This window comes from Macaca thibetana, chromosome 4 (genome assembly GCF_024542745.1).
Source record: "Macaca thibetana thibetana isolate TM-01 chromosome 4, ASM2454274v1, whole genome shotgun sequence".
Classification (NCBI taxonomy): domain Eukaryota; kingdom Metazoa; phylum Chordata; class Mammalia; order Primates; family Cercopithecidae; genus Macaca; species Macaca thibetana.
In genome coordinates this window covers 95,919,752-96,063,930 of record NC_065581.1, presented here as the reverse complement: position 1 = coordinate 96,063,930, position 144,179 = coordinate 95,919,752, and the positions used below count along the sequence as shown (strand labels likewise).

General features: G+C 37.5%; 2 protein-coding genes across 5 annotated transcripts; one reads left to right on the top strand and one right to left on the bottom strand.

The window, feature by feature from the left end:
- The first annotated feature begins 40,713 nt into the window (after window positions 1-40,713).
- On the top strand, window positions 40,714-123,640 carry FBXL4 (F-box and leucine rich repeat protein 4). 4 transcript variants are annotated; one of them, XM_050786587.1, is made up of 10 exons: window positions 40,714-40,912; window positions 59,806-59,923; window positions 67,372-67,489; window positions 68,122-68,705; window positions 77,416-77,761; window positions 83,594-83,838; window positions 90,094-90,307; window positions 111,668-111,739; window positions 116,064-116,376; window positions 117,355-123,640. In XM_050786587.1, the coding sequence occupies exons 4-10, from the start codon at window positions 68,194-68,196 to the stop codon at window positions 117,516-117,518; spliced, it is 1,866 nt and encodes a 621-aa protein (XP_050642544.1). In that variant the 5' UTR covers window positions 40,714-40,912; window positions 59,806-59,923; window positions 67,372-67,489; window positions 68,122-68,193; the 3' UTR covers window positions 117,519-123,640. The 4 variants fall into 4 exon arrangements, with proteins under 4 accessions (XP_050642544.1, XP_050642546.1, XP_050642545.1 ...); XM_050786588.1 differs by lacking the exon at window positions 40,714-40,912 and adding an exon at window positions 61,987-62,066 and having other exon boundaries at window positions 48,067-59,923; XM_050786589.1 differs by lacking the exon at window positions 59,806-59,923 and having other exon boundaries at window positions 40,737-40,912.
- On the bottom strand, window positions 108,871-110,654 carry LOC126952184 (UPF0688 protein C1orf174). Its single transcript, XM_050786598.1, has 2 exons — window positions 109,984-110,654; window positions 108,871-109,812 (listed from the first exon to the last, which is right to left on the bottom strand). The coding sequence occupies exons 1-2, from the start codon at window positions 110,597-110,599 to the stop codon at window positions 109,700-109,702; spliced, it is 729 nt and encodes a 242-aa protein (XP_050642555.1). The 5' UTR covers window positions 110,600-110,654; the 3' UTR covers window positions 108,871-109,699.
- Window positions 123,641-144,179: the final 20,539 nt, after the last annotated feature.

The following is a 144,179-nucleotide window of genomic DNA, read 5'->3' as shown; positions in this document are numbered from 1 at the left end:
ATGGGCGCCACAGACATTCATGGACACGAGAAGCTCATAAATCTAACAAAAACCAGGATTTTGTAGGAGGCATTTGCAAATAAATTTGCATATAAAGAGTCACGTTTCTAGTCAAAGGGCCAGCAGATTATGGTTTGTAAGCCAAATCCAATTGTCTATCTACTCTTTTACAGCCCACAAGCTACGAATGGTCTGTACATTCTTTAATGGTTGAAAATTATTCTAAAAGGGAATAATATTTCACAGCATATGCTACGAATGGTCTGTACATTCTTTAATGGTTGAAAATTATTCTAAAAGGGAATAATATTTCACAGCATATGAAAATCACGTGAACTTCACGTTTTAGTGGCCGTAAGTAATATTTGAGTAGAACACATCTACATCCGTTTATTCATATTGCCTCTGGCCACTTTCATGGCACACAGGCAGAGCTGGGTAGTTGTGACAGAGACTGCTTGGCCTGAAAGACCTAAAGTATTTCCTACCTCCTATATATGGCCCTTTTAAGTCTGCCAAGCCCTAATCCAGCCTATTGTCATTGCTGGGAACTATGTAGTTGCAAAAAGGAATTTTAAAAATCAGTACAAATGCCCCAATGTCTATAAGGCAAAAAGTCTTTGCATTTTAAAACCTAGACTTTGAACCATTGTAGACCTTGAAAGAGCAATCTCGGTGCAATTAGTGTATAATTTTCTATACAAAGAAATTGCCAGCCCAGCAAGTTCTAGTGTGGAACTGTGATGCAAGGCAGAGGTAGTGGCTGTCTTATTTGCCTTTGCCTATCCAGTGCCTAGACCAATGCCTTGTTCATAGTAATATATGTTCAATAAATATTTGTTCGATGAACTATTGACGTGTCAAATAGACGAGGCAGAATCATTATAATGAAAGATAAGGCTTTTTGACAGCATTAGAATAGCAACACCACCCTAGCCTCCTAGCTGAGAGTCTCACTGATTTTTCAGTGAGAGGAGACCATGGTTATACCTACAATCAATTGCAGAGCAATCTGGTATCGATAGAGTAGAAACATAATCACTTTCCCCTTTCAAATCACAGCTTTCAACTCCAATCTGAAAAATTTCCCTTTCTCATCATTCCATAAGAACATTATCAACAGTCTCTTTCAATTAAAAAGTCCATTCTAATTGAAACTTCAGTCTCACATCTGATTTAGTGTTCACTTCTTCTTCCCTTCTCAGCATCAGCCTAGCTTTGACAGAGGAAGTTGGCTTCTTCTCTGACTGGGTCTTCTTTTCCTCTCACAGGTTTGCACAGGGAGGAGGACAATGGAAAGGGAACAGAATCTCTTATTTACCTGGGTATAGCCATGGGCCTCTCAGCTGTCTCTTCTTTCCTGGCCAGGAATGACCCTCTGGGTGGCAGGTATCCACATCATGTCTCTCTCATGAGATGAAGGTGTTCCAGGTGTTTGACAATGAGGGTTTTTGCTCTTTAGGAAACCGCAGTGATGTTGCATCTCCCACTGCACAGTGCCCTGACTTTTGACCCTCACTTGGCTCATCTCTTCCAATGCCCCTACTTTCGTCTCTAGGAATACATTCCACTGTGTCTTGATTCCAATGGACATTGGACTCAAGGACATGGTCCTCTCACTCTTGACTTAAGTTCAGCTAATTATGTCCTTTGTGTCCATTTGATCCATGGACAGCTCAGTCATCTTTGCCAGACCAAATGGTGGGAGTAAGACCACTTGTATAGTCTTCTCCTCACCTTGCCATCTCTCTCTGTTCTTTCTACTCAAAAAGGCACTGCAAGTAACGTAAGTACATGTTCAACCAGAGAGTGAGAGGCCAGTCTCTTCTTTTGACAGAGAATCTCTACTAGCAATCCTCTTGAAGCCTTCTTCCTAATTTGGAAACTATTAGGAAAGAGGAAATAGAAAGAAAACCCACAGTGTTCCCCATTGAGTTGATGACTTATGACTCCAGTAATTCCTTTGAATTCTCCCTCCCTGTTGTTTGGCCAACTCTTAATAAGCTCTGAGGAGGCATTTGTTTTTAATTGTTTTCTGATCTCTTTATAATATGAGGTAATTGATTCATCTTTAGTTTCAGTCTTGGATTCTAGATGCCAATTCCAGGGGAATAAAAAATATTTCTAATTAATATTTTATTACATCTTTCACATTTTTCAGTTTACTGTTCACAATTTATGCTACCACCTGATACTTTTGTGGCTTACTAGTGCCAGGTTCTTTTGGGGGGATGGGGACAATAAAGAAAACAGAAAAACTGGCTACCCCCATGGAGCTTACACTCTAGTTTAGAGCAAACATTCTCCAAACATTCTAGTTTAGAGCAAACATTCTCCAGGAGTTTAGACGTAACTCTTTCAGGTTCTAAGGTATAATAATCTACCTACATGAATGTCTTGGACTGGCCCAGATTCTTGTTCTTCTTCTGTCTGTCTGTCTCTCTCCTTGACTAATTCTTAATCTGTCTTAGCTGTACTCCTTTGGCTACCTACAAGACCTCTTTCTTTCTAAAACTGTCCTCTGCCTCTTGATCCACTCCACTGAGTTTAATTTTGATCTCTTGTACCCTGAAACGAGAACCACTGAACCCCTGGGTAATCCATGCCTCTTCCTCATCTTTTAGAATAGACATCTCCTGCCCCTTTGCTCCCACAGCCTTTGGGCATGCCTCCATTAGAGCACTGACCATACTTGAGGTCAGGGACTAGGTCATTCCTTTTTGTAACTCTCTCCCCCTCACAGACGCACACATACCACCACCTCAACTTCCATCACCATCACGCCCACCCATGCTACAGCTGTCAACACTACCATCTTTGTGCCTTGGACAAAGTAAGAATTCAACAGAAATTGTTTGAGTTGAACTGTTTATCTATTAGCAATTAACCTTTCACAATGCCGGTGTAGTCTTTTAATAATTCTGCCAGGTCAGGCAATATAAAGCCTCTTCCACTTCCAAGCTGGCAATGAGGACAATTTACTGCAGATGATTCTACGGGAAGTGACTGACTCTCACTGCTCAGCTCCCCAATAGCTGTGACTATGTAAGAATAACCAGAGGCCTCCAAATTCCACATCCTCTCATGATCCATGAACTCCCAGAAAGATAGATACATAAAGGAGAGGTCTGTTTCAAAAAAGCTTTGCAGTGTTAAGCCAGCCTTTGAAATCTTATTTATTGTGTTTCATAATACGTCAATTTAGGACTCATGTTTGGTCAACTCTGCTAAAAAATGTTAGAACTGCAATCTGAGCTTCCTTTGTTAGTTTGAATTTTCCATAAAAGAATTTCTTCTATAATGAAAATAACCAAAAGGGCTTTCATTCATGAAAATATTTGAGGCATCTGAAAGCCTAGTACATGTAGGAGTACTTTTGTACTGGTCTTTTTGAAGGAAATTTCTTTTAACTCTTTTTTAACTGTATCAAAAATGTTATGACAGATCTCTCGGTACTTGCTTCTTTACAAATGACCAAAAAATAGATGCTAATTTTATAAAAATATATTTTCACTGGGAATGGACAAAAGTGAAGGGTAGATCAAGGTTAGTCACAGTCAAAGAAAATAAAGATCAAAAAGCCTCCTGGGGTAATATGCTGAAAAATAATGAATTTTCCAAAGCCAATTTATGGCAAATTTTCTATCTCAATTGCTGATTAAACAAAAGAATAAATAGAGAGCTTTACATGGCACTTGTTCTCCACCTGACTTGGAGAAATTGTGAACCATACACACTTTCCCTAATTTTCCCCCTTGTTACTTGAAACTGAGCCAAAGGCTTGGTCATTGAGTTAGAGAATTGGAGGAGCAATCCCTGGAACTTTTAGCCACTCATTGTTTGTTAGTAATGTGATCTTTCAGGAGATCTTGGAGGAAAAAAGTCAAGTTTAACATTACAGAGGAAAATGTAAAGGAGGATTACTTGAGGGATAGATATGGAGGGGATGATAGTCATTAATTTAAAGTGGTTTAGAATAGAGCTGGCTGTTATTTGTTTCTACTTGAAATGAGAAAACAGTAGATGATTCCCCTATTAATCCATTCAGTCATGTTACAAATATTTATTTTTCATCTATTGTGTGCCATGATGAAGAGTAACAGATAATTAAGGCTAGAGAAAAAAGCACTCAGGTAATAAAATTAAACTTACTTATTTTTAAATTTTTAAATTCTGGCTTCCATAAAATCTTAAAAATTTTTATATTTCTTGGGTTTTCTCAGAATTATGAAAGGCAAAGGAGAGAGGTTATGTCAGTGTGTTGTTGAAAATCACAGGATTGGTGATTACATTTCGTGTGTCTCATAAAACAAAGTAAGTATCTAATATATTAGAAATTAAAATTTTAATAATAAAATTGTTTGTAATTGTAATAATATGTTAAGAGGGAGATTCTTTCCTCTCCATCCATACAGAATAAATCCTAAACAAACATATATGAATAATTCAATAGCTTAGTAATTGAAAATACAAATTAATATAGGAATGAGATACCTTTTTGCCTTCAAACTGATAGATATCATTTACACTGATAGTGCCTGTTGTTGGTGAGAGTTCTTGAAAACAGGCAATCTCAAATAGCTATTGGTAGGAGTGTGAAGTCATACAGTCTTTCTGGAGGACATTTTAATAAATATAAAAAGCTCTAAAAGTATTCATTCTTTTAATCCCACACTTCTACTTTGAGGAATGAAAGCTATACAAAGAGATAAATATCCAAGGATGCTTATCACAGCATTATTAAAATAGCCCAAAATTATAATCATCTAAATGTCCAACAGTAGAGAATTGTTAAAAAAAATTAGATTGTATCCATATTTTGCTATATTTTAAAGTCATTCAAATCACACTGTAGAATTGTCAATGCATGGAGAAATGTTCACAATGTATTAATTTAAAATACCTAAATGATGTGGAAGTGTATTAATATGTGTGTATTAGTCTGCTTGGGCTGGGCTGGCATAACAAATACCATCGATTAGGTGGCTTACACAACAGAAATTTATTTCTGGTAGTTCTGGAGGCTGGAAGTCCAAGATCAAAGTGTCAGCTGATCTGGTTCCTGGTGAGGGCTGTCTGCCTGGCTCGCAGATGGCTGCCTTCTTGCTGTGACCTCACATGGCTTGGGAGGGGATGTGGTGGGGAGTTCTCTGGTATCTCTTCTTATGAAAACATTAGTCCTATCAGGTTAGGGCCCTGCCCTTTTGACCTCATTGAATATTAACTACCTTCCACAGGCCCTATCTCCAAATACACTGGGTCTTAGGGCTTCAACATTTGAATCTGGGGAGAGTACATAAACATTCAGTTCATAATAACACATATATTGTCAAATAAACAGTGTATGCTCTATATGCGTGGAAAGAAGCCAGAAGGATATACATGAGGTATATCAAAATGTTAACAATGTTTGTGTTTGGGTAGTAGGATTAAGGATAGTTTACATTTTTTTCTTTCTTTGTGCATCTGTCAATTCAAAATTATCTATTGAAAATGTATCAGAAAAACACTATAAACAGCATATGTGTTTTTAATTTCAACACCATAGCACCAGCCCTCACTGAGCAGACCATGTGCAGAGCAGGCTGCCCATTTCAGGGCCGGCCTTGGAATCGCTCTGGGCAACGTATGCACAGCACAGTAGGGAACAGAGAAACTTGCTGAACTTCCGAAGGAACCCATAAGAGATAATACAAAGACAAAGCTTTCATGGGATTTCAAGAAACAGCTACTTTTCTAGGAAAGCCTTATTATAAATGGGGCTTCGGAAGAATATGAAAGCCAAATAGGAATAACTAACGCTTGAGTGGCACTTTTAACTTTTCCAAAGCACTCTCCCATTTATTAATTCATTTGATCTTCATAACAACTATGCAGGCAGGGCGTCTATTAGTATTCCTATTTTAACAATGAAGACATAAAGGTAGAGAGCGATTAAGAGGCAAACTCCAATCACAATTAGCAAAGTGGGATCCAGATGTCCCAGCTCTTAGTCCAGCGCTCCTGCCCCTGCCTGGGCACCCTCACACATAACACAGCCTCTGGGAAAATCTAGGATCTTTTCAGCTTTTATTAAAAGAAAAAAGTTCCTTAGCTTTCTTGTGAAAAGAATGAAGCCAATAGGGCTGTAAGAAATAATATGATTCAAAAGGCAAAATAGAGCCTGCTATCACCCAGACGGAAGGTTTTGCAGCTAGCGTGTTTTGTAGTTATTTCTGGTCTTAAGAAGGTGTCAGTTTTTTCATTGACTGTATACTGTTGCTCATTTGCCCTGAGACCCAGACAGGTAACAACTCTTTAAAAGCTAAGTGTAGTGAATCCCACCATGGTAAAATGCTTTAGGGACAGTGAGTTGAGTGACTAGTTGTGTAATATAAAATTATATGGTCCTAACGTCCATCTTAATTAACAATGATTTCCTATCTAAGGACATTGTTTTATATACTAGATGACTTCACAGTTCTACTTAAATGCAGTGTAAGAATATAATCTAAGTCATTTTTTTTTGTTGTTTTAAACCCTCAAATATGGCAGCTTGGGAGATAGTTTACAACTCTATTTTTAATGAACTGATTTAACTATAGATATTATAACTGCAAATAAAACACATTTACAAAAAGCTGTTGTCTTTAGAATTGTAAATCTGGCAAGGTTTTTAGCAGTAGAGTCTTAGATAAATAAAAAGTTGCATCTTTTTAAACTGTGGGTGTTAATTGGGCTTTTCTTATCATCATGAAGAGTAAAAGCAGATGTTGATCTGAAACAATGCCTTATCATGCATAGTGGTCCTAAGGGAATGCATTTTCTTTGATGCCCTTGTTTTTTCTGATTTATTATCAGCCAGATTTACCTGCTGGTCACATACTTATTCTGACTTGGAAATACCAACCAATGGTAATTCAGGAGATAGCTATTACTAGAGAGAAAGTATCCAACAAGAATGTCACAAACGTGTTTTGTCAGTGGACTATAGCTGTGTCAAGGTGAGATAAACTAATCGTTTCACCTTGACGTGCTAAATTAAGTAGTGTGAAGAAATCAGAAGACAATGGTGAATAAAATGAGCTGAGTGAATAACTTGCTATTTCCTTGCATAAATAAATTTTTTGTGATGATTAGAGCTTAGTGAATAAGTTCGGGGGTGGGGGTGGGAGAGGCAATTATTTCACATAACAGAAGAAAGCATCTATAATTATTTCATGATGACTATTTAGAGTCAAACAGAAGTTATCAGAACGGATGTAGTTGTAAATTTATTTAGTAAGCTAGGAAAGGCAGACTTTGCCATTCAAACTCTGAAAAGTTGTATTCAAACCCATATCTTTCCAAATGAAAAAGAAATACTATAAACATGGTCATTTAGGAGAAGATCAAGTACTAAGGGAATGAATGTAAATACTAGAACCTGTTGGGTTTAAAGCAAGTAGTAGAAGAATGAACAAAAACAAGAAAGCTTGCTCTTGTCTTCCTCTCTTTCTTGATTGTACTCTTTTTCTCCTTCATTTAGTTCATTTCACTTTAAAGACAGTATTTATTGAACATTTTCTAAGTTCAGGGTTCCATGCCAATAGGCACTATGAATGCAACAGAATCAGTTACTATACACCAGGAACTCTAGGTAGATAGGTAGTTCTAGTAGATGAATTTCTTGCTTTATTTAAGTGCTGCCCAACTGGGAGATTTTCCACAACAGATTGGATATGAAAAAGTAGCCTCAAAGCAGCTAATCAAGGCTGAACAAAACAAATACATATTACTAGATAAAATGTTGATGAGCAACAGCTTCTTCTTGCGAGTGTGCAGTTAGCGTCTCCCTCAGCTGTGTGTGCACATGTCTGTACATGTACATGTACATGTGTACATGGATATGTGAGTGAGCACATGTCTCTGCTTATGTATGTATTTCTGTGTGTGTATATATATATGTGTGTGTGTATATATATATATGTGCCTCTAGTAGATCAACAGTCAGTATGGCATGGAATCTTGCAAGGTTAAGTGTGTAAGTCCAGGACTTTAATAATTCTGCTTTTATATTACTATTTATTCTATTTCTAAAGTTGGTGATTTTCCATTGTGTATGTATTCTAACAGAAAGCTTCCCCAAATTTCCCTCATTTACATTGTTCCCACTTGCAGGTTTACATTATGCCAACATTTTGGTTGAAACTTCTCTTGCCTACCCTAACTCTCTTTGGTTTATATTCTTTTTTTTTTTTTTTAACCAATCCTAACTAAAAAAAAAAACTTTACTAAAGCTAGTGCAGCACACATGTACTTGGAATTTTTTTTGCTTTCCTTACAGAGGAGCAAGCTGACAATGTCACTGAGAGTTGTAACATTGCATTTTTTCCATTGAAATGGGGCAAAGCAAGGTCAAATGCCAAACCTATTATGCTTGGCTGCTGCTTACAAGAGTGTAAATTCAGGTTTCCTGCCTAGCACCATATGAGGGTTATGACAAGCTATTGTCATAGGAAGGGTACTGGGCTTAGGCTATGTAGTGGAGGGAGTCTTCCTGGAGGAGGCACTGTCTAAACTGAGATGTGAACGATGAGTAGGAGCTAGCCAGGCAAAAGGGAGAGGAAGAGGGAGAGAAAGCACATTTCAGGTAGAGAACCCAACAAGGGTTATTTCAGAGGTTAGAGAAAGTTATACATTTAAGAAGCTTGTATTAGTTTGCTAGGGCTGCCATAACAAAAGGCTGGATGGCTTAAACAACTGAAATTGATTTTCTCAGCATCCTGGAGGCTAGAAGTCTAAGATTAGGTTGTCAGCATGGTTGGTTTCCCCGAGACCTCTCTCCCAGGCTTACAGATAACTACCTCCCCTCTTGCTGCCTCTTCACATGGTTTTTTTTATCTGCACACTCATATCCCTGATATCTCTCCTTTTGTGTTTAAATTTCTTATTCTTATAAGGACACCAGACAGATTGGATTAAGGCCCATTTTAACAGCCTTGCTTTAACATAATCATCTCTTTAAAGGTTCTGTCTCCAAATACAGTCACATTCTGCATTTGTACTCTGGTGCATAAATACTGGGGATTCAACATATGAATTTTGGGGGACACAATTCGGCCCCATAACACAGCTTAATGCAAAATTCAATATTATCAAAGCACTTATTAAAGACAAAATATATGCCTAAATCTTACAATCAAACCACAACATCAAACACATCAATATTCTGAGACAACTCAAGAGACTGCATTAACTGTTTCACAAGGAACTACTGGTCTATCTCCTCTCCCCTCCAAATGGAACTGAAGACAATACATTTTCTACATGAGTTGAAGATCTGGGGTTAAAAACATCTTAGCAACTTGATAGTAGCAGTTTCTGGAATATTTGTTAGACAAACAAAACCTCTGCTTTAAACCTGAAGGACTTTGGGGAAGAACTAACAACACTACCATGTGTGATTCTTGTCCAAGCACCTAGAGAGACATTGCCATGAAAAGGCCTGTTGGCCAAGAGTTACTTTTGTCAGCTGATGACACAGTGTGCCATCATTTTTATTAAGACTAAAGAAAGTCGGTACATGTATAGAGCATATGCCTGTCTGGGTAAACTTGTAACGAAAAAGGTAATCACAAATAAGGTTTGGGCTTTTGGGGCATATCACGATGGTCTAACTAAGAGAGTGACCTCTGCCTGAGCTGTCAAGAGACCCAATCTGAGTACAAGTTCTGCTGCTTAGTATGATCCTGATGTCACTTTTGGCACTGATATTCTGTGATTCTATATTCCTAGTATATCAAGTCATATCTGAAAAGGATCACAGCTAAAGAGTTAAGGCTGTACTTATTCTTCGTCAACATCTCCAATCCCGAACGATGAGGTGATGTCAGAAAGCTGGACTCACATGCCCCCAGCCCTGAGACCGTGGGGATGGCACTATTAATGGTAGGATGCCTCGCTTTTCTTTTCTGGGCCTCTGGGCACTAGGCAGTGAAACCGTGCAAAACTTAGAAAGCTCTTGCCTGCATGATTTATGGCTATAGCCAGTTCTTTATTCCCTCACTTTCATAAGCACCATATTCTCTTAGAAAACTTAGGGGAAAATCTGCCAATCCTGGGCTATTTTGGGGTTTCTTCATCATCTCTTGACCTTTGATTTGACAAGCCAAATAGCGAAATGAAAAATGGGCTCTGTAGTCTTGCCCGTGATTACCAGCCAGGACAGGCAGCATCTAGAAGGAAAAACAAAAAAGCCACCAAGCATTTGGAGTAAAAGGCTCTGAGCTAGTAGCAAAGGAGGAACTTGAGAATTTGGACACAATGTCCCAATAAAGGAAAGTAAATTATTTTAAGTTTGACAAATTTTGTTTCTAATTTGCATCTATCTTTGTGAGATAGAAATGGAAGCTTCAGGAATTGCTTGCTGTTTTAAGTGGCCGTCTGCATCAGGCACATCTTAAAGGGTAATTTTGACATTCTTGACTTCTATGGGAATGAGCCTATTGGGTCTATATAGTCTACTTGGTATTATTAATATCTTTAAGATAGTCTGCAAAGTTAACATTTTAAAATTGTGCTTACCAACAATCATCATTTTCCTGTATCATGTTGTAATTTCATATGAACATCAAGGTATTTCAGTATTGTTGACAGTTTTCCATTCTTGCTATATATAACATGTCTAAATTTGAAAGTGAAAGCAAAGTAATGAGGAAATTTGCAAAGCACAGAAATATATTCCACTCGTTCCCTTCCTTAATTTTTCCTTGCAGGTAAGGAAGAAGGTGCAATGTGCCAGTTAATCTATTTAAATGAAACCATAGCTTTTTAAGATTTGAGGGAAAATATTTTTCAGACATTTACATGCATAAACAATTGCTCTATGAAAGCTAAACTTAGTCATACAATCTACCTAGATCTTTAGAACATGCGCATACATTAAACCACTTCAAAATTAATAAAACTCTCTAAATTATGCATAGCGCAGAGGGTGAAAAAAGTTGATAACAGGAACTGCTGCCTGGCTGGTGCTATGAATTTGGTAATGCACTGAGAGCAACCCTATGGCTATGCACTAGAGAAGATCATAATAAGGTATAATTGTTGCTTGCTCATTTGTTCGAACTCTAAAACTATATCAAATAACACTTAATTATACACATAGAATACCATTACAGCAAAGAACTCACACTTGAATAGCTCAGTATAAGTGAGGACATTTAATATTATTTGGCTCCAATAGGTGCAAAAAAGATACAAAGTAGCAGCTGCTAATTAATCTGGAGTTCTAGGTTTGCAACCTCAAAAGAAAATCTAAAGAATATTTCCTGGAGTTTGAATATGTAAAGTTTTAACTGCTCCATCTGGTACATGCCCTCTGATTATCTCACAATGTTGGCTGGCAGTTTGAGGGACGCATTTGATAGCCAGCCAAGTTTAAAGGTCTATTGGAGGTAAAACAATGCCCACCCTTTAACAAGAGTGCCATTGTTCCTTAACAATGAAGCTCTCTGGCTTATTTGAATGTCAACAATTCAGAAAAGTTGATGTTTGGAGCCATCAAATAAAATGTTTTTGTGAAACAGTTTATTATTTCAGTGGTAATTATTTGAATCATTCATGGTAAAGGATGTTTGCTAATGAGAGCTTGGCTGCTGTAAATTCCAGAGAGACTGAATGCTCTTTGTGCTGACAAAAAGACCCAAATCACTGGAGAGCGACTGACTGGACAAATCATTCATCTATGCAAATGCCAGCCGAAATGGTCAGATGCATTTATTACCCTCCTCATTATAGTAAACAAGGCAGGAATCGTGACTGGCAGTTATCAACTTGCCCTGAAGTATGATTTGTTCTCCTACCACTATTTAAATGAGAGGAAAAAAGGCATGCCACCAGGGACTTTGTTGGTTTATAAAAGAGTAAATGTCACATAGCCCAGTGCTTAAAGACTTTTGATTGACAAATGTTTTATTTGACATATCAAACAATGATGGTTTTCATATCAAATAGTCCATATTTGTTAGCAAAAATCTTAACCCCTTGAAGTTTGGCCAATGCTTTTAGCTCGCTTCTGCCAATGCTTAGAAACTAGAACACAGATGGCAAGTTACATTAAAGGCAATACCAAATATCTCTACACATAATGTGCAAAGACCTAAAAATACTCTGCATTGGGTGACAGAAATGACACAGTGTTTTATCACAACACATATAGTGTAAAATGTTCTTCTGAACTGATAATGCAAATTAAAGTGATGTTGACCTACTTGCACTTACTAAGTATTCTTCTGCTGTTTAGTGCAAGATAAGCTAAACATTAAAGAATTTATACAGCATATGTCACAGTGAAATCTAAATTGTCTGGTGTAACTCTTCTTAAATGTCACAACAGTGTCACAACACGCTCAGGGTTTCAGAGCTTACAGTTAAAGCCACAGCACCCTTACATAACCCCTTGTTCTCGTGTGCTCAAAACTTTTCCCTTCTTATTTCCTGTGACTTAAGTTTTATAGGCTTCATTTCAGCCTGGTTGATATTTACAAGTATACCTCATAATACAGAAGCATGCCAGGCAGATATGTGAGCTTATAGAATTTGTAATTGAGGTTGTCACTTGATAAACATCATATGACAACTTGCCTGGGAGACACTTAGGGCGATGTGTTCCCACACATGCTCTCCTCTCCTTTGTTGCTATATTTTAGGCTGTCACCACTGCTGGAGTTTGGTGCCTCTTCATTCTCTGAACTGCAATGGAATTGTTCATTTTCAAAAGCCAGAAGTAACTACAATCACTGGAAAAGGTTCTAAACAAACCTAAAACTGTGGTTTGTTTTCCTAGCATAGAATACGATATGAAATTTTCATGGAAACGAAAGGTTTTTCAGGCCATTGTGTTTCATTCAGTTAAGCTGACGTATTTTTTTGCCTTGAGTATTATATTTCAAAACATAAAAATACGTTTAGTAGTCTTCACTGATATAATTTGAGTATTTAAATATGCATTTTATCAGAAGGAATAATAGCATCCCTCCTTTAAAATATGATTATAAAAGTTTGGTGGTTCTTAAGTAAAATCATATCATCTTGGATTTGAACTTTGTCCATAGAAACATTTCCATTTTATGATAAGTTGTAATCACAAAAGAGAATATAATTGTTAGGGGATAACAGTTATTCCTAATGCTCCTGCTTCCTTCCATGTGCGTGGGGGGGCCGTCCATTAGGAAACCCTCAGCCTATGTTGTCCCCATCACTCAGTGGTTTCTGGGCCTGGTGCACTTGGGAAAAGACTAACCTTTTCTCTGACTGTCACTTTGGGGTACATCTGCCTGGAGAAAGCACGAGCTCTGATCTGCCCCTGGAGTGGGAAGGTTGGATCTTCAGCTCCTCCTGACACTGAGTGTGTAAATCTGCCTAATTCTGGGTGCAGCATTAGGAAGCCCACAGGAATGCCATGGTCTACAGTAGTTCCATTGGAAATTTGAACATTATCCCCTTGACTCTTTTATCTCTCAGTCAGTTCAGAACTTGGATGAGCAGGAGAAGTATATTAATATTAATGTACAATGAAATTTGTTTCATTAACAAGGTTTTGAGAACATATTTCTTCTGTACAAGATGGCACAAATGAATTAAGAAAGTCTGGACTCAGCTGGCTCTGGTAAGTTCAGAGATTTGGGAGTTGAACAAGAAAGAGATGGGATCATGAGAAGTAGTAACACAGAATAAAGTTACTGGGTAGTGCCCTGATAGGGCTGCATGAGAGGGGAAGTCCCTGCTAGCGAGAGACCTTCCAGTAAGAGCAGCAAGAGGCCACCACCTAAAAGGGGTATAGGGCAGGGAAACTCACAAGGGAGAGCGGAAAATCAGAGAGGGGGCTTCCATGTCTAGGTGATGTTGCTCAGCAACAAGGTGGGGTGTTTCGAGGTCAGAGAACTCTGAAAGGCAACAGAGTTTTGGCATCTTTTATAGCTACAGGCTTTGTCTTATCTATGGCGAGCAGATGTTGGGTGCAGTTTCATGGAGTATATAAGTAGGTAGACTCTGAATGGCTAAAAATATGTTTATTTGGACTATATTTAATGGATATGAGGGAATTTGGGTTTGCTGTTGGTGGGTTTTGGGCTAATGGTTCCAGCCTACTGTGAGGAAGTAACATTGGAGTCATTCTAGGCTAATAAAGAGGACCTGTCTCTGGCTCATTTATATAACACTTGCTCAGTCAAATTTCATTTCTTTTAGAGGATATATATATATATAAAGCACTAGGCTTTGTTCTCTAACTCACTAAAATTTCTCTGGGTTGGGAGATTTTGGCTTAAGCAGAAGGGAATATAAAAGGTCCAAAGTGAAAGAACTTTTCTGATCAAATGAAAACTTGTAGTCCTGAAATCACACTATATACATGGCTACCTATTTCACTTTCCGTATGGGCTGAGAAGTACATTTCTTGATGGAAAGCTTCCTGAGGGCACACTGTTTCAGATCAATGGCATTTGCTTTGGCTTCAGCTATCGACTTTGCAGTTTTTCATTGACAGTGAGATTCCATGTATGAATTTGTCTAGTCGAACCTGGACTAGACCAGCTATTTTTCTTACACTGTCCATAGTCAAACCAAACCCTGTCTTTTGGTTTGTGGTTAAAGCTGCTCCTTAAAGAAATAACCATCTTTGTCACATGGCTTTTGCTGAAGAAATGGTTTCATCTCGCATGGTAATTTCTGTCTATTGCTATTGATGATAAGTATGACATAGTGTTACTCTTCTGGTTTATGCCCCAAACACAGCCTTCATTTTCCAACTATGAGTGTCTTCATCCAATTGACTCTGCCTATTGAAATTCTACTCTCTGAAATGTTACCTTGGTCACCTTTGGATGACAGGATTATGAGCACTGAGATTATTTTTGCTACTTTAGCCCACTTTATATTGTCTTTATGCTTTGCGAAGTTTCATTTTATAATTAAGAAAAGACTATGAAGCTATAAATAGAAAATACTCAGATTCAAATTATGTCATCAGTTGCTCTCTGGTTCCTCTTTCTTTACTGCTGGACTATGCTTTATTTATGTTGATCTTATTCTCAGACTTACATTCTTTTCATTTATGCAAGATGGCTGCCGACTGTCCCTGGGATTACAGTCTTCCTGGCTCATGACCAACAGGAAAATGTGAGAGTGTTAGTTCCAGCATTCTCATTAAAAATCCTGAAATTTACTTTTTTGGACCAGGTTAAGTCATGAGTTTATTTGAACCAACCACTGTGGTCATGAAATATGATATACTGCTTGACTTAGGCCTGGGACTACCCCCTAGAGCCAGGAGGAAGCCTCACCTCACCCCGACAATGAGAACTGGGCATAGGGGAGAGAAGCATCACTAGTCAGGAATTATCCAGTGAAGAACAAATTTCCACTCTGTGTTTTGGCCACCTTCATGTGAAGTGGCCAAAAGAATAGTTACTAACACTACAATGTTGGTAGGATTCTTATGACTCTCTCTACACATACCTGAGTTACCTTTCCTGTGTTGGTGGCTATGATTTTTGTCACAAAGAATTTTAAAAGTTATTTCATTTTTCAGAAGTTCCATATAGTTTCATGTATAGCACCTTGAGTTCCAGTTATTCCAGAACAAAATTTAAAAATAACAATACATTAGCACACATGAAGTTTTGTAAATCATACAGACCTGCTAAGTCAACTGTTGATAGATCTACAATGGGAGATTGAATATACAAACAGGCAATAGCCAGGTTGTATATAAAAATAGAACTCTGGCCCACAGTGTGCAGCAATCACTCCAGGAAACTAACTCATTATCTGCAATAACCAGCATGGAAGCCAGTCTGCTGTAAGTCAGATTTGTAGGAAGTAAGACCACCATCTCTAGCAATTGATTCTAGAAGCCAAATAATAACCTTTGTAACAACTGGCCCCAAATGGCCAGGATTTGATTAGTAACAGACAGCTTTATAGTTTTTCTTCTTGCTCCCAACTTAGGACCAACCAGAGAAAGCCAAATTTGAACCCTTAACCAATCATGTGGGATATCTCACTTTTAGTTGGTCTACCTACAGCTTCCCCATGCCAACAACCTCCAATCAGAGCATACCTAAAGTTTTGTTGTTGTAGTTATTGTTTTTCTCAACTATAAAGCTTTCCCATTCTTCTGCCTGCCTGTGAATCTTTGCCAAAATGCAAGTGATGGTGGCTGACTCCTTCGATATGTTATAGCAAGTCCTGAATATAGAGCCTTTGTTTGTTCTCTTACCAATAGTCTTTATTTATTTCCATAAGTTACTTGAGAAACCACCTAATCAATTAAAGCATGTATCCTCTAGTCTTTTGTATGCCTGCAAAGAAATCTGTAATTCTGTTCACTAGAATGGTATTTTTCAGTTACATAGTAGCAGATGTTTAAAAATATTAATTCTGGCAGAGTCCTCATATTGGCATCTCTATTTTACAAATGAAGTGACCTAAAACCACTAAACTGAGTTACTTATAATGAATAAAAGGCAGAGTTAGAATTTGAACTTGACAGTTTTGTTTCACAACTGATCTTTAAACAAACAGATAATAGAAACTATAAGAGAAAAATAGGGCTAAAATTAGATTTCTTTTTTTATATCAGTGTCTGAAGAGAGAAAAGATTGAAGTTTATAAAATAAAGAAATAAATCTATACCATGGATATCCTCTGATATTTGAAAGGCGACATTAAGGCAAATGAAATAAATTGCTATTTTATTTGGATGACATAAAACATATTTCTTAGTTGCTGTGTTCTTTGAACTGGTAAAGGATAATAGGAAAGTGGAAGAATTGTGTAGTTAAGCAAAAATCAAAGGCCTACCTACTTACTTCCCAGGACTGATTATATCCATCTTAGCAATCATGGACAAGCCACTTTATCTCTCTGGACCTCAATTTTCTCATATTCTAAAATGAGGTTTGTAACCTCTATCTGCAGGGATTAAATGAGGTAACATGTGAGAATATCCTCAGTAACTGGCATTTAATACATACTGGTTCCTTTTTCCTCTCTGTTCAGGGTGTTATCACTATCAGAATCATGGCTGTACATAGATGGCATAGTATCATTATTACTGATTTGCCAGTCATTCTCTCTCCAGATTGGATTTCTCCAGGATAGGAATGGAAACTTAGTTACCTTTGTAAAATTAGTGCCTGCTTGGACATAAACACTCTGCAAATGATCACTAATGTAGATAATCTTGGACTTCAGGAAGCACGTACTCCACAAGAAAAAAATAATGTGTGTGATATGATAAAGGAATGACATAAGACAGCAAAAACTAAAGTGATAAAATGGAAGGCACTGAGTAAATGCACAAAAAAGGGTAGGTGATGTTGGGAAAAACATCACTGGAGATGGATGAGCCTTGAGGTAGACCTTAGCAAGGGAGAGGATTTTGCTACCAAAAAATAGGTACAAAATGTAGTGCAAGAGGAATGTGCAAAGGCATAGAGGTAGAAATAGACATGCATGTCTCGGAGGAATGCTGAAAATATAAGCTTAACTAGTAGAAAATTCATCTGACAATGAAAAAGAAAAGAAGATTGAATAGCTATGGTCACTAATGTAGATAATCTTGGACTTCAGGAAGTACATACTCCACAAGAAAAGAATAACACATGTGATGTAATATAGGAATGACATGAGACAGCAAAAACTAAAGTGATAAAATGTGAGGCACTGTGTTTATGTCCTATCAGGCACTAGTGATACAGAGATAACCGAGTTTCCATTCCTATCCTGGAAAAATTCAATCTGGAGAGAGAATGACCGGCAAATCAATAATGATGATACTATGCCACAATGTACAGCTATGATTCTATTTAATCTGTTAAATCAGGTCTTGAGTTTGTCAACAAGCATATCTGAGTACCTAATAATTGCCTGTGCTTGCAACAGCCTATATCCTCTGATAAACAAACAAAAGAAAGTCATTACATAAAAACAGACTATTCAAAGAGTAGAGCCAGAGTCCCTACAAAGACTCCCAAAGCCCTGCTGATCTGACCCTCCATGGTGCTGCCCTGACTGCCTCTCCTTCCACTATCCTCCTGGCCTGCTCCGGGCAACTCACACCGGCTTCCTGTTTCTGGAATATTCGAGGCAACGACCCACAGTAGAGTCTTTGCACTTGCTGTTCCCTCTGCCTGGAATGCTCTTTCTTTCTGGCATTTCCTTCACATCCTTCAGGTTTGTTCTCCTTTCTCATCTCCAGGAGGTTGGCTTGATCTCCACCTTTAAAACAGCAGCACCTCCACCCTACCCTACTCTCTTTATTCCTTCCTACCCTGCTCTACATTTTCTTCTTCTCAGAGCACCAATCACCTCCTCACCTACCATAGATGTACTTATTTGTCATGCTTATTTTATATCACCACCCTAGTGTAAGCTTCATGAGTGGAAAGTCTGAGTTTTGTTCACTGAGGTATACTGACTACCTGGCACAGAGTAAGCCTCAACAATCAATCATTCAGCGAATACATGAAGAAATAGAAAATATTCAGTTTTACCAAATGAAAACAAGAATGAGGTTCCAGATTCAAGTAAACCCTCTGTCTAGTAGTCAGTTTTAGGATTATTGTTATTTTAGCATTTTAATTTAAGATCCTGACCATTTTACATATTCAGACCTATACAGAATCTGGACTTGTATTTTTTTCACTCATTTACTCCACTGGAAGTCACTTGAACTTTATAGAAGTTGGAGAAAAAAAGAGAAAATAATAGAGGGCCACAGATTTCACACTGACATTAGCTGCAGCCAAGGAGACAAATGCAGAACGGAAAGCCCTCAATCAATGAACTTGGTTTCAAATGTGTATTAAGAAAGCCTGAAGTCTTAATTCCTTTTCTCAGAAATGAAGAAAGGTCAGGAACCTTGGTGACAGAATTTTGTTTGATCTTTCAGCTGAGGTTTCCAAGTGTTTTCCAGATATTTAAATGTGGATGAAAGGTCAAACATCTTGAACTAAAAATTACAACTAGGCTTTAAAACTTGGTGCGTTAAACACTTACACAAACTAAATCGTCGTTCATCAGGGAGCAAGAGTAACTTAGAAACAAAAGCTATGACACTTACACATTGTCAGCACAAATGGTAATTTGGCAATCAGCTTAATTCTGGGTAAGAAAACTTCTTTTCCCAGTGGGGATAACGGTTCTAAGTGTAATGAGAATCTTGTGCCAAATGGAAGAAAATAATTTAATCGTACACTAAAAATTCAAAGAGAAGTTTCTTATTAGGATGAATAATATTATTTACCCATGGTACTCCAATCATGTGCCTTTGATACTTTAGACAGGAATTAAAAATTGAAACACAGGAGTCATCTTTAACTTTTGTTTTTTACTTCTTAATACGCTGTATTATATTAATCAATCATCAGAGTTTATAAACTTTTCTTTTGAAATAGAGTGGGCTAGGTCAAGCAGCTCCCTCTCCACCTCCACGTCATCACTATCTCTGTTCCTGTCCTCGGTCACCACAGCCACAGAGCATTTGCTGTGTCCCCACGAGTGGCTCAGGAGCTCAGACTCTCCCAAATTACTCTTTTGAAAATTTACTAGTGCTTATACCTGTCTTTTGCTCTGGGCAGGTGGTGGGGTCTGAATACCTGAGATCAGTCATATGTCACTGCACGCCTACAAGACTTCAATAGACTAAATGATCTATATGTGGAAACTTAATTCCTAACGTGATATATTTGGAGGTGGGGCCTTTTGAGGTGATTTGGTCATGCTAGTGGAACCCTCATGGATAGGATTAGTGCTCTTATATAAAAGGAACCCCAGAGCACTCCCTTGCCCCTCTCTGCCGTTGAGGTTAGAGTGAGAAGGTACTGTCTATGAAGATATTATGAACCAGAAAATGGCCCTTCTCCAGATACTGAATCTACTACTGCCCTGATCTTGACCTTCCCAGCCTCCTGAACTGTGAGAAATAAATTTCTGTTGTTTAAAAGTGCTGTGGTTTGTCCCCACCAAAAGTCATGCTGAAGTTTAATTGCCAGTGTGGCAGTGTTGGGAGGTAGAGCCTAGTGGAAGGTGTTTGGGTCATGGGAATAGATTAATGCCTGTTAATCTTTGAAGTAAGTGAGTGAGTTCTCACTCTCTCAGGACTGGATTCGTTCTCTCAAGAATGAGTTGTTATAAAGTGACTTGTTTTGTCTCTCTCTGCACATTCCACTTGCCTTTCTGCTTACCCACCACGTCTTGATACAGCACATGGCCATCACCAAAAGCTGAGCAGAGGCTGGCACCTGAACTTTCCAGCCACCACAATCATGAGCTAGAAAAACCTATTTTTTTTTTTTCAAATAAATTACCCAGCCCCAGGTATTCTGTTATAACAACACAAAATGGACTAAGACAAGAAGTTACTCAGTTTATGGCATTTTGTGATAGCAGCCTGAACAGACTAAGACAATGACCGACCCCAGTAAAAACGTTGAACCCAAGACTCAGTTGAGTTGCTTGTTTGACAACTTCATATATGTTGTCACCCATTGTTGCTGGGAGAATTAGTGTGTCTTTGTGCAACTCCATTGGGAGGGGATACCTAGAAGCTTGTGCCGGGTGTTTCCTGAACTTTGCCCTATGTCTTTTTTCCCTTTGTTGATCTTTATCTGTATCTTCTTAATGTAATAAACCATAATTATGAGTATATTAGTTTTTTTGACTCTTGGTACACATGCATATACACGCAAACCCACAAATTATTTTTTCAAAAGTAATCACATAATTAGATTTCAAATATCTTTTCAGACAAATTTATGTTTGTTACATTATAAACTATTTTCATCATCTATTAGTTTAATGCCATCATTTTCATCTAATTTAGGGGAGAGTCAGGAGATCAAAGAGTGAAAACATTAGAAAGTGACATCTGCTTTGGGCATTATCCTCAAAAGTACAACCAGCTGGGACATATCCAAGTCCTCAATAGACCATGCTCTGTTCCATACAGGCAGGCTCTTTAGGATAATGGGGCAGTGCTAGTGGCTCATATCAACTCTATTAATATGAAGTGAGTTTCTTGGTTGGAGGAAATGTTTTGTAGAAGGAAATGAGGGTTATAATGTATTCGAAGAGTCAATGAAAAGAGTTTATGGCAAAGGCATCAGGTGTCGAAGGTGGGTAGGGAAACCAAATCCAAATTCAGAATAATTATCTATTCCCAAAAGGACAAACTGCTCTACCCTCTATGATGAAAAGAGGCTAAAATGATCAACTTGTCAGCTGAAATCTGTCATTTCCCACCCAGTCTTATGCTCTGACTACTTTGGGCTCTTCGTGGTTCCCCACATGTATCACAGTATTTCACATCTCTTAGTGTTTGTGCATACTCTCTTCTCTGCTTGGAATACCTTTCCATTGCTTCTCCACATGGGTAACTGCTTATGTAGGTTTTTTTTTTTTTTGACTTTCATGCTTAGCAGAGCAGAAACACAGTGAATGTTCATTGAATTAAATGGAAGATGATCTTACCAAAAGAGAATAGAGTGAGAATAAAACCTGATGAAAAACCTTAGAGAATACTTAAATTTAGGCCATATGATATATAATTCTCTATCCAAGGTCTAAATATATATATGATGATATATTATATATTATTACATATAATCAATATATAATTATATATAATATATATCATTAAATTATATATAACATATATAATAAAATAGATTATATCAATTATATATATTATGTTATATATAATATATAATACATGTAGTATACTATTATATATCATTATAAACTATATATCTCCAATACTGTAACTATATTTGGCTATGTATATGATGTGAAGTCAAAGAGGAGAGGGTCTCAGGAAGGAGAGTTGATTGACTATCAGATATTGCAGATAAGTTGGGGGACCTAATTAGATCTCATTCTCCAGGCTCCTCATTGGACTTTATTCTCAGACTGATTCTCTCCATATGGTGGTCACTTCCAATTCAATGTTTATATCCTCCTGTTTAAGAATTCCAGTGGAGGCCAGGCGCGGTGGCTCAAGCCTGTAATCCCAGCACTTTGGGAGGCCGAGACGGGCGGATCACGAGGTCAGGAGATCGAGACCATCCTGGCTAACACGGTGAAACCCCTTCTCTACTAAAAAAAATACAAAAAACTAGCCGGGCGAGGTGATGGGTGCCTGTAGTCCCAGCTACTCGGGAGGCTGAGGCAGGAGAATGGCGGGAACCCGGGAGGCGGAGCTTGCAGTGAGCTGAGATCCGGCCACTGCAGTCCAGCCTGGGCGACAGAGCCAGACTCCGTCTCAAAAAAAAAAAAAAAAAGAATTCCAGTGGAAAAAAACAGCATCTGTTTCCCAATAACTTCTTCAAGAGACCTACATCTAACGCTCACTGACTCTGATGAACCAGTCACTGGGCAGGGGGACATGATGCTCTGCTGGGCCAATCCTAATTCAAGTGGCCAACCCAGAGCTATTGGGATGGGGTCAGCCCATCTGAATTTCTTCAGTGGATTTTCCCTAAAGAAAGTGCAGGTGGGCCAGGTGTGGTGGCTCATGCCTGCAATCCTAGTACTTTGGGAGGCTGAGTGGGGAAGATCATTTGAGCCTAGGAATTCAAGACCAACCTGGACAACATAGGAAAACCCCAACTCTACAAAAAAAAAATAATAATAATAATAAAGAAATTAGTCAGGCATGGTGGTACAAATCTGTGGTTCTAGCTCTTTGGGAGGCTGAAGTGGGAGGATCACTTGGGCCTGGGAGTTTGAGGCTTCAGTGAGCCATGAAGGTGCCACTGCACTCCAGCCTGGGTGACAGAACAAGAACCTGTCTCAAAAAAATTTTTTTAAATAAATTTAAAGAAAAGAAAGTTCAGGTGGTGTCACTAGAAAAAGGTGAATGAGTGTTAGGCAAAAACAATAGAAATCCACCCTAGCAGTATTTGAAGTAGCATAATTCTCAGCATAGTTAATAAAATACTCTACCAACATGTAGTTCATAAGAGGAACTACAGAAAGGAAAATTATTTTTAAAAATTCTGTACACATTTGAATCTGTCTCCCTCCTTCTGTGTGGAATGGCAAAATTTGTGGATGGTGGAGAGCAGTCAGTGCCTTTGGAGTGACTGGAGGAGATCTGTGTGAATGCTTACCTAGAGTTCTGTTTTTGAGGCAACAAATTCCGGACATATGTGTGTATATGTATGCGTGTGTATATGTTTTACATACTACCCCTTAAAATTGGCTACAATATACATTTCAAAGTAATATAAATTAAATTCACTATTTTTTCATTCATTAGTTACATTTTTATTTAAGCTTGAAATACTGGTTAGAAGAGGGTACAACAAAACCATATTTGTATCTATCTTATTATCGCCCATATCTGGCTATATCCATGATGCATTACTTCAAATAATAAAATCTGGCCAGAGCACTTCCTATTAGTAAATCCATTTCCTCATATCAGCATTACAAAGGTATTCTACTATGAATGTAATATGGATTTTAGAGTAGTAAGGGACTACAATTCTGCACTGATCATCCAGCGAGACTGGTCATTTTACAAATGAATAAACTGAAGGCCAGAGAACTGAGTAACTTGCCCAAGATATGTCGATGTCAGAGCCAGGTCTAGAGCAGGAAGACTGGGACTAGAATTGTGCTTTTGTTATTATATCCCAATGCTCAATGCTCTCAGACCCTAATGGAAACATCCATAAACATTTAAATACATGTTGCATTTGGATATATGTGGCCCAGTCAAGACTTCTGGTCTTTATTTGAGTCTGTCTCAAAATTTGAAGGATGAGATACTTAGTACACAGGAACTCATCTTAAATCATCCTCCTCCTATTCTACTGTTTAGCCTGAAATTCCTAGGAGCTTCTCAGTCTTTTATTCAAGATCTATCTCTCTGTCTCTCTCTCTCGTTCTTTCTCTCTCTGATCCTGAACATTCACCATCCATTATCCTACTCTCCCACTTATCTGTTTATTCCATGCTACCTTTACATGACACATTCTCATGCCACTCACAACTGTCTATGGATTATTGTTCTTTCTTCTGCTTTGACTTTTTTATTTTTTAAAGATAATCCATGTAGATGTTGTGCCTGTTTTCCTCTAAGAGCAAGGATGGGTACAGAAAATACCAGGAGATGCTAGAAGGGCAGTGTGAGGGAAAGCATACACCTATGGAGGTGTACAGTAATTTATACCAAAAAGGCTATCCTTATATTTCAAATCTGGGCTTGCTCTGTCAATAAGCAGAACTGCAGCTCACCCTTGCTCAGGACATCTTTGTTCTCATAAGAAATGATTGTGTGGATTTGCCACCAGTCAAGAAGGAATGCTCCATTTAAACAGGTGTTGGATCCACCATTAGGTTGCCTTTGGTTCCTATATCAAGCTCTTTCGAATCTGCAGTTGCTAAAGTGGCAGAGTTGTTTTGCTTGAAGCTGGAGGCATATCTCATGCCAGCTTTTGAGGGGGGATAAAACACAGTTTAGTAGACTCTCCGTAAAAAGTGGCTGAATATCCTGCAGGCCCTTAGGTCTTCATGGACTTTTGTAACATGACAAGCACACTGCTCCTTCCTTACCCTACAGGTTGTACAATGAACTTAACTATCAATAAATATTCAAAACTCCAGGGCATACCCAGTGTGGTTCCAGGTGTGGCTAAGGTAATGGTTTCTGTCCTGTTCTGGTTGACTTCTCTTCTTGTATTGAACTGGCTTATTGATTTTTTTCTGTATCCCACACTGTTCACGTTCTCTATAGTCTGTGTGTTACAGATCACCTCTTCATACCAGAGCTGTTATTGTCAGTTCCCGAGCATGGGCAGCCTTTCCATCAGCATCTGCTTCTTTATCAGCTGTATTTCTCCCCGACAACATGTTCAGCAAAATGCCTGCTGTAGCTGCTTGTTTTCCTAGGAGTGGGGTTTTTATACCTGTGCAGTGTTCGCTGCTCGCTATCTTGTCTCCCTGTAATCTGTACCCTCTCTGCTCCAGGGCAGTGCTGTGGGAAGCACTTTGCAACCCATTCTCCATTTCTGAAAGAAAGGAATAGGTAGAATTAGACCAAAACAAATTCCTCCACTGTACGGAATGTTTGGAGTTTATGATGCTTTGTGGAGTCTCAGGGTTTTATTGTTTAACCATTTCATACCATTTAAAAAGTAGATGATAGTTATGGCAAACGTGGAATATGCATGCATTTTCCTAGTTCAAGTTTATCAAAATAAATGTCCTTTTTGTATTACAGGATGATGACATGATTTTTCTCTTTTGATCTATTAATAAATTTTCTACCATCTAATTAACCTTGCATTTCTGCAATTAATTTACTAGGCCATTCTCTAACATTTAAGAATATTTAAAGTAATTAAGCATATCTTTTGTTTAGGAGTTTTGAGTCAGTTCTTTTAAGGGCGATTGTTCTGAAGTTTGTGCTTTCTTTGTTAGATGGATGCTGACTTCATATAAAGAATAGAGACAGTTTCTTTCTTTATCTATGTTCTGGACCAGTTTATATAGCATAGAAACAATTTGTTCCTGGAAAGTTTGAAATAATTCATCTGTAAAACCATCTGGGTCCTGCACATTTTTGAGGAGTAGTTCTGTGACAACTTTATTTTTTCCATGAAAATTGATTTATTTAGGTTTTCTACCTCTTCAAGGGCCAATTTTGGTAATTTATATTTTCTTAGACTACTGTTCATTTCTTTAAGATTTTATTAATATGGAGTTGTGCAAAGTATTTTCTTGGAGTTCTTTTAATAGTCTCTTGGTTCCCTTTTCATCTCTAAGCTTGTGTATAGGCCACTTCTGACAGCATAATTGGTTCTTGTACAATAGTTAGAAGTCAAGTCATGCTTAGGCAAATTCTTTTTATCCTATTTATGCAATCTTACAAATTAGAGTTCTGGTTCTGTTCATACTATAAAAATACCAATGTTAATCACAGAAGCAAATGCAAGGAAAATACAAAATATACTTGTTAACTAGAAGCAAATATTTATAAATACATAAAACAAATATTTAGAATAAAATATAGATTTCAAATATTTAAAATACTCCATTTGAAAGATTTTTTTTCTGTGGAATTACACTAGGTAAGCTTTTTCAAAGTGAATTTAGAATGTTTGGATAGAGGGTTTTTTTTTTTTTTTTTTTAACTTTTTTTCTTTTGCTTGAAAATACCTTGAGGCACACAGAGGTCCTCTTCATTAATCCAATGAAGATCTGCCTTGAAAATTTCCATTGCATAAAGTTATTGAATGGTAAATTCTGGAGGATGGGTTTATTTTCATGATAGTTCTATATGGCTCATCATAGGATGACTAGGTAGAGGTGAATCTAGAGACAGAGGCAGGGAGCGGAGAACAATGTGTCATGCATATTATGTACCATATATAGAATTTGGGGCCAGATCTTGTAGATAGTGGGAGGCTATTGAAGAGTTTGAACCATTTGTGTATTAGGTTGGTGCAAAAGGAATCGTGGGTTTGCAATTACTTTTCATTGCAAGAAGCACAATTACTTTTGCACCAACCCATTTTGCACTTTATAAATACAACTCTGACAGCAATGTGAGGCATAGATTAGAAGGAAGAAAACATGAAGGCAGGGATACTAGCTATAACAGAAGGGAAATAAGTTAGAGGTCAGAAGGGTCAGATCCAAGTAATATTTAAAAGGCATAAGGGCAAGACTTAGAGACCAGTTGAACGTGAGGAGTAAGGTGAGAAGAAACATTCAGATTGGTTTACAGATCACCCATCGCCTGAATAATTGAATGAATTATGGTAACAATTCAATTACTCAAGGTAATTCAGACAGGCCCCTCCATTTTAGGATTCTTTTCTCAAATTTTTTTAAATCTAAAACTGCTACTCCCCCTCCCTAGTGGGTTTCAACTGGAGTACACAGTAATGCCTAGTGCCTGCACTTGCATTCTCAGCTGAGAGACTCTTACCCCAGTGACCTCTTATGCCTTCCCAGCCATCTTCTCTGTGTACTGAGCTTGTAGATGGTTACCAACAAAGCATTACCAGATGACTCGCTTTTCCATTTCTTTGAGTACTCTGTAGACTCCCAGTGAAAATTTATAATGTTGGTGAATGCAATCCTCAGTTGTCCTGGGCAATTTAAAGAATTAAAATTATTGTGTATGTACTCCTTAGAAAATCACTTTCTGATTTAGAATTTCTTCACATACCAATCTGTACTCAAAAACTATTTTCACAGTCTTGATGAAAGCAGGTGAAATTCTGGATAAAACACTTTGAGGAAGGAGATGCTTTACTGATTTTTCCATAATCCCTCTCTCATCACCAATCCCAATATACTTCCAGCCTTTTTTCCCCTTTGTCTTAGTCTGTTTTTTGCTGCTACAATAGAATACCTAAGACTGGGTAATTTATAATGAAGATAAATTTATTGACTGACAGCTCTGGAGGCTGAGAAGTACAATATCAAGGTGCTAGCATCTGGTGAGGGCCTTCTTGCTGTGTCATCTCATGGTGGAAGGAGGAAGGGCCAAGAGAGGACCCAAGTTATCCTGTGATAATGGCACCAATCCCATCCATAAGGGTAGAGTCCTCATGGCCTAATCACCTCTTAAGGGTCCACCTCTTAATACTGTTACAATGGCAATTAAATTTCAACATGAGTTTTAGAGGGGACAAAATTCAAACAACAGAACCCCTGCATGCTTTTGTTCATGCTACTGTCTTTGTTGGGAAATCCTAGAAATTGTACCTTTTTTTTTAAGCTCAGTTCAATATGCCAACTCCTTTAAAAAGCTGGTCCTAGTGGCAATCTTGTCTTATTTTATGCTCCCATAGATTTTTACTCGTGATACTTTTAAACCTTCTTCTTGTGGATTATTTGTACACACGGATTATGTCCTTGGCTTGATAGTGAGGTCCTTGTTAGTCTTTATTTCTCCTACAACATTTAGCATAGTGCCTTTCACATAATAAATCATCAAAACAAATTTGTTGAGTTAAATTTCTAACTGAAAAGGAATGATAAAATATTATAACAAGGTTTATATGTTATATATTATGATAAGCTTTAGGTATTTTAAACTGATGAGAGGCCTTGACTTGAGACTCGGGGTGTGTGTTAGTGTATATGTATGTGTGTGTGTGCACATGTATATTTCATGCAATATATATTGATATATCATTTCCTTCAGCATTTCTATAAATTATTGTTCTCACTATTTGGACTTAACTTTGTATATAAATTTGCAAAGATCTGAAGGGCCTATCTGGGAAAACCAAGGAATTTGAGTGATGGCAAGTTATGACACACATCTAGTGTTTAATTTGAATAGTAACTGGAAGTTTATACTAATTATTCAGGTCTGATTACAAATTAACAAACCCTAATAGCAGCTAAATGTGAAAATTTGAACATCAAAAGTGATAGCAAATATTATAAGAAAGAGCAAGAAAGAAATTTCAATACTTTACTATAGTTCCTACTTTAATTTGAAAAATGTATTAGCATTTTGCTATCTCAAAATATTTGCTAGATATATGGAATAGTGTCTATTTTGGAAGTGAGATAAACCTCATAAAGTAGTTATTTAGAACATGTACACATTTATGAATTATATCTCACTAACAATATAATATACATCTTCCATTCAAATATATTAATATCAATTATTTGATATTTGAGAATTTTTTTTTCAGTTGCAGCATTCCAACTAACATAACCATCTCTTTCCATAAACAGGGATCTGTGCTAGTTTTACACTAATTCCTAAGATGATTAATTGATATATTGGATGTAATGCTTTAAAAAATCTGAACCTTGTTTGGTGCTTGAAGTAACAAGCCCTAAGCCATGGGTTAATCAAGAAAACTATACATTGGTCTTCATTAACATATCAAGAATCAGCCCACCAATAACAGAATCACTAAACATGTACATTTACTGTGGAAAACTCAATTACACTTAACTCAGCTTGAAAATATCAGTGTCTTAATAATCTCTTGTTTGATATAGACTAGAACTTTTCCTGTGGAGAGAGCATAGTTCTTTTGCAGATTTTCTTTGATTAACCACATTTAAGAGCAGATACCATTATCCACACTTGACAAAATATCTAGAAAGTGAAGTAATTCAGCCAACGTCACACTGCTAGAGAGAGACCTAAATCAGCTCTAGACATCTTGGCTGCAATTAACATTCTCCTGAATCCAGAAATAAGTAGGAAAACATGTATTTCTATGCTTGGACAGTTCCAAGTTGTTGTAAGGTCCCAGATGATGCTGTCACCAACCTCTGCTTCCCTCCAAATGCTAATGAAGGGTGAAAAGTGATGGAGGAGACACCTGACAGGAGTTTTCCTGGAAAAGGATATAGATGAGAACCTGAGACACGACTATGTGTCCAACTCTTGTGAGCTGTGGATTGGCAACAAACATTCTATATCATGATTTAAATTTGCGATAACGTGGTCATTCGTGAGTGTAGAATGAGTCACAAAGCACCCAAGGGCAATACGTGTCCCTTTGAATATACTGGAGAACAACAGTTGCCATGGATGTGTTCTGGGGATCCCCTGGTGCTGGTTAATGATAAAACAAGAGGTAGGAGAAGTTTGAAGGTAAGGTGAAGTTGGTAGAGTTGTCCTAGGCTCTTGGTATCTTGGTATAATCCTTCCTCAGATTTAATTTTGGTGCCTGGTTGATACTTTTATCTTACATAGAGGATGCCAGAAAATGGGGAAAAGAAAAGGAAAGAAAAGAAAAAAGAAAAGAAGAACATGGAATAGAAGTTTTGGTTGGTATTAGATCTGGATTAGAAAATAAAAGGCACATCTCCTGACATTTCTCTATCATATGGCACTGGAAGTGAAACCTATTTGTCACCGAGGACTAGATGCTCTTTAGAAATCATTCTTAGTTGTATCGTTATTTTATTGCACTTAAGTAAAGAGCTTTTGAAAATTATAGAAGAACAAAATTTATTCCCCACATGCCTTATTCTCATTAATTGCCCTCTGTGAATGCATAGAAGTGTGGCTGTTTTTTTCAAACAGATAACTTAAGGCAAATAAAGTATTACAAGGTCTTATTGACAGCAACAGGTAAAAGAGCAAAATGTCCTCTATTTAGATATAAAAACAGCATAGCTCAAAGAGAACGTGAACTTACTGATTCAACGTGTTTTCAGAAGATGAAGGTCTGTTAGAGTCCTGAAGAAAACAAGACTGAGAAAAGTTTGCCCATAAATCAGCAATTACTGGTGGTTAGTCAATATTACAGGTTTGATAAAGTGCCAGAGCCCACTAATGATATGAGAACATTAAGTCTTTGGTCACAAAGTCACAGCAAGTCCTTGCTCAGATTTACTTTGGAGCTGTCTGGACTTGGAGCTGTTGCTATGAATAATAAATCTGATGTTTTTCTTATGCCCTCATTTCTGTGGCATTGTGCTGCACTCACACTTGGTGAAAACTAAGTTGGGCCGAAATGCAACAGCAGCTGCAGACGTGACACTACTGGTTTAGAATTTTTACATATAGAAAGTGAAACTGATCAAGCTCATGTATTCTTGGTACATGCCAAAATTCTGTCTCCCAAATTCTGCTGATATTGGTTACTGGGTTGCTCAATTACTTTCAAGAAGGGCCAGGTATTTAGTCTTCTGAAATGAAAGGGATGCCCACTTGTGCCATCACCTCCTAGGTTTTTAATCTTGTACTTGCCTTTACAGTAAAATGAAAATAGAATATGGAATACCTCTCCCCATTCCCAAGGAAATTCAAAAACTGTCTAAAGGAGTCAACACAGATTTTTAACAAGATTCTATCCATTTGCTTGGCTTGTGTCTCCAGCTAAAGTTAAGGCATTGCTTTATAATTTTAGTACCTGTTCATGGTCAGTCTTCATAGTTCAGATAAAATATTCTGCAAGTGAAATAGTCTACAACTTTCTACTCAGGTGTAGTTCTGGATTCGGTGACATCTGTATCACCTGGGAGCTTGTTATTAATTTAGAACTCAGGCCCCACCCAGAATCAGAACCTGCATGTTAACATGATCTCCAGAAGATTCATAAGCACATTAAAGTTTGAGAAGTATTGGCCTGTACAACTTTCCTACTTTTACTGCAAATGGTATTTGTCAGGCATTTTATGTAAAAGAATGCCTGCTTAGATAAGTGTCTGAGGCAGTTGGAGGCACAAATTGGAATAGAATATCCTACCAAACACAATTTATATGTAAGACCTAACTTGTAGTTTAAGTAAACATAAATTCTTATTAGTGATTGAATAAAATACTAATACTGTTATTACCAAAAAATGGCCTCTCCTGCCATCAAAATGCTATCTTCAAAGAAAGCAGCTCAAAACTCTACACTTCTGAGTTTCAAATACTTGTGTTAGTCCCCTAAAGAGTTTTTTTTAAAGTAATTGCATTAGGATTCCCTTCTAGCTGCACTAATGGCTATGGAAGAGTATTCATTTTTAGGGAAATAGAACATAAAAATATGAAATTAGTTCAAGACCTCTCATCCTATAAAATGGTCCAACACTATATGAATAGCAATCTACTTAGTAAATAGTAAATAAAGTGCTTGGTTCCATAATGGATTGACCACACCGACCATCATTAAATCTTGTCTGATCCAGCTCCAATTTGTTTATACTGCCCTGGCAGCCACAGGAAATCTCAAAGGGCAAGAGGCCAGGAGCCAGGAGGAAGGAAAAATGCTGCCTGCAGCCCTTCCTGGATTATCATCCTCTTGTACTCCTAGTGGCTTGCTTTGTGAGTCATCTGTTTTGAAGGAAAGACCCCTACTCTAAAGCAATCAAATCTCTCACCATTAAAGGCTGAAATTATAAGCAAGAAAAAAATAGTAAGAGAATGATGTAAAAATAGTAAGGAGCTTTATCCTTGGTCACTTTATTATTATCATTATTACACTTGAAGTTCTGGGGTACATGTGCATAAAGTGCAGGTTTGTTGCATAGGTATACACATGCCATGGTGGTTTGCTGCACCCATGAACCCGTCACCTATATTAGCTATTTCTCCTAATGCTATCCCCTGCCAACCCCACCACCCCCTGACAGGCCCCAGTGTGTGATCTTCCCCTCCCTGTGTGCAGGTGTTCTCATTGTTCGACTCCCACTTATGGGTGAGAACATGTGGTGTTTGGTTTCCTGTTTCTGTGTTAGCTTGCTGAGAATCATGGTTTCCAGTTTCATCCATGTCCCTGCAAAGGACATGAACTCATCTTTTTATGGCTACATAGTATTCCATGGTGTATATGTGCCACATTTTCTTTATCCAGTCTATCATTGATGGACATTTGGGTTGGTTCCAAGTCTTTGCTATTGTGAATAGTGCTGCAATAAATATACATGTGCATGTGTCTTTATAGTAGAATGATTTATAATCCTTTGGTTATGTACTTAGTAATGGGATTGCTGGGTCAAATGGTATTTCTGGTTCTACATCCTTGAGGAATCGCCACACTGTCTTCCACAATGTTTGAGCTAATTTACACTCCTACCAACAGTGTAAAAGTGTTCCTACTTCTCCACATCCTCTCCAGCATCTGTTGTTTCCTGACTTTTTAATGATTGCCATTCTAACTGGCATGAGATGGCATCTCGTTGTGGTTTTGATTTGCATTTCTCTAATGCTTGGTCACGTTTTTGATCAGCACATTAAAGAGGCAAAGGCATTTTCACCTCAAAATTCTAGAGACCTTCTACCAACGTATAACCAAAAGAAAAAAAGGGAAAGCATATTTTAAAAATCATTTTCTTTATTTCTTTTTAAATGACTCTGAAACGGAGGAATTTTTCCCAACAAGGCACTGAAGAATCTGGCCAAGAAACCCCTTAACAGTTATAGTATCACAAAGGATGATATTTAAAGATGCACTTTAAATTTCTATAGATTAGCATGTCACTGTATGAACAGACCACAGGCACCTGCCTAATACAGATACACAGAAGCTCTTTCGAAAGCATCTCCACTTAAAAAAGGGGAAAGTAGGGAGGAAAGGAATTGTAGCCTCAGTTGAGCTTACCCAAGGCCCTGGCCGTAAGCTTCATTTTCCTAGCTGTTGGTAGGTGTAAAGTTACCTCAGGAAGAGGGCTCTTTGGTCCTTTGTCTCTAGGTAGTATTTCTCCTGCATTACTCCTGACAACTGACAATCTTGATTAATGCTAAGTTTTTGAGTATATAACCCAGGCTACAGAAAAAGGGACAAATCAAATCAAAACAGCACAAACAGAACAAATTGCTGAGGCTTTTGTTTTTCAAATATATTTCAAAATATTGCTTGTAGGCCTGTGTGAATTCAGTTTTAAGTTTTATGATATCATTTTAAAGAACCTTGTAATTGATATTCACTTATTAAGGATATTAGAAATTGTTCAGTGGAAGCTGCAAGTTAAGAGACCTACATTCAAGTCTTCACTTTGCAAGCAACTTGTCACAAATCTTTGGGTAAGTCATCCAGTCTTTCTAGGCTTTTCTTTCTTCTGGTGACAATTAAAAGGGTTAGACTAGAATGAACTTGAAGGTTCTATTCTGACATTTTGTGTTGGAAAGGCTCAATTACTGATCTTCCACGTGTTTTAATAAATATTAATAAAATTCACACATTTGCATACTACCTTGTAGCTCACAAAGTACTTTCATATATATGATCTCTTTTAAATCTCTCTAGTACCTGTGAGTTAGGAACGTTTCATAAAAGCGAGAAAATTCAGAGAAGTTGCAACTTATCTAGGATCACAAAACTACTAAAATGGCAGAGCTGGATAGCAGGTCTTCCTACTTCCAAGTTCAATTTTTCCTTCTATTATATTCAGCTACTTCAAGGTTATGCTAATATGGGAGCATATTTAGTTAAGTTTATTGAAGTGTAAAGAAATATGATATCATAAGAAAAACCCAAATTTTTGAATTTAAAGTCACAGAACTAGATTTCATTGACAGCTCTGTCACTCTGATTTGGAGAATTCATTTTGTCTCTCTAAGCCTCAGTTTCCTCATCTATTAAAAAAAAAAGCATTTGGACTCCATGGATTTGGGCTTCTTATTTAAAATTCTAGTTTTTGGGCTGGGTGTGGTGGCTCACCCCTGTAATCCCAGCACTTTGGGAGGCCCAGGCAGGCAGATTACTTGAGGCCAGGAGTTTGAGACCTGCCTGGCCAACACGGTAAAATCCCGTCACTACTGAAAATACAAAAATCAGTGAAGTGTGGTAGTGCACGGCTGTAATCCCAGCTACTTGGGAGCCTGAGGCATGAGAACCGCTTGAACCCAGTAGGCAGAGGCTGCAGTGAGCCGAGATCGTGCCACTGCACTCCAGCCTGGGAGACAGAGCGAGACTCTGTCTCAAAAATAAATAAATAGGTTTTGTGCAGTGGCTCATGCCTGTAATCCCAGTACTTTGAGAGGCAGAGGTGGGTAGATCACTTGAGGTCAGGAGTTTGAGACCAGCCTGGCCAACATGGTGAAACCCTGTCTCTACTAAAAATACAAATAATTAGCTGGGTGTGGTGGTGCACGCCTGTAATCCCAGCTACTCGGGAGGCTGAGACAGGAGAACCTGGGAGGCGGAGGTTGCAGCAAGCTGAGATCATGCCATTGCACTCCAGCCTGGGTGACAGAGTGAGCTTTCATCTCAAAAAGTAAACAAATAAATAAATAAGTAAATAAAATAAAATTATGGTTTTCTTTTTAATAACTGTGACTGCTTCTAGATTAATATTGTGGCAGATTAATATTAATTGAAACCTTTTTATGGACTATAAGAGGTTAAAGAAAAAACTAGACTCCAAAATTAGTCCTACTGGCTACTGTTCATGCTCTTTGGCCACTGGGATATTAAAAATCTGAACTCTGCTTTCCGACAAACTAGTTAACCTAAGATTTCACAGAAGGACAAATTATTTTAGCTGAGTTATGTAGAAAATGTATGGAGCTGCATTTTCTGAGAGATCTTGAGAGAAGAACTTTCTTAGAAACCAATGATAGAAAACCAAAGGGAACTTATTGTGAAGACATTTTTGACCCTCTGCAATGTTCTGATTCTCTACCCTCTGACATTGTCATGCATACTTACAGTCCTGAAAGTTAATACTTGGTAGACATTTTATTTTAAGATGAAGAAAAATTACTTGAAAATAGTCAAGGGTATGATGGTGAGTGTTTCAAGAGTTAGGGACAAAGAAGAGTTTTGAACCTGCTGCTTTTTTGCCCGCCTCCCCATCTGAGTAGAACATTGCAACTTTTGAAGCTCACATAGAATAGATCATAACCAGCTTGCTGAGTTGGTGACTTTATGCACAATTAAGCCTTGTTTGGACTTTCTTTATTTGTAATAGTGCTGTTACAGCGTGGGAAGCTATTCATTTCCAAACAACATTCCATTTAATAACTAGGCATTAGTTCACCCATTAAATCAGGGCCATCACTAACTGATAAGCATCGCCTTTTTTTTTTTTTGGCCTCACTTGGTTCTCCTGCCCAGCAAACAAAGCATGACAACAACATGGCCCTTGAGATGTGAAGGTTGGAGGAAGAGTAGATTAAGCAATGATGAACAAAATTCCATCTAGTCACAGAAATCTAACATTCTCCTAGGCTTTTCCTTTCTTTAAATAAGAACTTTTTATTTCTAAGCAGCACTTAAAGTGCCATTACAAACAAAGGTGAACAAAAAAACTAAATAAATAATAGCACCAAATTCCACATCTCTTAAACATTGAAGAGATGAAAATGTATGGAGGGAAATGCAACAGGTATGCACCCAAAAGATAAGAACAAGAATGTTAAGAGCAGCATTGCTTACAATAATCAAAACTAAAAACAGCTCAATGTTTATCAAGAGTAGAACAGATAAATAAATTATGGTATATTTATATAAAAGAAACTCAAGAAACTATCATTACACTTGACAACATGAATAACCCTTACAAACTTAATGTTGTGAGAAAGAAGCCAGACTCAGAAGAGTGTGTAACGTATGATCCCATCTACCTAAAGGTCAAAACTTAGGAAAATTAATCTCTGGTGTTAGAATTCAGGACAATGGTTACCTTTGGGCAGGAGTAAGAGGAAGAGATTTAAGAGAGAATCTGGGAGGTTTCTGAGTACTGGTAATTTTTTTTTTTTTATCTGAATGGTGAATACAAGGGTGTGTACACTCATCTTTTGTGTTATCTTCTGAATATACTTTATACTTAAATAAAAACTTTAGACGTTATCTAGGATTAAGAAACCACTGTTAGACTGAATTTGAGCACTGAGTTGATGCTTATCAACTCAATGAAGTCTCACCAGCAACGATAAACAGATCAGTCTTATTTACTTATTATATTTATTTTTAATCCAGTTTTAATTTTATAATTGGTTTAGATTTACAGAAAAGTTCCAGTGAATAGACTGACATTTACAAAAGAGTTGTAATGATAATACAGAGCTCCCATTTATCACTCATCTAGTTTCCCTTTATTGTTAAAAGCTCATGTTACAATAGTATGTTTATTATAACTAAGAAACCAGTATTGGTGTATTATTATTAAATAAATTCTACTCTTCATTCTAATTTCACTAGTTTTTCTACTAACCTTCATTTTCTGTTCCAGGATCTCATTCAAAATTCGATTTTTTGAAAAGATAAGCAAAATCAACAAACTTTTAGCCAGACTAAGAAAAAATGAGAAATGACCCAAATAAATAAAATCAGAGATAAAATAGGAGACATTACAACTGATACCAGAGGAATATAAAAATGAGAAGAAACTATTAGGAACAATGCTATGCCAACAAATTTGGTAACCCAGACAAAAGGGAAACATTTCTGGACACATACAACCTACCAATACTGAATCATGAAGCTATAGAAAATGTGAACAGATCAGTAACAAGTGGCGGATTGAACTAGTATAAAAGGTCTCCTATTAAAGAAAAGCCCAGGACATGTTGACTTTACTTCTATCAAACATTTAAATAACAAATTCTAATTCTTCTCAAACTCTTCCAAAAAATTGAAGAGGAGGAAATACTGCCAAGGTCCTTCTATGGGGCAGGCATTGCCCTGATAGCAAAATCAGGCAAGGACACAACAAAAATGAAAGCTTATAGGCCAGTACCCCTGATGAATATAAATGCAAAAATCTTCAACAAAAGAGATCACTAACCATGGTCAAGTAGGATTCATAGCAGACATGCAAGAATGATTCAACATAAAGCAAATTAATAAATGTGATACAACACTTTAACAGAATGAAGGACAAAAACCACATTGATCATTTCAATACAGGAAAAGCATTTGACACAATCCATTATTTTTCTCTGAAAAAAAGCTCAGTGAATTAGGTATAAAAGGAATGTACTTCAACACAATAAGGGCCATATATGACAAGCCCACAACAGCTAATATACTGAATAGACAAAAGTTGAATGCTTTTCTTCTAAGAACTGGAACAAGACAAGGATGCCCACTTTCTCACTTCTATTTGACATAGTACTGGCAGTCCTAGCCAGAGCAGTTAGGTAAGAAAAAAAAATAAGGCATCGAAATTGTATAGAAGTTAAATGGTCCTTGTTTGCAGATGACAAGACCTTATATCTAGAAAACCCTAAATACTCCACTAAAAAAAGCTGTTATAACTAATAAATTTAGTAAGTTTGCAGGATATAAAATCAACATACAAAAATCAGTAGCATTTCTATACACAAAAAGCACACTATTTGAAACAGACATCAAGAAAACAATCCCACTTACAATGGCTACAAAAACAACCCATAAAATAAAATACTTAGGAATAAATTTAACCAAGGAGGTGAAAGATCTGTACACTCAAACTATAAAACCCTGATGAAAGAAATTAGAGAAGATGCAATAAATGGAAAGATATTCTGTGTTTATGGATTGGAGGAATAGTTAAAATGCCCATACCTACCCAAAGCAATCTACATATTCAGTGCAATCTCTAACAATATATCAATGACGTTCTTCTCAGAAATAGAACAAAAAATCCTAAAATTTGTATGGAACCACAGAAAATCCTGGATGGAGAAAACAATGTTGAGCAAAAAGAACAAAACTGAAGTCATCACAATACCTCACTTCAAAATATTTTACAAAGCTATCACAATCGAAACAGCATGGTAGTGGCATAAAAATGGAAAAATTAACCAATGGAACAGAATATAGAGGCCAGATATAAAGCCACACATCTATGGTCAATTGCTTTTTAACAAAAGGTGCCAAGAACACACAATGGAGAAAGGACAGTCTGTTCAGTAGTGTTGGGAAAAACTAATGTCCACATGCAGGAAAATAAAATTAGAAACTTATCTCTCACCATATAGAAAAGCCAACTCAAAATGGATTAAATGCTTAAATTTAAGACTCAAAACTATGAAACTTCTAGAAGAAAACATAGGGAAAAGGCTCCATGACATAAGTCTGGGCAAGATCTTATCTTTTTGGTTAAGATCTCAAACTCATAGGCAACAAAAGTGGACAGACAAATGGGATAACATCAAGCTAAAAAGCTTCTGCATAGCAAAAGAAAAAATCAAGTGAAGAGACAACCCACATAATGGGAGAAAATATTTGCAAACTATTTAATTAGCAAGGGATTAATAACCAGAATATTTTATATAAGGAGCTCAAACAACTCAATAGGAAAGCAAAAACAAAAACAAAAACAAATAATCCAATTTAAAAAATGGGCAAAAGATCTGAACAGGCATTTCTCAAAAGAAGACATACAAATGGCCAACAGGTATATGAAAAAATGCTCCGTATCACTAATCATCAGATAAATGCAAATCAAAACAATGAGCTATATCACCCCAGCAAGAATGGCTTTTATCAAAAAAACAAAACAAAACAAAACAAAACAGGGAACAACAGATGCTGGTGAGAATGTGGAGAAAGGGGAACCAGTGTGCACTGCTGGTGGAAATGCATATTACTAGAGCCACTGTGAAAAACTGTATGAAGATTCTTCAGAGAACTAAAAATAGAACTACTATATGATCCAGCAATTCCACTACTGGGTATAGATCCAACAGAAAGGACATACATATATCGAAGAGATATCTGCACTTCTATGTTTATTGCAGCACTATTTACAATAGCCAAGATTTAGGACCTAAGTGTCCATGCAGCAGATGAATGGATAAAGAAAATGGGGTACATATACACAATGGAATATTATTCAGCCATAAAACCCTCCACAAAACTCTTTTATTTGCAGCAACATGGATAGAACTGGAGGTCATTATGATGAGTGAAATAAGCCAAGCACGGAAAGACAAAGAATGCATGTTTTCACTCATATGTGGGAGTTTGGAAAGTGGATCTCAGAGACTGAGAAGTATTGTGGGGGGGCGGGCCGTGGGGGAACGAGGGGAGATAAACATACACTTAGAAGAAACATACACTTAGAAGAAATAAGACCTGGTGTTCCATAGATCAGTAGGATGACTATAGTTAACATTAATCGATAGTACATGTCAAAATAGCTAGAAGATAATAATTTGAATGTTCCTAGCACAAAGAAAAGATAAATATTTAAGGGGATGAGTAACCCAGTTATGCTGATTACAGAAATGAATCAAATTATCAGGTGTACCATGAAAATATGTACAGCTATTGTGCATCAAAAAGTTGAAGAAAATAAAAATTTTAATTTTTTCATATGCAATATATACTGCATATCGTGTATTGATTCTGTTCATATATAAGTAAATATCCTTACTGTTTTGCCTCATTAGGAGCATTCAGACAGCAAATAATGTGTAGTTCAACATTTTACTAAATATTTTCCATCTTAGTGGATATTTTGTAACAAGATAAATATGATGCAAACTAAAAAAAAGGTGCCAAAGCCAGGCGTGGTGACTCACGCCTGTAATCCTAGCACTTTAGGAGGCTGAGGCGGGAGGATCACAAGGTCAGGAGATCAAGACCATCCTAGCCAATATGGTGAAACCTCGTCTCTACTAAAAATACAAAATATTAGCTGGGCGTGGTGGCACGCCCTTGTAGTCCCAGCTACTCGGGAGGCTGAGGCAGGAGAATCTTGAACCTGGGAGGTGGAGGTTGCAGTGAGCCAAGATCGCGCCACTGCACTCCAGCCTGGCAACAGAGCGAGACTCCGTTAAAAAAAAAAAAAAAAAAGGCCATACTGAATCTACCAAAAATAAATCAAAATGGAGTAAGAGAGACTGCCAGACCATCTTCTTCATGAGAGGTAATGGTCAGAGGCTTCTGAACGTTGGTATGGAAATGAGCCTGCAGGCAGGATTTGTATACAGGGCAGAGGAGGTTTGTAAACTAGGTGAATTATACCTTCAGAGCGCATATAATGTATATTATACTTTTCCTCTGCGTATGCGTTCCAGCCGTATTACCTATGTATCACCTGATCCACCAAGTCTAGACTGAAGAAGTCCTAGCAGGACTACACTACACATGGCGAGTCAGTACTTGGAGGACATTATTCCGAAGAGGATTTGTAGCCACTGCCCACTGTATATTACCTAGGCCCTTTACACTGGCCCCAGTGGAGCGGGAAAGCCAGCAGGAAGCTCCTCCCGCTGGCCTGGGAGCGGGCTGTCCTTAGGACCCAAAACACCTCCCACGGGAGAAACGCCCGGCCTTGCTTCTGGCCCCGCCCCGCCTCCCTCCAGGCCCCTCCCCGCCCCCTCGGCCCCGCCCCACCTCCCCGGCCCCGCCCCTCCTCGCGGCCTCAGCGTCTTCCTTCCGGGTCGCGCTGGGCCGGGTTTGCGGTGGTTGTGCAGCGGCCAGAGAGCCGGGGAGCCGCCCCCGCACCCAGGCCTTCTCGCACTGCCTGGTCGCTGGTGAAGCCCGCTGCGCGCGCCTCTCCCGGACCCTGCAGGGTACGGCCCTTCCTTTATTTCTCCCTCCCGTGGGTCTCTGTCTTCTTCCTTCGGCACTGGGGCGGGGCGGGGCCGAGCCAACGCGCAGCTCCGCGCTTTGGGGAGTCTGGACGCCTGGCAGGGGCCCCCGCTGCCGGCCCCTCCCCGCCCGCTGCCCCGCGCCCCCGCTTCACGCTTGCGGGGCTTGCTGGGGCCCCTGAGAACTGCTGACGTGCTTCGGGCTATTTCTACGCTACAGTCTGCCTGCAGGCTGTGAGGCGTCCTCCGGAAGTGTGCGCGGCTCAGGGTTGTTTACACCAGGGGGGACTGCGGGTCGCCCACACCCGCGCTCTGTGCTGCCCCGGCAGCCACGCGTCGGCCACACGCCCGCCTGTGCTTGTGATTCCTGTGCCTCCTCCCTTGATTTCCCTCTGACATCCGATGGTTTTTGCCTAACCAGGCCTATGTTTTCTTTCTTCAGGACTGCTAGAAGGTGCCCAGCTACAACCTTGTTTCGATGTTTAGGTTTAGGGGTGCCTCTAGAGTGTGATGATGACCATCTGCTTGGCCTCCTTGTCAACATATTTATAACGGGTGGTTTTGGATTTCCTTGATTTCCCAGTGATCATTGCCACAAAGCTTCGAGATGCATTCACAGATTGAAATACAGTATACAAATAACTATTATAGAAGGTGAAGATGGTATAAGCTTGTAGTCAGGTAATTGCGTCGGCCTGATGCCCGGCTGGCTTTATGCTCCGGAGGGCACACTACCACCAGGTGCAGGGATCTCTGTGGACAGGCTCTGTTCGCAGACACAAGCTGCCTTTTCTGCTGCTTGCGTGCACTCCTCGGTTTCTTAAGTTCAGGTATAGGTATATATTTTTTTCTTTCAGGCTCACTTCCTGCCTCCATTATCCTATATCGCATATTATATCTGTTGGTTGAGTAGAGAGAGATTCATCCAGAGTCATGAACGCTCCAATAGTCCTTTATCAGATTAAGGACTTGGGGGAAATGTGCATTATGCTCTAGTAGGCACTCTAAAAGTTCCTTGAATTGGATTCTTCTTTCCATACTTGTGTTCTGAGTACTAACTTTGTTTTTAACTTCTGTCCCAAAAGTTGGCTTTTCTGAACTCTGCATTTTCAAACTCTTCCCTTCTGTTACTGACTTGAAAATCAGATAAATCAGCTCATTGTAAGATGGATAATTTCTTTACTCACGCAATGATGAAATAATGCAATTATAGTACTCTGCACAATGGTACATATGGTGCTTGCACATATGGTCAGTTAACAAAAACTACCCCTTCTTTCTTTACTGTGTTAGTCTCATTCTCTTAATTTTGCTGTGGTTGACATTCTCGATCTTAACTTCGCGGATCTAACTTCAGCGTCCTTTTAAAAAGGCCTTTATCTACATGAATTATATATAAATATCCACCTCCGTTTTCTTCTAGTATTGTTAATGATCTTATTCATATTTAGTGTGAGATAAGAAGGCTCTAACTTTATGATTTTGTTACTGACTGCATCATCATTTGTTGAATTCTATTTTTCCCTGCTGATCAGTCCTATAAATACCATAGGCCCTAAATTCTCGTGTATTCTTGGGACTTTCTGAACGGTCGTGCAGTGTTCTTTGGCTCCCTGTGGTGATCCTGGCTTCTGTGATGCTCTTACTGCTCTAGGTTTATAATGTGTTTTAATGTCTAGGGATTGGAACGATGCCTGGCATATTGTAGACATCACTAAATATTTTTGAAATGAACACATTTAGTGGGGGCAAGTTGATTCCCTTTCTTTACCTCTTGCCCCTTTAAAATTTTCCTGCCAGTTATTGAGATTCGTTTATTTTAGCTTGCTTTTTCCATGGTCAGTTGAATCATTAACTGTTAGTAAATAAATCCCTTCTGTTGCTCACTCAGAACTTGCGATTAGAGTTGCTCCTTGCAGTTACATGGAGAAGTAGCCTGATGAAAAATCTGCATGCCTTATGACTTTGCACTGTATCATAGTAACTGTAGTGTGCCTCTCCCCATCACCTATGATTTAGGATGTTCTGTACCTGGTTTCTAAGAGAAAAAATGGTTATCTGAGAGATAAATGGCTAAAGTGTTCCCTGGGACATCCTCATATCCGTTTGTATTTTACCATCCCAACTGGATATCTCAAATATAATAAATTTTAAGATGTTGTTACTGTGGACACTTAAAACCTTATTAGCTCATGAAATAAATGTATTCATTCTTTAAAAAAGATCAAGCAATATAGAAATCCTCAAAGGTGGAAGTGAAAGTGCTGTGTGCCCACCTACCCAGTAACCTTGTTCCATAAAGATTATCACTGCTTGCAGATTTTAAAAATAATAGATTTAAGTCTACTTTTGTTTCATAAATGGCAGTGTACCATGTATAATTTTCTATAGCTTCCACTTAATAATAATGGATGAACATCCTTCTGTGTCAGTGCATATAATAGTATCTTGTCTTTTTTGTAAGTCTTTTTGGTATTTCATTGTAGGAATAACCCAAAAGTTATTTAGCCAATCCCCTGTTGGCATTATTCCACATTTATTACAAACAGAACTGCAAGGATCATTTTTGTGTTTATTCTGTATATTGTCATATTTGCATGTGAGTTTATTTCCTAAGATATGGAATTGCTAGGTCAGAGGCTACACATAAGTGTTAAATTGTGAGAGATTCTGCCAAAGTACTCCTCAAAAGTTGTTGGTAAGAGTAAATTTAGACAATTTATTAAAATGCTGCTTTTGCCACATCACATTGCGAATAATTGTCAAGGATCTGAGATCATACCCTACTTGCAAGCTAACAGTTTCATGGAAACTGGCAGAAAATATGAGACTCCTGACCGAGAGACAAAACACAACAGTAACGGTAGCCAGAGGATCATCTTATGCTGATTTGCTGGAGCCCTGATTTCCACGGGGTGATGTGACAAGAGCCCAGTGACACTAGCAGGTGAAGTAGGTTGTGTTACAAGAGAGGAATCCTTAGTTTAGGGAACCTGAATCTTTCATAGTGGGCTGCAAATAAACACGTCTGATCTTTGCCAGAGAGGGAGACATTATCTTTATTTTCCTGCATGGTAAACAAACCTGCCCTCTGTACCAGAGGGAGACATCTCTTTATCTGCCAAGGCTGTTTGCTGTGTGAACACCACTGAAAAGATGAAAAATAAAGGCCATCAGTGCCTCTGCTTATATGACATGCAGAAACTTGAGAGACTTGCTAAGATGAAATGATTATTTTTTTATATTTAGTAATTTTTTGGATGAAAAATACTGTTTTATTGTGTTAGTGTTGCATTTCTTTGCTTATTGATGGGGTTGACTATCTGTATGTTTGTTGGTCATTTGTATTCATTTTTACTTGCATGATCATATCCTTTGCTTAGGTTTCTGTTGAAATGTTCCTCTTTTCTAATTGATTTGTAATAGCTCTTTACATATTGTGGCTATTAACGATTTGGTTCACCATATGCTAGTATTTTGTCATAGTCTATTTTTTAGTGTTTCTTGGGGCTTTTGCTGTATAAAGGTCTTTATTATTTATGTTGCCAGTTCTGCTGTTGTTTTCCTTTATGGCCTCTGGGTTTCCACCCCAAGATTATTAAAATGCTCTTTGTACACATTCTGTTATCACATATTTAGATTTTTAAAAATGGTTGCTATGGCATACTATCACAAATTTATTCTTCCAAATTGCTGGACATTTTCCTAAAACATTTATTTCGGTAAACTATCCTTTCCCTGTTATTTGACTTGACACATTTGTTGTAAGATACTATATCCTTAATTTGTTGTTTTCTCAAAGCCAACAAATCAGTAAGCAAAGTATGTTAGATACTTACTGTGATTATGATTTTGGTTGAATTCAGCCTTAAAGATAATATGTGTAATTGTTCTTAGTGGATTTTATCTTAAAAAATATAAAGTGTCTTTTTTGCCCTGTTTAATGATTTTTGCCTGGGAGTCTACATTGTCTTATATCACTCTTGCCTCTCTGTCAGTTTTGTGTGTACCTAGTAGGTCTTTTTTGCCCATATGTTTATTTTCAGTAATTTTACACCATTTTGCTTTACTTGCCTTTCATAAACATCAAACATTCATGTAACTGAGCTGGACTTTTATTTCTCCCTGAAATCTTCCCCCTTTCCAATTTGGAAGTTTGTCTTTTTTTTTTTTTTTTGAGATAGAATCTTGCTCTGTCACCCACGATGGAGTGCAATGGTGTAATTTTGGCTCACTGCAACCTCCATCTCCTGGACTCAAGTGATCCTCCTGCCTCAGCCTCCCAAGTAGCTGGGACTGCAGGTGCACACCACCATTCCTGGCTAATTTTTGTGTTTTTTATAGAGATGGGGCTTCACCGTGTTGCCCAGGCTGGTCTCAAACTCCTGGGCTCAAGTGATTCACCCGCCTTGGCCTCCCAAAGTGCTGGGGTTGTAGGTGTGAGCCACTGTGCCCGACCTGGAAGTTTGTCCTTTTTTTGTTTTTGGTTTGTTTTACATTTTTTAAAACTTTTAAATAAGATCATTGTAGATTCATATACAGTTCTAAGAAATAATACAGAGAGATGTAGTCCTGTGTGTATTCACCCAGTTTCTACCTGTGGTAACACCTTGCATAACTATAGTACAATATTATACTCAGGAAATTGACATTGATACAACCTTATTCAGATTTCACCAGTTTTACATGCACCCATCCCTGTGCCTGTTTAGTCGTAAGTAATTTTATGTAGATTTCCTGTGAACATCACTGCAGTCAAAATATACAAGGGTTCCATCACAAGGTTACCTTGTACAAAATTGCGTTTATCTCTTAATAGGACAATTTAACCTAGTCATATTAACTTTTTTTTCCCCCTCTGCTGCAAGTTTGGAAATTCTGAAACCATCTATAAATGACTCTTTTTTTGCCCTTATTCTTCCCATTAATAAGTTGAGACCTGGATCTCTTGCCTTCTTTACATTCTTGGTTTCATTGATTTGATTTCTTTTCTATAGTTGTATTATTCTGTTCCCACATTGCTATAAAGAAATACCTGAGACTGGGCAGTTTATAAAGTAAAGAGGTTTAATTGGCTCACGGTTCCACAGGCTTACAGGAAGCATGATGCTGGCTTCTACTAGGCTTTTGCGGAGGCCTCAGGAAACTACAATCACTGTGGCAGGCAAAGCAGGAGCAAGGGTCTTATGTGGCAGGAGCAGGAGGAAGAAAGAGGGGGGGATGCTCTACACAGTTTGAAACAAAAAGCTCTCTTCAGAACTCTTATTAGAACACCACTAGGGGCATAGTGCTAAACCATTAGAAACCACCCCTATGATCCAGACACCTCCTTCCAGGCCCCACTTCCAGCACTGGGGATTACATTTCAGCATGCAGACACAGATGCAAAACATATCAGTAGTTCTGTTTTTTTTTTTTTCTAACCAGTTTTTAAAATTTTACCAGTATCGTATCACTTAGATTTAACTATAAGATCACTGGTTACTTCAATAGTATGTCTTCCCTATTTTTGAAATATTTAATTCTGTTTTTTTTTTTTTTTTTTCCTGGGATACATTTTTAAGTAATAGTTTCAGGAAGAGTTATGGGAAGTATACTTGCATATCTAGAATATTTTTTATTTTGTTATTTCTATGTGAATAAGAGTTATGAGCCATTTTTTTTTCCTTTAGAATTTCCTTGAATTTAAATCAGCTTCAGTCTTTATCTTATATAGATGTTAGGTTTCTTGTATATGTGCACTAGGTCATTTATTTGTCTCTTTTAATTTTCAATTTATTTCAGTCACCACCTTTTAATTTCTGAGAAAATTTTTAAGTTAGTTTGTACTTATTTTATGGATCCTATAACCTATTAGTTTACACTAAATAATGATTTTTAAAAAAAACTGTTGTCCTAATTTTGGCATTAACTTTTATTGAATGCCATTTGCTGTAATTGCTTGTTTCCCTGTCTTTAAAATGGTTAATTCTATTTAGACGTATAAATGCAGATCTATGTTGACCATCTTGTTCCTGGTCTGAAATATTTCATGTCATGAAGATCACTATTCTCTTTTCCAGACAGGTAGTTTCCTAAGGCAAGATGAGTGGTTGGGGCTGTGTGAGCAGGCTTTGCCCTTGGCAGAATAAATGGGCAGAACATGCCAAGTAGTACTTATCTTTAAAGAGAACAGACAAGTAAGCTAGCATGTGCATAAACACATCAATACTAGGGTATCAGGTTTACAACTTGACTTGTTTTGACTGAAAGCAAAAGCACACAGAACAGTTACATCATCCTAAAAATTCCTTGTATGACCCCTTCGTAGTTACTATAGTCAATTTCTCTTTCTTCCCTTAACCCTGGGCAATCACTGATCTATCTGCCTTTCCTATTTGCCTTTTCCAAAGTATCACATAAATGAGATCATACAATATGTAGTTTTTGCATCAGACCTCTGTCACTTAACAAAATGCGTTTTAAGATTCATCTATATTATTGCCTGGATTGGTAGTTCTTTCTTTCTTTTTTTTTTTCCTGAGTAGTAACTCATTGTATGGATATAACACTGTCCATTCATCTGTCAAGGACATCTTAGATGTTTCTAAGTTGGAACAGTTATGAATAAACCTGCTATAAACGTTTGTATACAAGTTTTTGGTTGAATAGGTTTTCAGTACTCTTGAGTAAATACCTTGGAGTGGGATTGCTGGATGGTTTGGTAAGGGTGGATGGAACTTTATAATAAACTGCCAAACTGTCTTTCAAAGTGGCTATATGATTTTGCATTCCCACTAGAAATGTTTGCAGAATCTAATTTGGTATCTTAAAATTTGATTCATTTGTAATTAACTCTTCCCAGGTCTTCCCCTAAGAGTAAATACTTCTCAGGTCTAAGATGAAATACTTTCTCAGGGTTTACTCTTTTTTTTTTTTTTTTTTTTTTTTTTTTGAGACGGAGTCTTGCTCTGTCGCCGAGACTGGAGTGCAGTGGCCGGATCTCGGCTCACTGCAAGCTCCGCCTCCCGGGTTTACGCCATTCTCCTGCCTCAGCCTCCCGAGTAGCTGGGACTACAGGCACCCGCCACCTCGCCCGGCTATTTTTTTTTTGTATTTTTTACTAGAGACGGGGTTTCACCGGGTTAGCCAGGATGGTCTCGATCTCCTGACCTCGTGATCCGCCCGTCTCGGCCTCCCAAAGTGCTGGGATTACAGGCTTGAGCCACCGCGCCCGGCCAGGGTTTACTCTTTTGAAACTGTACTTGATCTTACTCTTCAGTAATATGTTTGCTAGGACATGTACAAGTATCCCGTAAGAGAAAAAAAGATATTATCAAGTAGATGAAAGGGCAAGCACAGACTGGGAGAAAACGTCTGCAAAAACGTCTAACAAAGAATGTGTATCCAGTGCATATAAAGAACTCTTACAACTCCATAATAAGAAAACAACAACAACAAAAAAATGGATTAGAAAATAGACACTGCACTAAAGAAGATACAGATGGCAAATAAGCACATGAAAAGATGTTCCATGTCATTAATCAATTGAGAAGTTCAAATTAAAACCACAGGGTATCACCACCCACCCACTAGAATGGATGAAGATAGACCATATTAACTACTGATGAGGATGTGGAGCAACTGGAACTCTCATATGTTGATGTCAGAATGTAAAATGCTACAGCCACTTTGGAAATAATTTGGTACTAGAAACAACCCAAATGGTTCACAACAACTGAATTGATATGCCTATGTAGCTGACCCTTGAACAACATGGGTTTGAACTGTGAAGGTATTTGCTTATATGCAGTTTTTTTCCGATAAATATAGAAAAATTTTGGAGGTTTGCAACAATTTGAAAAAACTTGCAGATTGCATAGCCTGGAAATATATATATATATAAAAGGTATTTCATGAATACATGAAATATTTGTAGATACTAGTCTATTTTATAATTTACTGCCATGAATAGCACACAAATATGTTATAAAAAGTTAAAATTTATCAAAAGGTGATCACACACTTACAGAATGTACATGCTTCCATTTGCAGTTGAGAGAAATGTAAACAAATGTAAATTCAATATTAAATCATAACTGCATAAAATTAGATGTAGTACATGCTATACTACTGTAATAATTTCATGATCACCTCCAGTTGCTATTGCAGTGAGCTCAAATATTGCAGCTATCAGCTTCCAGTGCTGTGTGAAGCTAATCATCTACACATGAGCAGTTTGTCTCTCTAGTAAATTGTGTATTACAGTAAGAAGTGATTTCTTTCTGATTCTCATGTATTTTTCACTGTGTTTAGTGTAATACCATAAAATTTGAATAACACCATGGGACTCTTAGAAAGTGCCACTGGTAATGCTGGGAGTGTTTCCAAGAAACAGAGAGAAGTCATGACATTACAAGCAAAAACTGAATTGCTTGTTATGTACCATAGATTACAGTCTGCAGCTATGGTTACCTGTCATTTCAAGACAAATGAATCCAGCAAAAGGACCACTGTAAAAAAAGAAAAGAGAATTTATGTAGCTGTTGCTACAGTTATATCAGCAGGTGCAAAGTGGTATTGTGAAATACCTCTTTATCTCATATTGAAAATGCAGCTCTTATGTGGGTGCAGGATTGCTATAAGAAAGGCATACTTGTAGACTCTAATATGTTTTGAGAGAAAGTGAAGTTAATGTATGACAGCTTAAAGCAAAAGGAAGGTGAAGGATCTAATGCTAGAGAATTTAATGCCAGCAAAGGATGGTTTGATAATTGTAGAAAGAAGTTTGACTTTACAATGTTAAGATAACAGGAAAGGCAGTTGCTACTGTTCAAGAGGCAGCAGATGATTTCCCAGATACCATTAAAATAATTGAGGAGAAAGGCTATCTGCTTAAATGGGGTTCTTTCTCTCTTGTTTTGTTTGTTTTGTTTTGTTTCGTTTCATTTTGTTTCGTTTCCATCCTTCCATCCATCCATCCTTCTTTTTTTTTAAATTATACTTTATGTTCTAGGGTACATGTGCACAATGTGCAGGTATGTTACATATGTATACATGTGCCATGTTGATGTGCTGTATCCATTAACTCATCATTTACATTAGGTATATCTCCTAATGCTATCCCTTCCCTCTCCCACCACCCCACAACAGGCCCTGGTGTGTGATGTTCCCCTTCCTGTGTCCAAGTAATCTCATTGCTCAGTTCCCACCTATGAGTGAGAACATGCGGTGTTTGGTTTTCTGTTCTTGCAATAGTTTGCTGAGAATGATGGTTTCCAGCTACATCCATGTCCCTACAAAGGACATGAACTCATCCTTTCTTATGGCTGCATAGTATTCCATGGTGTATATGTGCCATGTTTTCTTAATCCAGTCTGTTGTTGATGGACATTTGGGTTGGTTCCAAGTCTTTGCTATTGTGAATGGTGCCGCAGTAAACATACATGTGCATGTGTCTTTATAGCAGCATGATTTATAATCCTTTGGGTATATACCCTGTAATGGGATGGCTGGGTGAAATGGTATTTCTAGTTCTAGATCCTTGAGGAATCGCCACACTGTCTTCCACAATGGTTGAACTAGTTTACAGTCCCGCCAACAGTGTAAAAGTGTTCCTGTTTCTCCACATCCTCTCCAGCACCTGTTGTTTCCTGACTTTTTAATGATTGCCATTCTAACTGGTGTGAGATGGTATCTCATTGTGGTTTTGATTTGCATTTCTCTGAAGGTGAGTGATGATGAGCTTTTTTTCATGTGTGTGTTGGCTGCATAAATGTCTTCTTTTGAGAAGTGTCTGTTCATATCCTTTGCCCACTTTTTGATGGGGTTGTTTATTTTTTTCTTGCAAATTTGTTTGAGTTCTTTGTAGGTTCTGGATATTAGCCCTTTGTCAGATGAGTAGATTGCAAAAATTTTCTCCCATTCTGTAGGTTGCCTGTTCACTCTGATGGTAGTTTCTTTTGCTGTGCAGAAGCTCTTTAGTTTAATGAGATCCCATTTGTCAATTTTGGCTTTTGTTGCCATTGCTTTTGGTGTTTTCGACATGAAGTCCTTGCCTATGCCTGTGTCCTGAATGGTATTGCCTAAGTTTTCTTCTAGGGTTTTTATGGTATTAGGTCTAACATTTAAGTCTCTAAGCCATCTTGAATTAATTTTTGTATAAGGAGTAAGGAAGGGATCCAGTTTCAGCTTTCTACATATGGCTAGCCAGTTTTCCCATCACCATTTATTAAATAGGGAATCCTTTCCCCATTTCTTGTTTTTCTCAGGTTTGTCAAAGATAAGATGGTTGTAGATGTGTGGTATTATTTCTGAGGACTCTGTTCTGTTCCATTGGTCTATATCTCTGTTTTGGTACCAGTGCCGTGCTGTTTTGGTTACTGTAGCCTTGTAGTATAGTTTGAGGTCAGGTAGCATGATGTCTCCAGCTTTGTTCTTTTGACTTAGAATTTTCTTGGCAATGCGGGCTCTTTTTTGGTTCCATATGAACTTTAAAGTAGTTTTTTCTAATTCTGTGAAGAAAGTCATTGGTAGCTTAATGGGGACAGCATTGAATCTATAAATTACCTTGGGCAGTATGGCCATTTTCATGATATTAATTCTTCCTATCCATGAGCATGGTATGTTCTTCCATTTGTTTGTGTCCTCTTTTATTTCATTGAGCAGTGGTTTGTAGTTCTCCTTGAAGGGGTCCTTCACATCCCTTGTAAGTTGGATTCCTAGGTATTTTATTCTCTTTGAAGCTATTGTGAATGGGAGTTCATTCATGATTTGGCTCTCTGTTTGTCTGTTATTGGTGTATATGAATGCTTGTGATTTTTGCACATTGATTTTGTATCCTGAGACTTTGCTGAAGTTGCTTATCAGCTTAGGGAGAGTTTCAGCTGAGACGATGAGGTTTTCTAAATATACAATCATGTCATCTGCAAACAGGGACAATTTGACTTCTTCTTTTCCTAATTGAATACCCTTTATTTCTTTCTATTGCCTGATTTCCCTGGCCAGAACTTCCAACACTGTGTTGAATAGGAGTGGTGAGAGAGGGCATCCCTGTCTTGTGCCAGTTTTTAAGGGGAGTGCTTCCAGTTTTTGCCCCTTCAGTATGATATTGGCTGTGGGTTTGTCATAAATAGCTCTTATTATTTTGAGATATGTTCCATCAATACCAAATTTATTGAGAGTTTTTAGCATGAAGGGCTGTTGAATTTTGTCAAAGGCCTTTTCTGCATCTATTGAGATAATCATGTGGTTTTTGTCTTTGGTTCTGTTTATATGCTGGATTACGTTTATTGATTTGCCTATGTTGACCCAGCCTTGCATCCCAGGGATGAAGCCCACTTGATCATGGTGGAAAAGCTTTTTGATGTGCTGCTGGATTCGATTTCCCAGTATTTTATTGAGGATTTTTGCATCGATGTTCATCAGGAATATTAATCTAAAATTCTCTTTTTTCGTTGTGTCTCTGCCAGGCTTTGGTATCAGGATGATGTTGGCCTTATAAAATGGGTTAGGGAGGATTCCCTCTTTTTCTATTGATTGGAATAGTTTCAGAAGGAATGGTACCAGCTCCTCCTTGTACGTCTGGTAGAATTCAGCTGTGAATCCGTCTCGTCCTGGACTTTTTTTCGTTGTTAGGCTATTAATTATTGCCTCAATTTCAGAGCCTGCTATTGGTCTATTCAGGGATTCAGCTTCTTCCTGGTTTAGTCTTGGGAGAGTGTATGTGTCCAGGAATTTGTCCATTTCTTCTAGGTTTTCTAGTATATTTGTGTAGAGCTGTTTATAGTATTCTCTGATGTTAGTTTGTATTTCTGTGGGGTTGGTGGTGATATCCCCTTTATCATTTTTTATTGCGTCTATTTGATACTTCTCTCTTTTCTTCTTTATTCGTCTTGCTAGTGGTCTATCAATTTTGTTGATCTTTTCAAAAAACCAGCTCCTGGATTCATTGATTTTTTTGAAGGATTTTTTTGTGTCTCCATCTCCTTCAGTTCTGCTCTGATCTTAGTTTTTTCTTGCCTTCTGCTAGCTTTCGAATGTGTTTGCTCTTGCTTCTCTAGTTCTTTTAACTGTGATGTTAGGGTGTCAATTTTAGATCTTTCCTGCTTTCTCTTGTGGGCATTTAGTGCTATAAATTTCCCTCACACACTGCTTTAAATGTGACCCAGAGATTCTGGTATGTTGTATCTTTGTTCTCATTGGTTTGAAAGAACATCTTTATTTCTGCCTCCATTTTGTTATGTACCCAGTAGTCATTCAGGAGTAGGTTGTTCAGTTTCCATGTAGTTGAGCGGTTTTGATTGAGTTTCTTAGTCCTGAGTTCTAGTTTGATTGCACTGTGGTCTGAGAGACAGTTGGTTATAATTTCTGTTCTTGTACATTTGCTGAGGAGTGCTTTACTTCCAACTATGTGGTCAATTTTGGAATAAGTGCAATGTGGTGCTGAGAAGAATGTATATTCTGTTGATTTGGGGTGGAGAGTTCTGTAGATGTCTATTAGGTCCGCTTGGTGCAGAGTTGAGTTCAATTCCTGGATATCTTTGTTAACTTTCTGTCTCATTGATCTGTCTAATGTTGACAGTGGGGTGTTAAAGTCTCCCATTATTATGGTATGGGAGTCTAAGTCTGGGTGCTCCTGTATTGGGTGCACATGTATTTAGGATAGTTAGCTTTTCTTGTTCAATTGATCCCTTACCATTATGTAATGGCCTTCTTGGTCTCTTTTGATCTTTGATGGTTTAAAGTCTGTTTTATCAGAGAGTAGGATTGCAACCCCTGCCTTTTTCTGCTTTCCATTTGCTTGGTAGATCTTCCTCCATCCCTTTATTTTGAGCCTATGTGTGTCTCTGCATGTGAGATGGGTCTCCTGAATATAGCCAACTGATGGGCCTTGACTCTTTATCCAGTTTTCCAGTCTGTGTCTTTTAATTGGACCATTTAGCCCATTTACATTTAAGGTTAATATTATTGTGTGTGAACTTGATTCTGTCATTATGTTAGCTGGTTATTTTGCTCGTTAGTTGATGCAGTTTCTTCCTAGCATGGATGGTCTTTACAATTTGGCATGTTTTTGCAATGGCTGGTTCGGGTTGTTCCTTTCCATGTTTAGTGTTTCCTTCAGGAGCTCTTGTAGGGCAGGCCTGGTGGTGACAAAATCTCTCAGCATTTGCTTGTCTGTAAAGGATTTTATTTCTCCTTCACTGATGAAACTTAGTTTGGCTGGATATGAAATTCTGGGTTGAAAATTCCTTTCTTTAAGAATGTCGAATATTGGCCCCCACTCTCTTATGGCTTGTAGAGTTTCTGCCGAGAGATCTGCTGTTAGTCTGATGGGATTCCCTTTGTGGGTAACCTGACCTTTCTCTCTGGCTGCCTTTAACATTTTTTCCTTCATTTCAGCTTTGGTGAATCTGACAATTATGTGTCTTGGAGTTGCTCTTCTTGAGGAGTATCTTTGTGGTGTTCTCTGGATTTCCTGAATTTGAATGTTGGCCTGCCTTGCTAGGTTGGGGAAGTTCTCCTGGATAATATCCTGCAGAGTGTTTTCCAACTTTGTTCCATTCTCACTGTCACTTTCTAGGTACACCAATCAGACGTAGATTTGGTCTTTTCACGTAATCCCATATTTCTTGGAGGCTTTGTTCATTTCTTTTTACTCTTTTTTCTCTAAACTTCTCTTCTCGCTTCGTTTCATTCATTTGATCTTCAATCACTGATACTCTTTCTTCCAGTTGATCGAGTCGGTTACTGAAGCTTGTGCATTTGTCACGTAGTTCTCGTGTCATCGTTTTCATCTCTATCAGGTCGTTTATGGACTTCTCTGCATTGGTTATTCTAGTTATCCATTCGTAAAATCTTTTTTCAAGGTTTTTAATTTCTTTGCGCTGGGTTCATAGTTCCTTCTTTAGCTCTGAGAAGTTTGATCGACTGAAGCCTTCTTCTCTCAACTTGTCAAAGTCATTCTCCGTCCAGCTTTGTTCCTTTGCTGGCGAGGAGCTACGTTTCTTTGGAGGGGGAGAGGCGCTCTGATTTTTTGAATTTTCAGCTGTTCTGCACTGCTTTTTCCCCATCTTTGTGGTTTTAACTACCTTTGGTCTTTGATGATGGTGACATACAGACGGGATTTTGGTGTGGATGTCCTTTCTGTTTGTTAGTTTTCCTTCTAAGAGTCAGGACCCCTCGGCTACAGGTCTGTTGGAGTTTGCTTGAGGTCCACTCCAGACCCTGTTTCCCTGGTTATCAGCAGCGGAGGCTGCAGAAGAGAGAATATTGCTGAACAACAAGTGTTGCTGTCTGATCGTTCCTCTGGAAGCTTCGTCTCAGAGGTGTACCTGTCCGTGTGAGGTGTGAGGTGTGAGGTGTCAGTCTGCCCCTAGTGGGGGATGTCTCTCAGTTAGGCTACTCGGGAGTCAGGGACCCACTTGAGCAGGCAGTCTGTCAGTTCTGAGATCTCAGCCTCCGTGTTGGAAGAATCACTACTCTCTTCAAAGCTGTCAGACAGGGACACTTACATCTGCAGAGGTTTCTGCTGCTTTTTGTTTAGCTATGCCCTGCCCCAGAGATGGAGTCTACAGAGGCAGGCAGGCCTCCTTGAGCTGTGGTGGGCTCCACCCAGTTCGAACTTCCCGGCAGCTTACCTACTTAAGCTTCAGCAATGGTGGGTGCCACTCCCCCAGCCTCGCTGCCGCCTTGCAGTTAGATCTCAGACTGCTGTGCTAGCAATGAGGGTGGGACCCTCTGAGCCAGGTGTGGGATATAATCTCCTGGTGTGCCATTTGCTAAGAACTTGGTAAAGCACAGTATTAGGGTGGGAGTGACCTAATTTTCCAGGTGTTGTGTGTCATGGTTTCCCTTGGCTAGGAAAGGGAATTCCCTTCCCCCTTGTGCTTCCCAGGTGAGGGGATGCCTTGCCCTGCTTTTGCTCTCACTCGTTGGGCTGCACCCACTGTCTTGCACTGACTGTCTGACACGCCCCAGTGAGATGAACCTGGTACCTCAGTTGGAAATGCGGAAATCACCCATCTTCTCTGTCGCTCACACTGGGAGCTGGAGGCTGGAGCTGTTCCTATTCGGCCATCTTGGCACCCAATCCCATCCATCCTTCTTGACTTGTCTTCCTTCCGTCTTGTCTTGTCTTTTTTTTTTTTTTTTTTTTTTTTTTTTTTGAGACAGGATCTTGCTCTGTCACCCAGGCTGGAGTGCAATGGCTTGATCACAGCTTACTGTAGCCCCAGGCTCCTGAGGTGGAAGCAGTCCTCCCAGGTAGCTAGGATTACAGGTGCACACCACCACACTTGGCAATTTTTTTATGTTTTATTTTTGTAGAGGCAGGGTCTCCCTGTGTTGCTTAGGCTGGTCTTGAACTCCTGGTCTCAAGTGATCCTTCTGCCTTGGCCTCCCAAAGTGCATGAGCCACTGCGCCCAGCCTCAGTCAGGTTTTAAATGCAGATGAAGTGCCCTATTCTGGGGGAAAAAAAAGCCACAAAAGACATTTGTTATTGAAGAAGTAAAGCAAGCACCAAGATTTAAGGCAGGAAGGGACAGAGTAACTCTGGTGTTTTGTGCAAATGCATCTGCGTTTATGATCAAGATTCCCCTTATTTGTAAAGCTACTAACCCCCAGCCTTAAACAGAAAAGGTAAATGCCACTTATCAGTCTTTTGGTTATGTAACAAGAAGGCCTGGACAGTGAGAATTCTTTTTCTTGATTGATTTCATCAATGCTTTCTCCCTGAAGTCAGGAGGTATTAATACCTTGCTATAAGGGACTGCCTTTTAAAGTTCTTTTGGTATCAGACAAGGTCCCTGGCCACCCAGAACTCCACGAGTTTAACACTGAAGATGTCAAAGTATTCCAGTTGTCCCCACATGCAATGTCCCTAATTCAGCCTGCAGATCAGGGAGTCGTAAGGAGCTTTAAGGCTTATTATACATGGTACTCTATGGAAAGAACTGTCAACTCTGTGGATGAGAACCTCAACAGAGATAACCTGTATGTTTGGAAGGATTACACCATAAATATGCCATTGTTACAGAAAAAACTGTGAAGGCCATCAAGACTCAAACAATAAGGAAATTAAAGAAAACTGTACCGGTAGTGTACATGACTTCACAGGATATATGACAGAACCAATCAAGGAAATCATGAAAGAGATTGTAGATATGGCAAAAAAAGAAAAAAAAAAAGGTGCAGGGAGAGGAGGATGAAGGATTTCAAAATATGGATCTTAGAGAAATTCAAGAGCTAATAGACTCCACACCAGAGGAGTTAACAGAAAACGACTTGGTGGAGACGAGTGTTTCTGAATTAGTGCCAGATGACGAGGAAGAAGACATAAAAGAAGCAGTGCCAGAAAACAAATTGACATTAGACAATCTGGCAGAAAGTTCCAATTATTCTGGACGGTTTTGACTTCTTTTACAACATGGACCCTTCTGTGACATGGACACTGCAACTAAAGCAAACGGTAGAAGAAGGATTGGTACTGTATAGAGATATTTTTGGAGAAATGAAAAAGCAAAAAGTCAGGCAGAAATTATAGTATATTTCCATAAAGTTGCACCAAATGTGCCTGTCTCTCCTGCCTCTTTTTATACCTCCTCCATCACTTTCACCTCTGTAGTCTGAATAGCAAGGTCTACCCCTCCTCTTCCTCCTCCCTCCTCAGCCTACCCAGCCTACTCAACATGAAGATCAGACTGAAGACCTTTGTGGTAATTCACTTTCACTTAATGAGTAGTCAGTATATTTTCTCTTATGATTTTCTTAACAATACTTCCTTTTCTCTAGCTTACTTTATGGTAAGAATACATTATATAACTTACAAAATATGTTAATCAACTGTTTATGTTGTTGGTAAGCCTTCTGGTCGACAGTAGGCTATTAGTAAAGTTTTGGGTAAGTCAAAAGTTATACTCAGATTTTTAAAAATTTATTTTTAGTAGAGACAGTGTTTTTCCATATTGGCCAGGCCGGTCTCAAACTCCTGACCTCTGGTGATCCACCTGCCTCAGCTTCCCAGAGTGCTGGGATTACAGGCATGAGCCTCTATGCCAGCCTATATTCAGATTTTTTACTTCACAGGGGGTCAGTGCCCCAATCCCATACATTGTTCAAGGGTCAACTGTATAATAGGATTTGATTCAGAATAAAAAGGAACTGAATTACTCATACACATAGCATCATGGGTACATCTGGAAGACAGGCTGAATAAAATAAGCTAGATGTAAAATAATGCAGTTGATCCTCAAACAACATGAAGGTTAGGGGTGCCGATCCCCCATGCAGTTGATCTAGCTATAATTTTTTACTCCCCATAAGCTTAAATACCACTGAATACCCTATGGTTGACTGGAAGCCTTACTGATAACATATACAGTTGGTTAATATATGTTTTATATGTTATATGTATTGTATACTGTACTCTTACAATGAAATAGGCTAGAGAAAGAAAATATTAAGAAAATCATAAGAAAGAGAAAATATATTTACTCTTCATTAAGTGGAAATGGGTCATCATAAAGGTCTTCATCCTCATTGTCGTCATGTTAAATAGGCTGAGAGGGAGGAAGAGGATGGGTCAGTCTTGCTGTCTCGGAGGTCGCAGAGACAGAAGAAAAGGCACATATAAGTGGACCCACACAGTTCAAACCTGTGTTGTTTAAGGGTCAACTATACATACTATATTATTTCACTTTCATATAATTCTGGAATAAAGGACAATCTGGTTTGTAGTGACAGAAAGCAGATCAGTTTTTGCCTGGTGCAGGTTGTGGATAGGTGATTGACCAGGGAACCTTTTAGGCTGGGGTAATATTCTGTCTCTTGGTTTTGGTGGTGGTTATGTTGGTTTCTGTCATTGTCAAAACTCATCAAATTATATGCTTAAAGTGGGGTGTTGTTTTATACTAAAGTTAATTTAACAGTATTAAACCATTTTAGTTAGTTGCTATTTTAACTATAATGGCAAGCTATGACAGACGTATTGTCCTTGGATTTTTGTTAGGCAGGGTGTAAATCCACTATATTTTTTTCTAGGTAAAATGTTCTCTGTTAATGTACAAAAATATATGGCTAATATTTGGCTAAAGTAAATTCACATAATTAGTATGACTTTAATAAACAAAATATCATTTTTTCTTTCTTCTGTAAGTTCCTTAAATTTATCCTTAACCAGATATCTCCAATTTTTAATATTTCAGTTAAATATGCATTGCGTATCTGCTAAAGATTTAGGGTTATTCCAGATTCACAGTTCTTCTCATTCAGATGGCTTATTCTTACCCATCATTAAACCCTGAAGAAAAAGGTAATATATAGGTAATATAACAATGGAATGTATTTCTAAGTTATGTTGTGTCATCGTACCTGTGTAATTAGAAACATATCCTTTCTTGTCACTCTGAGATAGCATCTTGGTCAGGAAGAGGGTTTCCAGATCCATTATATCAGAAAAACAACAACAACAAAAAAATCATTCCACTCATCCTATAGCTCTACTTAAAAAAAAAAAAAAAAAAGATTTCTTCAATTCCTTTTTCTGCTTTTCTTGCTACTAAAGATCGATTATGAAATATTTCAGAAGTTTAGATATGCTTGTTAAACTCTAGGAAAGAAAGAATACATTCTGCAGAACTAACCTTTATCAATTCGTAGTTTAAATTTGTTCTGAATCTTATCTCTTGTTTTCCAATAGATTCGTTCCTAGTTGACTTCTTGGTTACCTCTTGCTTAGTTCCTGCCATTTATTCATTAACTCAGCAGAGGATTTTGCAGAGTCTACTGTGTTCCAGACTTTTTGCATCATTTCCTTGATTTTTGAGATCTACCTTGATTCCTTGAAGAGAGTGGTACTATTTACCTCTGGTTTTTAAGATTTTTGCTCTCCTTTTAGATTTTTCTTCCTGGCCTGGTTCCCTTGCCTTCTCCATTTGCTTTATTTGCTTGGATTTTCAAGAAGCTTTGAAGCTGGATAGGAGTCTCCAGTTTTCCTCTTGATCCATATGTTTCAGGTAAGAACTCCACCTATTTTTTCTACATTGGGGCCTTATTGATTTAAAAAATACAGTCATAATAATTTTTTTTTTTTTTTTTTTTTTTTTTTTTTTTTTTTTTTGAGACAGAGTCTCGCTCTGTGGCCCAGGCTGGAGTGCAGTGGCCGGATCTCAGCTCACTGCAAGCTCCGCCTCCCGGGTTTACGCCATTCTCCTGCCTCAGCCTCCCGAGTAGCTGGGACTACACGCGCCCGCCATCTCGCCCGGCTAGTTTTTTGTATTTTTAGTGGAGACGGGGTTTCATTGTGTTAGCCAGGATGGTCTCGATCTCCTGACCTCGTGATCCGCCCGTCTCGGCCTCCCAAAGTGCTGGGATTACAGGCTTGAGCCACCGCGCCCGGCCAATAAAAATGTTTTAACTGGGGAAGAATTTATTTAGAGGAAGAGAGAGGCACATAAAGCCCTAAGATACCATCCCAAGTAATTTCCATGCTGACACTATTACATTTTTTCAGTGTTAGTTTTTTAAGATCTAGTACAATTAGAATATCAATAATTATGATGAAGAAAAAGAGGAGTTTTTCCAGTGCTTGGCCTTTGCTCCTTTACATCCATCTAATACCAGAACAATATTAACCTGTTTTGTTACCTTTGCTCTTATATTACAGCTTGTCTCTTCTCTCTCTCTCTCTCTCTCTTTTTTTTTTTTTTTTTGAGACGGAGTCTCGCTCTGTCGCCCAGGCTGGAGTGCAGTGGTGCGATCTTTGCTCACTGCAACTTCTGCCTCCCGGGTTCAAGCGATTTTCCGTCTCTTTTGTCTTAACTCGTAGGTTATCTCTTTAAGAAATTCTGTTTCAGCCATAGTTTTTCCAGTTCTCCATAATCAACCTACCACTTTAACATAGATTTGGAGTGCAAAAACATCGTTGTATTTGAGGAAGTAGCTTTCTTTTACCTCTCTAATCATCTCTTTCATGAATCTTTCTTTAATTTCAATCAGAGTTTCTTTGTGACCAGAATCAAGACTCTTATGTATTCAGAAGCTGCTTTTGTACTAACAGAAGTTGCTACTTTTTTCATTCTCTTTGAACAGTAAAATTTCAATATATGTACTATTCCTTCTTGGATGGCTTCAAAGAAGTTCATACATTTGATTCTTACCTGTTGCGTTTCAGTTTTTATTACCCATTTCCTCTCTCTTTTTCTCTGTATCAAGATATGGAACATTTCTTGCATCATTTTTTGGTTTACATGTGCCTTATCATGAAGAATCGCTGGTTTCATTTCTGTGTTTATTTTAAACTGATTTATTTTAATTCTTTTATGCCGTCTACTCTTCCAATCTCCGTAAAACAACACATGTTTATTGAGCATATATTGGCATGTGCTAGGCCTTAAGGGTATAGTTATAATTAAGGCATGTTCTCCAAACTTGAGGGATTCATAGTCTATTCAGGTAGAGAAATATTTCAGCATGTAAGGAATAGCAAATAATATGAACATAGAAGAGCAGAGGAAAGGTGCATGGTAGATAAAGTATGAACCTGACCTTGAAGGTTGAGTAAGAGAGTGCCAAGCAGTGGAAGAGAGTGGGCATTCCAGAGCCATCCAGCCTCAGTTGAAGATTTCAGGATGCTGAGGCATGAAAGCAGGAGTGCTGCTGAGGGCATGGTGGAGGTTCTGATGGGTCTACAGCAAGGGTGGTGGGTGTGGACATGAAAGGGAAGGGGAGGGCGGGCTCAAAGTTAGATTGAATGTTCTTGTATATCATGTTATCAAAAAGACAGCCTTCCTTTAATGGTACCTCTGTGTATATGAGAAGAATTAGGAAGAAGAAAACCTGGGAGGAGACTGAGAAGTTACCAGAGGCAAGAGGGGGCAAAAGAGCACAAGTTGGTATAAAGCTAGAGGGGGCTATAGTTGGTATAAAGGGGCTATAGTTGGCTATAGTTGGTATAAAGCACAAGTTGGTATAAAGCTAGAGAACTGATAGAAATTTCAGATGCTGCATCAAATTCACGTATCATTCCCCTCTTTTTCCATTAATGCTTTCTTTCATTCCCCTATGTTTTGATTTCTAGATTCAAGCAGAAAAGTCCTTCCTCAAAATAGTGTGTCTTGATCGGTTTCAGCAGGATTCAGAAATAATAATCATTTAAGGGTCGGTCTTTTTTCTTGAGTCATTACCACATTGAGCATTCTAATTACATTTTGGTACTATGTAGCAAAGCTGTCTAAACTTACTCTTTTTTTTTTTTTCCCTATGACTTCATTGACATGTCTCTCTGGGCTCTTTTGCAAGTAAATATTGTTACAATTTGCCTTCTATGTATGCCTGTGCCTTATTGCCTGTCCTTTTTGTCTTTTTCCATGTTTTTTCACTTTAGTATATGTTGAGAATCCTCTTTTCAGTTTTAAAGTTGTTTTCAGGTTCTTTCATCTCACTGTGAACCTAGCCTTTACACTATCCTGGCTCTAGTTCATTCTGATCACTCCCTTTGTTATTTTATTAACAGTCCTTTTCCTTCCTCCTTTTCCCTTCGAAGTACAAGCCGACTTCTCGGCAGCTCCTGCCATCCTGCTTCTCTCCGCCTCATCGATTCCCCATCTCACTTCAAATCTCAGTAGTAAACATATGTTCTCCCTTGTCTATACCTCTTAATTTCTCTTTTCCACTGTTACTGCTTTCTCTGTAATTGTGTTATTTAACTTTGTTAAGCATTTTATAATATGGAAGATGTGGTTGAAACCTAAGTTGTATTATAAAAAAATCATGTCGTATAAAAGCAAGTTGTTTCCCAAGGAGTACGAAAGTCTCATGATACAAGTTAAAATGGCTGTTGTTTTGGTATTCCTTGATTGTGCTAGTATAAATGTTCAGTGTAGAGAATTTCTCACTTATAGTCATTGTTTATCAGTGATTGAATTAAGCAACAAATGAAGATCATCCTAATTCTGACTTATTCTAAATGGAAAATAATATTTTTATATGTTGTGAGTCTTTAAAATTAAAATAGCTTTTTGAATGAACAAGAAAAGAGAATGTCTCCCGGAAGGTCCATTTTATAATCACTCTTTTGGACAAATTAAAGTGTTCCTGACTAATATTTATTTATTTGCACCAGGTGGGAAAAATAATTTTATCTTTGAATCCCATTCTCCTCATAAAATAGAGTTATTGTATCTTTTACACTTGGTTCATTGCCCACTGGGATATTCATTGGTTACCACAAATTGCCTCCATGCCTTGGCAGAAGTCCAGACAGCGCCTGGACAATTTGGACTTCTGCATTGGTTGTTGCTCCCCACATGAGTCCTGAGACAATGGCTTCATTCCCTTTTTCAGCTTCATTTCCCAGGGAAAAGTAGAGAGAGCTATCCTTTCTTCTCCATATGTTCTTCCCCACCCCTAAAACACTTTTATGTGTCATCTTAGTAGATTGGAAAGGAGTTTAGAATCAATGAAGGACGTTAGCAATGGGTTTGTACATTTGTCTTTTTTATTTCTATGCCTTGCTTATTTTCAAAAACAGGTTTTAACTTCTATAACATTTTCCGAATAGCACTGCTGGAAAAAGAATAAATATATTTGCTTTTTCAGTGTATCATACACTGCATTTCCTTCCTTTAAAAATTTCTTTTGCCATTTTTAACTTTATTTCCTGAAAAAATTAGCATTAAATATTATTTTTATCCATAGTTGGAAAAAACTAAAGCATCCATTTTACATTTCTATATTGAAGAAGTTTGAACATATAACACATATATTTACAGTTTATAACTCACTTTTACATATGTTGCCTCAATGCAAAATTTTGCTTAACTTTAACACAGCTTAAATATAATACTGCCCATATGACAGTCTTGCTGCTTTTGATATTATCTTATAATCTACAATGGTAAAAGCTGGGAAACAGTTTCAAAGTTTGTGGCTTGGTATGTCAAACAGAATATGACTTTCACAATTTGTCTAAAATCTTTTTGCCAAAAATGCTTGTGAAAATTCACATGAATGATGATATCTTATTTTGCAGGTATTTCTTTGGTTTTAAAAAACTGTTTTACTTTTTGATAAACACAGTTTTATAAAGAAAGGGGGAGAAGCTTAGTTGAAGCAATTTATAGACCGTAGAGTGAGACATGATGTCCAAAGATTAAGCAGTCAACTTATTCATCCACTGTGGCAGATGGTTTTCTGTCCTTCCTTTGATGGTGTCCAGGAATAACACATCCATAGTCTTCCAAATTAGCTGATTTGTCAATTGGTTTGAATATGTGTTATACGTTGTTCTTTATTTCCTAAATTTTATTTTTGCATTTTAACTTATTTGTTAATTCTGTTTCTTTTTGAAAAGAGGAGACTCAAGTAACTTCTTTGAAAAATGATTCTTAATTTATCTGCAGCCCTATTTTGAAATAAAGTGTATATGGTAAAAGAAAGATTTGTGCCATTTCAAATTTTTGTGTTAAGGATTGAGACTTGAGTTGTGAAAAATTGTCTGTTTGTTTGTTTTTGAGACAGGGTCTTGCTCTGTGGCTCAGGCTGAAGTGCAGTGATACGATCATGACTCACTACAGCCTTTAACTTCTGGGCTCAAGTGATCCTCCAGCCTCAGCCTTAAATATATATTTTTTTAATTTGACAGATTTATACTCGTGGTAGGTGAAATGTTTGAATAAAGAAGTAATATAACAGGTAGTTATTTTTTCCCCCAATTTTAACATGACATACTTCAGTATTTGGTATAATATGTCCTGAGGTGAATCTGGTTCATTGACTCATGAATACATCCAATAAGTGTATGCTACAGAAACACCTTATTTATTTATTTGTTTGTTTGTTTGTTTGAGACAGGGTCTGGCTTTGTCACCCAGGCTGGAGTGCAGTGGTGCAATCCTGGCTCACTGCAACTTCCGCCCCGCTGGGCTCAAGTGATTCTCCCACCTCAGCCTACCAAAGTGTTGGGATTACAGGCATGAGCTATCATGCCCAGCCTATTTATTTTAATATATGCTTTGTTGCCCTTCTTTGGAAAAAGTCTTATTCTGGTTATTCTGTTATTTCTTGTTCTTGTGCTGTAAATCCCTCTATTTGGTGAGTCCACTGACTGTCTCTCATCATGGTTCATTTTCTATTCTGGTCTGTAACTTATTACTGTGATGCATCATTAGTAAAGGTTTAGTCTGTTCTGTGCTTTGGAAGCATTCCTGCAAAGAGTTTTCACATTTGCTCTTACCAGGTCCTAAAGTTTCACCAGTTCAGGACTACTTTTCTTTTTTCAGTTTTTGGCATGAGGATAGGGTGGGATTCTAAACCATGAAGGTTGTGTGAATTTAGTCCCACACTCTATGTGTGGTTCATGCCTAATATGGTTCTGATTTCCTCTGGTGACTTTCCCCATTGCCTTAGTTGATATCATGCCTACTTGGGCTTCCTCGCCAGTGAGCTAACTTTTTATAGTCCCGGTTTCATGGATAGGGTGATCCTTTCAGAGTTTTGGCTTTATGAAGGTCCTTCCAACTGTGACCGGTGTCTTGAAATAACGTCTCTCATTGGGTGTTAGGGAGCCCCCTTGTAACCATTTTGGCCTGTAACTGGTTCCATGAGTCATATTAGCTTGAGCCCCTCACCTCTGCTCATTGACTTTCTTTTTTCTGCTCATTGACTTTTTTTTTTGAGACAGAGTTTTGCTGTTGTTGTCTAGGCTGGAGTGCAATGGCGCGATCTTGGCTCACTGCAACCTCCACCGCCCGGGTTCAAGCAGTTCTCCTGCCTTACCCCCCTGAGGAGCTGGAATTACAGGCATGTGCCACCATGCCCGGCTAATTTTGTATTTTCAGTAGAGATGGGGTTTCTCCATTTTCATCAGGCTGGTCTCAAACTCCCGACCTAAGGTGATCCACCTGCCTCGGCCTCTCAAAGTGCTGGGATTACAGGTGTGAGCCACCATGCCCAGCTGACTTTCTTCTTAGTTTCTTATAACTGTGGATTCTCTGCACTTATTTCAAGTTCAGTTCTTTAAGTAGCGTTTCAGTGCTTATATTTTTAAGCATTTCAGTGTGTTTGGATCTGTCTGGGAATGAGACGCAAAGGGATGCTGTTATACAATTTAAAATTATTTGGATTTTTACAATTTTTTAGTTTGCTCATCACCTTTCTATCAACATGTCAAACATTTTGTGCCTATTATGTACTGTGTACTTTGAGAAATAAAGATCTTTGGCTAGATTCCCTCCTTCAAGAGACTTACTCCTAATATAAACCCTAGAGGAATTAAGGTATATATGTCTTATAGAAATGCAGTGCCAGTAGGTGTCAGAAAGTAAGGCTACTGATGTGGAAAAAAGTGGTTAGAAAAGAAATGATAGAGGAAGCAAGACTTAACGTAAAATACGAAGCTTGGTTAGAACTTGATTGGGTTTGCTGGGTTAGACAAGAAGAGATTGGTCCAGCTTGAAGAGAGCCTTAAAATACCAAACCAAAGAATTTAGATTATATCTTATAGGTAAGAAAAAGGCATTGGAGGTTTTTGAGTGGAAGGGACATTTAGTGCAAATAATGTTTTATAATCTTAGTGCTAAAGTTTTGGAAGACTAGTACGTCACTCTATTAAAGAAAAGTTGGGACCGGGCGTGGTGGCTCATGCCTGTAATCCCAGAACTTTGGGAGGCCGAGGCAGGCGGATCACATGAGGTCAGGAGTTCAAATCAGCCTTGCCAACGTGTTGAAACCCCGTGTTTACTAAAAACACAAAAAATTAGCTGGACGTGGTATCGTATGCCTGTAGTCCTAGCTACTCGGGAGGCTGAGTCATGAAAATCACTTGAAACCAGGAGGCAGAGGTTGCAGTGAGCCGAGATTGTGCCACAGCACTCCAGCCTGGGCGACAAGAGCAAGACTCTGACTCAAAAAAAAAAAAAAAAAAAAAAAAAGAAAAGTTGGTACATCTCCTTTCTTAGAAGTTAAACTCAAGACTTTACAGGTACAAAAATAAGTTTGTTTCATAGTTCCTTATTTTTGTCAACAAAAGTTTACCTACTCAATGAGGATGGGCCCCAGCCTATGTTGTAAATGAGTGGAGCTGGCTGGGAACAAGAGTAGCCACTGAGAGAGCTCGTGCCTCTTGGGGTCTTGTTGATTGTTGAAGGTTACAAACTAGATCAAATTTTTAAAAAACACTGTTTGGCCTCGGTAAAATATGTACGCAAACATAGTTTGAAACAAAAGCTGTGAGTTTGCAACCTCTCTATAGATAGTGTTCATTATTAAATCTTTATTATATTCTAGCATAACATTTAAAAAATACATTATTTTACGTTATTTAAAATTGTGTACAAAATAGAAATATGTGGCCTGTTTGATTTGAAAGGTTGAATAACTGGCTGTTTACTTATAATCATATTTTTGGATATTTTGACTTTGAGACTTGGACATAAAAATATTTTCCAAAACTCTTGTCTTACAGGTAAAAGAATGTCACATGTCAGCATTTGTACCTGAAGTCAGTATGAAAATTTCAGGGTACATGGATGAATGCCAACTTTTGCATTTCCCATGTGTATCCTGTGGCCATTCTATCCGGGGTGAGTGATTTCTAAGAGTAGCTGGCAACAAACCAGATGCCAGCCAGTCGTGGACTGCCCTAACAAACAATGCTAAGAGTTATAAATTAAACACTGTCTGGTGATCTGTGATGTGTACGGCAGTTAATTTAGTTCATCTGGATTAACTGTCAGCACCAAAAAAACTATATTCCCATAATGTGAAATCTGAATTTAGTATGTTTGGAAGAGAGTAATAATTAACAGTAGGGAATTATTTGTTAACATGTAAAATTACAGCAGTGCCTAAGATTCTTTTGAATTTACAGCAGTATTTTAGTTGTTCACCATGTAATTTAAATAATTTTAATTTCAGATTCAAAGACTTAGTATTTCTTGAGTGATGGCTATAATTTTGTATAAAATACGGCTTTTTGAATTATATATCTTCCATTGCCTTATAATATAGTTTTGCTTCCTATATTGTATACATAACAATATTTAGGTTTCTTAAAAATACATTAGAAAATGACTTCACATTTGTATTTTAAAACTTGTTTTTTTAGTTTCATTCTGGGAAATTACATTGAGGGTAGAGCCTGTTTGTTACCTTATCCATGCATTTTTCGGCTTATTTAAATTATTTTACTTCACCAAACCATTCATTTTTTTAGAACATCCTTCAAAGAGTTCATGCGTCTTACTGAGGACACCTGACCTTTTGAAGCTTCATAATTCACATCTAGATGTCACCGGTCTTTCCCATGTTAACAGTTCTGACTATGTTTTATTATATATGCCTTCGGCGCCGAGCCAGGACAGCTACAAGAGGAGAGATGATGAACAGCCATAGAACTATAGAATCAAACAGCCGGACTTCCCCTCTCAATGCGGAGGTAGTCCAGTATGCCAAAGAAGTAGTGGATTTCAGTTCCCATTATGGCAGTGAGAATAGTATGTCCTATACTATGTGGAATTTGGCTGGCGTACCAAATGTATTCCCAAGTTCTGGTGACTTTACTCAGACAGCTGTGTTTCGAACTTATGGGACATGGTGGGATCAGTGTCCTAGTGCTTCCTTGCCATTCAAGAGGACACCACCTAATTTTCAGAGCCAGGACTATGTGGAACTTACTTTTGACCAACAGGTGTATCCTACAGCTGTTCATGTTCTAGAAACCTATCATCCTGGAGCAGTCATCAGAATTCTCGCTTGTTCTGCAAATCCTTATTCCCCAAATCCACCAACTGAAGTAAGGTAAGACTAATTTTTTAATGACCTAAGTTATATGGTAGAAAGGTTTTGGTTGTTTTAATATTGGATATCTTTTTTATTGCAAGCATTCTTTATAGTGATTTACATGAATTTGATTTTGAAAATATTCCTTAGTTTTCTGATGGGGAAGAGAGATCACTCATATAAAGATTTAATGCAGGCTTTATACCTGTAGTACCTCACACTATAATATTCATGGCTTATGCTATTTGCATCTCATAAAATTTACCAAAACCAAAAAACACAATTTGAACTCATAGGGACCATTCTGAGACGTTAGTATGAAATATGACTTTGAAAATATTTTCAAACAGGCAGCATGTTATTACTTTTAAATCTTTTCAACAACTCACAATAGGCCTGTGAGTGATACTTAAGAGGAGGTCCTTAGGGGATTTGGTTTAATGTTAGTTGAATGTTTTTGCAACAAGCATATTCATTTAAAAATCAATGTTGCTTTAAGTAATTCATGCATTCTCCCTATAAGCCTATTTTGCACATAGCAGCTCCTTGGCTCTCATTTTTGTCATTCAACCTCCTAATTAAAAAAAATATTAATATAATGCAGTCTTGCACATACCCTGTTCTCCATGTGCCTAGGACCCATTCTGCCCTCAAATAAACCACTTTTATCACTCATTTTGTATCTTTCCAGAATTTCTTTGTGCAGATACAAGCAAATACAAATATAATTTTATTTTTTTATGCATAAAAGTAAGCATATTTATCACATTGTACTGTACCTTGTTTGTTTCACACAGTAGTATATATTGGTTCTTTTCATGTAAGTACAAAGAGAGCTTCCTCATTCTTTCCTGCAGTTGCAAGTAATGCATAGTGTGTATGAACCCCAACTTATTAACTAGTCCCCCATTGATGGGCACTTAGTTGTTTCTAGTCTTTTGCTGTTATAAACATTAATGCAGGGAATTACCTTATCATAAGTCACTTCACATGTGTGCAAGTATATCTATGGGATAAATTTCCCAGAAGAAGGTTACTCAACCAAGGATAATTTGATAATTTTGTAATGTTTAGCATTTGTTTTTGCATTTTAACAATTTATTTTTAATTACATTTAATTTTAATTTTTAACAGTTGTAATTTTGATATATAATGCCAAATTCCTCTCCAAAGGGTCTGTACTATTTATATTCCCACTAGCAGGGCATGTACATGAGTGTTTTGCCAAAGCCTCGCCTACGGAGTATGTTAATAAATTTCAATATTTTTGCAATTTAATAGGTGAAAAATGTTATCTCATGTTAACTGTTAAAATTCTTTTATTATCTCTGAGGTTGAAATCTTTTCATATGTTTAAAAACCATTTATATTTCTTTTTCCTTTAACTATCTGATCATATTATTTGCTGATTTTTTCTATTACTTATGAATCTTAGCAGTTCCTAGGACTTTATATCACTTTATTAAATCACTCATTCATTAAATATTTTAGTGTCTACCATGTGCTAGGTGTTGTTCTAGGTATTAGAGATGTGTCAGTGAGCAATGAACAAAGTAAATAAAAATTCCTGCTCTCAGGAGCTTATTCTAGCCTGAGAGCAGATCAGGGCGCCTGTTCAGCTGTAGGATGGCCAGCTGCCAGTGCAGGAGGAGGTGGGCAGGGGTCAGCTGCTACCTCTGTAACATGCTGCTCCTCTGATGTCTCTGTCCCCTCATCTCTAAGGGAACACTTCCAGGGCCTGCCAGAAAGCATACAGAGTACAGCTCAACTTGAAGATTGCTGGTATAATCTTTACTTTTTTTTCCCCAGAACTACCTAATAATTCATTGCAAATAATGTTATTAGTCATTTTTTAATCTCAGAAAGCCAGTATACTTTAATTAAAATCAGATTTTTTTTTCTCCTTAAGAAGAAAAAAAAAGTATTACTGGGATAGGATCTTTTGTTTTGTTTTGTTTTGAGACAGGGTCTCTCTCTCTCTGTCGCCCAGGCTAGAGTATAGTGGCATGGTCTCGGCTCACTGCAACCTCTGCCTCCTGGGTTCACGAGATTCTCCTGCCTCAGCCGCTTGAGTAGCTGGGATTACAGGTACATGCCACCATGCCTGGCTAATTTTTATAGTTTTAGTAGAGATGGGGTTTCACCATGTTGGGCAGGCTGATCTCAAACTCTTGACCTCAGGTGATCCGCCCGCCTAGGCCTCCCAAAATGCTGGGATTACAGACATGAGCCACCGTGCATGGCAGGATCTTTTCTTACATGAGAATTGTTTTATTAGGACTCTGTCATTCTTCTTACAAACTTACCCAATTTTTTCCAAGAATCTGAAAAGATTTAGGGATGAGATCAATGGAACATGTAATGTGTTTTCTCCAGTGTAAAACTTAACAGCTGTATAACTAATTTTAAGTATAAATCATGCTCTTGGGTTACTGAGAGTTATTGGTGTGTGATTGTGATTAAAGTTAAAACTTTATTTATACGTGTATCTCTGATTTTCTTTACTGATTTTCAGCTTTAGTCTACTGAAAATATCATTACATTTTAAGAGAAAAAAAGGTGACCAATATATTATTAAAGTATATGAAAAGCCTTTTTAAATTTTACTGATTATGAAATCAATAGCTGTTTCATTGTTTAAAAAGAAGCTAGAAAATACAAAAAAAAGGAAAATATATATGAAAAAAATCTGTAATTCTTCTGCCCAAATTCAGTAACTGTTAACATTTGGGTGAATTTTTTTATACAATAAGAAACATTTATTGAACACCCTCTCTGCTAGTTTACTGCTAGGAACCAAGTAGAGAGTCAGAGATGGCTCTTTTTTGAGCTTACAGGTCAGCCTAGAAGAGGACCATGTAGAACATGTATTGGCAGAGGGGAGAACCTAATCTATGGGCTCAGAGAAGGCTTCCCTGGGGAAGTGACTTACCTGCAACCTGAGGGTTGAGTGAGGCCCCAGGGTGGATAGGGAAGGAGGAGAAACGACAGCGCATTTGAAGGTGAGATCGTGAGCTAAGATCATGGTTTGAAGAAGTGAGAAAAGTCCAAGAATGCAGAGAATAAGCTATTGGCAAATGCAGACATGGGAGTGACATTCTTAAGATTTAAACTAGTGGTTTCTAGACTTTTGGATTTTATAGAATTTTGGATCCAGCTTCCCAGAAGAATATCTTGAGGCGACTATTCCTGTGCAATTTATTATGCAAAAACTGTGGGAGAAGCTAGTAAGGGAGTAGAGGAAGCACGATGGGAAAAAGTCAAGCAAGGATGCAATATCATGTGAAGTCCCAGTCTGCTGGGAGGCAAAGTTGCTAGAGAGCTGGGCTTTCGTACTCCTGCACCAACCAGACTTCGACCATGGGCTGGAAGGGTGGGAATGGGGACTGTCAGTCTTCCAGGCACATGTCACTCCCTAGATGAAGCCCAAGGTAGTTTTGTGAAGAAGGTTGTAGGTGTAAACCCTTAGGAGCAAAGCAAGCCTATCTGCAGGGTGGCATATAGAACTGATGAGATGGGGGGTGTGCAGGTGAATGGAGTTCAAGTGGGAGGAGTCAGTCACAATAAACTAGTAACATAATAATGATCATAAACATTAGGGAACTCATAGACTTGTTGGATTATTTACTGTGCTAAATTAATGTACAGTGAAAAGACAAAATACCAATTTTATCTATCATCACCATCATTTCATAAAAGTTTATGCATCTGTTTTAAAAAAAAATTAACCAGCGATGAGCTTGGTCAATTCCAAGTTAAATGACAAAATCATGTTTCTTCGCCAACAAAGTCGAAAGGACCAGATCATGACAAATTTGTGAAATGATTACTTAAGCAACTCAGTTTATACCAAGAAATTAGCATGATTAGAATCTTGAATAAAGATTTTTTTCAATTTTATAAGAACATATATGTGTGATAGGTGCATACTAAATGTGCATTCTCACATTTAGTGATGGAAAACTCCATCTTGTACTACTGTTTGGGAACCACTGGGCTGCACTGCCTATTATTTTAATTTTATATCCCCCCCTTAGAAGTTAACAAACAAGAGTGTGTTGGAGTAGCTCAGGAATTTGCAGGAAATTAACTACTTTTAGTCCCAGAACATTTAAAATTTAAAACCAGTCTTTTCCTATTTCATGTGATTGCATTTCTTTGTTCAGTAAATGAAGTGGAAAAGTTACAGGCAGTTCTACCAGATCTTAAAGTCTTTTCATTTCTTGCTTAATACCTTATTAAGAGGAAAAGGAAAAGGCCAGGCATAGTGGCTCACGCCTGTAATCCCAGCACTTTGGGAGGCCTAGGTGGGTGGGTCACAAGGTCAGGAGTTCGAGACCAGCCTGGCCAAAATAGTGAAACCCCATCTCTACTAAAAATACAAAAATTAGCCAGGCATGGTGGTGGGCGCCTGTAATTCCAGCTACTCGGGAGACTGAGGCAGGAGAATCGCTTGAAACCAGAAGGTGGAGGTTGCAGGTTTTAGAGCACCCTAGTCCTGTGAATAATATCTTAATGGATGCCTATGTAAGACTCAGAAAGTAGGCTAGCTCAGGGTTACCATTTGGAAGAGAGAGACAAGGAAAAGGGGAAGAGGAAGATGACAAATAGAGGTCAGATTAAAGAAACCAATTGGAATAAAGTTATTTGGGAATGAAATTTAATGATGTGGAATTTTTTTTCAGTGTACAAAGCACTCCAACTATATAATATTGAAATTAAGAAAGCAGGGAGAAAAAAAGAGGCTTTCATAGAATTTGCTACCAAATTGAGTTAAGTAACGATTTCACAAATTTGTCATGACCTGGTCCTTTCGACTCTGTGGGCCAAGAAACATGATTTTGTCATTTAACTCAGAATTGACTGAGCTCTTCGCGAGTTAATTTTTTTTTTTTTTTAAGTACATGCTAGTTTATTAGTTTCCAATTAGAAATGGTCTGGGAGGCAGGGAGTGAATAGATACACCTGTCAGAATACTTTTTACTTTTATTTCTGTTTTCCTATACTATTCCTTTACTTTCAGCTAGTGAAATGGAACAGGGTTGGCAAGATAACTTTCTTTGCTGGCTACTAGATATACTAACTGGCTAGGATAAATTTTGGTTGCAGGGAAGCTTTATGTACTCATGTGCCTGGCATCAAGCCTCAATACAGGTTAGAAAACTTGCTTTCTTTGATTTCCATTAATGAAACATCTCTCTTCCTCTCATCTACCCACTGCTTCCTGGTTGCCCTGGAGAATGTTTCTCAGTGGTATAACAGCAAGTCAACAGTCATAGAGAGAATGGTTTATTGTTTCTGAGCACTGGACACATAGTAGTCATCCAGTACAATCAACAGAAAGAACATTAAATGGGCTGTGCTGGTTACCATCCCAGAATTGAATGCTCCAGATGCAGACTGTAAGCCTAGTCTCAAAGACATTCCAGGCTGAAATTTGCACATGTGATACTCGAGATTTAAAATACTTAAAGAGTACATTAGAGTTTGTCAGATTTGTCCAGTAGATAAATACAGTGTATGAGCATAATACTAAACATGTAAATGTACATATTACAGAGGCCATGACCTAAAGGAGTTTAATCATATCAACTCTGCCCTGGGGCTAGAGAATTACAGGAGTTGGGCTTTCTCCAGAATGTGTGTGTGTTTGTGCGTGTGTATGTGTGTGTACCCCTGTGTACATGTGCATATGTTTATGTTTGTTTTCTTGTTGTCACTGACTAGTTTTTATTATTCTGGCTTTAGTTTTCCAGAATAAAAAGAAATTTGAATATTCTCTTGTTGGGTAAGATAGATACCTTTCTCTTTTTAACTTTGAAATGATACATTTTAGCTCTGTTGGGGAATTTTAAACAAAAACTTTAATGCAGATAGCAGAAAATCTATTTGTATTGGTCTCATAGTTAATATTAATTCAAGTGTCCACAGACCTAGAAATAATTTTTGTCTTTTTTTTCTTGTTGCTTTTTCGATTATCAAGAAAAATAAAAGTAAAATATAAAAACTAATGATTTACTTGCAAATTTTTAATATTTAGACATATTTTTAAATCTTTCTAAAGACAGGTATGATCCTGATATTCTACTTTAAGTATAATTTTTGCAGCTTCTGATATATGTGTAACTAAATAATCTTCATGCTATATAGAAGTCAGAAGCAAGAATGATGCTAAAATAACATTAATCCTAATAAGTTTAAACATGCTAGAAATGTTAAGGAAGTCAGTTTAAAGCATCATCTCAACCCTGTCTATTTTGCATGTTCTGCAAGGTAGCTAGAGAGGAGTTTTGTAGATTAATGCATTATTAAAATGGAATATTTATGTTCTAATCAATATCTTTATACTTATATTTATAATTTTTTAATTTGATTTACATTATAATGCATTTCAAATTATACATGAAGACCTGTATTGTGTGCATATTTATTTATTGCTAAGCACTTGGCAGACGTTATTTCTATATTATATTTTCAGTGTTTTTCTTAGGCCTCACAAAACTCCCCATTGAAACTAAACAAAAAGGTTGGTTTGGTTCACATGTGCTGTAAACCAGTATAGGTGGTTATTTCATAGGGTCTTGAGGGGTCCTTGTTTCTTGGAGATGTTCCTCCAGCATTGTCTGGTGTCAATTTGCAGTAGTGACGAAAGAGTAAGACCAAAATTTGAATTTTCTCACCAGTATTGTTTTAGATATTTCAGCTCCTGTTCCCCAGCACCTATATGACTAGCTCTGTTTTACTGCATATATTTACATTAGAGTTGTTCAAATCAATTCCTTTGTTAGGAACCTTTGATTTTACAAGCTAATCTCTAGGGACACTTCTTAGGTTCAGGTTGGCACGCCAGGTTTATTTTTCTGCCTTGTCACTGGAAGAAGATACCCACCTGCTTCTCTTTCCTCATTAAACCTGCCACAGCCTGCTCTATTCTTTGGAACTCTTTCCCTGCCTTGCAAGATTGGTTATAGATTGTAACTAATTTCTCCATTGCTACTTTATTGTTGCCTCTGAATACAAGTACTCACAGGCTATTTATGTTTGATGGATTTTATTCCTACATTTCAGGAGAGAATCAGCAAAAATAACAAGTATGGGATTTTAAACGTTCTAGAAACTTCAATAGAAGTCCCTACTGTTAAAGTTCCCTGTTCTGTGGTTCCTGATTCCCTTCGTGATATGTTTATTAGAATTCCTCTGGAGCTTGCTTTTATTCCTGGAGGTGGAAATTGCCATACTTCCCTCTCTATTCTTCCAAGATTGTGGCTATATGCTTTTCTTGGTCCCTTCTTGGGCCTAAAACAGTTGGAGTACCTATATGTTGATGGCTTCTATAGTTTTGGCTCTGATTTCTTCCTTGAATTTCAAATTTTTTTTTTTTTTTTTCTCAGTTTCCTCTATGCTTTGCCATTATCAGTTTTTACTTAGATCTCAGTAGGTCATTGGGCCAGGAAAATAAGCGAACAATTTATTGGTGGAAAAAAATCTCATGTAATTAATGAGTATATAAAAAAATTAAGTGTTATTAGTAATCAGTGAATTACAAATTACATCATAAGGAGATATGGCTCACAATCAAACTAGAGATTATTTTTAATGCTTTCAGTGATCATTCTTATGTACTATTGGCATAAGCTTTTTTGAAAGCAGTTTGTAGTGTATATTGAGAGACTTAAAAATATTCTTATTCTTTGATGTAAAATCTTTATTAAAAAATTTTACTAGCCACAGTAAATAATTAAGAATAGAGGAAGGATGATAATTGAAGTATTTTTTAAATGTTTCTAATTTTCTCTTCTCTATTAGAAACAATATTAGAGAAATAGTTAACTGACATATAAGTATATTAAGTACCTGATGATACTATGATTATGAAGAATCTTTAATTTTGGAAAATAGTTCTATAAGAAGACTTATATGGAGATGGAATATAAGTTAGGCCTTGAAGAATAGATAGGCAGATAATAGTAGGTTGGGCATTTCATGGGGAGGAAGATAACACGAGCAAAGACATAAAGGTGGAAATAAGTTTATTGCATGGAAAATAATGATTAATCTAGCTGGGAAGCAGGAGTTCATTTCGAGAAATAGGAGAATGTTATTCCCCTTTTATGTGTTTAGATATTTGCTAGATACTAAGGATATAAGGATAACTTAAAGATGGCAAAAATGGAAATTCAGGAGAAGGGCGTATATAAGAAACACTTTCTTGAAACATTTGATGAAACTTCATGATTTGATAAATTAAAGAGAAAAAGATAATATGAAAATTTTGCGTTTATATGAGGCTAGTGACAGAAATGGAAAGGCTGAAGTAGGAGACCTTTGTGAAGCAAAATGATCAGTTTAGTTTTTGCGGTTGGTTTAAGCTATGTACACAGGAGAGCTTCATCTTCGTGTGTTTTATTCTTACTTTGAGTTTACTTATCTTGTAAAATGGAATGTTGTTCAGCTACCTCTAACTACATGTTCCGGTTTTTAAACTGACCAATGTGAAATCTATAAAAAAAGGACTGTTTGGGGACTTATAAAAATAAATTATGTAATAAGGTCTGTGGCATTTGGTGTTTTAAAGTCTTTATATCTCGGGAACAATACTTATATTGGATTCTGTTTATTTTGATGACTTTGTTTCACACTGTGACATATTGGGCATGGGGCTATAACCTTAAGGGACCAGTAGATCTCATTCTAAACTGTATTATAGGGAAGTTTCTTTTTTTGGCAGATGGGAGATTCTTTGGTCAGAGAGACCTACGAAGTTGAATGCTTCCCAAGCTCGCCAGTTTAAACCTTGTATTAAGCAGATAAATTTTCCCACAAATCTTATACGACTGGAAGTAAATAGTTCTCTTCTGGATTATTACACTGAATTAGATGCAGTTGTGCTACATGGTGTGAAGGACAAGCCAGTGCTTTCTCTCAAGACTTCACTTATTGACATGAATGATATAGATGATGATGCCTATGAAGAAAAGGATGGTTGTGGAATGGACAATCTTAACAAAAAGTTTAGCAGTGCTGTCCTCAGGGAAGGGCCAAATAATGGATATTTTGATAAACTACCTTATGAGGTAAGCCAAAAATATTTAGCAGCAGTATTGGATAAAACACTATAGATTTTTAGTCTTTAGATATTAATGTTTACTGAGCATTGGTAATTGAGCATTGGTAAGGTATATGTAATTTGATGTGTTGTATATTTTGATTTTGGAAAAACTACACAAAATCATGTTTTAACTAATTTCACTGCTTTTGTTTTGGTTTGGCTTTAGTGTTTCTGGATAAACTATTAAGTATGTATTTTCATATTGCTAATAATAACCAAATACAAAAATCAGTAATAAGTAACAATCCACTTTAATTCATATTACACAGTTTAAGTATGGGCAATACATGCATAACTTTGTATTAGTTATGTTAAAGATGATTTGCTATTAAAAATAAGAATATTAAGATTGTGAGATGAATGCTTATTCTATTTAATCCATAATTTAATCCATAGTTTCTCTAAGTGTCATTTTTTTTTTTTTTCTATACTAACTCTATTCTGTATTCTCCTAACTGTAATTTTTGGTCTAGGCAGGTAGTGCTTTTACCTTGGAATTATTAATACTTTTTTTTTTGTTTTGTTTTGAGATGGAGTCTCACTCTGTCGCACAGGCTGGAGTGCAGTGGCATAATCTCAGCTCACTGCAACCTCCGCCTCCTGGGTTCACGCCATTCTCCTGCCTCAGTCTCCCAAGTAGCTGGGACTACAGGCACCCGCAACCATGCCCAGCTAATTTTTGTATTTTTAGCAGAGACGGGGTTTCACCATGTTAGCCAGGATGGTCTCGATCTCCTGACCTCGTGATCCGCCTGCCTCGGCCTCCCAGGGTGCTGGGATTACAGGCGTGAGCCACCGTGCCCGGCCTGGAATTATTAATACTTTTTTATGTGTCTAGTCTGAAGTCTTGTTTTCAGTGTGTCCCTACTGGGGTGTCTCTGAGGTATATTTAGCATCCCAGGCTCCCGATGTCAAATGCTAGTAGCATTCCAGGACCATGTGATACCAAAACCTCTCCCCACCAGTTTCGAAATATTCCTAGGGGTGAGAGTAGGGCCAAGCATTTCTGTCTCCCACTGAAAACTACTGTGTGGCTAAAAATGTATAATCAGTTTTCTTTTTAAGAAAACTTTATAGACTCAAATTTTAACCAACTGAGATATCCCTCTTCCAAATTGATGGGTATTTCAGATTTCATGGAAATAACACAAATAGCTTAACTTTCATGAAACAATAAGATAGCCTCTTGAATGTGTTAGAGTAATAGTAGCTATAATGCCTCTCCAACATATTACAGTTAAAATGCCATGGCACGTCCTGTGAAGTAGCTAAAGTTGCCACATAAAGATGAATTTAAGTGTCCAAGGTAATTTGGTCTTTAAGCCATGGGACCAGGGTCCCACCCAGACCGCATGTGATGGAAAGGAAGCTTCACAGATTGGACAAGACTGGCCTTTACTGGGAGGAGGGAGGAAAGATGAAGGAAAAGCTGGGTTTGTGGGGGGAGAGGAGCATGAGATACTGACAGTGTTGCTCCTCAGGGCTCTGAGGAGGGTCTGTTGTGGCAGCAGTGGGAGCAGTTCATCTGGAGTAGAGTGAATCGCTGCTTTGATTCTTACCCACTTGCAAAAACTGTAAAATAGAAGTTTAATTTCAGCAAATACATCTTAAACAGTTTATTGAATTTTTTCCAGACCTGATAAAATGCTTGACCCATAGAATTTGAATGAAGGCCAGAGGACACTTTAGGCAAAGGGAAGAGAAGATACAAAGATGAGAAGTGAAACTGTGTGACTTGTTTGGGAACTCTAGCATTTCAGTGTGGCCAAAACATAGGATTTGATAGGGAAAACTGTAGGAGATGGAATTGGATGGAGGCTCAGGGCTGCCTCAGTGCACAGCTCCATGCACATAGATGACAGTGATTGGGACTCCCTGTCTTTGGCTGTGCGGAGTCTATTCTGCTGCATCATAGAGGGCTGTCTGGGTTTCACCAAGAGATTTGCATTTTATCCTTTCAGCCAGTGGTCTTCAGCGTGGTCCAGTATACAGCCAAATTAGTCAAGGGGAGTCACAGATACTTTAGACTTTACAGATAATTTACTTTTGCTAAAAAATTAGAACATGCCCTAGAGTAGAAAAATATAATAAAGTAAAAATATCAGTTTTCCTTAGTGTATTCAATGAAGTCCCAATTAAAATGCTAGCAGAATTTTTTTAAATTGAAAAGTTGGCCTAAAAATATGAAAATACTCAGGAAAATTCTGGAAAAGAGTGATAGAGGGGTATTAGTCCTGATTCTCATTTGCAGCCAAACAATCCACGACATTCCAACACATAAACTTTAAAAAACCTAGTTATTTTACTTGGAGGACTATTGATATGGGAGAAATAACATATAGATAAATGGAACAGAATAGAGTCCAGGAACAGGCCAAGAGGATAGAGGGAAATGTATTGACAACTCCTCTGGGAAGCTGTTATATTTATGTCGTTAAAAAAAAAAGAAACAGAAATAAAAACAGTTTTATATCTTTTCTTCCTTTTTTGCCTTTTGGAATAAAAAAGTTTTGATACCAGTGTTGTCTAGGATAGAAGCAAAAGGGTACTTTTTTTTTTTTTTTTTTTTTTGGAGACAGAGTCTTGCTCTGTCACCCAGGCTGAAGTGCAGTGGCGCAATCTTGGCTCACTGCAAGCTCCAACTCCTGGGTTCACGCCATTCTCCTGCCTCAGCCTCCTGTGTAGCTGGGACCAAAGGCACCTGCCACCATGCCTGGTTAATTTTTTTTTGTATTTTTAGTAGAGATGGGGTTTCACCGTGTTAGCCAGGATGGTTTTGATCTCCTGACCTCATGATCTGCCCATCTCGGCCTCCCAAAGTGCTGGGATTACAGGCATGAGCCACTGCCCCCGGCCACAAAAGGGTACTTTCATACAGTTTTTGTGGATATATAAATTGATGTGAACATTCTGAATGGCAATTTTCCACTTCCATCAAAACTTTTAAATGCATGTAATTTACTATAAGGATATATTTTCAAAGTTTGCCAAGATGAACATACATGCGTAATACATACACACAATGATATTGCAGTATTATATGCAATAGGAAAAAAAGCAGGAAATGCATCAATGAGAAACTAGTTGAATTATGTCACTTCTATGAAATGGAAGGAGGTGGGTCTGTATGTGCAGATATGGAAAGATCTACAAGATATATCATTAAATGAGAAAAGCAAGTTGCAGAATGGTGTATATAGTATCATTGTTTTAGTGCAAATTCAAGAACACAATTTCATATACATTTATTTGGAAGAGATCAGAAAAACTTAACAATGCTTATCTTTGGGGAGAGGGATGGTTAGAACTGAGTGTAGAGAGGCAGAAACTTCTCATTTTAGACCTTTCTTCAATGTTTGGGTTTACTTTTCACTTGAAATTGTTGATTTTTGTTCGTGTAATATTTTACACATCAACAGCTGTGTCTGGATGATGAGATTTGTTAAAGAAAAATTACTCAATCGTGCTAGGTATAGGGACCACTACAGTGGGATTTTGCAGTGTGAGAGGGAGATTGGGTTCAACAGCATGGGCAAGTGGGAATTAATAGCCAGGGAGCACTGGGTAGAAAATTACTAAGAAACATCAGGAGTAAGGAGATTCTGGCTACATCCTCTTTAAACTTATTTTAAAGATCCTATTGTTGTTACTCTGTGTTTTGTGATATTTTGACTTAAAACAGTGAAATTCTGACCTGAAATTAATACTGAGCCTAGATAACAAAATAAATTGAAGAAGAGCATTTAGGTTAATTGCAAAACAAAAAATTTAGCTAGATAAATACATTAAATTAAAAAAACCCCTCTCTCATCTAAATAAGTTTTTTAACATTTAGCCAATATTTAGTGTCTTTTTCTTTATAGTTTTTAGTTCAGAATAGGCTATTTAAGCAGTACTTCTTTGAAACTAGAAGCCCCCAACTGTTAAGAAAAAATAAATCTTGCAGTAATTCGATAAGATAATTTTAATTAGAGAAAGCAATGTTTTGAATTCTGCCTTCTTAATAATTCTTGTATCTGTTTGCTACTCCATCATCACTGCCAGCTACCTTAAGCAGACCCCTTATTTCCTGTTTCCTAGAATTCTGTATTAGCCCCATGGCTGGTTTCTCTTCCTGCCTCCTTGCTTCCAGTAGCACCCCCGCAATGTTCTTTCTGAAACACAAATGTGAACATGTCACTCTAGTTTAAAACCCTTCAGGACAACTCATTGCTTTCAGGATAAACCCAAGCTCCTCTGTGAGGCTTTCATAACACAGTCTTTACCATTAGACTCTCTTTTCACCTGGTTTGCCCCTGACTCGTTAAAGCTGAATGTTCCAGCATAAGAAACTATCATCAGAGTGATCAGGCAACCTACAGAATGGGAGAAAATTTTTGCAATCTATCCATCTGACAAAGGGCTAATATCTAGAATCTACAAGAAGTTAAACAAATTTCAAGAGAAAAACAACCCCATCGAAAAGTGGGCAAGGGATATGAACAGACACTGCTCAAAAGAAGACATTTATGCAGCCAACAAACATAAGAAAAAATGTTAATCATCACTGGTCATTAGAGAAATGCAAATCAAAATCACAATGAGATACCATCTCATGCTTGTTAGAATGGTGATCATTAAAAGGTCAGGAAACAACAGATGCTGGAGAGGATGTGGAGAAATAGGACCACTTTTACACTGTTGGTGGGAATGTAAATTAGTCAACCATTGTGGAAGACAGTGTGGCAATTTCTCAAGGATCTAGAACTAGAAATACCATTTGACCCAGCAATCCCATTACTGGGTATATACCCCAAGGATTATGAATCATTCTACTATAAGGACACATACACATGTATATTTATTGCAGCACTGTTCACAATAGCAAAGACTTGGAACCAACCCAAATGTCCATCATTGATAGACTGGATAAAGAAAATGTGGCACATATACACCATGGAATACTATGCAGCCATAAAGAAGGATGAGTTCATGTCCTTTGCAGTGACATGGATGAAGCTGGAAACCATCATTCTCAGCAAACTAACACAGGAACAGAAAACCAAGCACTGCATGTTCTCACTCATAAGTGGGAGTTGAACAATGAGAACACCTGGACACAGGGAGGGGAACATCACACACTGGGGCCTGTTGGGGGGTAGGGGGCTAGGGGAGGGATAACATTAGGAGAAATACCTACTGTAGGTGACGGGTTGATGGGTGCAGCAAACCACCATGGCACGTGTATACCTATGTTACAAACCTGCACATTCTGTACATGTACCCCAGAACTTAACAGTATATATACATAAAAAAAAAAAAAGCTGAGTGTTCCTGGCACAGGTACACTTTCACTTTGGAGCTAGGCCTGCTTGGCTTTAGTAGCATTCTGTGTTTCTTTTTGTCAAAGCTATTAAAATGTATCATTGTCCTTACCAATCCCCACTGGACTGTAAGCACTCTGAGAATGGGCACTCTTTCTTTTCTGTCCCCAGTGTCTGGCACGTAGTAGCTGTTCAGTGATGTTGAGTATGACAAATTGTATTATTCAATAGATTACCAAAATGTATCTTTGCACCTAAGAAAATGAGTAGGCAATATGTGCTGAGTATACTTTGAACAGTCTCGAAATGTACTATAGTCAAATGCATGCATGATTTCTTCTCTTTGGATAATTCCGTTGAATGTTTTTATTTACTATATGAAAATATTGTTATAAAATGTATGACATTTTATTCCTTATTAGATCATGTTATATGTTTCATAAAATGATACTGCTTTTCATTCTTGATGATCTTGGTTTCTCTGTCTTATTTAGCTTATTCAACTGATTCTGAATCATCTTACACTACCAGACCTGTGTAGATTAGCACAGACTTGCAAACTACTGAGCCAGCATTGCTGTGATCCTCTACAATACATCCATCTCAATCTGCAACCTTACTGGGCAAAACTAGATGACACCTCTTTGGAATTTCTACAGTCTCGATGCACTCTTGTCCAGTGGCTTAATTTATCTTGGACTGGCAATAGAGGCTTCATCTCTGTTGCAGGATTTAGCAGGTTAGTACAAAGGCTGGATGAAGTTTTTTTTGTTTTTTGTTTTTTTCCCCAGCAGCAGGCTATACTTATGTAGTGGTTTTCATAATAAAAGTTTGAAAGTATGTAACATGTACCTTACAAAAATAAAAAGGAAATAAATTTTGAGTGTCATGTTTAGAATGCTGCTGCTTATAAAAAATGAGTGTTTTACTATCCTCTTCAGCTAAATTTTATATGAATATGAAGGGAAACTATACCCTTTACTTCAGGGCTCCTGTTTCTTCTTTCTCATATTTTCAGCACAGATGATTAACACATTTTAAAAACTATTTCCAAATCAAAATCTACCTCTCTAATGTGATTTGTCAGAAATGGAAAACAATTTATTATAGAACATTTTTAATTAAATCTTAATTACATGTGCAATACATCACCCAGATTTAGAAGCTCATTTAAACTAATTATGTTGAAAATGCAATTGCATGCTAAATAGGCGACCACACTTGCAGACCTGCCCAGGTGTTTCTGCTCCTTTCTATTTAAGCATTTCGTTTCCTTACTATTAAATGTCACCTGTTAAGCATTTGAAAGCTTGCACAAGTGCATGTTCATTTAGTAATGCCACAGTCATTTTTCTTAGGATACAAACAGGAGTTTTTCTCCTAACCTTGATTATGGTTTTTCTCACGGTATGTTACATATAATCCCAGCATTTTCATGAAGTTAAATAATGAAGGAGTAGAAACTTTAGAGAAATTTTCTGTTATTTTTAATTAATGAATACTCTTGTATTCTATTTTTAAAAATGAAAAATGAACTATAGCAATCCCTACACATATCCCCAGTGAATACATTCTAGAACACTGGTTTATGAATTAGAAATTCGTATGTAGAGCCTTGTTTCCTCTTAACTCAGATTGTAAAAATAAAGATGCAGTTCCAGAAATAAAGATTTGATATTGTTAGATTTAAATGAAGTAATGATGTTTGAAATAGTAACAATGTGTTCCAAATACTGACCTTGATAGTTTATGCATCAGAGTGAAAAATAAACCAAGCAGTAATGGCCAGTAGCAAGTGTTGAAACCGTGGATGCGCTGAGTTTCTTTTCTGCCAGAAATTGAGCCAGGGGAAGGGGTTCATTGCTAGATATTTGGCAGCTGTCCAGTGAAACAGAGTTTAGTCCTTTCTACTTCCCCTTGCACCAAACACACACATTTCAAATTCTTTTCTCTGCTAATAGGACTAAGAAAGAACTGAAGCTAATGAAGACTGTGAATATTTAGAGCATACATTATCATAAACCAAGACTAACTGAATATGAGAACAGATAGAACAAGTGGTGTCAGTAAGCATTATTTTACATTATCTAGACCTTTGGGGCATTTTAATCACCCTCATAGCTCTTTCCCAATGTTTTCCATTATTAAGAATTTATTAAATGTTTGTTTTCACCCTTTGTGTGCAAGGAGTTTCAGTGGGTGTTGATCATATGCAGAGACATATGAGATATATAATATAGTTCCTGCCTTCAGGCTACAGAGAAGATAAAGATATTAAGATAAACATATTAGCATATCCCTTATTTATTTTTGTAAACAGAATAACTGGGTAGTAACTAAGTGTAGACGTTAAAGAAAACATTGGTCATGAATGGCTGAAGTCCAGCTTCACTGGCAAAGTGCTGCATATGACTGTGATAATGAGTAAAATATAAAGCTAATATTAATCAATTTTTAAGTTTCTTTATGTAGCTTCTTCTAGCACATGAGAAGAAACATCACTTATAAGAAGAAAACTTAGCCATGCCATTTAAAAAATTTTTATACTAGTAATGGATAAAGATCTTTTGCAAAGTTAGAGTTTCTATCTACTTCTAACCCACAATTTATCGTCCATTTTCAATTCACCCAGGGTAGTTGCCGTAGAGCAGTTTGAATAATCAGAACAAGCCATATATAGATTTAAGTTCTTATATTTTACTGTAGTATTTCAGCCAGTAAAATCATAAATCTTGATGGCATTCCTTTAAGTGTAGTCACTATTCCCATTAAGAAAAGAAAAAGTTGAAGCAAGAGGGAGAGAGAACCTTTTCTTGGGCGGGGCGTGTTGGAGTTTTCCCTACTGATTACTGTTGGCCCCCATGACTTGACTGCTGAATTGATAGTTACTATGGCTTGTAGGCAGCATTCCCAGAATAAACAATAAATATGCATGGCTTGATTATTAATGAGTAATCTATGAATAAGTATGGTCTATTTATGCCCATTACTATGAAGAAGACTTATTTGTAATATTTTAAAGAAGAAAAGCACATTTAAAAACTAGAGACTAATGTTGATGAGCTGTTTTTTGAACAAATCTTTGGGAAAAAGTTTGATGCAGTTTATTTTTGTTGCTTAAAAACCTTATCTCACAAGTCAGAACTGTTTAACTGGATTTTCAATAACTTTTTAGGAATTTTTATTATTCATCATAGCAGAGAAATAGGTTACATTGGAATAAAGAGAACTTAAAACTTTTAATCAGTTATTAAAATCTTAATCTAGCTACAGATTTGTGATTTGCTACTTTGAGTACTGTTCATGCATATCATTACTCATTAAAATCACATCTATTATAATTCCGCTTTTCTAATATGGTTCCCTGAAGTCTTAGATGTTCCTTTGCCTGCCTGCCTGTTTGTGCTTTAGAACTTAATTGTATCATTCTGTTCAAAAAGCCTTAGGTTCATTTGTTCCCTACCATTTTTCTTCAAATAGTTGCTGAACAGCCTTGTCTCCCCCTCAGTTATGTGTGGGTTTTTACTCTAAACCCCTCTTACTTGTTCTCAGTAGTTTATATTTACTCCTTTAGGAAACATTCTTGGATGCTTTCTAGATTCGAGAACTTTATTAGGTATTTTGACATAGAGCTAAAGTTTTATGGTATGAGGAGCTTATTTTCCACTAATATATTTATTCAGTTGCCTGCCTATATTTTATACAGTTGTGTCTTAGATTGTCAACTCTAGAAAGTAGGGACCATTTTAAGATGTTCTTTTCCCTTCTTTCTTTTTTTTTTTTTTTTTTTGAGACGGAGTCTGGCCCTGTCTCCCAGGCTGGAATGCAGTGGCGCGATCTCCACTCACTGCAAGCTCCGCTTCCTGGGTTCACGCCATTCTCCTGCCTCAGCCTCCTGTGTAGCTGGGATTACAGGTGCCCGCCACCGTGCCCGGCTAATTTTTTTTTTTGTATTTTTAGTAGAGACGGGGTTTCACCGTGTTAGCCAGGATGGTCTCGATCTCCTGACCTCATGATCCGCCCGTCTCGGCCTCCCAAAGTGCTGGGATTACAGGCGTGAGCCACCGCGCCCGGTCTTCCCTTCTTTCTGTCATTGTTGGATACTACCCCTATACAGTTAAGTAGAAGTTTTGTTTTTAATGGCTTTATTTTGGATCAGCTATGTTAAATAATGTTCCAAGTTATTTGGGATTAAGATTATCTTGAATTTACTGTTTTAGAAAACTTAGTGAGGGTCAGCTAAAAACCATGAGATTAGGAATTCAGAAGTCATAGATATTTTATATCTAATTCTTCTCTTTTTATACTTCAGGCAATTTCTGAGGACTATTACCTTTTATTTTGTGATAAGTAGACTCAAATCGTTCATTCATGTGATCTTAATTATTTTAGGGTGCAAGTTACCATTTAGTAAATTACTTCTTATGTACTTGTATTATTCTGGACAAATTAATTCACCTCATAATGATAAGCAATTTATTTTTCTCTCCAGAGATTCCTTTTCTCATAGCAGGAGACTAGTCTGGGATTGTTTATATGAACTTAGGTCCTCTCATAAAATCTTCAGTATAAGAAAATACTTTATGAGCACAATGTAGAATGAACTGACTGCAGGAAATAAACAAGCTGAGTTCTCCTTTCAAATGATCAGTGGCACAGTTGAGATGAATAAATACATATATGTAATTATGCATTAAAATAAAACCTGCATGAGGAACATTAAGGAAAGAAGTAAGAGCTGTGTGCAGCTAATTGAGTCTGCTACTGTCTCTGCCCTCTTGGGATGTAGATATGAAAAGGTAGGTAGTATACGTTTTGAAAATTTAAGTAGAGATAATATGAGGGTATTAATCAAATAATCTGCTCAGAGTAAAAATATGCAGTACAGGATTCTTGATAAAGAGAAAGAAAGAAAGGTAGTATAGGTATAGACTTTATCTCATTGTGCTTTCAAATTCTATCATTCATGAAATCAACTTGGGAAGTTTCCTATTGTCTGCTAACAGTTTGCTTTCTGGTATAAAGCCAGAGTCTTTATAGTGACACACACTGTGTGAACGGTCCCTCATCTCTGATCTACTCATCTCTCCATCATTTTGTGCCTCCTGTATCCCCCATCTCACTGTTCTTCACTCTGCTTGTTATCCTGCCCTGGACTGCCCTTCCCTTTGCCTAGAATGCTCCTCCTCCAGATACCTGCTTTGTCACCCTCTCGCTTCCTTCAGGGTTTTACTCTGAAGCTTTTCACATCTCTGAAGCTTTTCTGACTACTCTGTCCATCCTTGACACTTTCTGTTGCGCTTCCCTGCTTTTATTTTCTCCTGGGCACTTTTCGCGAATTTGCGACCTACTTTATGCATTTGGTTATCTTCTCCTTCTCTCTTCAAAACATTAGTAAGCTTCATGAGAGCAGGGATTTTGTTTTGTCCACTGTTATCTCCCCAGTGCCTAGACTGTTACCTGGATGATAGTAGAAGCTCAGTACATATTTGTTGAATGAATGAATGAATGAATGTGCTTCATGCGAACTGCAGTTTAGCTAATACAACTAGCAAAGGAAGCAGCAGTGAGAGGAGTTGGAGGAGATCCAAAAGAGGCAGTTAACGTGAGGAGTGTCAGAGTTTTAAGGAAGGAGTGTGCAGTTGTATGAAATGTCACAAATTAAATAATACAAGTTTGAATTTAGAATAAACGGGTGTTCAGGTGTAAATAAGATGTGCGGGCTACTGGGTTATTTACAATATTTAAATTTGCAGCAACTGAATTTTTTTATTGTTTAAATGTGAATTGGCCAAGATTTAACTTATACTTAATGTTTATGGGGTGCTTTGACCTTTAAAAACTGCATTTGCATAGTATTTCAGCTTCAATTCCACTAGGCAGTGTGGTGAATGTTGTTACATACTTCAAGTCTGCATTTACAGCTGAGGAAATGCTAAGATTTGGGTAAATGCCTTTTCCAAGGTCTTTGCTAGGAACTAGTAGAACAATGCAAAAAACCACATCTTTTAACCAGTGTTACTTGATTTATTTACACAACTAATCTGATTTAGTCAATTTCATTTTGTATGTGTACTTATAAGCTCATTAAATCATTTAGGAATAAAGACGTGGCATAAATTGACTAACAGTATATTACTGATGTGACACTGGTGGGAAGATTATGTCAAGAGACCTGGACAGTCATAATTGGTGCACTGTTAAGAGGGTTCAGTTTGCTTAGTTGATAAAGTTTCATGGATTCAAATACTCCTAGATTCATGTTTACTTTTAGATTGTTTTCAGGGGATGATCATGGACAGGACTATTTTTCCCCCAGCTATAATATAACTGAGATAAATATTGTGATAATTACTCTGATAAAGCATTTTGTGACCTTCATCTTGGATTATTTCTATGTATTTTATGTGAAGCTGCAATTGAATATTTTCAACATCAAGCAGTCTAGCTGCTAAAGAGTAACAGCTGCAAGGACCGTTACAGTGCTCTAGTTAAACCCACGTAGACATTTTCTGAGTTGAGGGGAGCCTAGTCTGATTTGTTTTGAGGTTACTTAATTAAAGTTGTCACTTTCATGTGCAGTGTTCAAAATATATTATCCAGTACTGGATAGGTACTGTTGAGGGGGAAATATCTCCCAAGAGTTTAGAGTTTTGTTATGTTTTGATTTTTTTTTTTTTTGGCTTTACCAACTCAGATGTGAATTATAGGTAAGTAGGGAAAATACATCTTCTACTTTCTTAATTTTCCACTTAGCATTAGCTGACTTTTTATATGATGTGAATTCATTTTATCCTCTCAAGTTGATTTTTTTAGCCTAACCATTCATATTTCAGCATGCAGTGAATAAGAATTTAAGCAAAACAAATTTTACATTTTCCCTAATAGAAATCTATCCTTTTAAATGTATCTGCTTAGAGTTGCTAAAATTGCAAAGTTCTTGCAAAAATATCTTTTAGTTTTATAAAATTCACATGGAATGTTGTTCTTGCAGGTTTCTGAAGGTTTGTGGATCTGAATTAGTACGCCTTGAATTGTCTTGCAGCCACTTTCTTAATGAAACTTGCTTAGAAGTTATTTCTGAGATGTGTCCAAATCTACAAGCCTTAAATCTCTCCTCCTGTGATAAGCTACCACCTCAAGCTTTCAACCACATTGCCAAGTTATGCAGCCTTAAACGACTTGTTCTCTATCGAACAAAAGTAGAGGTAAGAATAATTCATAATTTTCATCTTTGCTATTATAGTGGCCAACTGAATATTTAGTTTTCTTTAATTACTCATAATGTGTTTTCTTAATTTTTAAATCAAGTTTATGATGCCATCTGACTACTCTGAAATCATTAGAGCTGATTCAGTCATTGTGAAGTTATTTCAAACCTAATGTGTTTTGAAATTATAAGGAAATGTTCTTCTCTGTGCTCTTAAAATTTTCGTGATGCTATTCATGTCCCCAGGAAAAGAAAGAAACAGTTGGTTGAGGTAAGCCAAAATGCTGGCAGGGAACGAATTAGAGAAAGGTAGGAGGATAGTGTGCAAGAGGACATTTGCTTGCAGCAGGGGGAAGCAAAGTGGTATTTATCCTGGACCAGACTTAGGGGTTAAAATTTGTAATACCATAGTTAATGAGTCTCATTAAGAAATGGAATCATGTCATATATATTAGTCTGCTTGCTTTTTCACATAATATCTCTAGGACATGTTTCCAGGTCAGTGCATATATTATCTAACTCTCTTACTGTAATAGTATATGTTATACCATAATCTATTTAACATTCTCCAAATGATCAACAGACTGGTTGATCAACATTTGGTTTTTCCAGTTGTTTTCCTTTTACAAACTACCTAGCACTAAGATTCTTCTGTGTGTAGTTTTGTTTTCTTCTTCTTCTTTTTTTTTGAGACAGAGTCTCACTCTGTCACCCAGACTGGAGTGCAATGGCGTGATTTCAGCTCACTGCAACCTCCGCCTGGCCCGTTCAAGCGATTCTCCTGCCTCAGCCTCCTGAGTATCTGGGATTACAGGCGCCTGCCACCATGCCCAGCTAATTTTTGTATTTTTAGTAGAGACGGGGTTTCACCACCAGCCTGTGCATGGTTTTACACATACTTACTATTACTGCTATTGGATAGAGTCTTAGAGGTGGTATTGCTAGGTTAAAGAGTGTGTGACTGGGCCCCTGTAGTACACACTGTCATGTATTTGTTCCCTCTGCTCCACACATACTGGCTTTCTTTCTATTCCTTGAATGTTCTGACCTGGTCCCAGCTCAGGGCTTTTATTCTTTTGCCTATCTGAAATGTTTGTCTAGCTCATTATGGCTGCCATTTTTTCAGCTCAGTGTTCAACTTGCATATTTTTTGGACATGGCTTCCTGGACACTCATAAAATATAGCACCCCTTCTAGTTTGTTTCCTTCAGTTTTATTTCCTTTTTAACATCTTTGTCACTCTCTGACATGATACTTGTATTCTTGCTTATTTTCTTTTTTTTTTTTAAATTTATTTATTATTATTGTACTTTAAGTTGTAGGGTACATGTGCATAACGTGCAGGTTTGTTACATATGTATACTTGTGCCATGTTGGTGTGCTGCACCCATCAACTCATCATTTACATCAGGTATAACTCCCAATGCTACATCAGGTATAACTCCCAATGCGCTTATTTTCATTCTTCTCACATTAGGATATAATGGTAGAAGACTTGTCGGTCTTTTTCATTGTCGTGTTTCCAGAATCTAGAATAGTACTTGGTAAAGATTGGCCATTCAGTAAATATGTGTTAAGTAAATGAATAAAGATAACCAAATTACTTTTCCAAAATGATATACCAGTGACTTGGGAGACTGCATTAGTTCTGGTGGGAATGGTTTGGTTCCCAAGAGAGCAGGTTGTTGTAAAGTGAGAATGCCCTTTGTGTTTGACCTCTTTGCACCCTCTGCTTCCCCTTTGATCTTCTGCCATGTTAAGACACAGCAGGAAAGCCCTTACCAGAAGCCGAGCAGATGACAGTGCCATGCCCCTTGAAATTCCCAGCCTGCATACCTGTGAGCTAAATAAACTCTTTTTCTTTATGAGCTACCCAACCTCAGGTATTTTGTTATAGCAACAACGAATGAACTAAGACGGCATTGTTCTCAATTTTGGGCAGAATATTTAGCTAGACTTTAGCAGGTGACCTGGCATGGTGGAAAAAAGACTTTGATTCTAGTTCTAGCCCTGCCAGCGATAAGCTTGGTAATCTAGGTGAAGACATTGTCTCAGATTTCCAGATTTGTTATTTGTAAAATGAAAGAATTATTGTCCCAGAATGCCAGATGATACTAGCCTGTGTTTTCATTGGTATGTGGTGAAATGACTCCCCATTTGTGTGGGTATAAAATTGTTAGCTATCTTTTCTTGAGTAGGACTGTTCATTCTGAAATTATGCCATACCTGCTTTTTATTGGCACATTTACTATTTTATGGGCCTGTGTACTATAAACTGAAATCCTCTGAGCAAGGAAGATTTAAATGCCCCATTTAAAAATTTCTGATTAATAAGAAATATAGCACACATAATTATTAAATGTAATTATTAAATGAGCCTTTGAGAAGAAAAATAGGGTAAAAACCAAAAAAATATCAACTTGCTAGGCATCTTATATCTGTGGTGGCTTGAAATATATCCCATGAGATGTTTTTGAAATGTTATATAGTAATGTGATCTAAGTGTCAGAGAATTATTAAATAGTCTACAGTTTTCTTGAATTTGTCTCAGACTGATAGATATGACTAAATTTTTTAAGTGTGATTTATGAGGATTAAGAAGATTTCATATCTCAAGAGTAGAAATTTATACATATGTACCTAAGTCTAGATAGCATAAGCTCTGATTTTCCTCAGTTACTTAAATACGGATGTAAAATCATTGTATGAATGTATTAAATAAAATTTAGGTTGTACCCTCTGTTACTTCCTATTAAATTTTTTTATTAGCCCATCTGGTAAAATGTCATAAACACTACACAATTTTTCTGACATTGAATATGTAGAAAAAAACTATAAAATTGAGTTTTCATTGATCTATGGTTGACTTAAAATTAAAGATGCTGTTATTTTAGTGATATAAATGGCAAATGTGAAATTGAGAAAATCTTACCCAGGCAGTGTTTACTTTTAATGCTTCCCAACTCATTGCTTTCTACCTATACTTCACTCACTTCTGTTATTATCTCCTTATTCTTGGGATCTATATCAGAGTCCGACATGGGCACTAAGTAAATCAGAAAAAGGAGAACTGGCAAAATAATCAGCTGGTTTCTTTGAAAACAAACAGAAGCTACAGCACTGGTATTTATATCAATCTGTAAACACCTCCATTGTCACTTAAGCAAAGTGTTATGTCACCTCCTTCTTCCTTTGATACACACCTTTCACCTTGCACCTAATGATGTTGGTGGATGAGAGCAAACAGAATGAGAAGGCAAGATGTAGGAGACTGGTCTGTCTTTAAACGTTCCACATATTCACTGGCAGTATATTCTCATATTCTAGACTCTGTTTTGAAGAAGGAGCAGTACTTGATTTCAAATGCCTCTGCTTGCTCTAAGGACATACATGAAAAGAAAAAGAAAATAACCATTTTAGTTTTCTGGGAGATGTTATTTTGTTTTAAAAGGGCTACAAATTATCCAGGACCACTTTAACCCATTTTTCTGAACCCTACAAAATTCTAAAATAAACAAAAATTAGTATGACAAAATAATGGATTGTATTACAGCATATTAACCTCACAGAGACCAGTTGATGATGCAATACAGTTACAGTTTATGTGCCTTTACATAATTTACATTAGTAAGTATAGTATATTTATGCCATTTTACAAGACTTAGACAAGTCCGTATGCATAGTGAATAAAGCTTTTGAGTATTTTGGAGACCTGGATTTTTAGTCCCAAAGTTTGGGAAAACCTACTGAATATATTCCGTTGGCTGTCCTAGACATTTTGCATTATTATTTCTTTATACTAGTCTGAATAGGATTGGTGGTATTCTCATCTTTACACATAATTAAATTAAGATCTTAAAAGATTAATAAATTGCCTACTGGCACAAGCCATAGAGTCAGGATTTGAACTCAGGTCTTGTGGCCTTGATGTAGTAGTTAAAATCATAAGATATATAAAAGCATAGAATTGTAGTTATTCTGATAGCTTGGCTATTTATCTAAAACAAGGATTTTCTTTACTACTTATTATTTCTAATTTGTAGTTGATAAGGAGATATAGCATAGTAACTAACATATACAACATTATAATCCATGATAAAATACAAACTTAATAGTATATCTTAAGTATATAAACTTGAATAAATGTCTTCTGCAGGAAAATGGATTTTTTGTCTTTTTACTATGAACAAGCTTAGTTTGAAGTCTTAGTTGTTCTGAATTTATAAATCACAATTTGTTATTCAAATTACATTTAGAAACATTTAAGTGAAAGTTTGTGGAATCGATACATAATTAACTGCTTTAAGCAAATAGTTTATACAGGCCTACTCTCAATTTTATACTGTAATGGAGAGCAGCATTGAGTCAGACAATCCTCAAAATAATTTTGACATGTAAAATGATATGTTGTTGATAGCTAGGTGATGTGTTCTTAAGTGGTTAGCCATAGCCAGGCATGCAGCAGGCCTGATGACTCAGTAAGAATGAGACCTCAGGAGAATAGAACGGTGGCAGGGTCAGAATTGTCTTGTATGCTGGTAGGTAAATTCTGGGATGCTGATGTGGTCCCTCCTTGCATCGGTGGCCGTTCAAAATTTTTAGGCTTATAAGATAGTAAAATATAGTTCAGCTTGGTTTCTTAATTTATTTCATGAGATCTTTTTCTTTCTTTAGATGTGTTAAGGATTACAATGAAAAATGACTTCATCAGAGAAATAACAAATGTCTTATTAATTTAGCAAAGAAAATTCACTAAGTAAGCTATGTGTGGAGTCAGTGGCATGTATTTGTTGAATTTCATTAGATGCAGAGCATTAAATACATGCCTAGTAAAGAACAAGATACTATTACATTAATAAAAGACAGGGTGAACAGGTATACAGTAAGCCCAAACATATGCTAGCATTGTCACAGGCTTGTCCTTAGTTGGAGGATGATCTGCATTGGGAAACCTTTCTAGAAGAAATTACCATTGAGCTGAGATTTATGCCCTGTTTACTGTGTGATCCCAGAATTACTAGTGAAATGGGTTGCTAAATAGGGTAATTTTTTTTCCTCCTGAAATTGGTGCATCTTTTAGAGTTGAATAGACAGCACTTTCTGCAACAGATAGGAACTTAGACAGGAAAGACACTCTAGTTGTGCTTATTTTCTTCTACCATCCGTGGCATGGAAATAATTAGGTATTATAATGATTTAAAGGAGTTACGTTCAGTCTTTTTGGTTCTTTTCTTCTCTATTCATAAGATTCTTATTATGTACGATAAAACATTGATTGCAAGTACTTCTTTAACCATACATGATGATGTATTTTCGTGAAAGTAGAGCTGTAAAAATCTAGCCCATTCAGCTGGGCTCAGGGGCTCATGCCGGTAATCCCAGCACTTTGGGAGGCTGAGGCAGAAGGATCACTTGAGATCAGGAGTTCAAGACCAACCTGAGCAACATAGCGAGACCCCATCGCTACAGAAAATTTAACAAATTAGCTGGACATGCCCCTGTAGTCCCACTCAGGAGACTGAGGTAGGAGGATCGCTTGAGCCCAGGAGGTCAAGGCTACAGTGAGCTGTGATTGTGCCACTGCACTCCAGCCTGAGTGACAGAGCAAGACCCTGTCTCAAAAATACAATAAATCTGACTCATTAAATAGATTTTTAGATACTTGAAAAAAAACTTTTATTTTGAAATAATTTCAGACTTACAGAAAATTGAAAAAAAAAATGATTTCTTTTGTACTTTCACCCAGGTTCCCCTACTATAATGCATAATTGTTTCATTGAACCATTTGAAAAATAAGTTGAAAACATAATAACCCTTTACCCCTGGGGCATTATAAGTGAAAGACATAATTTGCCCCTGAAAGGGCATGTATCTGTAATCTACTTTCAGATACTTGTGTTATGGGCTGAATTGTATCTCCCCAAAATTCGTACTTTGAAATCCTACCCCCCAGTACTTAAGAATGTGACTGTATTTGGAGACAGGATTTTTAAAGAGGTGATTAAGGTTAAATGAGGTCATTAGGGTGGAGCCTAATCCAATATGACGGGTGTCCTTAAGGAAGAGGAGATTAGGACACACACGCACAAGAAAGACCGTGTGAAGACAATGGAAGAAGATGAACCGCTATAAGCCAGTAAGAGAAGTCTTAGAGGTAACCAACTCTGTTGACACCTAGTTCTCAGATTTCTAGCCTCCAGAATTGTAAGCAAGTAAATTTCTGATGGTTAAACTACCTAGTCTATGATACTTTGTTATAGCAGCCCTAGAAAGGAAATACACACCTTGTATAGGATAGCATAAGAAAAACTTTTTAACATAGTGCATGAGAATGTCTTTAAGATAAGTCCCACACACGTACTAAAACAATCTGGACTAGTGCTAGAAGTTTGAACCTGTTTACCTTTCCTCTGTTTGGGGAAAAAAAAATCTGGAGTCAGGGGTGAGAGTGGGGCATGATAGGTAGCTCAGTAAGAATGTTATTCTGTTGCTTAGCAGCAGACTAGAAAACCAGGAGTGTTTTTTAAAAGTTGGAGTTATAAATGGAACACCTGCATCCAGTTTTGATTGCCTCGCTTCAAGAATGATAGAGCATAAATTGAAAGAATCTGAAGAAGTGAAAAAACTGATGATAGGTATTGTGGGGGACTAGTATATGACAGTAATCCGTAAGTATGGTTCGGCATCTGTTTACTTGGCCTGCTTGGCTGTGTCGACAGTTTCAAGGACCCCTCTGCTTTTATCTTCATGAACTAGAAGACAACAAAAGAAGTTGATCTTTACTTCTGTAAGATATTAACACTCTCCTATTTTTTTCTTTCTGTGCCAGTTTATTTGGCAGATCACATATATGAGTAAAATTGCACACCACCCTGACTGTTGATGAAAGCGGCTGGGCTTTCTACAAAAGATATATTAACTATCTTTTGAAAGAGTGCGATTTAATTTAGTGCTATGAATTTGTTTTCTGACCTGTGTATGTGGTGGTCTCCTTACCGCATTCTTATTTGATTTAAACAATACATTATTGTATTTTGATAAGTAGAGCAGGGATGGCCTTTCTTTTAAAAGAGCCATGGCAACTAACCAAGTCAGACTATAAGACCAAACTTATTGACAAATGAAGAGGGTGGCTTCTCACTTACAGAGCCAGTGCTGATAAATAAGACCAGGGTGAGAAATTAAAATAGAAAGAACCGGCTTTGGTCACCTAAATTAACTAATGCACGCTGTTGTTAGTTGTCATCTAAAATGCAGTCTATTTAAAACAGAAATGTTAATATAGCTAGATAATATATAAAACAGAAAGATATTAGTAGTTATTTTGTTCTTAAACACAATCAAGAATCAATAGTTTTAATAGCTGATAATAAGTTTAATTTATCACAGATAAAACTAACAAACTTTCTTAGAGTCCTTGGTATGTGTCTGTAGGCTATATTTCTGTATCCTGATTGGCCTTGTAGAACTTTCAATGGGAATAGGAGACTTGGTGGGGTATGTGTGCCCTGAATGAATGGGTTGTAGTTGAGTTAGAGTCAAGAAGCCTAACTTGTGAGTGCAGTGGTGGAGGAGATCATCTTTTAATGAGGGCAGACTCCTTATCAAACACAACCATGACAGTGACCAATAAGCCAGGTATAAGAAATCTACCTGGAAAGAACACCATTCATTAGAGATGGCTGATTAGGCTGGGCGCAGTGGCTCAAGCCTGTAATCCCAGCACTTTGGGAGACCGAGACGGGTGGATCATGAGGTCAGGAGATCGAGACCATCCTGGCTAACACGGTGAAACCCCGTCTCTACTAAAAATACAAAAAACTAGCCGGGTGAGGTGGCGGGCGCCTGTAGTCCCAGCTACTCGGGAGGCTGAGGCAGGAGAATGGCGTGAACCCGGGAGGCGGAGCTTGCAGTGAGCTGAGATGCGGCCACTGCACTCCAGCCTGGGCGACAGAGCAAGACTCCGTCTCAAAAAAAAAAAAAAAAAAAAAAGAGAGAGAGATGGCTGATTAGCCCATCCTCTCTGTTGGCATGTCCTGAAGAAAGCTAAATTAAAGTTACAGGACTGAAATTTGTAAACTGTCATGTCTTTATTTTATTTTATTTTTTTTGTAGAGATAGGGTCTCACTATGTTACTCAGGTTGGTCTCAACCTCCTGGGCTCAAGTGATCCTCCTGCCTCAGCCTTCCAAGTGCTGGGATTACATGCATGACCCACCACACCCAGTCCCATGTCTTTTTGACTGCAAATCTCTGCATCCATTATAGGTTGTTATACACATTGATCAGTTGATTGATCAGTTGATCAGTTGAGTATCTATGAGGAAAGATGTATTCGACTATATTATTATAGGAAAGATCCAATACAGTGATAAATATAGGCTTCAAAATGAGACTGCAGGGCAAGGCAAAGGTGTGTGAACATTTAGTCTTAGATTTTGTTTCATCACACGCAAGAATTTTAAGAATTTGACAAATTATCTGAACCTGAAACTGAAACTTGTATGTTAGAGCTAAAATTCTGAGTCTGTAGTCTAGGGTAGCTATTAAACATCTACAGTTAGGTTTAGAGAACTTTCTTCTTTTTCCTCAAAGGTAGTGTAAGGAGCTTTATTAATTTTTATGATTTATGATATTTAGCCTTTTCTTTTTAGAGTTCTGTCAGAATTCTAACTCCCCATCACAATGTTGATCTTAAAGTTGTGAAAGACAATATTATTTTCAGGTTGTGATTATGTATCAGTGTATAATCTATACCATATTGTGTATTTGAACTGTATAAAAGAATAACTTCTAGTAGATGGTTCATAGTAAATCTGGATAAAGTAATTGAATTTAAATATTATAAAATGGTGATTATTTCTACATATGTTTAGTTTCAAGTACTTTAAATAGTTCTCAAAATACTTCAACTTTTTTTGTTGTTTTTTTTTTGTTGTTGTTGTTTTTGAGACAGAGTCTCGCGACGCCCAGGCTGAAGTGCAGTGGAGCGATCTTGGCTCACTGCAACCTCCGCGTCCCTGGTTCAAGCGATTCTCCTGCCCCAGCCTCCCGAGTAGCTGGGACTACAGGCGTGTGCCACCATGCCCAGCTGATTTTTATATTTTTAGTAGAGATGGGGTTTCACCGTATTTGCCAGGCTGGTCTCAAACTCCTGACTTCAAGTAATCTGCCCATCTCAGCCTCCCAAAATGCTGGGATTATAGGCGTGAGCCACTGCACCTGACCTTCAACTTTTATTCTATATTCTTCTTCACCAAGTTTATTGAAATTGTAAGAGGAGCAAAACAATTTTTAATTAGAGAAAGATTTACACTTATATATATATTTTACACTCCAGTAATTGAGTGGTTGTGTTCTTAGGATTTCTTTGGAGATATTTGTTATGCAAATTTATGCATTTTCATTTAGTGAATATACTTTTATAAAATTTCACCTTCTTACTCAGAGATAGTGCTCTGATGTGTTTGAAATGTATTATAATCAATGAAAGTACATTTGTTTCTGATGATGTTATATAACTAGTCTATATTTTAGCTAGTCTTTGTCTGTAATATGTACACTTGTTACCTGGCCCTTATTAATATGCTTTCTAGGAATCATATTTTAGAATGGAGAATACTAATTTGGAATCCTACTGTCCTATATTGAGTGTTATAATTAAGGGTTACATTCTTTATTAAAGATAACCAACAATTCTTAACATTGAATAAAAAAGGTCATAAACTAGTTGTAACAGCTAAAAACCTACATTAATGTAAAATAGCAAGCATATTACTGCATACATTAATTATACAAGGTTCTCAGTACATTATAAAATGTACAGGTATGCATAAATATAATTCTAAGCTATAAATCTGGACTATCTAAAAGTTATATATGAGTATAATAAACAGTTATTTTTATTAAGTATTTTTGCTTAGCACTTTAGAAGTCTGGAGGGTGGGAAGTTATGAAGTTTATGGATAGCATTTCTTAAAAAGCTGTCAATGAAAATGTGAATTCATGCCTTTTATCTATTAATAAATTTCTTTGTAACAAGTAAAGGCATTAATAATAATTCTGTATAACTGAATGGCACTTCATATCTGCATACACCAAACTTCCACATCTGTTATCCATCATTTCACTAACTAAATTGTTTTTGAAATTGAAATCATTCTTGTTTTTTTTTTTTCCTTGAGACAGGGTGTCACTCTGTTGCCCAGGCTAGAGTGCAGTGGTGTGATCTCAGCTCACTGCAACCTCTGCCTGCCAGGTTCAAGTGATCCTTCCAGCTCAACCTCCCAAGTATCTAGGACTATAGGCTTGCACCACTGTGCCAGGCTAATTTTTGTATTTTTTGTAGAGATGGGGTTTTGCCATGTTCCCAGGTCTCAAACTCCTGAGCTCAAGTGATCTATCTTCCCACCTCAGCCTTCCAAAGTGAAATCATTTTCTTAGCAATAGTCATTGTAATCATTGTAGTAGTCTTAAGTATTTGGAGGCTTCACTAAAGGATGCTAAGGGGAATAAAATTGCTAAACAAACAAGAAGGCAGTTGTGAAAGTAGGGGGAAACAGTCTTTCTCCTGTTATAATCATCAGAGTATGATGTTTATGGACTAATTCCTTTACAGTCCTTTTGTGAGTTGTAGAGGATGGTCTGGAACCCTGATGCTGTAAGCATGCTTTACCGTTGTTTTTGCCTAGTTGCATTAATAAAAACTGTTCACATTGAACTTGTCTCTTGCTTTTCTCTCCAGTTATAACTTGTTACAATATTTTGCTGTTTACTTCTTTACCTTTGGCATTTCGCTATCCAAAATGGCTGAGTGTCATGTAACCCACTTGAATATTTAATTATGTGTTTACTCTTCCAGTTTGGTCTCAGGTTGAGAAGTGTATGCTTCTTTACCTGGATGTGTGGGGAGTTGTTGAATTTATTACTTAAAGTTATCCTTTGGGTTTTGAAGCTGCTGAACAGGTTTAATAGGTAGATTTTAGGTGGAATGTAAAATAAATCTTTCTTTATGAACATGTATTCTACTGCTAAATGACAGTGTACACCTAGAGTATGTTTTAGTAATTCTGTAGAAGAAATAATCATGGACCCAGTCACTCCTTAGTGAATTCCTTGCCATAGTTGTTTAAGTAAGGTTGCCCTTTGTTTGAAAATTACAAACTCATTTGAAATGAACCTTGCATTATTAAAGCTGCTATTTTAATTATATTTTAGTTTTATAGAACTACTCTTGTACTTCCATTGAATGAGTTTTCAAGACCTAACCAGCAGAATACATAGACTTGGGGACCTAAAAGATACTTTATGTCTTGAATCAGAGGTTCATATAATTTTTCACTTTTCATTTCTGAATAAATAAAATATGGTGCCATTTTCACAGTACACCTAATAATACAGCTTTGATCCATCCATTTGTGTGTTCTAGATATGTAGCAGTGCTGCATATACTCATTATAGTAGAATTGTTTTGTTCTCCTAAGTAGAGATAGGCAAACTTTTTCTGTGAAGGGCTGGGTAGTAAATACTTTAGGCCTCACAGGCCTCATGGTTCTGTCACAGCTACTCTATCCTGCTGTTGTAGTGTGAAAACAGTCACCGACAATACATTAATGAGTGGGTATGCCTGTGTTCCAATAAAACTTTATTTACAAAAACAGGCAATAGACTGGATTTGGCCTGTGGACAGTAGTTTGCCAACTTCTGCTCTAAACTATTGAGCTGGTGCTCTCTACAAAATCAGGCCCTTTTATATCTGGAAATGAAGAGTTAATTTCCCCGTAGTTTATTATCTTTGCTTTGACATCAGTAACAACATTTTAATTCTGAATGCTAACAACATGGAGAAAGAATATTCTAAAGATATTTTAGGAGGAAACGGGTTAACTGGATTTAAAGACATTGTCAGCTGGTTCTATAGGTATGTTCTCTAAACCTGGGTACTCCCACAGTCTCTGGCTTTCACTGATGAGCTTTGCTGGAGAAAGCCATGAAACTGTGTTAATTTGTGCTTACTCACCTCAGTGCTACCTGTCAGCCCTTTGATTTATCTCTATTTGACTTCTTGTTAATTTCTCACAGTATCTCTTCCAAGGTCATTGTTGTTCTTTCCATTACCATCACCTCCATCTCGCAATATCTTGGTCTCAGCATTTGATCTCATATCTCTCATTCAGAAAGATCAGTTATATCATTCAACATAAATCTCTTGTTCTATGTTCCTTTTCAAGCTGAGGATTTTAAAAATGATAGTTCTAATATTAAATGATTTTTAATTCACAGTTTAATGTACAGACTGATATAAGTTACTATAAAATATTTGTTGTTAATTCCTCTTCTATGACTTGAAATTCTCCCAGAGAAAATAATGCATCTACTTGAAATTCTCCCGGAGAAAATAATGCATCACAAATGTTTTCTAGACACATATAATTAGACTTTAGTTCAAAAATGAGTTAGGACGATATGCTGTTAGGTCTGTGCCTTAAAGTTACAATCTTTAAGATACGCAATAAGCAAAAGTTGTGATTTCTCTGAGGAACAGTCCAGACAGGTTATATAGTATTCTTGACAATAAATATTTTTTCTTACTATTACCCTACTTTTTTTGTTTGTTTGTTTTGCAGACAAGTTCTTGCTCATTCGCTCAGGCTGGAGTACAGTGGCATGATTGCAGCTCATTGCAGCCTTGACCTCCAGGTCTCAAGCAATCTTCCCACCTCAGCCTCCCAAGTAGCTGGGACCACAGGCATGTGCCACTATGCCCGGCTAATGTTTTTATTTTTATTTATTTATATCTTTTTGTAGAGATGAGGTTGCACCATGTTGCCCAGGCTGGTTTTGAAATCCTGGGCTCAAGCTATCCTCCCTCCTTGGTCTCCCAGAGTGTTAAGATTATAAGCATGAGCCACCACACCTGGCCTTACTCTTACTTTTAATTGAAAGAACTGATTCTATAGGGAATTTATCTCAAACTATATCATGAGAATCTTATTGTCCCAGTCTGGGGATAATCAGCTAGGTGACAGTGTTCCAAGCCACCCCAGGAGTTTGGATGGAAGTCTTAGAGAAAGAAGAGGTTTTGTTCTGGGCAGATACACCAAAAAGTATATAGTGACCTGCCATTGGCCATGCCTTCTGGTCAGAACTGAGCTAAGCCTTCTACTGGTCCTGCAGTATCCACAGTGCCACTGCAGAGCAGGACCTCTGTACCTTCAGCAGAAGTCCTGGTTCTAGAAGGGGGCAATGTGCAAGACCCTTAAACAAGGAGGAATAAAAAAAGATGGGGTTGAGAGATGGCAGTTCAAAGAAATAAGTGAAAGCACCTTGTGAAAAAGAACTAGAAAATTTGAAACATAAATAGACTAAAACAAGAACACATAGTTGTGAAAACAACTGATTAGAAATCTATCAAATAGTCATTAGGAAATAATAAATAGATGGGATAAATTCTAAATTGGACACAGGATTGCTAAATTAGAAGAGAAGTCTGAAGAATGTACTCAAATTTGTAAAAGGTATGTCAGGAACTGCTGTAAGGTTTATACACACCCACACAATCTCAATCTCTCTCTCTGTCACACACACACATATTTACTCCTAAGGCAAGGCAGTCCTACTCATTTAATAAATATATATTGTGCCTACTATATACTAGTGACTCTGTTATTTATCCATTGTCATATATCAATTGCTTCAAAATTAGTGGCTTAAAACAACCTGCATGTATTATCTCACATGTTTTCTGTGGGTCAGGTTTAGCTGGGTAGTTTTGGCTCAGGGTCTCTAAGGAGGTTGCAGCCAGGTTGTTATCTGGTGCTCTAGTCATATCAAGGCTTGACTATGGCTGGTGGCTCAGCTTCCAAACTCAGGGTGATGTTGTTACAGTTTCCCTTCAGCTTGTGGCCAAAAGCCCCTGTTCTCTCCACACAGGCCTCTCCACAGGCTGCTTGAGTGTCCTCATGACATGGCAGCTGGCTTCCCCCAAGGGAACAAGTTGGGAGGGAGGAAGCCAAGACAGGAGCCACAGCCTTTTTATAACTGTATTAGGAGGGTTCTGAATCAGAACCAATAGGAGGTAAAGATATTTATTATAAGGAATTGGCTGACATGATGATGAAGCTGGCGAGTCTCAAAATCTGCAGGACGAATTGGCAAGCTGGAGACCCAGGAGAACTAGTGTAGTTCTAGTCTGACAGGTAGCAGGCTTAAGACCCAGGAAGAGCTGATGTTTCAGTTTACATCCAAATTCAGGAAGAAATCAGTGTCCCAGTTTGAAGACCATCAGACATTGTTTTTTTCCTGAATTTGGAAGAGTTCTCTCTTATTTGAGGGAGGGTCACCCTGTTTGTTCTATTCAGGTCTTCAACTGATTGGATGAGGCCCACCCACAGTAGGTAGGGCAATGTGCTTTATTCAGTCTACTGATTTAAATGTTAATCTCATCCAAAAACAACCTCACAGAAACACCCAGAATTGGCAGGGGGCAGTGGCTCACACCTGTAATTTCAGCAGTTTGAGAGGCCGAGGCGGGTGGATCATGAGGTCAGCAGATTGAGACCATCCTGGCCAACATGGTGAAACCCCGTCTCTACTAATAATACAAAAATTAGCTAGGTGTGGTGAAACGTACCTGTAATCCCAGCCACTCGGGATTCTGAGGCAGGAGAGTCGCTTGAATCAGGGAGTCGGAGGTTGCAGTGAGCTGAGATTATGCCACTGCACTCCAGCCTGGGGAGAGAGTGAGACTCCGTCTCAAAAACAAACAAATACCCCGAATTATGTTTAACTAAATATCTGGGCACCCCATGGCCTAGTAAGGCTGATACATAAAATTAACTATCATAAATGTAATATTCAAAGTGACCTGTATCACCTCTACAATATAATGTTTGTTAAAAGTGAGTTGCTAAGTTAAGCCCACTCTCTCAAAGGGAGAAGAATTAAGCTCTACCTCTGGAAGGAAAGCGTATAGAATAACATGTGGACATATTTTTCAAACCACTCTAACCGCTGGTACTAGGAGACTCCAGTGTTCATAGAATAGAAGTTACTGAAGAAAAAAATGGAAGGAATGGTAGAGAAGTAACATTTGAAGAGAGAAATGTTTAGAATCATCATCTTTCATGAAGAGAGATGAGTCTTCAAATCAAAATGGGCACTTGGGGTTTTAAACAAAATAAATGAAAATAAATTTTTAGACAGATTGTGATAAAATTGCAGGAGATCAAAAATAAAGGGACAAGAGCTATCAGAGAGAAAAGATGTATCACCTGCAGAGGAAAACAATTCGATTGACAATAGACTTCTTATCAAGTAAGAGACTGATAAGCAATGGAGTAATGTTTTCAAAGTGTTGAAAGAAGGTAACTGTCATCTTAAAATTCTAAGTCTAGCTAAACTTTCATTCAAGATTGAAGACAAATCTCAAATATGCACAATAAAATTTATTTTTAAAAAAAGATTGGGGGTAAATATTAAACTAAGTTATTTAACTTTCTGTCACTCTGATTCCCCATTTATAATGATAGGATAGGTAAATAACAATATTTACCTTACAGGCTGTTAACTTTTCTGTTCACTGTTACATCCCAAGTGCCTAACACATAGTAGGCATGCAATAACAGTTTATTAAATGAACGGATGAGTTAATAGGATTGTTGTGAGGATTTATGTATGTAAAGAATTTACAGCAATGCTGCCTGACATGTTAATAAGTACTCAATAAATGTTTGTTGTTAAGATTTTATGACCCATAGACACTCAGAATGACTAAAAATATTTCTCAACAAAAAGAAAACTTCTGTAAGGAAGTATCAGATATAAAAAAAATTATGACACAGAAATTGATAAAATGCTAGTAAATTAACTAATGACCATGGAGAGGAGATTAAGAAAAATTAATCTTTTTGTATGATTTCTAAAAGGTAAAAACTGAAACCTTTAAGGTGATTCTAAAGTTCACATGAAAGAGCAAAGGGCCAACAGCAGCTAAGAGATGTTTGAAGAATGAGGAAAGGCTATTTGCCATACTAGATTTAAAGACTTATGAACTATAATAATTAAGACAGAAATGTTGGTACAGGGAATGGAAAATAGACCAGTGAAACAAAGTGACCCAGAAGTAGACTCATGCATATATGGAAACCTTATATATGATAGAAAGCATTACAAATCAGTGGATACAATGGAGTCTTCAGTAAATCAAACTGGAACAATGTGGGGAAAATGAAATTTGATATCCTACCACATAAAAATCAATTGTAGTTGGGTTAAAAACCTAAGTGCAAAAAAGAAAGACTCTAAAACTCTGATTTTAAAAAAGAAGAATCTTAGATTCTTCCTTAGCTAAAGAAGAACTTTTTGGAAAAAAACAACAGAATACAAACATAAGGGGGAAAAGGATTAATGCCACATTTAATATAGTCATATTAAAATTTAAAATGTTCATGTCTCAGAAAATCCAGTAAACAGTGAAAAGACATGCCTCAGAGAAGGTATTTATAGCTGATATAACTGAGAAAGATTGGTATCCAGCATGAATAAAGAATTCCAAAAGTCAAGAAGGAAGAAACAACCCAGTGGAAAGAAAAATCAGCAAAGGATGTGATGAAGCAATTTACATAGCAGGAAATATGAATGGCCAATGAACATATGAAAAGATCTTCAGTCTCACTGGTAATCAGACTAATGCAAATTATACCATTCCGTACTCATCAGACAGGCAGACATGTAAAAGGATGAAAAGTCTATGTATGTTGATAAAGATGTGGGAATGTAACACTCTTACACTACTGATGGGAGAATAGGTTGATTTAAGCACTCAGAAGAGCTATTTTGCAAAGCCAAATAAAGTCAAAAAATACGTAAACACCTGGAAATTCTCCTTCTGGTATGTGCTCTAGAGAAATACTGTTCTATAAATGCACAAGGAAGCATGTAAAGGAATGTTTATTCTAACACTGTAATGGTGAAAATTGTAAGCAACTAAATATCAATCAAATGAGAGTGTATGCTGTAATATATTTGCATAATGGAATATTATACAATAATTTCGAATGTTAATATTATATGCTACTTATGGATACATAACGTATACTAAAATTATGTATTTTCAGGCATGTTTTAAACACCAAGCCTTAATAAAAGTTACCTCTGAGGAAGTACATGAATGGATGGAGGGATACAAAAATGTAGTGAGATAAGCAAAGAAGACAAAATATTAAGAGTTGATAAACTGAGTGGTGGCTACATGGTTATTATGGGCGTTCTTTTGGACCCTATACTTGTTTGTATATTTGAGATTCTTCATAGTAAGTAATTTAAAAATAAATTACCAAACAAGTTTCACTAAAAATTAGTGAATTAGAGCTATATGTATTTACATGGACAGGTCCCTCACACTGATGAAGAAGATGCAGAAGTATATTGACATTGTAATAGCATTTATATAGAAACTATATAGAACTGTATTATGTGCTACTTATGGATACATAATGTATTGTAAAATTATATACTTTCAAGCATGTTTTAAACACCAAGTCATGATAAAGGTTACCTCTGAGAAAGTATGTGAATGGATGGAGCCAAGCAAGAATGTAGCCGGATAAGCAAAGAATGTCGAAATGTTAAGAGTCGATAAAACTTAGTGGTGGCTACATGGGTGTTATATTGGAACCTATACTTGTTTGTGTATTTGAGATTCTTCATAGTAAGTAATTTAAAAATAAATTACCAAACAAGTTCTGTGAATTATTTGTATGTGTGTATGTATGTATTTTTTTTTTTTTTTTTTTTTGAGACGGAGTCTCGCTCTGCCGCCCAGGCTGGAGTGCAGTGGCCGGATCTCAGCTCACTGCAAGCTCCGCCTCCCGGGTTCACGCCATTCTCCCGCCTCAGCCTCCCGAGTAGTTGGGACTACAGGCGCCCGCCACCGCGCCCGGCTAGTTTTTTGTATTTTTTTAGTAGAGACGGGGTTTCACCGTGTTAGCCAGGATGGTCTCGATATCCTGACCTTGTGATCCGCCCGTCTCGGCCTCCCAAAGTGCTGGGATTACAGGCTTGAGCCACCGCGCCCGGCCATGTATTTTTTTTTTAATTTAAAATTTCTTACCAACAAAAATTTATGAGATTCTTTCTAAAAAATCTAATATTCTCTGGATCTTACTTAAGGGAAAATCTTATAAAACAACCTTTTAATATGGATGTGGTCCTGTAATTTAAAAAAAAAAAAAACCTAATGTTATGTTCCTATCTGTTAATAAGTTCACATGGCTAAGTATTGTGGAGAACCTGAAAATTAAATTATCTTTATATACTCTTTCTAATGTTACCATTCTGAGAGCTACATGGGATTGTTTTACAAATGTTGTTATGTTGAAACTTAAGTATAAAATCAATATAAACTTTTTTTGTTTAAATTCAAAGAAATGCTCAATGATGAAATAATTAGACAAGTATAATAGCGCTCTGTGACCTATTGTAACTATTATTATTTTTGCTTTAAGTAACCTTACATTATGAGAAATATTTTATTACTTTATTTTCTCTTTTTTTTTTTTATTTTCAAAATATATTTTATTTCTTTCTTACGTGTATTTTGCAAAATTTCCAAAGTAAACGTTAGCTCTGCATACAGAAATAAGAGTTCTTTAAGAACTAGCATTGAATTCATCACAAGTATGATCAAATTATGATAATGGAAAACAAACTTGCCTATGACCAAAGCTACTGAGCTGAAGTGAAGAGCTGTCTTTACAAAAATCCCTCTCACTGAGCCCACTGCCCTGCAGCTGACTCAAGCCATCACCATGTATGTACGTGTACAAGGACACTGGCCGGGCATGGTGGCTCACACCTGTCATCCCAGCACTTTGGCAGGCTGAGGCAGGCGGATCACCTGAGGTCAGCAGTTTGAGACCAGCCTGGCCAACATGGTGAAACCCCTGTGTCTACTAATACAAAAACTAGCTGGGCATGGTGGCGCACGCCTGTAATCTCAGCTACTCAGGAGGCTGAGGCAAGAGAATCACTTGAACCCGGGAGGTGGAGGTTGCGGTGAGCCGAGATGGCGCCATTGCATTCCAGCCTGGGCGACAAAAAAGAAACTCTGTCTTCAAGAAAAAAAAAAAAAAAAAAAAAAAAAAAAAAAAGAAAGGACATTGGTACAGTACAGCAGCTTTGCAACCTCAAAGACTGTCTGAGTTTGAGTTCCCATGAGTGTATCCTCCACAGGTATTCAGTGCTTTGCGCTATTGACTTTGATGGGTCAGTTCTGAAGTCTGATTAAGACATTCTCTTGGAGATACATTTTATATAAATCTTGTAATGTGCTAAACTGTCAAATTGTTAATGGTATGAAATAGGGCAAGGACATCATTTTGTATGGTCTCTACATTTCTGCATCATCATCATCATCATCATCATCTTTGGCTCTGAAATGCATTTTTCTGAACTCTCGTCTGCTCATTGAAGGACACGATGAAGACGCAGGTGGGAGGTCCTTAGAGAAGAAAACATGGCTTCAGTCATGAGCAACACACATCTGCACCCGCATCTGCAGCGTGCCCCATCCAGCAGCTCTGGGGCTCGCAAAGCGCTCTTCCCTTTCAGACGCGTGAAAACGCCTGAGTCCCAGCATTCACCTCTAGATGAGAGCTTCCTCCCTACTGGGCTGCATGAGCTCAACGTTTCCAAAGAACCGGCTCACGGGCATTGGCTGATTGCTGTCGTCATCCAGAAAGATACTGTTGTCCATCTGAAGTGGCGGCTTCTGCACGTCCTCTGTCTCTAGCCCCGGCTCATTCTGCTTCTGCACAGTGGAGCTGCTATTGGATTCTTCTGCTCCTGACCCAGCACTGTGCTTCGGCACGGACAGGCCGTCTTTAGCCTTTGCTAAGCGAGAGTCACTCACAACTCTGCAGCCACCGAGGGGAAGACTTGCAGCCCCCCGCTGCACGGAAACGCCAGCCTCGCTGCCTGGAAGCAAGGCACCGCTTTCAGCAAACTCATTTTTACAAGGGGCCTCAGGTGTCACTTTTGGCAAAGAAGCGCTGTCATTCTTAGGGACAAGCTTCTGTAATTCTGACTTCACAAGATGACCTTTGTCACATTTGAACTTCTTGGACGTTCGCCTGTCTGTGGCTTTGTGGGATGAGGAAGTCAGACATGCTGTCTTGGCAGACGTGGAACCAGCGGCTTCCTGGGCAGAGGCCAACCCGGCTGCGGAACAACTTCGTGCTTTCAAGCGCGCCGAAGACCGCACTGCGCCTGTGAGCTTCCGGCTCCTCATGAGTGTGAGCGCCGCAGCCAAGAACCCCGCGCCCCGGACCAACGCGTCCCGGCGGAGCGGCGACCCGGCTACTTTATTTTCTCAATGAGAATCTTATCTGGGATTTGACCAAATGTTTTACATTTTCATTGACACATTCTTCACCTCTCCCTCAACTGATACTTTTTAGTTTCTGAACACTTGGAATAGATTTTTACAGAAGTTGTATAATATCTTAATTTTTAAATATATTAAAATTGTATAAGATATTTTGCCATGTAAGTTTGAATAGTTTTCTCCTTAATTGATAAAAGAAAAATTAGAAATTTGAATATTTTGCATTTTTTGCTTTTCACAGTTTTTCAAGGCAGACATGTTTTTAAAAACATTTCACGGTGCCATGATTATGTAGCAGTCTTTGGATTTCTTTAGTGGTGAGACCGTTTTCATTGCACAGGATAGATGGGCTTAAATGGCAGGAACATGACTAGAAAGTGCATGTTATATATATTTCAGTCAGCATGTTGCTACTGACAGGTGCTCAATGGTTGTTGGTATCCTTGTCAGCAAAGAGAATCCTTTGACATTAAAGTCACCAGCTCAATCTGATTTGGGGTGACTCTATTGGCAGTTCCATCAGGCTGCAGCTGATCAGTGAATGTCAGAGCTGCAGCTGTTCTTCAGGAGTGTCACCAGCCTACTGTGGGTTTTTTGTCTTTTTGTTTCTGTTTGTGGAGGGAGGAGTGGTTTAGCTTGTCTTGGTGTTCAATCTTAGCCAGACTTTCAAATTGCTTACCTTTGGGAAATGAACTGAGAGGTCATAGGGAATATAGGTATCTTTAGGGCATCCAAAACCATATACAAAGTGACGACTTAAATGGAGACCAGTAATGATTACCTTGACTCCAAGCCAATCAATGGTGGAGCCTCTGGGGACTCATTAAATGGCATTTGTGGACTCTGTAACCTAGCTTTTGAGCTGTATTTCAGGAAAAGCAGTGACAGCCTTTAATGTCTAATTGACCTCTTCTCTTTGTTTCACTTTCATTCACTTTCCATATTTGCCTCTGATGTGGTCCCTAATGGCAGCAAACAGCACTGCTCAGCATTTTGAACTTCTGTTCAGAGCTTCAGCACCTCAGTTTGGGCAGTTGTGTCATGGTAAGTGTTTGAGAATTCTTTATACTTCTCAGTTACGTGTTCTCTTTTTCTTCCTATGGGTTAAATATATCCTGACTCACCCTGCCCCATACACACCCACAGGTTTTCAGATTTATGGTTCTCTTCTTTGTCCCTTGCTTTCAAAAGTATGTCTTTGAAACACTGATGTTATTTGTCCAGGAGAGCAAAGAAAGAAGTATAGTGTGGTGGAATATAGTATAGTTCTGCCTCAAACCAGATGTTGTCTCCGACAGCTAATCACCTCTCTAGGTTTCTTCACACACTAAGATGTTAGTCATACCCAAATGCCAATAGTTTAGTAAGTTTTTCGCTAAGCTTATTTTAGCTTTTAAATCCTGAGATAATTTTCTTGAAATTTTAATGATAATAGATAGGTTTATTTTATCTGTTTGTTTTTGTGTTTGTTTTACTGTCCTTATTGGTCAAAACAGAAATATTAACACCCTATGTTGGAACTCTTTTTTTGTGTGTGGAAATTTTACTGGTCTGTGAAATCTAAAAGCTTAGGGACTGTTGGACTAGATAAACTTTAAAGTCCTTCCAGATTTAAAATATGATTTTATGTGACCTTGAAAGAGCTCATGGGAAGAGTTAAATCTTTTAATCTAACCACATAATTACATAGCTTTTAAATAATACTGAGATGTAAAGAACAATAGAAATCTTATGTGGAGAAGGTGTGCATGTGCGTGTGTGTGTGTGCACACATGCCGTAAGTGAATCTTTCAGTGTAACTGACTGGAAGAATTCATTCCTCCTCATTTGTCCTCTGTTTCCTAAAACAATGTAGGTTTAGGAGATCCCCAGACCATTCCAGTTTTGCCTTGCATTCACTTAGTAGGAAGACTTGAATAAGCAAAATGATTGCAAGATTCTAGAAAACTGGTATGCTAGGCTTAGAGTCAATAGACAGTGTCCCTGACCTAAAATAAGTCCCATTTGAACACCTCTTAGAGCTCAGCCTGGCTTCAGAAATGCCCCAGGATTTGGCAGTGTAGACTAAATAGGCCTCTTATGATGACATATTTATCTCCGTGTCCCCATGGTCTTTAAAATTCTGTGGTTAGGTTTTATTAAACCCCAAGTATGGGCACAGGTCGTCTCAGTCTCTAGAAACAGTCTTGGGAGCCCACTAGATTTTCCTCACTTCTGGTCAAATTCTTTCCATAGTAAGCCATTTGATAGGCTTCTGTGGGTCTCTCTAGTGACTCTTCTTGATGGGCCCGGTGACATTTGATGGCCTTTTCTTTCACAACAAACCAGCCAGTTACTGCCACTTGGATCTTCCTTATTGCTAGCCTGCCCTCTTTAGATTGGTAAGGACCATTTAACTTTGCTTAGACGTACCATATTCTGCTTGTTATTTACCTCCCCTTAAACTGGAGCAACATTCCTTAGAAAATCAAGCCTCTGACCATAGACGCTTTACCGTTGGAATTATATATATGCGTATGGTTGGAATTATATTATTTTAAGTTAGCATTTTCCAGAGTTGACATGTGGAAAATTAGCTCTAAAGGATAATCAGTTTTAAAGGCTGTGTATTTGGGAGTGGAGTGGAGATTCCTAATGAAATTATGAAGCCAGGTATGGTTGCTCACACATATAGTCCCAACTACTCTGGAGGCTGATGTAGGAGGATTGCTTGAGCCCAGGTGTTCGAGGCTGCAGTGAGCTATGGTTATACTACTGCACTCCAGCCTGGTCTTAGAGTTTTACAGTGGTTTGTCCTACAACAAAGAAACTGTTTACTTTTGCTAAAACCAGTGTTTTCAAACCTTGCCTGACTACTGAACTCATTTTTCTATATTACATTTTATTGTTAACTGTCAATATAATAGCAATTTTTAGATTTGTGATATTTATGAAGCAACTGTTCACAGTATACACACATAGAGCACTGTGTTGACTTTGCCATGGTGATTGTGGTGTATTATATACCTTTGCTGAGTATTCACCTCATGGCATACTTTCTCTGTAGTGAGTTTAATGTAGATACTAAATTAGTTGTGTCACTTTTTTTCTGAAACTAATCTTTGTACCACAAGTGCCAGTTAGATTTGCAGTGACAAGAACTTCTGAGGAGTAGTGTCTCACCTGTAATAAACCTGAATATTCTAGTCAATGCCGTAAACATTTTTTTAGGACTCCTTAGAAATACTTATTTTTTCTCTTGATTGAGAAAGAGACAAAATGTATCTATTTCTTTATACTTTTAAAAAATGACTTTAAAAAGTTTAAATTTCACTATTATATAGTGCTGATTGAAGTGATTTAAAGTTGCCTAAATTAAGGAATCGTAAGACCTGCCTGGTATTTTCTTAAGTTTCCTGCTAATTATGTGATCCTAGTCAGGTCCCTTAAATTCTTGCTGATGGTTCCTCTGTGGCATTTGCCCTGTTTTTAAAATTAGATAATGAATAAGAAAATAAATATGTCTAATATTTTGGGGGGAAAAGGAGTCCTGCATAATATCTAAAATTTAGAAGGAATTGTAGTTAATAAAGGAGGGATAGGTTGCCTTTGTTCCAGTAAAAAGTATTTAGTTTCATTTTTATTTTCCTAGCCCTGAATTTGGCATGAGTAGTGCTGTGAAAATTTCACAACAACAACAAAAAACTTTTGAGGGAATTTCTCACTGTATTCTCTGCTGGTAGAGAATTTGTTCAAATGCTGCTGAGATTGGCCAGGCACAGATTGGGCACAATCAGAATCATGGGTTTCAGAAAGTTTTTTAATTTTTTGTTTTCTAAATAAGCTAATTGGCTGTCCTGATTATCAAACCCACAGTTTTGTATTGTTCAGGTATACTCGATGAAAGAAATCCCAAACTTGTTTTCGTGGACTTCAGCATGATTCCACCATACATACACTGACATCCACAACCTTAGAAATCATTACCCCTATATCTAATCTGTCAGCCTTTGGTTCCACCTCAAAAATACAGCCCCAAATCTATCAGATTTCTACAATTCCACCATTGCTACCTTAATCCAAGCCCGTGTCATCTGTCCTTTACACTGTTGCAGGCCTCCTCAATCAGCTTCCTCCTCTGTCCCTCCCCACCATCGGCCCATCCTCCAGACAGAAGCCAGAGGTGGTTTTGCATCGGTTTTTATGTCAATAATAATATGTCACTCCTTTGCTTAGAACCCTCCATTGACTTCCTTAGTACTTGAAAGAAAAATCTAACTCCTTCATGGTCTAAATGGCCTGGCCACTGCGTGACTCTGCCCTTGGGCCATATGGATCTCATTTTTGTTCCTCGAATGCATCAACCTCATTCCTGGAGATTTCAGCAATTACCACCTCTTCTGTCAACCCCTTACACTCTGATCACTCTCACATCACTGTTTTATTATTTTCCCACCATATGTCACTCTTTGAATGTATTTTTTCCTGACTTAATTAGTCTGTGTGTCTTTCCCAAAAATGTGGACAATTTTCTCCTTTTTTCAGTTTACTGCTGGTCCTAGCATCTGGAGTGGTGCATAAATGTTTGTTGAAAATACAATTAAACAAAAGAACAAAAGGAAATAATCAGTGTAATTGTTTACTATTTTGTTTCCTTTTGATTTCTTGTGATAATTTTAATATCTGATTTTAACAAAATCAAATGAACCTCTTAAAATAACCTATTTAAAGGAACATTATTAAAGCATATAAAGCCCAAGAACTGAAATGTTTAATCCTTGATTAGTAGAGTCTTATCCTGTAATCATAAGGTAAGCACTGGACACCTCCAATAACTGACTGTTGATTAACATATGTAATCTACATTATTTTCATGTTGTATGTGCAGTCCCCAAATGCCTCATTTAACCCAAAACTAGTATCCTTATTAGTATTATCAGCATTTCCACATAGTGTTTTAGAGCCTACAAGATGCACATCAGGGAGCTCTTATATACCTGCCAAAGTATATTAGCCATATATAACATGGAAGAAAGTAGGTGCTGTCAATGAGTAGCAGCAGCAAGGTTGAAATGGTGGGCATAAAAGAAGAACACATAATCCTTTAATTCTTCATGAGAGACCAAAGACTTCAGACTGCTTTGGGATTTAATTCATTAACGTCTTCTGTCTGGAGTTCTCTTAAATGGATTTTTAAATAAATGAGTACTCCTGGCTGTTTTATGAAACGGTGGCAGATCCGTGAGATGAGTGGGCAGATCTGTATTAACAAGGATGTGGATTTGTTTAAATGGGAGCAAAGCAATAGGTTGTAATTAAGAATCTGACTTACTCTTAACAGTTTGCATGTCTGAGCATAACATGTAAAAGATTGGAATTTGATTTCCAGATTGAAGACTATGATGTGATAGCTAGCATGATAGGAGCCAAGTGTAAAAAACTCCGGACCCTGGATCTATGGAGATGTAAGAATATTACTGAGAATGGAATAGCAGAACTGGCTTCTGGGTGTCCACTTCTGGAGGAACTTGACCTCGGCTGGTGCCCAACTCTGCAGAGCAGCACCGGGTGCTTCACCAGACTGGCACGCCAGCTCCCACACTTGCAAAAACTCTTTCTTACAGCTAACAGATCTGTATGTGACACAGACATTGAAGAATTGGCATGTAATTGTACCAGGTTACAGCAGCTGGACATACTAGGTAAGGATGCAATGTATAAATTTGTTTTAAATGTCTGTTTCCTTGACATAAAAGCCAATCTCAGACTTTTTGTAAGGAGAAAGAAAATTTTTGGGTTCAATAAAAATTTTTTCCTGATAAGACTGCTTGGTTTGATAGGAAATGCAAGATAGATCAGTTAATTTAGGGAATAATTATATATGTACTTTAATAAAATAGTGAGGACAGTAACAGAGTTTTATAGTTGAAACTATCAAAAACTCTAACCATTAATTCTTGGTCTACTTGGAAGAGTGAGAATTTACGTGAGCTGTGCTCTCTATTTTTATTAAGGAGAGAAAAGAAATTGATTCATTTGCATAATGAATTCAAGCTAGTTTTTTTTTTAAGTTTCTTAATTAAAATTCTTGATTAAGGAATATTATGAAATCTTTATCCCTGATAATTCTAGTGTTTAGGAATAGTTCTACCCCATGCAGATCTATTGAGAATCTTTTCCAACTGTGGGATTTTTTGTATCCCTACTGCGTTCATCAGAAAGGAACCCTATGTAATTTTGTTACTTCTTACTTTTAGCCAGGGGTGCTAGCAGTGTCACAGTAGTTATCATTGTGCACACAATTGATACTTTGTGAAGTCACATCGCACTTGCACATTTTACATCAAATGCATGGTGAAAACCATTTTGAACTGGGGTGACAGAAATAGGAAAGTCTGGAGGAGCTGATTTGAAGGGGTAGGAGGTAGGAATGAAGATAGTGGGTAGGATATTGGCAAGATTCAGGTCCTAGATGCTAAATTGGCTGGAAAATTCAACTTTTACTTTTTTTAACAAAATCATTTCAATATGAAGTTATGTTTGAAAAAATGATTTTAATTTGTAAAGGGTTATTTCAGGTTCATTACAAACAATAAATCATGAATGGATTAATTGTTAGCACTTTATATAAATGTTATATTTAAGGTGTTCTTTTGTTTTGTTTTGTTTTCCTTAAATAGGAACAAGAATGGTAAGTCCGGCATCCTTAAGAAAACTCCTGGAATCTTGTAAAGATCTTTCTTTACTTGATGTGTCCTTCTGTTCGCAGATTGATAACAGAGCTGTGCTAGAACTGAATGCAAGCTTTCCAAAAGTGTTCATAAAAAAGAGCTTTACTCAGTGACTTAATATATGTTCTGTAATAAAATTAATGTGCTTTGGTGGGGTTTATTTTGGGATTGGTTTTGGGTTTTGGTTTTAGTTGTTTTAATGGTAAGAATTAAGATATTTGTAGATTTTAAAGAAAAATATGAAATGGACTGTCCATTAAATCAAGTAAAAATGTGCACAAATGTTTTCATAAAATATTACAAGCACTTCTCTTCAAGAATATGTGAGTGGATGATATTTTTACCTTATGTTAATCAGTGATATGCTGTAGTCAATAATATGATTGATAAAAGAATAACATGGAAACATGCTAACTTATTTTCAAAGGAACACTAAGCAATAAAGTATCATGGTATTTATGCAAAAAAAAAAAGTAATTTTTTACACCTCCATGTAAAGATGTCTTATTAAGCCTGTGACCTGGCAAGTGTTTTGTTCAGTATGTACAAAATGGTCAGAGCTAGTTGGAGAAAGAGACCTGCTTTTCCAGCTGTTTGGTTATTTCTTTGAATTAATTGTTCAACTGGAAAATTTGTAGTTTTTCTAGCCAGATGTGGTGGCACACACTTGTAGTCCTAGTGGCACAGGAGGTGGAGGCAGGAGGATTACTTGAGATGGGATTTTGAGACTCTAGTGTACTTATGACTACACCTGTGAACAGCCACTGCACTCCAACCTGGGCAATGTAGCAAGTCCCTTTCTTAAAGAAAATTGTAGTGTTTCCACTTTTCTTCTGATATTTTTGTCTATTTCACTACTGGATAATGCCAATATAAAAATTTTGGTATAATCAAGAATAAGAGGTAAACTACTAAATAAAAAAGCTTTCCAACTGCTATAAGCAGATGCCTTAACATTTTGCAAAAGGTAAAGTTTTGAGGTTTCGGAATATATGTGGATTTTCTTTATATATTAAAAAAATCATAAATGTGGATATATATATATATAATTATACAAATTATACAAAAACATACATTGTTTTGTTAAAAAATTAATTAATTCTGCTACTGAGAAAGTAGAAAATATTTTGTGGCACAAAAAGGCACAGCTGTTTTGAACAGAAAACTAATATTAACTTTAGTATAACGAAATTCATTGTCCTACTCAGTGCAAAATGGTTATATTCCAGCATCCGCACACCCTCGCGTGATCCTGTAGAACTGTGGTAATACTGTAGCCACTAAAATAGCCGCTAATGTGGCTATTTTATTAATTTTAATTGAATTCAAGTAGGACTTAACTGTTTCAGTTGCACTAGCTACATGTCAAGTGTTCAGTAGTCATATGAGGATAATGCTTCCTTTGTGCCTGGCCCTGTTTCTTGTGCTTTGCATTTACTAATTCAATTCTCACAACAACCCTGTAAGATAAATGCCATTACTAACCCCCATTTACAGATGAGGAAACTGAGGCAAAAAAAGATTGAAGAATTTACTCATGATCCTAAAGCTGCTAATGGCAGAGCCAACATATAAACCCAGGCCATCTGGCTTCTGAGGCATTGCATTCAACCTGTGCTTTTAAATGTTCAGGGTAGCTTCTGGCTCTAGGGCAGAGGTCAGGAAACTTTTTCTATAAAGGGCCAGATAGTAAATATTTTAGGCTTTGTGGGCTAAGAGGTAAAACTGAGATTGTTATGTAGGTACTTAAATAACTGGAGAGAAATAACATTTGCACAAAAATTTTATTGACAAAATTCAAAACAATAATTGAGAACTATCTTTTTGTAATACGGGTTTACCAATGAAAATAATTTATTTAGGGGGAGGATCAAAGTTAATGTTTCGTGTCATTAAAGTTGATTATAAGTACTTACTTGCTAATGCTGATGTGTAATAAGATTTTACGTATCTTACTTCTGAATATAATTTTTGTTGAGCATATTCATCACTTCGAAGGTAACTTCTTTGGATATTTTCCTTTTAGCATGTTATTATATTGCAGCTTAATCACTTCCAATTGAAGATTAGGTAGGAGCTTCTCAACTGCACTGGGTTAAATCGATTTTGAAAAATGGAAATTTCCTTTGCACTTGCAAACTCCAAACTCCAAATGGGAACTATAGTGTGAGCTACAAATTTGTGTGAGAATGGAGATCCCACTTTGTTGTCTTACCTTTTGATAGCACAGGAAATGTGTAAAGCAGCTTGTTGTTACTTGTAATTCAAATAGTGTTGTCATCAAAATGACTTTTGTTGACATGTTTCACATGTAAACACTTGTTTTGCCTTGTAATTTTGGCTTGAATTCATTTCAAAATTTTATTAAGTCTTGAGCAAAAGCTAAATTCCAAAGCCATTCAGTGTTCCATAATAGTGGTTGAGGACATGTCTTCTTTTTCAGAAAAATGTCAATATCAACCCTGCACGTAAAAGCTCATAATAGAACTAACACTATTATGCCAGTGTGGTTGGGCAAATTGGAACATTCATCTTCTGTATCTGACAAAAGATAACTGAACCATTGGTGTTTAATCTGTCAGAAACTATGAGAGAAAATGAAGTTCACCATTGATACTAGTAGTTCAATAATACAAAGTTGAGTCAAATATATCCCACAAAGTACCTGCTGATGAATAATACAGTAAATAACCATAGATTTTAAATACCTTCTTACCTTTTCACTGGCTTAAAAAATTTGACAAACTTAAATCTTTTTGCTTCACACATTTTAGCACCACCAGTTGTAACACATCTTAGCAGATTCTACTTCAGGTTGCATGAAGTTTGTGTTTTCTTCTTAGAAAATATTCATGCTTGTAATTGTTCCACACAGATAATTTATAGAGACTAATTTCAGTCACTTCAACATTGGCATTGACTTATCAAATAAGCAATAACTAGGCAGTATCAGTAACATCTGTTGACTCATCAAGAGCCAAGGAAAACCACTCAGGGTCATTTGCCTTTTTTATTGACTGTTGATGTTGTTCCCAGTGTTCTCAATTCTTAAAGCAACCATTCTTGCCAAAAGGCTAATTTAATAGTCTTAAGCAAGTTTACTTTGGGCACGTTCCTTCAGCTGATGGAATCAAACACAATTTAGTCATCGTTAGTAAAATGTTTTCCTTGCTTGGTTAACAACTGAATCACTTTGGCTGCGACTTTATCTTCATTTTTGATTTTTTTTTTTTTTCTGAGACTGAATCTTGTTCTGTTGCCCAGGCTGTAGTGCAGTGGCATGATCTCAGCTCACTGCAACCTCCACCCTGCAGGTTCAAGTGATTCTCCTGCCTCAGCCTCCCGAGTAGCTGAGATTACAGGCACAAGCCACCACGCCTAGCTAATTTTTGTGTTTTTAGTAGAGATGGAGTTTTACCATGTTGTCCAGGCTGGTCTTGAACTCCTGACCTCAAGTGATCCACCCACCTCGGCCTCCCAAAGTGCTTGGATTATAGGCATGAACCACCGCCCCTGACTGCACTATATAGTATTCTTTAAGAACAGCTCTAATGACATTGCATATTAAACATCATACTCTGACGTGTCATCTGATTTTTAAAAATCCATATACTAATGTGCCTTAAAAATGTCACTTCAAGTCTACTTTTCTTTTTTTCTCTTGTTTTGATGTTATGGGTAAGCACTAGTAATAAATTTAAAAATATTGTGGTATGACAATATATGTAGCACTCAAAATGTTGGTAACTGCATTACTGCAATTTTTAGTGTGCCAAGGAGCAGTGCAAAATGATGACAGCACCACATAAGCCTCTTTTGCACTTACTCAACTCTGCCATTCTATTGTGAAAGCAATCATAGACAATACCTAAATGAATGAGTGTGGCCGTGTTCCGATAAAATTTCATGAGCACTGAAAGTTGAATTTTACATAATTCCTTGTGTTACAAAATACTACTCTGTTAGCCATTAGATTTTTTTCAGCCATTAGAAAATGTAAAACTATTCTTATGAGCTGGCTGGATTTGGCCTGTGGACCAAATCTGTGACCCCTATTCCAGAGTATTTTCGAGTCAGTTAATCCATGCTTGCCAGTTCCAAATTTTATAAACCACATTCAAACCTGTTAATCCGCTGTTACCTTTCTCATTTTGCCGTTTAGGTTTTAAAATGAAGAGCAGTGTTTTGTTAGAAAAAACAAAGTGTTTACCATAACAAGAAAGATATGTAGACAAGAAAGATATTTATGTAGACTCTCTGTTCATTAAATTTTGAAGCCAGATGACGCATTGTTAGTTTTGACAACTGACTTAAATTTTTGTATAATTATTTATCTTTGCATTTTGCTCAGGTAAATTATCTTCCCAGAGTCTAAAAATAAAGATATCTCTGATCCTGTTTAAAAACATAAATAATCCTCTCAATGTAAATTGTTTTGAAATAAGATCTTAAAAGTACAAAATGTAGACAATTAATATTCAGGTGCTTAATTTTGAGCCAATATGTAGAAAAGAAAAACTAATTTCTCTGTGGCAGTATTTTTATTTTTTGGCATTTCCCAGGAATTAACTGAAGACTAAAAACTCATATGTGCAAGTGTAATGACACTAACCAAAGAGTCAGTAAAAATTACACTTGGCTACCACATATGTATGTATATATGTATGTATGTATGTGTGTGTATTACATATGTGAGACAGGGTCTCTATTGCCCCAGGCTGGAGTGCAGTGGCATGATCTCAGCTTACTGCAGCCTCAATCTCCCAGGCTGAAGCAATCCTCCCACCTCGGCCTCCCGAGTACCTGGGACTACAGACACCACCACGCCTGGCTAATTTTTAAATTTTTTATAGAGACACAGTCTTGCCATGTTGCCTGTGTTGGTCTTGAACTCCTGAGCTCAAGTAATTGTCCCACCTTGGCCTCCTGTAGTGCTGGAATTACAGGCATAAGCCACTGTGTCCGGCCCCATGTATGTTAATAGTGAATGTTTGGCTTTTCATTTGTTTCTTTCAGCTAGTAAAGGATACCTGTTACAGACACATCAAAAATTTCACTTTCAAAGTCATTTTTGACACATCAGTGCTGCATCTACTTTTCTCCCTTTAGCTCATTTGATATTGATACTTCCGAGAAACTTTATAACTACCCTTAAAATCTTGTCAGTGACCATTAACTGCCAATCATCACCTCATTTCCTTTTATTGACAACATACTACTAGAAGCCTAGGCTGTGAGTATAAAACCATAGCTGTTAGAGTGATTTTTTGGCAATAGCTCACATTCTGTTAAGAGTCATTTGCTTTAATCAAAGATCATGATTTTATTTTATTTTTTTTATAAGTAGGGATGGGGCCAAGATTACTCCTCTGGCACAGCAGTAAGTGTACTCAAGGTCTGTGCCTGTAAGCTTGAGTATTTGGCTTAAATTTTGTACATATAAATACTGTTAAAGGTATATTTGACTACATTTTGAAAGGAAAAAGGTAGTCCTGCTAAAATTGACATTTAGGGATATTTTAATCTATGTATTTGGTAAAGTAATTAGTGAAGTATTAGTTATAAAAATTTTAAGGAAAACATTTAAAAGCACAATAGTCATATCAGATAGAGTAGAATATACCAAAGATAAAACAAGTCTCTGTTACAAATGAAGTTGTCTGTACAGACAACTGAGATATTTTAATTTTATTTACATAAAAATGCTGTTCAATATCTAATGATTTCTGTTGTTTGTATTCTGTACTTTAGAGTAGTAAAATAAGTTTGAGTATCTCTTTAGTTCACTTTCAAAATTGATCATTTCAGGACACCGCTGAACATAACGGAAGGTTTGGGAAAATAGGTTTGTGTCACAGCCCCTATGAAATTATCAGCCTAGATGAGGAGCCATCGCCTGTGTACAGAACTCTTAACAATCCATCCACATGCTGTGAAATGACATCAATTTGGGTGCATTTTAAACCCTGAGATTACAGGAGTCTGCAACTACATTCTAAACTGAGTTCACACTGTTATTTATTTCTACCTTCTCAATCATTCCTCCAAATTAAGATTTACTTAAAAGTTTGATTTGCTACTTAAATGAAAATTTGATACAGCGTTTTCCTCCTTTTACTCCCAGAGCATCATGTATTGGCCTTTTGTAGAAACCAATTCCTTCATTACTATAATTCTTCTGTTGTTCCACAGTTCTTAGCCCCAAACTACTTTTGGTGAGCTAGGATGGAATGAATGACACTGTGTAGTCAATATATATTGACAACAAAAATACATTGATAGCTTTGAGCTAGGCACAGATTGAGGTAAGGGTGCTGGGTATAGAAAAGGCATACAAACAACCACAGTACAATTTCCCAAAATGGTTATGTATCAAGACATTTAGGTTTCTTTACTGCTGAACTTCAGGGACTTTAAAAGGCTAATGGACAGACACTGTGAAGGTGAGTTAAGATTTGTACTGTTTGCCAGACTTCTGTGAATACCTATCAACTTCTCTTAGAAATTAGTTTTTCAGAGCACAGTTTGGAAAATGCCACTAACAGCATTGTAGGATGTATTATGAAAAGTATTCACTAAGGTCACTTTTAACCTTCTTATTAAAGATTATGCATTGTTGGGCAAAGATTTCATGTCTAAAACACCAAAAGCAACGGCAGCAAAAGCCAAAATTGACAAATGGGATCTCATTAAACTAAAGAGCTTCTGCACAGCAAAAGACACTACCATCAGAGTGAACAGGCAACCTACAGAATGGGAGAAAATTTTTGCAATCTACTCATCTGACAAAGGGCTAATATCCAGAACCTACAAAGAACTCAAACAAATTTACAAGAAAAAAACAAACAACCCCATCAAAAAGTGGGCAAAGGACATGAACAGACATTTCTCAAAAGAAGACATTCATACAGCCAACAGGAACATGAAAAAATGCTCATCATCACTGGCCATCAGAGAAATGCAAATCAAAACCACAATGAGATACCATCTCACACCAGTTAGAATGGCAATCATTAAAAAGTCAGGAAACAACAGGTGCTGGAGAGGATGTGGAGAAATAGGAACACTTTTACACTGTTGGTGGGATTGTAAACTAGTTCAACCATTATGGAAAACAGTATGGCGATTCCTCAAGGATCTAGAACTAGATGTACCATATGACCCAGCCATCCCATTACTGGGTATATACCCAAAGGATTATAAATTATGCTGCTATAAAGACACATGCACACGTATGTTTATTGCAGCACTATTCACAATAGCAAAGACTTGGAATCAACCCAAATGTCCATCAGTGACAGATTGGATTAAGAAAATGTGGCACATATACACCATGGAATACTATGCAGCCATAAAAAAGGATGAGTTTGAGTCCTTTGTAGGGACTTGGATGCAGCTGGAATCCATCATTCTTAGCAAACTATCACAAGAACAGAAAACCAAACACCGCATGTTCTCACTCATAGGTGGGAACTGAACAATGAGATCACTCGGACTCAGGAAGGGGAACATCACACACCGGGGCCTATCATGGGGAGGGGGGAGGGGGGAGGGATTGCATTGGGAGTTATACCTGATGTAAATGACGAGTTGATGGGTGCAGCACAGCAGCATGGCACAAGTATACATATGTAACAAACCTGCACGTTATGCACATGTACCCTACAACTTAAAGTATAATAATAATAAATTAAAAAAAAAAAAAAGATTATGCATTGTAATTTTGTTTCTTTTAAAAGTATTTTTTATTTATTAAGAGGAATCCTTGGAAGTTACTAATATTTTGGTGATGTGATTTTAAAAATATTTTTGAGCGTGATTACTTTTTATTTTGACCCATAATTTCTAAGTCCATTTTTTATTAATGTATTATAGTTTTAGAACATTCATTTACTTCTAGTATCATAAAATTCTGTGAAATACAACTCGTAGTCTAGTAATTGGGAATACCTTAAGGGCCTGCTGTTCCAGTTGATGATTTTAATTTGAATATTTGTATGTAGGACTTAACTGTCAAGTGCTTTAATTAATATTTACATGTTGTGCTGGTCCATAAACTATTTTATCCATCCATTATATAGTAATAGAAAAAAGTAGAAATTTTAGATTAACTTCTGATAAGTGACTATTTTAAAAATGTTTATGTAACTTTTGTAAAAAAGTATAGTAAAAATTCACTGCTAGCATCTGTTTTGCTGAAGTCTGAGAATGAAGGAAAAGGGGTAGTTTATCATGAGAATCATTTCTTTACAAATAAATACTTTAAATGTGAACCCTATTATATGTATAGTCATACATACGTATACATACATGTATATATACACACCTACATATACTTATTTCAGCTTCTCCAGTAAATATATGCTAATTTTGTTAAACTTTTTTTTTTAGTGGGAAGTTATATTTCTGCAACGCTTTCTATAGCATATTTATAAATTGCTGCTAAGATTACAAAAACCAAGGCAAGAGAATTGTTAATACTAACATAAATTCTGACACACCATTCTTCTTACTTGATATGTTTTTTGCTGACAGATACCCCAAATAGAGTCAATATTGTTGAAGCCCTAGTAACTTCATTTGAAAGTCATAAAAATAACTCCATCCAGTAAAATCTAAAATAAATGTTCTTAAGTCCTAATAATCAGAAATATTTGTCAAATTGAATTTACAAGATGTGTCCCTATTATATGTTATCTTCACTGTCAGCAGGGTATGTCTGGACATGTGCACAGAAAAGAGAAACACGTAGATTGAGGACTGTTCTGCCTTTGTCTTTCAAAGTGCCTTCCGCTTTACGATCTATATACACTCCTTGCAAAATCAAGAGTCTTTTTCATTTCCTGCTCTAGGTGCATCCATTTTACCAGGGCCTAGAGTATGAATGGAGAGTGCTCCTGGAGCATCATCAGGCCACGTTCCTCAGTGCCTTCAGCCCTTATAAACCTGTGTAGCAAGCCACTAGCTTCAGTTCTCCATAACCTTAGGTCTCCCCTCATAAACATCTGGGCGATTAAAAAAATATTTTAAACATTAAAATACCAAGTGTCAAAGAAGGGGAATTTCTTAAGCCTAGTGGTACACTGATAAGTGGTTAGCTACCAACTCTTGGGAGAAAAAAAAGCTCCAATTTGTAGTGCTTCCCAATTTTTGTCATGTAATACTCCCATCTGGCTGATTTCAAGCTATCAATGTGAAGTCACTTAATGCTGAGTTGGAATGAGACACACATACTTTGCTCTTTTGAGATGATATGAACTGGCTCCAGGTCCCCTCTGCCAGATAAAGTTATTAAACATTGATCCCATAATTTCTGAAAAATAGTCATAATAAGCTATAGCATTACGTGTAGTTAAATGATCCTTCAAAATCTATGAAATTCCTATTTGCCATCAAATACATTACAAGAATAAAATTAAAAGAAATGTTCTAAACAATAATAATCTAGGAAAATTAAGCATATAAAAGCTTTGAAAAATTTTATAAGCAAATTATTTTGCTGATGTAAATCTGACATAAATCATATAAATTGATAAGAGCATTGTGTGTTTATGGGATTATAATTTTTTTAAAGAGTTTCCCTGTATTTCCATGGCTTTGAAAATTATATCCCCAGATAAATTGTGGCATTTCCTTTGTGCATGTTGGTGCAATTTTACATTATGAAATTGTCGTGTAGATTCATTACACCTATTTTCCAAACAAAAATGACCATAATTCAGATATGAACCTATCATATACCAAGCTCTAAACCGTATAAAAACATTCTATCACTAATGTATTTGCAGGCACATTAATAAGATATTTACCCATTTTGTAACAAAGATTCTTGATCAGAAAACCTCAGAATTTTTACTTTTGATAATCTGTCTGTTTCAGGTACCAGACTTGATCCAGATTTGGGAGCTTGTATGTATTAGCTTTTATTAGAGTACAATGGGTAACAGACTACCTCCATTGTTTCAGTAGCTTTCAACAACATGTATTTTTCATTGTGTGGCTTGTTGGCTGCTGTGGGTTAATTGCTGTGGCTGCACTTCAGGATGTGATTCAGGTTCAGGTTTACTCTATTCAGGCCCCAGGCTGAAAGAGAAGGCCCTACCTGGGATATGCCCTTCTAGTGGCAGAGGGCATTAAAGCAAGAGAACTGGCAGCATTGTGAAATGCACTGAAAAGTTCATCAAGTCTGTTTGCATTGTGTTGACCAAGCAAGTCACGTGGCTAAACCCAGTCATTGGTCAGCAAAGTTGCTCTTCCTATAGGGAACCATTGTAAGTCACATCCAAAGGTTTTGGGAACAAATAATTCTGAATAATAATACCCGAGGTACTACAGTGTACTACAGATATTTCAGCTCTTTAAGTAGCCAGAATATCTCAATATAAAACAAAATAAGATCTTAATTTTTTAAAAAGAAGTATAATATTGAATACACTGGTTTAGGTTCAGAATTTTTAGAAAGATCCTCACTGTTTTTAAGATTTTACCCAAATAATCACCTAATTCCATGGGAAATAAAAAATAGGATTAACTAATAGAAATATTTCCGAAACGAGTCGTGAGGAATCCATAATCAACTGTGCTACCTTTTGACTATTTAACTTTGAGTCTCAACTTCCTCATCTGTAAACTAAGCAAGTTGTTCCAAAAGGTTCCTAAGGTCGTTCTCAGTGTAAAGGTCTCATTCTAATGCTTTTTTATTGTCACCTAATTAACAAAGCATATCCTGCAATTTTTATTATAGTTTAACTCAGTTTTTTTTTAGAAGTATTGCAGAGCAGTAAAACTTTAATTTTCTTTTATTTGTATCCCTCTATTCAAAAATGGATTTGAGATAAAGTAATAGGATATGATCTTCCTTGTTTTTACTTAGTATTCAAGTAGCGGAACCTAGCTTTAAAATAGTCAAATCACTAAAATTCTCTTCCTTTACCATAGAGTCACTGATTTAAACATGTATATGTAAGAATCATCTGGAAGCTTGTTTAAAATGTAAATTTCGAGTCCACAAACCCCTGGAGATTCTGATACTACAAAGCCAGAAAACTACATTTTTAACAAGTACCCCAGGTTTCCGAAGTAACCTAAGCAGTACAAACCCTATAAATTATTTTGGTGATAATAGGGAAAAAAAAACCTTTCACATGCTGGGATACTACATACTTAGTATAATAATTTAAAATTAATTATTAATACCATGTGTCTCATTATTTGGTGTTTGTATTTTATCTTTATGAATTAATTTTTGTCACTACATTTAGTGTATTGGACTATACACTAGTCCAATGCTATAAATTGTCACTGTAAGTGATGGTATTATTTTCATATATAAAGTTTAGAAATGTAGAAACCAAAATACCTTAATGTTCCTTTGAAATGAAAGTGCTTTGATTAGTATTAGCATTCCCCAGAAACATACAGGGTAGGTCAATCTCAGAATGAAATACTATGAAATGAGAACTACTGTTGAATTAGTGCATCCAATCTCTTTGCTTCTTCCTTGTTTCCTTACAATCTAGTCCTCCTTTTAAAACATAGTCAGATAATGTCATTTCTGTGCCTAAAACCCTTCAGAATAAAAACCAAAGCCCTTTATCTTTGCTACCTTTGAAACCTTATGTCCCCGGCTCCTTCCCCTACTCCCATCCCCACCCCCAGCTCTCTGCACCCTGCTCCTTGCTGAAATACTCCACTTAAAATGCTCTTCCCTATGTATCTTCAGCCCTCCAGGTCTCACTTTCTTCAGATCTCTGCTCAAATATTGCCTATGCACAGAGGCCTTTATTGACCACCCAAACTAAAACAGCATATTCCCCTCTCCTCATCAATCATTAGCCCTTATAACTTGCTATAGTTTTATTTATAGCACTTTTGACTATTTGACATGTATTCATTTGTATCCACTCCTCTATAATTTTAAGTTCTTCAAGCACAAGTACTTTGTCTTGGCACTGCTATATTGCTAGGACTTAGAATAGTATCTGGCACATAGTAGGTGCTCAGTAAATAATTGTTTGACAAATACTGGTGATTACCCACAGCTTGGCCTGTCTCCAGTATAAGGCAAGGCTATTAAAATCCAAGTTTAATAAAGTAGGCAATGTTTTTAAAGGCAGTTTTATTTTCTCTTAATTTCCCATCTATTTGAAAGTCATTTTAATTTAAAATACTTTCAGAATTATCATCCCTTTTGCAAACTCTGTTCTTCCCATCTTTTTCTTGTCTGTTTTTCAGATATATGTGATAATTTATTTTGAATTATGGCAATTGAAAGTTGATGTTTAATTTCAACAGGATTTAATTACTTAATTGAAATATGAAACTCCAACTGTGAATTCAATGTTGGGGAAAGCACCAGATTTACCTTCCCATAAGCACTTGACTTTCATGGGATACATATATGGGAAAGGTGTATGAATGGCTAATAACATTCAGAATTTCCTCTGAAAACTAGAAATCTTGATTAAAAAACTGACTAAAAGAATAATTTGGCCAGGTGCAGTGGCTCATGCCTGTAATCCCAGCACTTTGGGAGCCTGAGGGGGGCAGATCGCTTGAGCCCAGGAGTTCAAGACCTGGCTGGGCAACATGGTGAAACCCTGTCTGTACAAAAAAATACAAAAATTAGCTGGGCATGATGGCACACACCTGTGATCCTAGCTATTTGGGAGGCTGAGATGGGAGGATGGCTTGAGCCAGGAGGCAGAACTTGCAGTGAGATCACACCACTGCATTCAAGCCTGGGTGACAGAGCGAGACCCTGTCTCAAAAAAAAAAAAAAAAAAAAAAAAAAAAAAAAAATCTGGTGCATGCGCTCTAACACAATATACGCACTGGTAGAGGTTATTATGCCATAAAGATATTCCTGTCTGTAACAAAACCAAGGTTCTTTAGACCAGAGGTTCAAAGGACTTTGAATATTGAAGGGAAAAAAGTAGCTGTTGTATTAAATATTTTTAGTAAAATAAGATTGAACCAGATTAAAACTGTCCACTTTTTAGGACATTTCTCCCTCTGTGGCCCAGACTTTTCTGTTTATTACTTTACACCTGCTCTAGTGCTTGGAAATGCCCATGTGTCTGTACACTGTCAAGTGACCTACAGATCTGCTTGGGCTAATGCTCAAGTAACACCTGTCTTAAGAACTTAAGCTCAGCACCAAACAGTTGAGTAGTGGACCCAGCAGTTTCTCCAAATGATATACAGCTTTAGAGTCCAATGAGGCCCGGCTATGGAATCTCCTATGTTTAGCACACAGAAAAGTCAGTTCCCTGAAAATATGATAGTTCTTGTGTCATTTTATTACCAGTAGACATACCCTAAATTATCTGTAAGATTCCAGCTTTTATGCAATCATACCTAGTGGCAGGTTCATTACATTGGACCGCTTCCATCATAGAAGGGGCATCATTTTCTTCTTTCTGGGATAAACACTTCAGATATGGATTTGCCTTCCCTGCACACAGTGCTTCTGCCAAAACTACCATCTGTGGACTTATGAAATGCCTTATCTGCCATCATAGTATTCCATAAAGCATTACTTCTGATCAAACAAGGCTCATGAAATTCAGTGGTCTTACCATGTTCTGCACCATCCTGAAGCAGCTGGCTTGATAGAGTGGTGGAATGGCCTTTTGAAGGTCAGTTACAGTGCCAGCTAGGTGACAATACTTTGCAGGACTGGAGCAAGGTTCTCTGGGAAGCTGGGTATGTTCTGAATCTGTGTCAATATATGGTCCCATCTCTCCCATAGCTAGGATACACAGGTCCAGGAATCAAGGGGGGGAAATGGAAGTAGCACTGCTCACTTTTACTTCTAGTGACCCATTAGCAAAATTTTTGCTTTCTATGACCTTATACTCTGCTGGCCTGGAGGTCTTATTTTTAAAAGGAGGACAGCTTCTACCAGGAGGAACAACAATTATTCCGTTGAATTGGAAATCAAAACTGCCACCTGGCCCCTTGAGGTTCCTTATGCCTTTGAGTCAACAGACAAAAAAGGTAGTTATGATGTTGGCTGGGGTGATTGATCCTGATTACCAAGGGACAACTGGAATGCTAATGGAAGGAAGGAAGCATATGTCTGGAATATCCCTTAGGGCTGGCTCTTAATATTACCATGCTCTGTGATTACGGTCAATAGAAACACAAAACAACCCAATCTAGCGATACTACTAATATCCCAGACTCTTCAGGAATAAAGATTTGGGCCACCCAAGCAGGTTAAGAACTATAACCAGCTGAGATGCTTGCTGAAGGCAATGGGAATGGGTAGTGGAATAAGGTAGTTATGAATTCTAGCTATGACCACATGACCAGTTACAGAAATGAGGACTGTAACTGTCTTGTGTATTTCCTCATACTGTTTTGAATATGTGTATGTGTAGCAAACATCTGTGTTTTCTTTCCCCTGTTATCTCCTTATCATGTAACATAAGATGTATTGACTTTATATCATAGTATTTAAGTAGTGTTAACTTTATAGTATTTAGGTTATGGGATATGGAGGAGAAGAGAAAACATCATCCAGGGACTTTGCATCCTTTTCTGAGGAAAGGCTGTATTTTTGGTTGTACATAGGATTGTTTTATCATTTTAGGTGGAAGTATGATGATGTAGTTTGGATGTCTGTCTCCACCTAAATCTCATGGTGAATTGTAATCCTCAGTGCTGGAGGTGGAGCCTGGTGGGAGGTGTTTGGGTCATGGAGGCAGATCCCTCATGGCTTGGCACTGTCTTCATGATAGTGAGTGAGTTCTCACGAGATCTGGTTGTTTAAAAGTATGTGACACCTCTCCTACCCCACCTCTCTCTCTATCTTGCTCCTGCTTTTGCCCTGTGAAGTGCCTGCTCCTGCTTTGCCTTCCATCATTAGTAAAAGCTCCCTGAGGCCTCACCAGAAGCCCAGTGATGTTAGTGCCATGCTTGTACAGCCTGCAGAACTGTGAGCCAGTTAAACCTCTTTTCTTTATAAATTATTCAGTCTCCGGTAGTTCTTTATAGAAACACAAGAACAGCCTAATACATATGACTTTGTTATTGTCTTTATATGATGATTAAGTGTGGTTCAAGGAGACGCATATGGGTGCCAACTTGGCAGGGACTGGACTTGTGATGGTTAATTTCATCTGTCAACTTGGCTGGACCATAGGATGCGCAGATAATTAGTCAAACATTATTCTGGGTGTTTCTGTGAGAGTATTTTGGGTGAGAGTATTTTGGATGAGAGTAACATTTAAATTGGTGGACTTTGAGTAAAGCAGATTGCCCTCCATAATGTCGGTGGGCCTCATTTAATCATTTGAAGGCCTGCAGAGAACAAAAAGACTGCCCTCCCTAATGCAAGACAGAATTTCTCCATCAGCCTGCCTTTGGACTTCACTGCAATCTTGACTCTTCCTGGTTCTACCACAGACTGCCTTCACAAATTGGAACACTGGGTCTCCAGCCTGCTGGCCTTCAGACTGGAACTTCAGAGCATCAGCTTTCCTGGGTCTCCAGCCCACCAGCCTTCCCTGAAGATTTTGTACTTGCCAGCGTTCATAATCACAGGAGCCAATTCCTATAATAAGTCTCTTTCTCTGTATATACACATTCTTTTGGTTCTGAATAACTAATATTCTTCCCAATAAAGCCAAAAACACTAGTGACCTACAATTATATACAGGAAAAGAAAGATATTTTATTAACTGGATTCAAAACATTTTACAGGTTCTAAAGTCCATGACAGACAATTACTCAGAGCTAACAGAAGTTTGCACTATATATACTTTATCTGAGAGATCTAGTCATTCATTGGATGTTAAGTGTGTAGACTTTTCTACTAGCATACTCTTGCCTACCTTACAAACATCGACTTAATCTTTTTAATAAACACCATTTTTTGTAGGACTTTTGCTTAAGAATATTTAAGTTAAATATTTTATCACTGCGTTTTAAAAAATTCTGTAAGCTAACATAACACTGATACACAATGAAACCTACTTTCAACTTTCATTTATTACCAATAATGGTGATTTAGTTTCTTTTTTAGTAAAATGTTTTTTGATGCATCCAGCACTACCTAATATATGTAAGCTGAATACAAGCTAGGAAGCAAAATAAAAATCAGATTAAGTATTTTGCTACTACATTCGTTAAATCAATTATGATACTGGGCTACAGAAAAAATTACAAAATTATGGAATATGGTTTGAAAATCTCAAACTTTTGTGAGATATTGAGGCTCTGTAGAACAGTTCACAAAACAAAATGCAAGAAATTATGTATAGTATTCATAGGCTTCTTATAAGAAAAAAAGCAATTTTTGAAGTTCCTTCAAGGACAAAAGATAATGGATGTTTTTATAGTTTGCATCTGGACTAACTCTATTGGCATCATTAGTGGTAATGTATTCCAGAAGCCATTTAATGTAATTATGCAGATAATATTTTTTTCATTAAGAATGTTGTGGAATTTCAAATAAGAACATTTTTAAGATGAAATATTTTACTTTTTTAAGAGCAGTTTTCTCAAAAGATCTATTACCTATATAGAAAGAAATAGGAAAACTGTAGGTTAAAGACTACCAAAAATCCTCACTTTTGTAACTCACCTACATATTGGTTCAACCAATAAGTTGCTAAGTCAAGATAGAAAGGAAAAAGTTCCTTCACTTTTATGTCTTAGCCTAGAGATGTTTAAAATATAAGCATTATTATATTAAAAGTACATTGATTATATGGACATGATTTTTAATTCCTTTTTTTTTTTTTTTTTTTTTTTCTATTCAGCCACCTTTTAACCTTTCTTGAACCTCCATCCTGACTTTCTTTGGAAAAACACCACTCTCAGACTCTCAGGACATGTGGTTTGGGTGGAGCTATTTCCTTGGTTTTAAAGATTGATATATGATGTGGAAACTGGGCAATCAAAGCACCTCCCCACTTCCACACTCTGCCCCTATGTACTTGCATGCACGCGCGCACACATGCACATGCGCACACACACACTCAATAAAGTTTTCTGGGCTTGGGTGGCTGGGACTTCTGGTAGTACCAAATAGATGCCTAACATACTACCAAGCTTTCTAGACATCAGAATGAGTTCACATGCCAGGAAAGGAAGACAACCAGACTCAGTCCTGATAATCTAGTTTGTCCTCAGGGATAGAGCCACTGCAGAAGTTGCATGATCTAATAAATCTTTGTTTGAGTTTTTTTGTTTGTTAAGTCTATGTTAGTTTTAGTTGTTTGCAAATGAAAGAGTCCTAATAGTCATACACTACTATTTTTTAAAAATATATTCTTACAAGCAACTCTTTCTCCTACCCATTTCTTAAAAAGGACAATATCCCTTTGTCATTTCCAGTTGTTCCCCACAGAAAGTATCATCCTACTTCTTCCTGCTAAATATCACTTTCTCATATTAATAAACACTGCAAAATCATTTTCTTCTATTACCCCTCGTAGGTTTGAATTCTTTTCCAACTAAGGATTTAAATTGAGTCAGCTTGCACCTAATATTCACCTGCCTCTGTTCTTCTAGAGGTTGGTATGAATTTATGGTCTTGGGTTATAAATTCCTCGTGGCACTTATAAGTAAGATTGATATTTGAGTAGTTCAAGGTTTCCCACACACTTAGCAATAAGTGTCAAGCAGTATCATTTGGACTGGTTAGTTGAAAATTGTATCTAGTGTAAAGTCCTTCACTCACATTTGACATACCTCAGAGGATTGTAAGTTGGGCAGGAATGGCACCTCAAGAACCTTTAAATGTTGAGTTTTACCCTGATGCAGAACAGGTAAGATTTTTTTCTTTGTGAAAATTTTCCTATAACTTGACCTCACAGTGCAAATATGCTAAACTTACAACACAAACCCATTCTCATATCACTCTTTCAGTTATTTGTTGCTGTAGTGTAACCCTTCAAAATGTATGTCTTAAAGCAATAAAGATTAATTATTTCTCACGATTCTGTGGACTGTTTGGGCAATTCTGTTCTCTGGAAATGGGTATGTGTTTGTGTTGTGTTGGTATGTATTATGTATCTGAGCTCACTTGGGGCTTCATTCAGCTAGCTGATTGGCTGGGTTTGGGGTCAGCTGGGTTGTTTGCTGGGTACCTCGTTTCTCCTCTCAGCACTTACAAGACTGCAAAAATAGAAGTTACAAGGTCTCTTAAAACTTAACTTTGCAAGCCATCTAGGGTCATTTCTAAAACTGCATTTTATTGATCAAAACAAGAACCAGCCCAGCTTAGGTAGGGTTGGTGATGGTGGGAATAACTTTACCACTTGAGAGATGTGGCAAAATCTCACTGTAGAAAGTGTGTAGGATGGAGGCTCTTGTGACCATCTTCGGGCACAATCTACCACACTTGTTTTTATTTATAATTGGAGAAAAAAACTATTATACCTTTTTTATTTCTGAATCCTTTTGATGCATACGGCAGAATTCTTCCTGAATCATTTGATACTCATAAAAGTATTCAAAATGAAAAATGTTTTTCATTCAGAAGTAAATATTTCTGAAGTGGAAACTGTTAGAACACTCAGTTATTTATAAGTCACACATATGCTGGGATATTTTCTTTTTCTTATATACACAACTGAGCTGATAATCTGTAAAACATATAGGCCTTGCTATTATTTAAAAAGGCAAAATATAAATATTGTTACCACTATCCATTCTGTCTTTTACTTTTCTCTGTAGTGTTTCAAGTTTTTGAAAAAATAAATGGTTTGGAAGGGCCATATAGGCCTTTAAACCAAAATATTGCATTATGTAAGTCTGAAAAGTGCAGCAGTATATGCAAGATGATTGTCTTTTGCATTTGAGATACTTTTAAATGTTCTATGAAGTGTGGTTTATTCAAAAGTTTTACATAATTCATATAGTTTTAAAACACAAACTCTCAAGTATACAAATATGTGTGTAAAAATATAAAGAAATTCGTAGAAATGGTAAATACCAAATTCAGCATGGTGGATACCTCGGTTGAAGAAGAGAGGAAAAGGCGATCAAGCAGCTGTAACTCAGGAGAAGTAACATGTTGGCAGTGCTTTATTTCTTAAACTGTATGGTAGGTGTGCAGGTAATTGGTAAATTTTTCTTTTTATCTTTCTATGGAAAATACTGCAAAATTATAAAAATTTTATATTTTATATTTATCATCTAATTAAGATGCCATTCAGATCTATGCTACATGAAGCTCTTTCAGAAATAAACTTTTTTTATTGGTTTCTAAAATGCTGCCTCACTATAGAGATAATTCTGAAAATTCAGCCCCCCATGCAGTTCCATTTCATAATAGCTTTTTCTTTTCTTTCCAATTTGAGAGACCATGCTAATAACAGCAGAGAAGTAGGGCATCCTGCAACTTTTCCCACTCCATACATACACCTTCTAACTCAGAGCCAGTAGCCTCTCTAGTCCACTTAGTTGCATCTGAGAGGTTATCGTACATTTTTTCAAATATACAGGGGTATATGTGGGAGTAGTATGTCTACATCTGAAAAGATGCTAGCAAAATGACTCCGAAAACTTTAATTCCCTTAACAAATTAGAGCAAAATTTTATTCTGACAACTGTTAGAGAAAATAATTTCTCATTTTTTCCCAGCAGCCTAAAAATTTTAATTTCTAACTAACATTTTTAGGTGAAAAGTATTTTTAAAAAAATTCTGAATACTATGTAGGGAGCTTCCAAGTAAAAGAAATTAATGACCTCTGGTTAGCTTTCTTTCAAATAGGAAGTGGAAAATAGAACTGACTTAGGTTGACTATCTATGGCATAGAGAAGAAGAAGAGAAATTATATGGAAGTCAGTCCACGCTCTGTTTTTATTTTTCCCCTAGCTTTATTAAGGTATAATTAACAAATAAAAACTCTATATATTTATGGTATATAACATTTTGATATATGTATATATTATGACATGATTACATCAAGCTAATTAATACATCATCCATCGGGAGGCCAAGGCGGGCAGATCACGAGGTCAGGAGATCGAGACCATCTTGGCTAACATGGTGAAACCCCGTCTCTACTAAAAATACAATGAAAAATTAGCCAGGCGTGGTGGCGGGCGCCTGTAGTCACAGCTACTGAGGCAGGAGAATGGCGTGAACCCGGGAGGTGGAACTTGCAGTGAGCTGAGATTGCGCCACTGCACTCCATCCTGGGTGACAGAGTGAGACTCCGTCTCAAAAAATAAAAAAAATAAAATAAAATTATATATATATATATATATATATATATATATTCCATCACTTCATATACTTATTGAGGTGAGAATATTTAAGATCTAATCTATTAGAAATTTTCAAAAATACATTGTTGTTAACTATATTCATCATAATAAAAAATAGATCTCCATAACTTAGTCACCTTGTCTAACTGAAACTCTGTACCCTTTAAGCAACATTTCCCCACCCCCACCTCCAGCCCCTGGCACCATTTTACTCTCTGTTCTATGTGTTCAACTTTTTTAGATTCCTCATGTATGTGACATCATGCAGTATTGTCTTTGGGTGCTTTGCTTTTGTCACTTAACATAAATTTCTCTAGGTTCGCCCATGTTGTCACAAATGACAGGATGTTCTTTTTTAAGGCTTCGTAGTATTCGTGTGTGTGTGTGTGTTATTCCTTTATCCATTCATCCATTGATGGACACTTAGATTGATTCCATATCTTGACTATCGTAAATAATGCAGCAATGAACATGGGAGTGCAATTATCTCTTTGACAAACGGATTTTATTTCCTTTGAATATATATCTAGAAGTGGAATTGCTGGATCATAGGGTAGTTCTATTTCTTTAATTTTTTGAGGAGACTCCATACTGTTTCCCATAATAGCTGTACTAATTTAATTTCCAACCAATAATGGACAAGGGTTCTTGTTTCTTCACATCCTCTCCAACACTTATTTTTTCTCTTTTTTATAGTAACCATTCTAACAGATGTGAGGTGATATCTCACTGTGGTTTTAATTTGCTTTTCTCCAGTGATTAATGATGTTGAGCTTTTTTTTCATACACCTGTTGACCATTTATATGTCTTCTTTTGAGAAATATCTATTCAGGTCCTCTGACCATTAAAAAAATGAGCTATTTGTTTTCTTGCTACTGAATTGAGTTTCTTATATGACTTGGATATTAACCCTTTATCAGAGGTATGGTTTGCCAATATTGTCTGTTCACTCTGTTGATTGTTTCCTTTGCTGTGGAAAGCTTTTTAAGTTTGATGCAATCCCATTTTTCTATTTTTGCTTCCCTGCCTGTGTTTTACGGTCAAATCCAAAAAAATCATTCTCCAGACCAATGTCAAGGAGCTTTCACACTATTTGTTCTTCTAGTAGTTTTACAGTTTCATTAATTCTTTAATCCATTTTGAGTTGATTTTTTTATATAGTGTGAGATACAGGTCCAATTTCATTTTTCTATGGGTGGATATACAGTTGTCCCAATGTAATTTATTGAAGAGACTATCCTTTCCCCACTGCGTGTTCTAGGCACTTTTGTGAAAGATTAATTGACTGTAAATGTATAGATTTACGTCTGGACTCTCTATTCTGTTCTATTGGTCTATGTGTCTGTTTTTATGCCGGCACTATACTGTTTTGATTACTTAACATTTTGCAACATACTTTGAAATCAGGTAGTGTGATGCCTCTAACTTTGTTGTTTTTGCTCAAGATTACTTTGGCTATTCAGGCTCTTTTGTGGTTCCAGATAAATTTTAGAATTGCTTTTTTCTATTTCTTTGAAAAATATCATTGGAATTTTGATAGGGATTGCAATGAATCTGTCGATCATTTGGGGTCATATGGACATTTTAACAAATATCAATTCTTCCAGTCCGTGAACACAGGATATATTTCCATTTATTTGTGTCTTCAATTTCTTTCATCAATGTTTTATAGTTTTCACTGTACATCTTTCACCTCCTTAGTTAAATTTATTCCTAAATATTTTATTTTTTGGTTGCTATTATAAATGGGATTAATTTCTTGGTTTCTTTCTCAGTTTTTTTGTTGGTGTATAGAAATGCTACTGATTTTTTGTTTGTTGGTTTTATATTCTAAAACTTTATTGAATTCATGTACTAGTTCTAAAAGTTTTTTGATGTAGTCTTTGGGGTTTTCTATATGTAAGATCATGTCACATACAAACAGAGACCATTTTATTTCATTCTTTCCAATTCTCATGCCTTTTACTTCTTTTTCTTGCTTAAATGCTCTGGTTAAAACTTACAATACTATATTGAATGAAAGTGGTGAGAGTGGGCACCTTAGTCTTGTTCTTGATCTAAGAGGAAAAGTTTTCAATTTTTCGTATGCTCTGTATTTAAAACCAGGCAATCTCAGTTACTTTACACTATATTCAAGAGAATATTGGCATATTTGTGTTCCACTGGCCCCTATTCAAATTGCCTTCCTTTTTCCTAACTGAAAGCAATACAGTGTACCACTCCTATCTTTTAAAGTCTAGGAAACCTTAGAGAGTGGTTTTTGTGTTTTAGGAAGTGATATTAAATATAAACAAATGTCTTCTCTCCAAATATGACCTCCCATAGTTTTAGTTGACTGAATGTGTTAAACAAGGAAAGTTTAATGTATGTCTAAATTTCTTTAAAATAGACTCCTTTCTTTAGCTGTCTTGGAAACAAATAAACATTTGGATGAAAATATGTGGCAGAAGATACATGAAAAAGAAATGATGTGTCTCAAGCAGGTCTCCTTCTCAAGCCTGGCTGCCGTCTTTCTATAAAACTTTCTCCACACCATGGATAGCACCTACTACAAATGAAAAATGTGAGGCCTCTGGCCAGGCGTGGTGGCTCACGCTTGTAATTCCAGCACTTTGGGAGGCCGAGGCGGGCAGATCACGAGGTCAGGAGATTGAAACCATCCTGGCTAACATGGTGAAAGCACGGCGGCGTGGTGGTGGGTGCCTGTAGTCCCAGCCTACTCGGGAGGGCTGAGACAGAAGAATGGTGTGTACCTGGAGGTGGAGCTTGCAGTGAGCTGGGATAGCGCCACTGCATCCTACCTGGGTGACAGAGTGAGACTCCCTCTCAAAAAAAAAAAAAAAAAAAAAAGAAAAAGGAAAAAAATGTGAGGCCTCTGATCATGTAACCCCGTCTCTACTAAAAATACATAAAATTAGCTGGGCGTGGTGGTGGGTGCCTGTAGTCCCAGCTACTCGGGAGGCTGAGACAGAAGAATGGTGTGAACCTGGGAGGTGGAGCTTGCAGTGAGCTGGGATAGCGCCACTGCACTCCTACCTGGGTGACAGAGTGAGACTCCCTCTCAAAAAAAAAAAAAAAAAAAAAAAAAGAAAAAGAAAAAAATGTGAGGCCTCTGATCATGTACATTTTTTTCCTTCACATTCTCGCAGTTACAGAGGTACCATTTATTAGCATGTATGAGGTTCTTAATGAAATTTCCTGAATTGAAATTAAGTTGCTTTTACTAGGGTCAGCACTAGAGGTAGTTTCAGTAAATAGCTAAATGTTGCTGAAAAACCTGCTATCCTGATGACTTCGTGATATTCCTAGGAGGAGGTGGGGGAGATGGAGGAAGGAAAAGAGAAATAAACTAGTAAAACTAGCACATGTAAAACTGAACACAATTTCTACAATTCTCTTTTGTTCTCATCTCTCTATGCTTGCCCATTTGCTTCCCCCCAAATGTAATCATGGTCTCACCATTCTTCCTTTTTTGTTTTTTGACCCTACAGCAATTCAGGCACCAATCATTTGCCTATCCTTTTCAAACTTCCCTGACTGACCACTTTGAGTGAGATCTACACCAGCAACCTCCTACTAGTTAACCTCCCTGCTTTCATTCCTTACCACTTTCCAACCTATCCGATGCACTGTGCCAACTTTCTTCCTTCCAGGAGCATTATTTCCATCGAATCTCCCCCTCTACGACGGCTCTTAATTGCCTTTTGAGTCTAATTAAAACTTCTTCCAGACCCTTTACCAATTAACTCCATACACTGTTTCCCTTAGCAGCCCTCTTATGCCAGGTGCCAGCTCCAGCTCCCCGGCCCAGCCCAGCAAACCTGCTCGCCCTCTGCCTTTTCCTGCTTCCTGCCTCACATTGTGCCAGTTGCCTCCTACCCAGAGTGCCTACTCCACTTCTCTCTTCTTTCTGCCAAAGCACTCTTCCTTTTTTGTTTTTGAGATTGCTAAACCACCTCCTAACTTGGATTTCTCTAAGGATCCCAAAGTTCTGTATTTAGGTCTGCTCTTTTGGAAATGCATGGGTCTTCACGTACCTGCATTATCGACACCTTGCAGGGAGCAGTGCCCACACGTCCTGGTTCAGGGACTCCGGCGCTTGGCGGGAAGTCCTGCAGTCTTTGGGGCTAGCAGGCTAGCAGCTTGGTCTTTTCCACAATCTGGTGAAAGTTCCTCTACTGCCAAGGCCTTGGGTCATGTCAGACCTGCATTCTCCCTGGATGTCCTGGTTCCTGCCTTGACTTCCCTTTCCCGCCTGAGACCCTGTAAGGTCTCAGGCAACCGCAGCCGCCCCTCTCCCCCTCCCCCCGACCCCATTGCGGTGGAACACGGGAACGGTCAGGGCCCTCCAGGCGTTCGGAAGGTAACTATCTAGGAGACAGCGGCCGGGCGTGGGCTGGGGCCGCCTGGGGAGGGGACCATAGGCTGCAGGTGGCTTCCGGCAGAGGCCGCTTCCTGGTCTTCGTGAGGCGGCTTGGCCCAAGTCCTGAAAGGTGGCGGAGCGGCGGAGGGAGCCGCCAAGCCGAGGCCCCGCTGCTCCCCGAGGCCCTACCGCTCCCCTGTGTGTCGCGGCTTCAGACCCAGACCGCCTCTCGCCACCCCCGTGAGCTCCTGAGGACACGAAGTGTTTGTAACTCTTGACCCCAGCACAGCCCAGGAGGCCCTGAGCTGCTCACGCGGCAAGACGGAGGCCAGGCGGGCCCAGGCGCAGCCCTCGAGCCTCCCGCCGCGAAGCCGTTCCTTCGCCCCTGCTTCAGCCATGGGAGCCTGCCCGACACGCACAGGAGCCCGGGTTCCCCCTACGCCAGGCCTGGCTGGGCGCCCCAGGGGTCCTCCGCGGTCACCCAAAGGGGTGCCTGGCCTGGGCCGCTGCTCTGCTCGCTGCTCTGCTCGAGTGGCGGAGTGACCCCCACATTGCGCCGGCAGAAGGGCCCTTGGGGAGGTGAGGGGACTTTCCGAGTGGAATAGGACCCCTAAGCCCATTCTAGGCACCGGCTTTCTCCGCAGCGCATCTCCTGGCGACTCCAGGGTGTCGCGGGGCGCCTGTGGGATCCACAGCGTCCTGATTGCCAAGTCCAGGGACTGAATGTGGCCCTGGGCCACTGGGGCTCTCTGGACGGTAGGCATGTGTGGATTCGTGATAAGCTGCGGGTGATTAGTGGTGCTGCTGTTTCGTGTGTGTGCTTGGTTTTAAGTGCATGAGCCTAGTATTCTCTTCCTAATCCAGGCTGCTATAAATGACACCACAGATGGACACTATAAACGTCAAGATTTTTGAAGATGTTGAAGAAATGGAGTGCTCTGCAAGAGTACGAGGCTAGCCATCGCATCACAGGAGCTACAGTCGCTGCAATCACTGGTGTGTGGCGCCGGTGGCCCGACTGATGGTTTCAGCTACAAGTAAGGACCTGAATATGCTAACCATAAAATGTCTCCTGAGTTGCAGCCCCAATTTAAGGCTAACCAGAATCGGTGGTGCCTTCCCTGGAAAATGCAACTGAGATGACTGTTCCTGCATTTCTCTTCCCCCACACAAATAGACATAAGTTGTTTTTAAGTCAGAAAACATTTCTTAAGCCAGGCACAGTGGCTCACACCTATAATCCCAGCACTTTGGGAGGCCGAGGTGGGAGAATTGCTTGAGCTTAGGAGTTCCAGACCAGACTCTGCAACAAAGTGAGACGTGGTGGCACATGCCTATAGTCCTAGTTACTGGGGAGGCTGAGATGGGAAGATCCCTTGAGCTCAGGAGTTCGAGGCTGAAGTAAGCTATGATTGCACCACTGCAATCCAGTCTGGGCGATGGAGAGAGACCCTGTCTCAAAAAACAAAACAAACAACAAACATTTCTTATTAGACAGTCACAGCAGAGGCCTCCACTGCAGTTGGCAACAGTAGTGCTTCAGGTTGAATTTGCGCTAATTTATACAATGCTTTCATATATATTATTTCATCTGAGCCTTACTTCAACCCTGTTGCAAATTTAAAAAAGGAATATTATCCACATTCTGCACATGAGAAAACTGAGATCTGAAGATGTCAACTGACTTTCCCCCGTTGCTGGTTAGTAAGCATAGAAGGATAGATAGTAAGCATGTATTCTGACTTCAAGTCCATTGCCCAGTTCCATTAATACTGCTGGGATCTGCCTGAAGTCCATGTCCTTTCTCTTCTCCTCCTTGTGTTACTTGGGATAAAGGCGGAGGAAGAAAACAACATTCGTGGTGCAAATGGCCCATAGTAAGGGTGGACAAATGCACTGGGCTCTGAGAGAAGCAAAGTTCAGCTACACAGGCTGAACTGATACTTTGGTGGGAGTTTCTAGGGGAACGTTTTCCCTAGAATTCTTCCACGGATGAGTCTTGTTCAAGTGATCCACTTTTTAAAAAACTCACTTTTGAATGGTAAAACTGAACAAATCTACTATAGAGTAAGAAGTGTCGGATGAAACCTGGGCTGGGTTAAAATAGCATTTGCTGGACTCCATTTTTGCTGATTGAAGCATTCTACCCGTTATTAACCGTGACTTCTAACTTGGTAT

Excerpts from the sequence above, each read along its gene's own strand:
- LOC126952184 (XM_050786598.1), bottom strand. The coding sequence starts at position 110,599 with ATGAGGAGCCGGAAGCTCACAGGCGCAGTGCGGTCTTCGGCGCGCTTG. Across the intron at positions 109,813-109,983 it reads TGGAAACGTTGAGCTCATGC|AGGACCTCCCACCTGCGTCT; the intron begins AGCCCAGTAGGG and ends TTTTCTTCTCTA.
- FBXL4 (XM_050786587.1), top strand. The coding sequence starts at position 68,194 with ATGTCACCGGTCTTTCCCATGTTAACAGTTCTGACTATGTTTTATTAT. Across the intron at positions 83,839-90,093 it reads TCTGTTGCAGGATTTAGCAG|GTTTCTGAAGGTTTGTGGAT; the intron begins GTTAGTACAAAG and ends TTGTTCTTGCAG. Across the intron at positions 111,740-116,063 it reads GTTTGGGCAGTTGTGTCATG|ATTGAAGACTATGATGTGAT; the intron begins GTAAGTGTTTGA and ends TTTGATTTCCAG.